The sequence below is a fragment of the Sus scrofa genome, chromosome 9, assembly GCF_054392235.1.
Source record: "Sus scrofa isolate SSC_HxYL_T2T_F1_AM1 chromosome 9, Sscrofa_HxYL_maternal_Yorkshire_Landrace_v2.0, whole genome shotgun sequence".
Classification (NCBI taxonomy): domain Eukaryota; kingdom Metazoa; phylum Chordata; class Mammalia; order Artiodactyla; family Suidae; genus Sus; species Sus scrofa.
Genome location: NC_139391.1, coordinates 335,700 through 437,286, shown reverse-complemented (window position 1 = coordinate 437,286; position 101,587 = coordinate 335,700). Strand labels below are relative to the sequence as shown.

At 49.1% G+C, this 101,587-nt stretch overlaps 1 protein-coding gene across 11 annotated transcripts; it reads right to left on the bottom strand.

Moving 5' to 3' along the window:
* Nucleotides 1-303: 303 nt before the first annotated feature.
* Nucleotides 304-89,602, bottom strand: DENND5A (DENN domain containing 5A). Of its 11 annotated transcripts, none has more exons than XM_084974731.1 (24): nucleotides 88,879-89,064; nucleotides 84,682-84,805; nucleotides 62,085-62,156; nucleotides 60,815-60,924; nucleotides 56,978-57,632; nucleotides 45,887-46,074; nucleotides 39,419-39,736; nucleotides 38,021-38,236; nucleotides 37,274-37,508; nucleotides 25,601-25,751; nucleotides 24,855-24,948; nucleotides 22,499-22,630; nucleotides 18,870-19,022; nucleotides 12,963-13,047; nucleotides 11,110-11,194; nucleotides 10,841-10,969; nucleotides 7,516-7,637; nucleotides 6,426-6,571; nucleotides 5,656-5,774; nucleotides 5,112-5,293; nucleotides 4,211-4,293; nucleotides 3,360-3,483; nucleotides 2,635-2,803; nucleotides 304-1,246 (listed from the first exon to the last, which is right to left on the bottom strand). In XM_084974731.1, exons 2-24 carry the CDS (start codon nucleotides 84,686-84,688, stop codon nucleotides 1,063-1,065), a joined length of 3,759 nt encoding a protein of 1,252 aa, XP_084830857.1. In that variant the 5' UTR covers nucleotides 84,689-84,805; nucleotides 88,879-89,064; the 3' UTR covers nucleotides 304-1,062. The 11 variants fall into 11 exon arrangements, 10 of the variants coding, with proteins under 10 accessions (XP_084830857.1, XP_084830856.1, XP_084830852.1 ...); XM_084974730.1 differs by lacking the exon at nucleotides 88,879-89,064 and adding an exon at nucleotides 88,367-88,855; XM_084974726.1 differs by lacking the exons at nucleotides 84,682-84,805; nucleotides 88,879-89,064 and adding an exon at nucleotides 89,200-89,602.
* Nucleotides 89,603-101,587: the final 11,985 nt, after the last annotated feature.

Sequence of the window (101,587 nt, the reverse complement as noted above, 5' to 3'; positions counted from 1 at the left end):
GCAGACAGGGTCTCACGCCCTGCGTTACCACAGAGGGTCAAGTGGCGGCCCGCCCTGCCCTGGTCAGGCGACAACCTCCGCAGCCCTGGCCAGTCTTCCCCCTCTGTTTCTCAGCCCCTCCTCTGAGCAGGGGAAATGAACCCTTGCCTGCATGCTCTGCACCCTGGAGACACGAGCCCTCCCTCTGGGGCTGTCCTGGGTAGGGGTGGGGGGCGACACTACAGCCCAGTCCTCTCCCACAGCCAAACGGCACCCTCCGCCACCCACTGCTCAAGCCCTCGTGAAAGCCAGGGACCCACGCGGTTTTGTTTCAGGTGTTTTATTAAGTGGGCCATACTGCAGCTGGTTTCTAAGTTGCAAAACAACATAAATTTAACAGTAATAACAGCCAGTTAGACTCTGACGAGCTTTTTCTTTCCGTAAAAAAAAGAAAAAAAGAAAAAGACTTAAAACATACAATGGAGGGTTAAATAAATAACATGTTAAAAAGAAAAAAGGCAAAAGAAAGCCTGTGGAAACATGCATATGTTTACCTCCGTGGGCCGTGTGCCAAGAGGGACGCGACGTGCCACGACGGTCCCTCCCGCCGCCCGGCAAGACGCAGGCTGACTCGGGCGGCCCCGCCGAGGAACCCCGACGGGCCTGCTCAGCGCGCCTGTGTGGCCTGCGACAGCCAAACAGCCACAGCCACGTTAATATAGAAAACGGTGGTTTAAAAACAACGGGGAATGGCCTCGGCATCGTGGCGGGCGAGGACGTGGACGGCCCCGCAGGCGCCGCGGGCTCGGTCCAGGGAGGCCGCGGGCTCCACCACGGCGAGGGAGGGCCCGGCTTCAAAATAAGCCGCGCCGCCTCGGTCTCCCTCTGCTGATCTCCCTTTCACATGGAAGTATGTGAAAAGCACATCGGCAAATAAACTCTAAAATAGATCATTTTCCCAAAAATCCTCTACGTGTCTGTTTACAGTGAGCGGACGTCCCGGGCCTGCACCTGCTCGGGGGGGGGGCGGCGGGGGAGAGCCCCGGCACCCCCCCCCCGCCCTGCTGCCGGCAGCGCCGGCAGTCAGATATCGATGCCCTTGACCAAGGACGTCTCCAGCGTGATGTTGAACTCCTGCAGGGTCTGCAGCACGCGGATCAAGGAATTGACAAGCGTGTGGTCTTTGATGAGCGCCACGTCCTCATACATGTGTGCCGTGATGGGGCAGTCGGCCAGCAGGGCGATCCAGTGGTGCAGGAGGTGATCCCTGGCCGGGCGGGGTCGGTCCGGGGGGGTCAGATGGAAGCGGAAGGGAGACGTCAGTGTGAGGCCGAGGCCAAGGCGGGAACCTCCCCGTCACCCCTTGAACAAAGGCGGAGGCTGGAGAAGCAGGTGTCTCCCCACCGCCCCCTCCCCCTCCCCTGAGAGCACCTGGCACAGACACCCTTGCACGGCTCCGAAAGGCCCCCACCGAGGGTGCCCACACAGCCCAACCCAAAGAGGCACCGCCCGCTGCCACAGGGCTCACTCCACCTCTGCCTCCCCTGACCGCCAGCCGCCAGGTTGGGTCGGTACCACTCCCTCCACCCCAACAGCCCACCTCTCCCAGGGCAGCACGGCTCCTCCCCTGCCAGCAGCCACCACCAGACAAAGCGGTGCCCGCTGACATCCACACAGCACGCAGCACATGCCAGGCCTGTGGTAAGAGAGCCAACCTTCACGACGACCCTACGATATGGTCTGATCTACGATCCTCGTGCTTTTACCCATCACCCCCACGTTAACACGAAGACGAGGAGACTGAGGTGGACAGAGGCTGAGCAGCTCGTCCAAGAGCCCACGGCACGGAAGTGGCTGATCTGGACCTGGATCCAGAGTCTGGTTTTTGCCACCACACCGACTCCCTCCCTTCCACGGCCTCGATGAAAACCGCCTTGTCTGCCTGGGCTTCGGCCTCTCCCCTGACCCCCGCGAGAACCCCGAACGGCCTCGCCCCTCGGATGCGACAGTCGGTGAGGTCACGTCGCTCCCCTCGCGGTCCCGGATTAACACTCGGCTCCGCCCCAGCTCCTCAGGCCCATCCCTTCCCGAGCCTCCCACATTCCACCCACTCTTCCCAACCCCACGCCCTCTGCTCCCCTGGCCCCTCCGCTAGTGCTGCCTGCCTCGAGCCGCCTTCTCCTTCTACCGCCTGCTAAGGCTCCGCTCAAACACCGCGCCCTCCCCTTCTCCTCTGTTCTCAGCCGCCGCTGCGAACACGGACGTCTCCCAACCCCCAAGCCCTGCCTCGTGCTGCATTTACCTACAGGATGAGCGACCCTCTAAGCGCTAGACCCGTTTTATTCGGTCTACGTCCTCGCCTCCCACGAGGCCTGGCACATTCAGAGGTTTCCTCGAAGAGTGACCAGGGATCTACACGCTGCTCCGAACTTTGTCAGTGAGGTGCTTTTATCCCGTCCCATCAAAGCGCGGCCCCTCCTCCCCAGGGAGGCTTTCACCGCAGCCCCCACGGAGCCCCTGCAGACGCGGCAGGAAACTGAGGGCCTCTCTGGAAGCCTCACCTGCCGCGGGCACCCCGTCCTCAGCCAGTCCCGCCCCCTCCCACCCGGCCCCCAGCGCCACCTGCGAGGTGGGGTGCGCACGCGGTCGCAGTACCTGGCTCCCAGGCACACCAGCATCTGAAACTTGCCGTCCTTGCCGATGTTCCTCGGGGTGCTGTTGATGGCGGTGACAAAGCGGCAGAAGCTCCGGGCCCTCGTGTGCCAGTTCTCCTCTGGGACCAGTTCGTTCTGCTCCAAAGTCTCATAGTAGGTCTGTGCCTTTTCTGCAAAGAGGGAAAAGCTGGCCGGTGGCAAAGGCCTCAACACCGACCGCCCCGACTGCTGCGCGGGCAGTCGCCACAGGCGAGCACCTCCGTGACGGGAACCTGGGAATCCTGATGTCACAGCGACCCCAGGGTTCCCGCCTCTAGGTTTCACATTTCCTTAGGTGGCCCCTGACATAAAGACGGTCCTTTCTCTGCTCTGAAAATGAAACAAAGCTCTTGAGGGCAAAGCTTCGTGCCCAAAAACTCCGGTGGGAGCAGCACAGGGCCTGGGCTGCAACGCCATCAATTGGCCTCTTGGACCCACGAGCAGGACGGGTGAGGCGTCGTGGCGAAGCTCACGTTACATAAAAGATGCCTACAAAGGACCCTTCCCGCCCAGGTCTCAGGAGGTCGGGGTGAAGGGTGGGACAGCTTCTGTTGTGACCTCCGAGAAGCCTGAGAGCCCCCGACCTGGCTCCTGCACCTCGGACGCTGCTGTCGGTGCCCACACTGGGTGGGGGATCCCACCACGGCCCCCCTGCATTGCCCACCCTCACACCCTAGCCCCACTCACCCAGGAAATCCCAGATGAAGACATTCTTGAAGAGCCGTGGCGATTTGAACCCATGCTGGAAAGCCTGCTCCAGGGCTGAGACGAGGCCACATTCCCCACAGAGCAACAGCGTCAGACTCCCCCGCTGCAGGAGCAAAGGGGAGTGTCAGCTCGGCCCCGTCCAGGTGCCCTCCCACCACTGCACCCCGAGCCCACCACTCACACCCGAGAGGGCAGCAAGAGACAGGCAGGGACCTCGTCCAGTGCCCCCAGCACCTGGCAGGGCCTGGCTCAGAGCAGCTCTCAGTGAACAGCCTCTGAATGAAGAGACAATGGATCTGGGTCCCAACCAGGGACCAGAGCCCGTGTGGCCCTTGTTCAGGAGACCCAAACCAACTCAGAAGAGGACGGAAACAGGGAGCTCCCGAGGTGGCTCAGCAGAAACGAATCTGACTGGTATCCATGAGGATGCAGGTCCGATCCCTGGCCCTGCTCATCCGGCATTGCTGTGGTGTAGGTCACAGACGTGGCTCGGATCTGGTGTTGCTGTGGCTGTGGTGCAGGCCGGCCGCTGTAGCTCCAATTTGACCCCTAGCCTGGGAACCTCCACATGCCGCGGGTGCGGCCAGAAAAAAAAGAAGGAAGGAAGGAGGGAGAGAGGGAAAGGAAGGAAGGAAAGAAAGAAAGAAACACACCCTGCTCACTGGAGGCCTGGGACCCCGCTGAGTCAGCGGTGTGTAAGGAAAAGGGGGGAACCCTGGGCACGGCCCCCGAGGAAGGGTCTGCTTGACTGCCAACTGCACGAGGCACACGCTCTATGTGCCAGGCCACGAGCAGCACGAGGCCCTGCGCTGGGGGGCACAGAGGCTCACCTCTTTCTCGGGCTTATGGAAGTGCTTCACGATGCCATTGACGGCCTCGCCGATGGACTCCTGGATCTGCCCAGTGTTCAGCTCTGATAAAAAAACCAACTGATCTCAGAGGAGGGCAGTGCTGAGCTTACGGAGCAAAAGACCGAGGACATGGAGACGCGGCCCCACCTGGACTGTGGGCAGCATGCCTTCTGCCTGCCCAACTCTGCTGAGCTTGCTTGTTTTAAAAGCTGGGGACTCCGAGTTCCCGTCGTGGCTCAGTGGCTAACGAATCCAATTACGAACCATGAGGTTGCAGGCTGGATCCCTGGCCTCCCTCAGGGGGTTAAGGATCCGGCGTTGCCGTGAGCTGTGGTGTAGGTTGCAGACGCGGTTCGGATCCCGCATTGCTGTGGCCCTGGTGTGGGCCGGTGGCTATAGTTCCGATTCGACCCCTAGCCTGGGAGCCTCCATATGCCGCGGGCGCAGCCCTGGAAAAGACAAAAATAAATAAGTAAATAAAAGCTTGGGACAAAATGCAGAAGCTATCCCCTCAGAGTTGTGTCTCTAAGGAATGCCGGTTAGGGTCACTCTCCACTTTGCCCTGGAACTTTCGGCAATGAAAAGAAGGCCAAGACTTGACGGTGAAACCCAGAAACCAGGAGGGGAGGGTCCAAAAGTTGCCCTCTCCTCTGTGGGCATCCACGGAGCACAGACCTCCCGGCTCAGCTCCCGGAGCTCTGCCCACCCCTTCCAGCCCGCCCAGGAGAGTGCCAAGTGCCCCCCGTGTCCCGAGAGGAGGGTGACACATGTCCCACCGGGTCCTGAGAGGAGAGTGACATGGGCCCGGGTGGCTGAGGAGGCCTGATCTGCCTCCCGTCTGGGCTCCCTGACATCAGCGCCCCCTCAGCCAGGCACTTACTGGGCTTGCTGTTGGGCGACACAGGCACGAGCCTCCGGATGACGCTGGGGGATGGCTGCAGGGGGGGCGTCCGGCACGGCCTCTCATCCACTTCCGGCTGGGACATGAGCAGCTCCCCAACAAGGACCCGCTCCAGGCTGCCGTCGTCCATGCCCTTCCCCAGCCACCGGCCACATGGGAACCTGAGTGTCAGCAGTGGCCTGTCAGAGTGGCCAGCTCCTCCGGCGTCCGTCCCCCTGCTGCTCAGCAGGAGCCATCCCCAAGCCACTCCCTGGGGACAGGGACCCCTCACCGCCCTGCCCACCATCCCACCTGCAGCAGCAGCAGCGAGGCCCCTGGGGGGCTGGGCGGCCTGGAACCGCGTGGACGGGCGCCAGGCCTCATCGCGTGGAACTCGCGCCCACTCTTTTCAGGGCATGAGGCAGAACCAGACAGGAAGGTGCCTCCGCCCATCACAGCCTAAAGGTCTCCCTGAGAACCCTCCACACCTATGCATCAGCAAGTCCAGCCCCAGGCCCGAGGGCAGAGCTGAGCGAAGCCTTACTTGTAGGTGTGGCCGGTGACCCCGTTCCTGACCGTCACGTGCTCCACCAGCCACCGGGCGTACAGCCCGGCGTTGTCGTGGCCTATCTGCACCGTCGTGAGCTTCCCCAGGTTCTGGCACTGAGAGAAGAGCCCAAGAGAGGATGACGCAGGTCAGGGCGACAGGGGTGGGGCCCCTGCTGGCTCAGGGGGCCGGGGCCCCAGTGGTCACTGGGTACGACTGCGGTGCGGGTTCAATCCCTGGCCCGAGAACTTCCTCAAGCAGCAGGGCAGGAGGGAAGGTCAGGAGACGGTGGCACTCCTCAGAGGCACGGGTGGGACTGATGGCTGGCAACTTGGCCCCAGTACGAGCAGGGGCAGGGCACCCGGTCCCACGTGCTGCCGAGGCTGGCAGTACAGCACCACCTCAGGAGGCATGATGCTGAGAAAGGAGACCACACCTGCAGGGCCTGGCAGCAGCAGGCTCCAAAGGCCACGCGGCAGGCTGGGCTCTCCGTGAACACTTGGGCCATAGCTGCAAGAACCCTGGGGACCTCTCGACCCGCCGTGGACAGGGAGGCGGGCAGTGCAGACGGGTGTCTTCCCGCCAGGGACTACTCAGACGGGCAGGCGGGCGCCCCCTCCCCCGTCGGCCTCGGCTCTGGTCTCATCATCTCGGTGCAGGTCCAGCAGCCCAGCACTGCACAGACCCTGGCCTCGGGGCCACCCTCAGAAACCTGCCCTCCGCGGCTGCTGGAGCCCGGCCGGGGCTGTGGTCCGGGTCACACACACCTCGAAGGTCATCTCCAGCACGTTCCTGGGAATCTGCAGAATCTGTGTCTCCCCCAGTTCTCCCGAGATGCAGATCCACGGGTTGGCGGTGAACATGGAACCGCCCAGCTTCTTGCTCGGCACGATCAGGATGTGGTAAGGAATCACTGGTGAGGGGAAACCACAAAGGCACGGAGGGCTCAGGGCCCTGACCTGCCCCAGGGGTGCTCCCGGTCCAGGGCCTAGAGCAGCGGGCCCCGAGGACCCAGTCCCTGGCCAGCTGCGAATGTCAGCCGGTCTTCTCCTCAGTCTCACTCCTCTCAGGGTCACCACCTTAACACCCAAACCCAAGGCAGCTGTCAGCTCAGAGCTAAGCAAGCCTGTTCCTTCAACGACATCACCAACTCAACCCTGCGCTGAACTGCTTTTCTGGGCACTTTTCTCGTGATCATCTCACGACTCTAACGACAGGCCAGGCAGGTGTCACAACGCATCTTCTGAGATGCTGAGAGGGCAACAGTTCCCCCCAGGTCTCCTCCATTTCAGCCCAGTGCTGCTTCGGCTAAAGCCCGACCCTTGCTCTGAGAGGGACGAGTCCATGCTGCTGGGGCAGACAATCAGCCGCAGGGCAAACCCAGACCCCGTCCCCGCACAGCATCTCTGGGCGCCGGAGAGACGAGACGCCAGGGGGCCTCCTCGGAGCGTTCTGAAGCCCCTTCCCAACTCTGCGGGCGGGAGACTGAGGCCCCCTGCAGGGCAGACACTGCTGGCAGACACATGAGGAGGGAGGGCAGGACGAGGCCTGGACCCAACCCGCCCGCTCTTTGCATCCCCGGGACCAGCCTGAAACCTGTGATGCTGCGCGATGCTCTCAGCCCCCAAGAGGGAGCGCGCCCCACAAAGCGTGCAGAGTGAGGCAGCCATGCCACCTGCTGCTGCTGCTTAGGCCTCAGAGCGGCTCCCAGGACCTCTGGGCCCACACGAGGCCGGGAGCTCCCTCCCCCAGAACAAGAGCAGGCAGCTCCAGGAGCAGCCCCGGAGGGCACGTGCACGCCGACTCTAACGGGGACGCCCCGGGCCTGCGGCGCTGGGGAAGCGTGGGGCTACTCACAGACGGTGGTGAAGACATTGGTGAAGCAGAAGTAATCCACGGCGCTGAAAGAGAGGAGGTGGTAGAGGAACTGCTCCTTCTCGTCGTCGCAGCGCAGGAAGGCATAGCGCTTGTACAGCTTCCTGCAGGAGGGAGGTGGCCGTCAGTCTCCGCCGAAAAAGAGCGAGAGGCCGGACTCTGCCGGCTCTGGAAGGAGGCCGCTGAGAGCACTTCAAGGCAAGCCCTGCAGAGGGGGCAGAGCCGGCACTCCGCCCGAGCGCTAGAGGGAGAGGGGCTGAAGCTCCCGCAGGAACCACGCTCTGCCTGTGTCCGAGGGCTGGACCTACTGTGATGTCAGCTGTCAGGACGCGGGCTGCGGACCCCTCAGGGATGCCGTGGGCACCGCCGGGGCGTGGTGCGTGGGGAGCGACGGCTGGTAGCAGGTCGGGGTCGGCACGCCTGCACCGCCAGTCTCGGGCCCCCAGCAGACCCGAGACCCGCAGGTCAGAGCACCCCTCTGAAAGTGAGTGGGAGCTGGGGACAGCTTCCAGGGAGAGGGACAGAGAGACTGGGGCTCCAGCAGGAAGAGCTGCAGGCCATCCCTTCCCTCGTCTGAAGCCTCCTCCAGTCCCACCTCGCCCGCTGCTCCTGCATCAGAGACCAGCCCCCTACTGGGCAGCGCAGGCCCCCTGCACCCACGGGGCCAGGCTCCCTCCCCAAGGAGCGAGGCCATGGAGGGCCGGATGCACAGGGAAGCCACACGGAGAACACAGGAAGGTCCCGTCCTGCCGGCCCAGACGGCCCTGGCCCTGCCCGAGAGCTCTGGGCCCCGGCAGACCAGGGCAGGGCCGCCCAGACGGCTGCTGAGACCCTTTCCACAGCTAATCCACCAGCCGAGGCCTCCTTTGCGCAGCTGCTACCCTTAAACACTGTAGCGGAGAATAAATCAGAAGAGGCTGCAGTAGAAGACGGCCCGCACCGAGCGGCCAGATGAAAAGCTCTCTCTGGGATTCAAAGAGCCATAAGCCAGAACGGGAGGGGCCTGAAGGACGCCACGGACTTAGACGGGGGTCGTCGAGGGGGACAGGGACAGAGCGGAAAAGCCCAGCTGGCTGGAGCTGCGGCTCCGAGAAGTGGTCCGTTCACGCGCTGGGAAGTTCCGCCAGGATCAATGACAGACCCTTGACACACAGGCGGAAGCACTGGCCATCGGCCCTCCAAGCGATGGATTTCTCCGAAGTGAAGGGAAGGCTGCGGCCAATTTCGAGAAGGGGCCTGAGGCGAAGCCCAGGCAGCGGCAGTGAGGGAGGGGCAGACGGAGCCGAGGCTGAGGACCGGGCACACGCAGGCGGGGTGCGGGGCTAGACAAGAGGTCATGCAGGATCCAAACTTTGACCCAGGTGGGCAGAAGGAGTGTGCGCTTCCTGCCGCCAAGGGAGCGAAGCTGACGATCGGACGCAGACCCAGGACGAGCACCCCGCCCAGCAGCGGGAGCAGGGCCACAAGGGAGAACCGACCAGGCCCTGAAAGGGCCAACAAAGCAGGAGGGTCTGAGGGGCTGGAGCTTCGTGCGAGCGAGCAGGGAGAGGGCGGAGCGAGGAGGACAGGCGGTGCCAAGTGCCCCCTTCCTCTCCCCGCGCCCGCCCCAAATGCCCCCTGTGGCAGCAAACCCTGCTCATTTTCCACTCACTGGAGAAGCGCGGGGGCAGACTCTCTCGTGAGAAGGTCTAGGCACTGAGTCAATTCTCAGCCTCTGTCCTCTAGCAAAACTATGGCTTAAAACAACAAACCAAACAGCGACCCCACGGCCTGTCCCTGGCTTGCTGCCGCCCAGGCCTTTAGGTTCACCGGCCACAGGCCTATCCGCTGCCCCTGCCTTCACAAAGCACCTGGGCCTGACCCCTCTCAGCCACCTGCAGCAGGAGACGCCCCCACAGCAGCAGGGTCGCGCCTGCCCCATCAGACCCTGGTGCCCACCCCGCCAGAGGCAGGCTGTGCCAGGACCACACCGGTCCTCTAGAACTTGGCACACAAACGATTTGCTTCCAAATGCCAGTTAAATGTTCACTGTTCTCTTTTAGTTGTTCCTTCAACTTCAAATTTTATTCCGAAGCCCTTTTGTCTCTAGAGGGAATCCAATGTAAGCACTTTAAGAACTGCCCTTGCATAACCTCTCAGAGTGAGCTCTCTAACCTTTCAAGGTTTTAAATCTGGTTTCTTGCTGTGGTTTAAACACACAACAAACAGTCTAAAAAACTACATTTTCACTTTGAATAAAAATAGATTCTGCAGGAGTTCCTGTTGTGGCTCAGTTGTTAACAAACCCAACTAGTATCCATGAGGACACGGGTACAATCCCCGACCTCGCTCAGTCGATTAAGGATCCAGTGTTGCCGGGAGCTGTAGTGTAGGTCACAGACTCGGCTCAAATCTGGTGTTGCTGTGGCTGTGGTGTAGGCTGGCAGCTGTAGCTCCGATTCGACCCCTGGCCTGGGAACCTCCATATGCCGTGGGGGCAGCCCTAAAAAGCAAAACAAAAGGTTCTGCAGATTTAGTCCATTATACAAATCTCCCCAAGGTTCACTCCCGTTGCATCATCCACAGGGGAGTCACATGATAAAGGGTATCGTGAAAAGATACCCAAGGAAACGAAAATCACAAGGGAACGTGCCCAACAGGCCTGCCGATGAAGAAAGAACCAAGCACGTTATACACGGAAAAAAAGCACAGAAGCCTCTAGGCTCACAGGCCACAGGCATAGCCTTGTCCCTGACTTCAGCGGTACCGGGGCCGGACCCTCTCAGCCCGCTCTCCGCCGGGGTAGCCCCTCCAGTGACTAAGGCCCGAGCAAACGCAAAGGACGTGAAATCGAGAGAGGGGACTGCGGTGGGAGGCGGGACATGCAGAGATATGCATCCGAGCTGGCCCCACGCTCAGGCGCGAACGGGACTTAACGGGACATCTCCGGGGGTCGTTTTCACTGTCCCATCCTTCTCCCCGCAAGACGGGAAGGAGACCAAGAAGATGCCCGTGAGGCGTACAAGTCGCGTGTGTGTCACAAGGAGAGAAGGACCCCCAGCTCGGAGGTGCCCACTGAGGGTCCACCCTTCTCACCACCTCTGTTCAGAAGGCTGTTGGGGGCACGCAGACGCAGAAGGCAGGGAGAACGGACGTAACATAAGCAGACACAGAAGAAGAAGAAATGCGGAGAAACGCTCAGCGGCTCCTTGAGCGTTGTCCCTGCATTGAGCAGTGGGGACAAACCCAACACCCCCTCCCCGTGGGGGTTGCCAGCCCCTCCGGCCACTCCCAGGAGCTGGCTCTACTCCAGGTGGAGTGGCCTTACTTGGTGAGCTCGTGGTCTGAGAGAAGCTGCTTCAGGTGTCTGGAAAGTAGCTTTTTTTCCATGGACAGCCGCACCCACGCTCTGGCTTTTCCCACGTCAGTCTTGATCTCCCCGATGTTCTGGATGTGCCTGAGCGGGGAGGGAAGAGGGAGGTGGAGGCGGGCAGAGGCGCCCACGGGGGAGACCCGAGCCCCCTGTTTAAAGGGGACACCTTGGCGACAACTGGAAACAGACTCTGAGGGGCTTATCACACCTGAGCCCCGCCTGACCTCATGTCCTGAATCAGGGACACTCTCAGGGGAGACATGGCTGAGCCGGCATCGGACTTCCTCCGCTCCGAATCAAGAAATATTCCTACGGCAAAAAAAAGGTGGTTAAGTCCAGAGATCTGACCCCCCAAACAGGGATGACCCTTCTCGTCTCAAATCACTAATTTCTACAGGAAGAGGCTGCTTGCTTTGGTAGCGCTTTCATCAGCCATTTCATGAATATTTATTAAGTACCTACTAGATATCAGACTTCATATTTTTATGCATGTTATCTCATTTAATTCTCTCACAACTTATGAGACAATCATGGAAAGTTATCACAAAGGAGGGAACTAAAATTCAGAAGAGTCAGCTGCCTCGCCCCAGTCACCCAAGTGGCAAAGCCAGGACTGGATGAAACGCAGATCCTCCGGCCCCTAACCCAGCATGTTCTCATCGTAAGTCACGGAAGCAGTGCTTCTACTTGGAGCTACTGCTCATGTCCTGCTTTTGCCTCAGAGAGCCCCAGGCCGTGCAAAGAACATGATCCAGAATGCTCAGCCCCCCTAGATCCTATGTCTTTCTAGCCTCGTGTCTGGCCCAGTGTTTAAAATTAGTTATTGTGGAGCTCCTGCCACGGCTCAGTGGAAACAAATCTGACTAGCATCCAAGAGAAAGCAGGTTCAATCCCTGGCCTTGCTCAGTGGGTTAAGGATCCGGCGTTGCTGTGAGCTGTGGTGAGGGTCGCAGACACGGCTCGGGTCCAGCATTGCTGTGGCTCTGGAGTAGGCCAGCAGCTGTAGCTCTGATTTGACCCCTAGCCTGGGCACCTCCATATGCCTCCAGTGTGGCCCTAAAAAGACAACAATAAATAAAATAAAATTAGTATCACCATCATTAGCTGCTGAGAACTTCTGGCCATGGTTTGTCCTTTGGCAATAACTTCTACAGCTTTTCCGAGAAGACTGCTCTCATACCCAGAAAGTAGACCAACAAACTCCTTAGAGAGTTTTGGTGCCTGGTTTTTAGCCAACTATTTCCCCCGTTTTCAGTGCCAGTTGAGATCAGCTAGTTCAAGGGCAAAGTTGACACTGAGTTCAGCCTACCTTTTCACTCACTTAAATCCATCTTTACCATGAGGATAAGAACATCCAGGAAAGGTAAAAAAAACTCCCTGGCAGAGAGAGGAGATGCTGCCGAGAAGCAGAAGGAGGAGGGACTGTCTGGAAGGGACACTGAGGACAGTGCAGTGAACAGACCCGGGGACCAGAGGCTCCTAGTCTGGCCTCCTTCTCCGTTCACTGTGTGGTCTCGAATAAATTCAATTCCTTTCTGGATCCCAGTTTCCTCCTCTTGTAAAATGAGGGCCGGACAAGATGAGCCCTGAGACCCCTGCCAACTCCGATATTTTTATTTAAAAAAAACGAAAACAAAAACCAGAAAGCAAGCGTACGGGGGTCATATACACCAGGCCTTGACTTTGAGGATTCCAAAGCTGGGCACTGACAAGCAGGCTCTCTGGACCGACACAGGATAGGTCATCTCAATGCCCATCTCAGAAGAAGAGCGTCTGCTCCAAGCACAGGGCATCCCAACTCATCTGAAACCCAAAGTCATTCCAGGACTGGGTTCCTGCTGATGTAAATCTCCCATCTCACTGATCAAAAGTCTCCAGAAACACATGATGGAAGCAAACCCCACGGCCTGGCACGCTCTGCGGCCCAGAGCCCTGCGGTGCAACATTTTCACAAGGAAAGGGGACAGCGCGAAGGCTTCACTGACCCGCGACAGTGACAGTCTGCGCAGACGCTGCCTTCAGGGGGCAGCGGGGCGCGCAGAGGGCGAGCGGTCCAGCGGCACAGAGACCGCCTTACCTGACGGGCCGACGCTTCCCGAGGCGAGTTTTCTCTGCTGGTTTTCCTGATAATGCAACAGGTGCGACCACAAGGCTGATTTCCCCTGGAACCAATGCAAGGAAGAAAGACCTCTCACTTTAGATTTCTGAGGGCACGGCATCCAGCCAACAGTCAGAGATCATTTGAACACACAGATGTGGGCTTTCGCTAAAAAGCATCTGTCCTGATTCTGATCTCAACCTTCCTGGACGCAGTGTACACAAACAGACACTCCCCCCCACTAAATCCAGGAGAAAGATAAAGAATGAAAGGGAACAGAACAAAGAAATGGGTCCTCCACGGAGAATAGGAAAGACGTGGCCAAAACAGACCCTGCCAATGGCCCACTGGGAAGGACGAAAGAAGCAAATGACCAATCAGTCTCTAAATGGTCTGCTGGCTAAAGGTCCGCTGGGCGAGCAGATGATGTGGCTTCTGCACAGAGGCGCTGAAACCCAGTCTACAAGACTCTATGACAGCTTCACATCCTGAAACATCTGAAGGTACGGCTGCCCCAGGGCTGCCACGGAGAGCAAGCCATCGCCAGGAGGATCTACTGCGGGCACTTGGAAAAGCTGCAGGAAAGGGGGCTGGCCCTTAGCTGCGAGCTGAGGCCCACCGAAGTCCACACAGCACAGCCGGGCATTTAAAAACCTAAGACACGCAGCTTCAACTGCTGGAGACACGCAGTGATCTGTCATTTCACCACGGTGCAATCTGAACAGCACGTTCGAGCCTGAAATAAGGGAACAACGTGCCTACAGCTAGTGGCCCAGCCGGCCGCCCAGCAACTGCTCTGTCTCTTTCTAGCGCACAGTGACGTTTGCCACAGGATATAAACTTTCTTTCAGATGCACGGGAGTTCTCTAGTGGCCCAGCAGGTTAAGGATGTGGGTTGTCACTGCAGCGGTTTGGGTTGATGCTGTGCGGCAGGCCTGTTCCCTGGCCCGGGAGCTTCCGCACGCCACAGGGGTGGCCAAAAAGTAAAAAGAAAACGAAAAGCAGATTCATGGTAAATCTTCCCATACAGTCAATAAAATATAAATGTAGTACACGTCTGATTTAGAAGTAGGATTTATTATGATCATTTATATTATGTGACTATTTTATGACGGAAGCTACAGAGCACGTCCTGGGGCTTGCTATGAACTAAGCACTGTGTTAAATTTTTAAAATACAGTGTTTTATTTAACGTTCCAAACAATCCTACAAGATCAGTAACCCTATCCTCGTGTTCTTTAGAAAAGAACAAACTGAGGGTCAGAAAAACGAAGTAACTTGTAGGAAAAGCACACGGCTAGGCAGGACAGTGCTGGGCCTCAGGTGCCGGAGGAGCTCGTGCTGGAACCATTGCCCTTCGAAGGGTGCCCTCCGCAGGCTCCTTCTGGAAGACAGTGTCTGAACTCCTAAAGTTACACTTTCTGAAGAAAATGTTAGGCTCTGCAATGAATGTGAGGATTTAAGGTCCCAGGATTTTCCCCAGGAGACTTTCAAGGATCTGTTTTATTTTTATCCACCAACTTGAGCTGTTTTGGGGGAAAAGAATTCAAGCATTTGAATGGGGAAAAAGACCCTCATCTATAGATCAGCAAACTCTTGACATAAACTTTCTGTATGTTTGGATTTCCTGTAAGATTAAACCAATGTAAAACCTCAATGACAGGTTTATAAAAAAAAAAGTTAAAACTAGAAAAGACTATTTCTTATTCACTGAAATACCAAATGTCTGAGAAAACACCTGGCCAACATCATCAGTGAGATTTACCCTCCTGTGCTGCTACCGACTGGTGCGGTAACACGGTGTACGTAGGAGACGCATGATGAGAGCTTAAAACATTCATGCTCTTGGAGTTCCCGTCGTGGCGCAGTGGACGCGAATCTGACTAGGAGCCATTAGGTTGAGGGTTCGATCCCTGGCCTTGCTCAGCGGGTCAAGGATCCGGTGTTGCCGTGAGCTGTGGTGTAGGTTGCAGACGTGGCTGGGGTCCTGCGTGGCTGTGGCTGTGGCGTAGGCCAGCAGCTGTAGCTCCGATTCGACCCCTAGTCTGGGAACCTCCATATGCCGTAGGTGCTGTCCTAAAAAGCAAAAAAAAAAAATGCTCTTTGATTTAGAAATTCAACTTCTAGAAACCCATTCATCCATCCATTGACCGAAACCGCTGGAGCAGACTATCCCCAGAATCTAAGCAGATTAGGAAGGCAGCCGTCTGGATGTGACACAAGTTTGGCTGGTCACCGGAGTCCTTACATGCAGTGATGCCACCAAAGGCAAGAGCGACACCAGGCCGCTGTGCCCGAGGCCGCCCGGGCACTCAGCCACTGCACTAGTGAGCAGGACAGCAAGGGCCAGGTGAGAGAGCAGCCGTGTGAGGCCTAGTGACAGGGCAAGGGGGGCGCTCTCGTTCAAGAGACGTGATTGTTCTTTTTCTTTGTTGGCAAAGGGGCTGATTGGGACTGCAAGATTCAGTACAGTCCGGCGAGCCATCTGGGAATGTGGCCACACGATTTACAGCACCAGATTCTCCAAGAATGTCACATGCATGAAAAATGAGAAACAATCCCTTTCACTAACCAGTCCTCAAATGGCAACAGTCAGAAAACCAGTGTGAAAAACCAAACCTCACCTCTAACTGTCACAAAACATACTAAAGAAGGAAGTCCACATCCTTGGGAAATGTCTCCAAAAGCCAGAGAGAGTGAGGAAAAGAGAGGCTCTTGTGAGCACCTGCTGCAGGCAGCCCTGCAGGCAGGCAGCTGACCTAGGAGGTTAGCAGCAAAGACTGCAGTTTGGGTTCTCCTTTGTTTTTTGAGGGTTTTTTGTCTTTTGAGGGCTGCACCTGCAGCATATGGAGGTTCCCAGGCTAGGGGTCTAATCGGAGATGTAGCTGCCGGCCTACACCACAGCCAAGCCACGTCTGAGACCTACACCACAGCTCACAGCAACGCTGGATCCTTAACTCACTAAGCCAGGCCAGGGATCGAACCTGCAACCTCATGGTTCCTAGTCGGATTCGTTTCCACTGCTCCACGACAGGAACTCTGCCCTGTGAATTCTTGAAGGATGTAGCTGCAAAGCCTCAGGGGACAGGTTAAAACATGTGATGATATGGTACTATTACTATTTATAATGCCTCACTAACTAACCCCATAAAGATTTTTATGGAGAATATTAAAAAGCTTGGGGGGGGGCATGCGTTTCACCAAAAAACTGAAAGACCTTAACTATATTGCCAGGCTTGCTAAGCCTGAAGGAAAATGATAAAATGAGTATGTATGTTCCACTCCTTTATTACAGAGAAAAGGAAAGAAACAGAAATTCTTCACGTCAGACCCAGCATAGTAATAGCTGTCACATGCTGCGTACCAACACGCTGAAACTTACTCTCACTGCATCTAATCACCATAACGACCCCGAAAGGCAGGTTTCATTAACTCTGTATTACAGATAAGGAAGATGAGACCTGAAATCACAAGTCATGTAAAGTCATCCACTGAAGCTAGGATGAAAATGCAAGTCCGGAGTTCCCACAGCAGAAATGAATCCGACTAGGAACCTTGAGGGTGCGGGTTTGATCCTGGCCTCGCTCAGTGGGTTAAGGATGCAGCATTGCCATGGGCTGTGGTGCAGGTCGCGGACATGGCTCAGATCTGGCGTTGCTGTGGCTCTGGCGTAGGCTGGCGGCTACAGCTCTGATTGGACCCCTAGCCTGGGAACCTCCATATGCTGCAGGTGTGGCCCTTAAAAGACAAAAAGACCAAAATAAATAAATAAACAAATAAATAAAATGCAAGTCCTTCTGAACCCAAAGCCCAAGGAGTTGCTACCATCCTGCAGCACTCCCAAAATTTTAGGGGTGTGATACACGATGATTAACATTCTTAAAAATCTGGGAGCTTCCTTGCAGTGTAGCAGGTTAAGGATCTAGTGCTGTCACCACAACAGCTTGGGTCACTGCTGTGGCGCAGGTTCAATCCCTGGCCCAGGAACTTGCACACGCCACAGGTGTGGCCAAAAAAAATCTGTAACCACAGTCTTGTCTATAATACTGAAAAATCAGAAATAACCCAAATGACCAAGGACTGATTCGTGCTGCAGATCTACACTGTGGCAACAGTAATTAAACCCGAGATTTCAGATGAAGAACACAAACATTCACAGAGAACCTCCCAGGCACCGGGCTTTACACAAATGACCTGACCACGTCCCCACCCGGATCCCACGGAGGTGAGTGCTTTCAAAACTCCACCACACACACGCGGAAACAGCTGAGGGGAGCTAGGCACCGCGTTCAGCCTCATAAACCTATCAACCGGGAATTAAAACCAGGACTCCCTGACTTAAAGTCTCGGCTCTGAAACACTCACTATGCTGTCACCTAAAGCTTCGTTAAGGACGTGCAAGAGGTATTTTGAGGGAGAAAAAACAGGTTCCTAGACATTATGCACAGTATGATCCCATTTGGATTTTTTAAAAAACAGCTTTACAGCTCACATAATTCGCGTCACCATAAAATTCACACTTACAAAGTGTACAATTTTCTGCACCAAAAACCTTTCTGGGGGGCGGGGGCTGCATGCCCTGGGCCAGAGAGCAAAGCCGTACAGTTGCGACCTGCACCTTAACCACTGCACCACAAGGGAACTTCCAAAAAATCGGTTCTTTCGACTATTCACAGAGCCGTGTACCTAATTTCAGATCCTTTCCAGTACCCCAAAAAGAAACCCCACTAGCGGGCACGCCTCGTCCCTCCTTCCTGCCGGCCCTCATCAACCTTCTGTCTACGGGTCTGCCTATTCCGGACATTTTACACAAGGGAGACCGTACACCAGGGGGTCTTCTGTGTCTGGCTCCTTCCACTTGGCGTGTCTTCGAGCCTCATCCTCACTGTACTGGGTCCTGCTTCACTCCTTCTACTGCTGAACATTTCACTATACGACTACACCGCATTTAGCATTTCTAGTCATCAGCTTACAGACACTTGGGTTGTTCCATGTTTTGGATATTGGGAGTAAGACGGCCAGAGGTAGGACCTGTTCCTCCATTTCTCTCGACCAGTAGCTAGCAGTGGACCTGCTGGGTCATATGGCGACTCTAACTCTTCAAGGAGCTGCCAGAGTCTTTTCTGAAGCAGCTGGACCACTTTACAGTCACATCAGCAATATCGGAAGGGTCTGATTTTCCACATCCTTACTAACACCTGTTATTGTCTTTTTTTTTTTTTTTTGCCTTTTTCTAGGGCCGCTCCCACAGCAAATGGAGGTTCCCAGGCTAGGGGTCTAATCAGAGCTGTAGTCACTGGCCTACACCACAGCCAGGGCAACGCGGGATCCGAGCCGCGTCTGCGATCTACACCACAGCTCACGGCAACGCCAGATCCTTAACCCACTGAGCAAGGCCAGGAATCAAACCCACAACCTCATGGCTCCCAGTCGGATTCGTTAACCATGGAGCCACGACGGGAACGCCGTACCTGTAATTGTCTTTTTTATTTTAGCTATCCTATTCGATGTGAAAAGCTATCTCATTCTGCTGGATTTGTCAGTTCGCAGCTGTACACGGAGCCACGTGCACAGAGAACGGCTCTGAAGGACTGATGAGGTGGATGCCGCTATGCTCATGAGAATGCAAACTCCGAGGGCAGGCATCTCGGTCTGTTTGTGCACTGAGGCATCTCAAGTGCCTATAAGAGTGCCTGGCACACTGCAGGCCCCAAGTACATATTTTCGGGATTCTTACATATATTCTCTAATTTTTCCATTAATTAAACTGCCTTTGAACACGTTTCAAGTCCTTTTCAAATGCAGAAAAGCCGGACAAGTGTGGGCAAGCTACTAAAGAAAAACGGAAAGGCAGCTGCTGAGCAGGGAGAGGCAGGCAGTCGCTACCTGCTTTACTTGTAGCCCGTGGCTCCATATGCGCTCCAGGAGGTCGCAGAGGCTGGCGATCAGCGTGTTCTCCTCCACTCCTGTGATGCTCACCTCCCCGTGCCCCAGCTCCACAGCCTCTCGCCCCATCTTCTCCACCAGCATCCTCTTGGTCTACAAGAAACCAGTCAGTGAGACCAGGCACCCACGGCGAGAGACACCACTCAGCTGCAGAGGCTGTGGCCGCCTGCACAGCCACCGCCGGACTCGGAGGGCAAGACGGGGTGGACCACAGCTCAGGTGTGTCTATGCCCTCCAGGCAGGTTACGGCAGAGCAGCTTCTCCAAAGGCTCAGCTGAGAAGAAGAGAACACAGAAACCGCGGCACGATGCTGGGCCAGCGACGTCACCACTCCAGATTCAGTCTTTCCATTTACGAGATGAAAACAGTTGAGTAAACCCTTTGATCAGGCTCCCCTCTGACATTATCGGCTTCTCACCGCTTAACTTATCGAACAATCCTTTCAGCATTTAATCCTGGAAATACATCTAAAGTACCTGTCAAGGGGATAAAAACTGAGAAGGAATAATTTGCTTTTAGGAGTTCCCATTGTGGCTCAGTGGTAATGAACCTGACTGGTATCTATGAGGATGCAGGTTCAATCCCTGGCCTCAGTCAGTGGGTTAAGGATCTGGTGTTGCCATGAACTGTGGTGTAGGTCACAGACGTGGCTCAGATCTCGAATTGCTGTGGCTGTGGTGAAGACTGGCAGCTGTAGCTCTGATTCGACCCGCAGCCTAGAAATTCCATACGCCTCAGGTGCAGTCCTAAAAAGCAAAAAAAAAAAAAGTAATTTTAGGTAAAAATTTTCACATGCTTATTGCAAAACAAAAACAAAAAAAACCACGCTGTATGATAAGAATTGCAGTTTTTACTACTGCGTGCCAGGACTTGTATTAAGCATTACCTTATCTCAATTAGGCCTAATAACTGAGGATATTACTATTTTTCCCAATTTACGATGAGGAAATTGAGGTCAGAGCACTTAAGTAACTTACCCAAACTCACAAAGCAAAGAAGTAGCAGATTTGGTCTCTGAATCTAAAGCTGCCTGAACACTAAATCCAAGTTCTTAAGTAAGATTTAACCTTGCTATAAATTTTGCGACAAAAATCTAAAGACCAAGGCAAAAAAAAAAAAAAAAATCACCCCATATCTTACCTTTCAAAAGCAACAACTCCCACATTTTGACGAATTTCTTCCCAGTCTATTTTTAATGTTTTAATTGTAAAACAGATCTCACGTACAGACACCTATACGCACACGTGTGTGTGCTATTAGACTATCACAGCCATACCCAGGTTGGGAACCAACCTACCTCCCACCTACACCCCTGAAAAGCCTGGTGCCTTTTCAGATCGCCTTCCCGCTCTCGAAGTGATCACTCTTCTGACTCACACAATAAACTTACAGAAAAGCAAGAAAACGATCATCACATATATCTCATCCCTAAACAGTGCGGTTTAGTTTTGCCAGCGTATTTCCTTTCGTCATTTTCTTTTTCACTCAACGTCACGTTTGTCAAATGCATCCGCACTGACGACTACATCCGCGGTGCGCCTCCATCACTGCATCGCACTCCACTGCATAAACACACTATAACTGATTCTTTGTTCTCCTACTGACTGGCACTCGGGTTGATTCTGGTCGGGGGCTATTACAAGACTCCTATTGTCAACCTTCTTACACTTTTATCTCCTGGCTCCCATCGCAAAGGTTGCTCTGGGGAAAATACCCAGAATATTGGGGAGTCAATGCGTTCCTGATTTCCAAAGCAGCTGTACCAATTTTCACTTCTAACAGCTTCAGCGTCCCCTGCTGCTCCACAGGCCAGCCAACAGCGACAGCGTAAGGCCCACGCCTGCATGTCTTCGATCCGAAGACGCACACTTTCCCGCATGTTAGCAAACCTGCAGTGGGCATGACCTTCGTGGTCATGGCTGATCGGGCAGTGGACGTAAGGAAGTTGCCACTGCCCGGCCTGCACCTCAAAACTCGAGAAGCAAAGCCCAGCGAGAAGAGAGGAGCCCTCTTCCACCACAGTCAACACCGCCCATGCTCCTCGTGGCAGAAAAGACCACGCTGCCGGGAAAACCGTGGGCATCCAGGACCCGGACGAACCCACGCATTTTCTTTTAAATGCCTCAAGTCAAAATATCAGTACTGGTTTATCAACCTGACTTGTAACAGTTATAATTTCCTCTGCAAGAGAAAGTGTATTTGATTTCACTCTATAAATGAGGACCATTTAGAAATAAAAGGCAGGAAAATCTCCTTTTTCCACTGATGAACAAACAGGATGTAGGAAAAACCAAGTTTGTTCAATTCTCTTTAAAAGTATAGTGTACTGATTGGGTTGAAAGGCTATAATTTTTATTAGAAATTTAAAGTCATAACTAAAACATTAAAAATTAAGAGTGATTCTCTGGTGATCCAATCGCACTTTTGATATATACCCAGAAAAACTGAAACTGGGATCTCTTATCTCCGCACCCCAGGCTCACGGCAGCATTATTCCCAATGGCCCAGATCTGGACACCACCTCAGGAGCCCTGACAGATGAACCTGTGGTCAATCCACGGGACGGAACGTCACTCAGCCTTGAAAGAGGCGTCCCTGCCGTTCGCAGCGACACGGATGAACCTGGAGGACAAGACGCTCAGTGACACAAGCCACGCAGGGCACACAGCGCGTGACTCCACTCACATAAGGCATCTGACGTCAGCCAACAAACTCACTGCCGAGTCCCAAAGTGGAGAGAACAGAGTGGTGGCGGCTGGGGCTGGGGACAAAGGGGGCCCTGCGCTCAGGGGGCACGAAGTGTCAGGACTGACGGTGAGATGAGGACGATCCAGACAGCGAGACACTGCTCTTTGGCAGGACAGCGCAACGCAGGCTAGGCCGGGAGGGCAGACCTCACGGTGTGGTCTCACCACAAAATAAACACGCGAACAACACGAAAGAACACAAGGAGATGTTTGCCGTGACGGCGGTGGCGGCATCACCAGCGTGTGCACCCGTCCAACCGCCCCGAGACGCACGTGGGCACGTCGGAGCCCTCTGCACACCAGCTACACCCTAACGAAACTTTTAAAAATGACTACTCCTGTGGAAATGCAGAAAAACATCTGACAACAAGCTTACACTGAATACTACACTGGCACAGAGCAGGCACGCAGTGAATTCTCGCTTCTAGACATATGACATCAGTGGCCATCAGATTAAAATAAACAAAAACAGTTTCATGTTTAGGACTCATCTGCTGAAGACAATTCGACTACATTATTTAAGATACTCCTTAAATTTAATGATTTTAAATAAGTAATATAGAGGTCTAAAATTAAAACCACATCTGTCTCTCAGGTTTAAAGAATACATGTTAAGTTTACATCAAGCAAGTGTGCTTGCTCTCGTTAACGGTCTATTTCTTAAAAAACAAATACACCTAATTCCAAGGTCAGAGGCTCTGAACATCAGGAGGACCCCACTGTGTGCCTGGCATCTTCGCGCTCAGGGAAGAGCACGGGCGGCGCGAAGCCCCGCTCCCCCCTCGACGGCCGGGACGCGAGCGCAGGGGCGCCGGCACCCACCTTGTTGCGGCACTCCTTCAGCAGCCCCTCCACGAACTTCCAGTTGGTCTGGGCGATCACGGACGGGGAGAGGTTGGACAGTTTGGGCTGTCGGATGGTGCTGCCCATGTTCCTGGCTTCCTGGATGTACTTCTAAAGCAAAGGGGAAAAATCAGACGCTGCCCAGGCACACGGACCACGGGCAAGCAGTCCTGGTGGGCGTCTGAAGAGGGCGCTGCCACCCTGCACGTTCTCACGGCCTCTTTCTAGGCTCGGAGCCCCAAGTTGAACAGGCAACACTGTGTTATCTTAGGGGGAAAGTGAAATAAGGTGATAAATTAGTTCTTTTTCTTCTGATGTAAAGCCCTCCCTAACTACTGGAATTACCGTGGCTCTAACGTTACGTCATGTTTTTAACTACAACTCAGGCTGCACCACGTGTGAGCAGCTCTTAGGAGTAACCCATTCGGAGCTCAGAGCATCACTGAGAAAATCTCTTTGCCCACCCAGCTGGGAGGATTTGATTCCTCTGTTCAAAGACCCCCATGCTCGCTAACTCGGGCCTGGAAAGCATGTCTGCACACTCAGCACGAGTGCCGTTTCCGCTTTTCGACCATTTGCTGGTGGTTCCCCAAATCCTTGTTTAACAGAGAACCCACATCGATGCAGCAACCCGCACACTGAGCGCCTCTCAGGAGTCTAAGTTCACGACCTACATCTCTCCCCCAACCTCCTCCTTCCCCAGATTCTCGCCGGCACGATTCCGTCCACTCCATTCTGGCCGCTCGTCTGCCCCCACTGACCCCCAGGCTTAGGCTGCAGTCACCGTGACCTGGGCTGCTGCCGCGTGCCTCCGCCCTGCCGGTACCTCCAGGACCTCCCTCCTAAGCACTGTCGGCCCACAGCCTCCGCCACACACCACCAGGCTTTGGACGCTGCACCTCCTCTGCTGCACTGCTCGCCTCTGTCTCCTCAAGGCTTAACTGCTGCTTCCCCCGAGCAGTTCTGTTTGAGATCACCCCGGAGACAACGGACCTCTGCTTCCTCTGATCAGTGATGAAACACCAGTGTGCCTCTCATGGGCCCTTTCGAGACTCTTCTACAGAAGCCAGCTGTGTACCTGCCTTTGCTCCCTTAATAGACTAAGATTCCCTAAGGACAAAGCCGCCTCCTTGTCCTCCTTACATTTCGAAGTACTTCCTACAGTGATTCTGACCAAAACGTGCGCAATAAACAGGTGGGAGAGCCGGGGAAACGTGCGATACCCTGCATCCAACACCCATTACGCCACCTCACAGCAACTCTAAGCTAAACTGTACTCTCTAAACCCAGCAGCTACGAACTCATAACCGTACATGCAATTTTAATTTAACTCACTTAAAACACGGCAAAAGCAAAATATTTTCCCAATCACTGAGGTGCCAGACACATATGAAAACAACATGCTTTACTGGACTTTACTGGTATAAAAGGCAAACAGCAGAGCCTTTTCTCAAAAAGAAGTTGCTGAACTGTTTCTAAAGATGAAGCTCCATTTTCACAACTTCTCTGCAACTCAGTAAGGCAGGGTCTCCAACCTGAGGTTTATAACTAGCAACTTTACTGGTAAAAGTTACACCAGAACTAAGAAACTCAGCTTACAAGCAGTAAGGTCTCAGGTCAATTCAAGAATCTTCAATAATAAATTCCTTTGCTCCTCTGAGAAAAAAGTCAAGATCACGTATTTTAAAGTAAGATACAGGAGGCTCCCTGGTAGCCCAGCAGGTTAAGGATCCAGTGCTGTCACTACTGCAGCCTGGGTCACTACTGTGGCACAGGTTTGACCCTCGGCCTAGGAACTTCTTCATGCCTCAGGTGTGGCCAAAATTAATTAATTAAGATGCAGAAGAAATAGGAAAAAAGGCTCCCCTTCCCCAGGTTTAGAGATTCACAGCATTAACCCCAGTTCAGCTATTCCTCCTCCTCACTCGAACAAAACTGACTTCTTTACTACCGTACCACCACAAAAAGCCTCCAAAATTTTAAAAAGATTCCTCCCAAGTTTCGAACTCATCTTCTGAGGTCCCGGGTTCCCCTCCCGCTCCCCCGGCCCCGGGAGGAAGACGCCTGCACGAGCGACTACTGACAGGGCAGCGAAAGTTCTCTTCCAAGCACTGGCATCGCTCCGGAACAAGGCCGCACATCTGGCTCAGCCAGACGCTGCACGTCCTGGATCTGCCGTGACCTGGGCCCACACCAGCTACCAGGAACAAACCTATCAGTAACGCTCCTTGCTGGAGAGGACATTTGAATCAGATCAGAGGCCAAGGAAATGGGGACGAGAAGGGGGTGGAGCATGAAGACAGGGTCATTCCTGGTCACTCCCAAGGAGTCTGACCTCTCTCTGGTCATTGTCCAAACGCAGGTGCTCCGTGTGCTGCTTCTGCCGGTCTTTCCGCCTCCACTGGGCAGGGGCATTTCTTTTTGTCCACCTGGCGAGATCAAAGCCGACGATGAAGACTCTCCCGCTAAGAAGGAAGGTTAACTGACAGGAGGAAACTTAAAACGTCCAGGGACCAATGCTGGCCACGGGAAATCCCCACGAAGTCCCCAGAGGTGGCTCCAAAACTTGAAAAGCGCAGCTTAAAGATCAGTGACTGCGTAAGAGCGAGCTAACTCCTCAGCGAACAGAAACAGATGGATGTGATATTATATATACAATATATAGCACACAGTCTCAAACACCCACAGAAGCCCTGCTTTCAGATCTCTTCTCCCCCAGCTCTGCCTGGGCACTGACACACTCATCAGAAAAGTAACGAAGAAGAGCAGTCCCGCTAAGGGACCCACTTGCAATTCTGACTCCAACCACTTCGGCCACCACTTCCTGGAGACGGCGCTGGCTGGGCGCCCAGCCGCAGCCTGCCCTCCGAGGGCTGACACGTGGTGTCAGCCCAGTCTGCACGGCGGAGGCAGCTGACGACACGCTCTCACCTGTTCCCTTGTCCAAGCATGTGAACAACCTGGACAGGTCATGTCTTCTCCATTATCTGCTTTACAAAAGTCAGGGTCTCCTCCAGGTCCCGCACGACCCTCACCACCACGCTAGAGAGCTGCACGAGGGAGTCCCCGGGGTCGACTCACTTGTTGCTGGCTGGCCCAGTGGAGAGCACGTCCGACTGCAGCTTAGGGAAGAAGCCCGGCTCATACTTTCCTTGTCCGATCTTCATGTCCAGCAGGTGCGGGTGAACCGCAGTATGATCGATTTTTGCCAGTCGCAGCTCAATTGCCTTCTCTGGATGAGAATGAAAAAATAAAATATACTGTATTTTGGGTCATAAAACAAGTCTCAATAAACTCAAAATAACATAAATCTACAAAGTATGTCTGGTGACCACAATAATCAATAATAATGTCTTAAAACTGAATAACACACTTCTAAATAACCCAAGGGTGAAAAAAGGAAAATGAGAAAGTATTTTGAGCTGAATTAAAAGAAAACACAAAATATCAAAATTTGTGTGACATCATTAAAATATTACTTAAAAGATTTAGAGCTTTAGGAAAAAAGTCTCTAACAACCTTGGCTTCCACCTTAAGAAACTAGAAACAGAAGAGCGAATTAAATACCAACGAAGTACAAGAAAGGAAACAATAAAGGCCCGAGGAAACTCCATGAAACAGCAAACAGGCACTCCCGTCGTGGCTCAGCCGAAACGAATCCGACTAGGAACCATGAGGTTGAAGGTCTGATCCCTGGCCTCACTCAGTGGGTTAAGGATCTGGCGTTGCTATGGCTGTGGTGTAGGTCACAGACACCGCCCAGACCTGGTGTTGCTGTGGCTGTGGTGCAGGCCGGCAGCTGCAGCTCCAATTAGACCCCTAGCCTGGAAAACTCCATATGCCACAGGTGCGGCCCTAAAAAGCAAAAAAAAAAAAAAAAAAAGCAAAAAAAAAAAAAGAAAGAAAGAAAGAAAAGAAAGAAACGGCAAACAGAAAATTAGTGAATCTGAAAACTGGTTCTTTCAAAAGATCAGCAAAAATGCTACCAGTCCTTCGGATAACAGATTTTTAAAAGACACAACCACCAACATCAGAAAAGAGGGGCGACGTTGCTAGAGAGCCTGCAGATATTACTAAGGGAGTATTACAGACAGCTTAGCGCCAACAAATGTGACAACAGATGAAAGTCACAAAGCTCACTCAAGGAAAAAAGACAACCTGAATAGCCCTATAGCTAAGTTTTAAATTGAACCTATAGTCTAAAACCTTCCTACCATGAAAACTCCAGGCTCAGGTAGCTTCACTGATGAATTCTGCTAAACATTTGAAGAAGAAATAATATCACTTACACAAGACCTTCCAGGAAACTGAAGAGACTATTTCCCAACTTTTTCTATGAGGCCAGCATTACCCTGATACCAAATCAGAAGAAGATATTATAAGAAAATTATGAACCAAATCCCTCATGAAAATAGATGCAAAACTTCTAAACAAATTTTTAGGAAAGCAGATCCAGTAATAAAAATACATCATGATCAAATAGAGTTTATCTCAGGAATGCAAGAATGATTTACACATTCAAAAATCATGGAGTTCCCATCGTGGCTCAGCAATAACAAATCCAACTGATATCCATGAGGACATCAGTCAATCCCTGGCCTCGCTCAGTGGGTTAAGGATCTGGTGTTGCAGTGAGCAGTGGTATAGGTCACAGACGTGGCTCAGAGCTGGCGCTGCTGTGGCTGTGGGGTAGGCTGGCAGCTACAGCTCAGATTCAACCCCTAGCTTGGGAACTTCTGTATGCTGCAGGTGCAGTTCTAAAAAGACAAAACAAACAAACAAACAATGAATTCAATTCACCATATTAACAAACTAAAACTAAAGACCAAATAATTATCCCAAAGGAATCAAGAAAGCATTTCAAAAGACAACCCCCACATCTGATAAAAATTCCCAGCAAGCTACTAACAGAAACTAACATCCTCAGTGATGAAACCATGGCGGCAACACCACACTTAATGGCAAATCCTTTTCCCCAAAATCAGAAAGAAGACAGGCATGTCCACGCTCACCACTTCTATTTGCCATTGTACTAGATAGAGGCTCTAGCCAGAGCAAGAAAAAAGTAAAAGACATCAAGGCTGGAAAGGAAAAAGTAAAACTATCATTATTTGCAGGCAATAAGATTTGTATACGTAAAAAATATGAAAGAATATACAAAAAAACTACCAGTTTAGGATGGCCGTAGGGCAGATCAACACACAAAACTCTATTATATTTCCATACGTTAGCAATGCATAATGAGAAACTGAGGTGTGAAAATACCATTTACAATAGCAGTAAACATACGCAATACTCGGGAACAAATACGACTGAAGATATGCAAAACCTGTTCACTGAAAACTACGTGGCTCTGCTGAGAGAAACTAAAGGACTCAGTCGATGGAGAGACGCGCCATGTTCATTTATCAGAAGACTCAATAATGTCAAAACATCAGTTCTCCCTAAACTGGTCTATAGCTTCAAGGCAACCCAGACAAAAACTTCAGAAGGCTACCTGTAGATTGGCAAACTGATTCCAAATATATATGAAATTAAAAGGACTACACTACACAACACAAGAACAAAGTTAAAGGACTAACACTGCCTGACTTTAAGATTCAATCAAAGTTACAGTAAGCAAGACAGTGCAGAATTGGTGTAAATGCAGACTAACAGATCAATGAAACAGAACAAGAATCCAGAAACAGACTCATGTATAGAGATCACAGATATTTTCACAAGGGTGAAAAGACAATTTATTAGAGAGAGGACAGTCTTTTTAACGTCTGATTCTGGAACAGCTGGATACCCATACGGAAAAAAGAAACCTGGACCCTTAGCTTACACTACTTATCAACGTCAACTTGAAATGGGTCACAGACCTAAATATAAAGCTTAAAAGTTCCAAAACTTATAACTGCCTCCTGCAGCTCCACACCAAGAAAACGAACAGCCCCATCCAAAAATGGGCAGAAGATCTAAAGAGACAGTTCTCCAAAGAAGACGCACAGATGGCCAGAACACATGAAAAGATGGTCGCCATCACTCAAGATCAGAGACATGCAAATCAAACCCACCATGAGGTACCACCTTACAGCAGCCAGAAGGGCCATCATCCAAAGGTCTACAAACAAGACGTGCTGGAGAGGGTGTGCAGAAAAGGGAACCCTATGACACTGCTGGTGGGAATGTAAATTGGTGCAACCACCATGGGAAACAGTATGGAGATGCCTCGGAAAACTAAAAATAGTACTACCATTTGATCCAGCAATCCCACTCCTGGGCATCTATCCAGAGAAAACCATGACTCGCAAAGACACATGTACTCCAATATTCACTGCAGCACTATACACAATAGCCAAGACATGGAAACAACCTCATTGTCCATCGACAGAGGAGTGGATCAAGAAGATGTGGTACACAGACAAAATGGAATATTACTCAGCCATTAAAAGGAACGAACTAATTGCATTTGCAGCAACATGGATGGACCTAGAAATTATCATGCTAAGTGAAGTCGGTCAGACAATGAGACACCAACATCAAATGCCATCACTGACATGTGGACTCTGAAAAAAGGACACAGTGAACTTCTTTGCAGAACAGGGACTGACTCATAGACTTTGAAAAACTCATGGTTTCCAAAGGAGACAGGTTGGGGGGTGGGGGGATGCATTGAGGGTTTGGGATGGAAATGCTATAAAATTTGGTTGTGATGATTGTTGTACAACTATAAATGTAATAAAATTCATTGAGTAATAAAAAAAATTAGTGTAAAAAAATAAAAAATAAAAATAAGCTTAAAAGTAAAAACTTCCAAAAGAATATATATAGAAAAAAAATTTCTGTGACCTTTTGTCCATGAGTGCAGACAAAAAGAAAAAAAAAATTTAAGGGAATCCCCCGGTGGCTCAACGGGTTAAGAACTAAACGTAGTGGCCGTGAGGATGCGGGTTCTATCTTTGGCCTCACTTGGTGGGTTAAGGACCTGGCGTTGCCACAAGCTGTGGTGCAGGTCACAGATGTGGCTCAGGTCCAGTGCTGCCATGGCTTGGATTGGGCCCGTAGCCTGGGAACATCCACAGGGCATGGGTGCAGCTGTAAAAAAAAAAAAAAAAAAAAAAAAAAAAATGAAGAACTGTTCTTTGAAAGAAACTACTACAAGAGCAAAAAGACAAGCCACAGAATAGGGGAAATACCTGCAAAGGACACATCTGATGAAAGACTTGTATCCAGAATACACAACGTTCCAAACTCAGCAATAAACAATTCAGTGCAAAACAGGCAAAAGACGTCCACAGGCACTTCACCCCCTTAGATGCTGGAGGGTGAATAAGCAAATGAGAAAAGATCCGACGTCACCCGTCATTAGGAACATGCAAATCACAACCACAGTGAGATGCCACTGCACACCTACCAGAGGCGCCAACTGAAAAAGCTGAGCACACAGGATGTTGACAGCGACGTGGACAAACTCTTAACTTCAAACACTGCTGGAGGGAGCGTAAAACATGCAGCATTTGGAAAGACAATTTGGCAATTTCTTCAAAAGTCAACATACAAATACCATATGGGAGTGCAGTCACTCTACTCCTGAGTATTTACCCAAGGAAAAAGAAAACATGACACGAAAACTTAAACACAAATGTCCACACAGCTTACCTGCCCACCAACAGGTAACAAACAAACTATAGTAACAGTCACGCGACGGACGTTACGTGAATGAATCTCAACATAGTTACCCTGACGACCAGGAGACTACAATAAAGACACACACGGTATGATTCCACTTCCACAAAACCGCAAAAATCCAAACTCCGTAATGACAGAGATCCTGTCGCAGCTGCCTGGCGACGCAGAGGGACAAGGAGGGATGGAGGGCGGAGCAGCGGCGAGTGTCCCTGACCTGCGCGCAACTGCCACGGGGCTTTCGACACGCCGTGTACTGTACGTTAATTACGTTTCAAAAACTTTAAATAAAGAGGAAGAACAAAAAGAGCTGCTAATTCTCGCCTGGTATTTTCTAGACACACGTGAAGACATCGCAAGCTTTGGGCCCGGCTGCGTGTCCCAGGTCAGGTCGCCTTCCCTGCTGCGTTCACCTTGCTCCTCCCAGCCCGACTCTCATTCAGCAGAAACCTCACCAAGTTTCTCAAACGGGCCAGCGCCATTCTCGGCCCTCCAGATACAACGGTGAGCCAAAGGGAAAGCCCTACCTGAAACATTACTGAAAGGGCGGAGTTAAGGGCCATCAAGATCCCCTCTAAATGAAACACTGTAAAGCATCACCAAAAGAGCCCTTTGCATAGGTTCTTACCATTCTTCAATCACACTGATTCAAGAAGCTGAGGCGTCTATGCAGAATGGAGGGAGGCAGCTATGCTACTCCTTCAGGCTAGCAAGCCGAGGCCAGTGGCAAGAACCATGCGCTAACACACGGAGTGCACATTTCAGGGCACACCCAGGGGATGCAGCAACAGCGCACACCTGCACCCGGTGGATGCAGCAACAGCAGAGGGAGTCCCACGATTCCTGGGAGCAGAGCCTGAAGGGTCTCTATGACACCCATTTTTCTGAAATGAGTCATTGAAATGAGGGTTAGTTAACCCTCCTTCCATATCCCAAACGCCACATTCTAACAGGACCACAAGAATTCATGTCTTGGCCAAAAATGAGACCAGAGAAATTCAAATCAGTATTTGGTATCCAACAAACAGATTACAGAGCGGCTGAGAACTGACTGCCTCATCTCTTTGGGCACAAGGGCAAGGCCTCAAGTAACTACAGCCTCTCACTGTACAGCCTCTGGCTACAAGCAAACTCTTCCTCACAGTCCCACAAGCCATATGTCATCTTCAAGTATAACACAACATGAAAAGATTGGAGAGTCCTGACTTAAAGTGACAGTCAGTCTAGGAGATGTTGCTCTAAACCCACAATGCTTTTTTTTTTTTTTTTTTTTTTGTCTTTTTAGGGCTGCCCCCACGGCATATGGAGGTTCCCAGGCTAGGGGTCAAATCGGAGCTACAGCTGCCCGCCTGCACCACAGCGACACCAGACACCAAACCCACTGAGGGAGGCCAGGGATCAAACCCACAACCTCATGGTTACAAGCTGGATTCGTTTCTGCTGTGCCATGACAGGCACTCCTCAACCCACAATCTCACAAACATCTCCATCGAGCTTCCCGGGCTGAAAGCCTTAGGCAGGGTTCAGGAATCTGAAACAGGGTGTGTTCCAGGAGGCAGGCAGGACAGTTAGAGCACTCTATGCACAAAGGCAGCATGTCCTGAGTCTCAGCCAAGGGCTGTGACCTTAATGAAAGGCTTGGAGCAAGAGCTGAAAGTCAAAGTCAGAAGGCTATCCAGTGTCAGGCTGAGGAAGCAGGCCATTGTCCAAAACTTGTACCATTTGTATCTTCAAAACCTAAAAAAGTACCTGGCACATTCATTCACTCAATACTTAGTGAGCACTTGGAGGAGGAGGATTAAGACGGTGGAATAGAAGGACTGGAGCTCAACTTCTCTCCTAAAAACAACAAAATTCACAACTAAAGGCTGAGCAATCTCCCCAAATGGACTGGAAAGCTTAAAAAAGATACCCTACTCCAGAAGAAAAAGAAGAGGCCACATCAAGAGGTAGGAGCAGCAATTTCGTGATATAAACAACCCCATACCTCCCGGGTGGGAAGCTCCACAGACTGAAAACTAACTGGTTCACAGAGAGAGACTCACCTACAGGAGTGAGAGTTCTAAGCCTCACATCAAACCCTCACATGCGGGGATCTGGTCCTGGGAGAAGGAGCCCCTGGAGCAGCTGGCATTGAAGGCCAGTGGGGCTTGTGCACGGGAGCTCCACGGGACTGGGGGAAACGGAGACCCCATTCTTAAAAGGCGCACACAGACTTTCACGTGCACTGGGTCCCAGGGCAGAGCGAGGTCTCCATAGGAACCTAGGTCAAACCTGACTGCAGTTCTTGGAGGACATCCTGGGAAAACAGGGGTGAATGTGGCTTGTTGTGAGGGAGGGACATGGAAGGCAAAGCTCTCAGGAATATTCAGCAGCTGCCTTTCTCTGGAGGGGGCCATTTTGGGATAATCTGGTCCTACCCTTCAGTCAGTGCTGAGAAGCCCCAGGGCAAACACAATCCAGGTGGGATCACAGCCCTGCCCCTCAGCAAACAGGCTGCCTAAAGACCCCTCAGGCACACAGCTGCCTCTAATCCCATCCAGAGACTAAGCCCCACCCACCAGAGGGATAGGAATCAGCCCCACCTACCAGGGGGCAGGCATCAGCCCCTCCCATCAGGAAGCCTACAGCAAGCCCCCCACACTGACTCCAGCCACAAGGAGGGCAGACACCAGAAGTAAGAGAGGCTACAATTCTATTATCTGGAAAAAGGTCACCACACCAAAAACCTATACAAATGAAAAGACAGAGAACTATAACTCAGATGAAGGAGAAAGGAAAAACCCCAGAAAATCAGCTAGCGACGAGGAGAGTCTCAGCCTCCAGGAAAAAGACTGTAGATTGTTGATGCTGAAGATGATGCAAGACATTGGAAATAAACTGGAGGCAAAGATGGATAACTTATAGGACACACTGAGCAAAGAGATACAAGATACAAAACTTAAGCAAGAAGAGATGCAGAATACAATAACTGAAATAAAAAATTCATTAGAAGCAGCCAAGAGCAGAATACAGGAGGCAGAAGAACGAATAAGTGAGGTGGAAGACAGATCAGTGGAAATTATGGATGCAGAACAGAAAAGAGAAAGAAGATTGAAAACAAATGAAGAGAGTCTCAGGGAACTCTGGGACAACGTGAAACACACCAACATCTGTATTATAGGGGTGCCAGAAGGAGAAGAGAGAAGGGGACATAAAAAATATTCCAAGAGATAACAGCCAAAAACTTCCCTCACATGGGAAAGGAACCACTCACTCAAATCCAGGAAGCACAACGAGTACCATATAAAATAAACCCAAGGAGGAACACACCGAGGCACATATTAATAAAACTGACCAAAATTAAAGACAAAGAGAAAATCCTGAAAGCAGCTAGGGGAAAGAAACAAGTAACATACAAGGGAACCCCCGATAAGGTTATCGGCAGATTTTTCAGCGGAAACTCTGCAGGCCAGAAGGGAGTGGCATGATATACTTCACGTGATGCAAGGAAAAAACCTCCAACCAAGATGACTCTACCCAGCAAGGCTCTCCTTCAGATTTGAAGGAGAAATCAAAACCTTCACAGATAAGCAAAAGCTGAGAGAACTCAGCAACACTAAACCAGCCTTACAACAAATACTAAAGGAACTTCTCTAGGCAGAAAAGAAAAGAAAAGACAGCAGCAGGAAACAAAAATTCCACGAATGACAAGGCCCACCAGTAAAGGTATATATACACTAAAGATAAGAAATCATCCATGCAAGATTATACCACCAAAATCCAAAATCATGAGAAGAGGTGGGTACAAATGCAGGACACCGGAGATGCACTTGCAATTAAGAGAACAACAACTTAAAACAATCTCATACACATATAGACTCTTATATCAAAATTTCAGAATAACTGCATACCAAACATCTACAGTCGATACACAAACAAGGAATCTCTGAAGAAGAAATATATCTCATAGTCAATAAGTGCCTAATCCACCATGAAGGGGGTCATTTGACATCGTTCTTGGAAGGCTGAAGTCTTCTCAGATCTGATTCTGATTTCCTCTCCATCAAAGAATTTATGATAATTATAATTAAATAATATAACTGTACAATTAAATAATACAGTTCTACAACTGTATTATTCATAACCATTTCTCTCCATGGTACAATGTAAGGTCTATAATGTCTTGTTTATCACATCACCTAGAATGGTGTAATGCCTATACTGAAGAATCAATAAGATGTAACAAATTGTGAGGACATATTTATATAGTTACTCTGTTTTTTAACCAATTCATGCATTTTATATTTTACTTATTTTCAGAGGGTGTATTATTTTTGTTATTCTTATCAGTTATTCTTTTTATTACGCTATGTAAAATATTTAATGGTATATAAAGCCTTCTTCTTTATAAATTTTAGTTGCATAATATACACAATTTTAATATAATGCTAATTTTTAAAGAAAAATTGAAATGTAATAGAAAATACTAAATAGTAAAAATGAAAGCCATACAAAATGGGATAAAGTATAGAATAAATTTCCTATTTATCTCAGCATATTTTCCATTCCACTTCTCCAGAGGGAGTCACTTAATCTGTTTCTTAAGATCCATGATATAATAATCTATGTGAATGTAATTGTGTTTAAATATATGTATTTTATTCTGTAAAAGAAAACAAGTTGGGAGTTCCCATCATGGCTCAGTGGTTAATGAATCCGACTAGTATCCACGGGTATGCGGGTTCGATCCCTAGCCTTGCTCAGTGGGTTAAGGATCCGGCATTGCCATGAGTTGTGGTGCAGGTCGCAGACGCAGCTCGAATCCTGCGTTGCTGTGGCTCTGGCATAGGTTGGTGGCTATAGCTCCGATTCGACCCCTAGCCTGGGAACCTCCATATGCCGCAGGTTTTGCCCTAGAAAAGACAAAAAAAAAAAAAAAAAAAGAAGAAGAAAACAAGTTGAATCAGTAATAGGTAAAGCCTGCTTTTTTAAATTTGACTCTGAGTAAAGAAGAGAATTAGACAATCTCAGAGTCTTATAAGACAAACTTGTTTTGTCCTACTTCAACATCTATTATTGAGAATTAAATGAAGTACACAGGTAGTTTAGAATAATACCTGTTCTAGAAGAGCTCCTGGTCTAGCTTTCAGTAAAAATTAACTGTATCTAACTGTGTATATATATAAATATATGTGTATATTTTCAATTTGGTGTAGAAAACACTATTTTATAGGTTCCCCATGCTTAATAAGTAAAGTGTCTTAAGTTCATGAATAATCAAAATTAATTCCTCCAACAAAAGCATATTACTGACTTCTAAAACACAAATATATTGGAATCGGAAAAAAATTTCTTTAAGCTCAGATGTAAGTAAAAGCAAATATTGAATTAGTATTTCATTTTAAATTTTTTATATTTATTCATCCAAATTAAATTAGTTTAAATTGGATGAATAAATACATAATTCCAGAACTTCTCCTTTTCCTTTTGTGTTCTGTCTTAAGATAACATTCCAAAATTTATTACTCAAGAAATACACAAATATAATACTGGTATTAATAAGAATATGTATAATTATCTGTGGTGATTGAATTTGAGTTATTTTTTTAAGTTAATTTCCTTGGATTAATATATATAATTTTGATACAAGCTCTCAGAGCAAGAGAATAAAGATCATGCGTTGTTAAAAAAATAATAAGTACATAAGTACTTATTAGCACTTACCATTATGTTGACCATGTAGCAGGTATTTATATTTAGTAAATGCATGAGCAAAATACACAAAAAGGCTGCAATGAGGACACTGACTGCCCTATAAGGAAGTGCATTTACTACTTAATCTGACACCTCAAGCTGAGACTGTTCTTTAGCTGAACGGATCGCTATGAGGCCTCTGTGAACAGAAAGACGTAGTTCATCCCGCAAGCAGCAAACAGCTTTTAACATCTCTAGGCGCAAAGGCACCGTATTAGAGGACTGGGGGTGACCCAGGAATAGTCCGTCTCTGTTCTTATACTGCTCCCTGATAACGAGAGCTCGAGAGAACAGAGGTCGGAAAGGAGGGGCAAGACGAAGCCCCGCAGGAGCTCACGGAAGAGTCGGCTCATCCGAGAGCGTCAGGGAAGGCCTCTCAGAGGGGGAGACACAGCAGCTGGGTCTTTGTCAGCTGCTTCGGGCTCACCCCTTCCTTCTTGCCAACAGAGTCTCAATGCAGGTCAGTGAGGGGCATCACACTCCGGACCACACTCCCGTTCACAGCCTCGCTTGCATTTTAGGGCGGCCACGTAACACGGCTACGGCCTCCGACACAAGGGAGGTTGCTGGGCGTTTCCGGGAAAGCTCTGGCTTTCTGATGGGAGAGAGAAAAGTACGACTGGCATCGACCTTCCCTCTGCTCTGCATGCGAACGAAAAAGGCCTCTTGTAACAAAGAGGCAACAAGCCTAAGTCCAAAGGTCCACCTGCGGAGGACGTGGAGAGAGAAGCCAGACTCTCCTTTCCTGACCACGCTGTCGAGCAGCTGAGCAACCAGGGAGAGTTTTGCACTTCTTGACAATCTGAGAGAAAAGGGGGTCCGCTTATCTCAGGCGCTGCTGATTAGAATCTTGAGGACGGGAGTTCCCATCGTGGCGCAGTGGTTAACGAATCCGACTAGGAACCATGAGGTTGCGGGTTCGGTCCCTGCCCTTGCTCAGTGGGTTAACGATCCGGCGTTGCCGTGAGCTGTGGTGTAGGTCGCAGACGCGGCTCGGATCCCGCGTTGCTGTGGCTCTGGCGTAGGCCGGTGGCTACAGCTCCGATTAGACCCCTAGCCTGGGAACCTCCATATGCCGCGGGAGCGGCCCAAGAAATAGCAACAACAACAACAAAAAAAAAAAAAAAGACAAAAAAAAAAAAGAATCTTGAGGACGCACAGCAGGACCCGTTCCTACCTGACACGGTGGTGAAGGATGAGAAGATGCTTGCCAGGCAGAAAAAGACAGGGGACAGCATTTCGGGGAGTGGGGACAACGGAGACACCAGGGAAAGACAGTGGGAAAGAAGCCGGCGGGGTCGGGAACAAGGACGCGAGAGGTGGGAGCGCGGCCGCCAGGCGGCTCACCTGCTTCGTCCCCGGTGGTGCACTTCTGGTACATGGACGTGCGCAGGGTGGGGGTCCGAACATTCAACAGCCTGATCTTGTCGACACGGGCGTCAAACACCCGGAGCACAGGATCTTTATCGTCATCGTCGTGACACATGATTTTGTTGTCGATGAAGGAAGCAAACATCTGGGTCTCCAGGAATCTCGAGAGGAAGGGCAGGTAGGGCTCCGGCTGATCTGACAGAAAAGACGCCTGGTGGGACCACAAGGAAAGAGAGGCATCAGCAGGGGAGAGGGGATGGCACGTCAGCCTACATCAGCCACGGCTACCACCCAAGGGATTCAGCAGCTCGTTTCTTCTCTGGAGCGTCCATGGTCTTGACGAAAAGCAAACCACAAAGTCTCTTCCTTTTTTTTAAAAAAAAAAAAAAAAAAAAAAGGCATGTAATTTCAGATGTCCTGAAACGTTGGCACACTGGCCCGAGCTTACTCAAGTAAGCTACGAGGGCACCAGGGTTCCCCGAATCCTGATGTCCAACCTGCTCGTGCATCTCTGCCCGAGAGAGCTCCCCAAGGTCAATCGCATGAGAGCAAGAACCAGCCCTCTGCTCTACAGCAACCAGCCCTTCTGTTTTACCACCACCGCAAGGACCATGAACGTGTGTCCAGCACATATCATGAAAGAAAAATTCATCTTCGTCACATCTTCAAGAGGGTCTGGCATGTTCTCATTTCTTGCCACCTCCCCAGCAGGATTGTACTCACTTTATCAAAGTTTTGCATCTGCTCCCTGTTGGTAAACCAGGACTCCTTATCCTGGCTGGGCTGAATGACAAACACCTCGTAATCGGCAAACATCTGAGTGAAACGATTTGCAAACACCTCCCGGATCTGAATGTTCAGCTGGTAAATCCTGAGCTCCTCCTCGTCGCACTGGACCTTGAGACTCTTGTTGCTGCTGGGGTCTTCGCGCACTTCCAGCTACAAGAAGAAACAACAGCTGGGAAGAGCTTTTCCTTTTGCCCCAAAGAAATGCAACTCACCCTCTCTTTCTCCAACGGTCACTGACGTTGCAGCAAATGGAGAAAACAGAGGCAGAAATGGGGAGGGCGGAAGGAGGGAGCTCTGACTCAGAAGAGACCGACCAGGGGCTGGGCGTCGAGCACGGGCAGTGCGGCGAGGGGGAGGTAAGCTCATCACAGGCGGACAAGCCTCCGCAGGAAAGGAGAGGGCACGAGCTCTCTCACGGGCCAGGGGCAAGAAGGAATCCGGGGTGTCAACGCGAAAACGATGATGCAGAGCAGAGCTCAGACTCCGGCTCTCCCTCGTCTCAGATTTCTCCCCACATCACTTTCCCTATCTTTCTCCCTAAAGATTTTCCTTCCTGGACTTTTTTAATCTCTTTAATCTCTGCTCTGAAGTGGATGTGATTTTCCTTTTTTAGGATCTGTTCTACTAAATAAGCCAGGAAAGTGAAAGGTTTCGCACTTCACTAAAACAAACGGCCCAACGCAATCATTATCCCATTTTGCTCATATGGAATTTAAGAAAGTTATTTAACAGTAAGAATGGGGGGCGGTGAAGAGATGGGTAAGCAACTACAGAAAGCAGGTCGTCTCACTGAAGGAAGGAAGTGGAAAGCTAAGAAGCACGTCCCGGGACAAGCAGAGGACCAGAATCCAAGGGGACCAGGTTGTAGCCTCAGCTCAGCCACGGAGAAGCATGTATCCTCAGGCACAACACTCAGGCTCGCGAAGCCTCAGCTTCTTGTGCTACACGGGCGTCAGCAATCCTGCTCTATGTGCTTTGGTTTGCTGTGAAAGGCAATGGATCTGAAAGAGGTCTGAACACAGAGACTGGTACCATCAACGCTCCAGGTCTCCCTCTGCCAAGCGTGCAGGGAGAAGGACGGCAGCTTCTCCTCGATGCCCACGTGAGGCGCTTCCCCGATGCAGATTCAAGCAGCACTGACACCAGGACGATGTCCGCCAGAGCGAAAGCCAGCGTCTGGCACACAGAGCATGTGCCTCTCTACCCACAAACGTGCCTCGCCCTGGCCCTTTAGTAAGCAGGGCATCCCCTTAGGGCGAGGCTGAGGGCTAGGGTACGGGTGAGGGTGAGGGGTGAGGGTACGGCGAGGGCCATTATTATACAGCCTCTTACCTTCTCCAGGCTCACCCCAGTCCTCCTGACCAAGGCTTGAAGGCGGGCAATGGTTTCATTCTCCTTGAGGAGCTCGTAGGGTTGCAAAGGGGAGCCTGCGACGTTCCCGTTCCTCTTGTCGGAGACGAGCTCGGAGGCCCGGAGCCTCTTCAGCTTGGCGGCGCTCTCGCTGCAGGGAAGGTTTCCTTCGGGAGGGAGGCCAAAGGCCATGAGGATCTCCGACACCTCCTGGACAAACTCCAATTTGTTGGGAAACTGAGGCAAGTCCTCGGGCAGCTCAATGAAGTGGTTGTCAATGTCCACAAAGCAGAGGTTGGCCTGGCAGAGTCAAAACAGGACGCGGAGGGTGAGCACCTCCCCGTGGAGGGAGGAAGCCTGGGAGGGTAACGGACAAGGCGGGGAGCGGACGCCGCCCCCTGCCGCGTCTGGCTGTGGGGGTCTCGAGAAAGTTAGGTAACTAACTGTCTCCTCAGCCACGAAATGGAGATAAAGAGACAAAAACGCTAACCTTAAAAAATGATCCGGATTATACAATGACACAGGTGTTTAGCATCCAGCCCAAAATTCTCACATTCGGGAAATGCTCATGAAATATTTGTCGAATACAGGAATTCTTACAGTAGTAAAAAGAATCCTAGGAGTGTGCCAGAAAGTCTAAGTTCCACTCTCTCCCTGTAGGACCCTGAGCACCGCGACCCCTTTCTGAGCCAGGTCCTGATTTGTAAGATCTGAGAGCTGGTCTTGATGACTGCGCTCCCTCTTGGCGTTAGGACTGCTTCTGCGAGGATGGAGAGAAACAGCACTTTCCTGTACTGCTGGGGAGGCAGGTAATCTGAACTAAACGAAGAACCGCCTGGCAATACCTATCCTTATGTTACAGACAAAACTGACACAGAGAGGTTAAGTAACTTGTCCAAAGTCACACAGCTAATAAGTAGTAGAGCTGGAATTTGAACTTAGCTAGCCTAACTTCAGTCATACCCTCAAGCTCTCCTCTTCAGATGTCTTAAACATTTCTTGTTCAATTTAACTTAAATATTTTACAATTCTCGTCCCTGCTGGAATGTTCTTACAGTGCAGCTTTAAATTAGCAATGCCTTTTATTTTCGTGTATTTATCTTACAACCATGAACCTGTTCTAGCCAAAACAACTGTCAGTTCCTTCATCGTAATACATTATTAAATGCTTAAGAGTGTTTGTTGGAGTTCCTGTCATGGCTCAGTGGAAACGAATCTGACTAGCATCCATGAGGATGCAGGTTCGATCCCTGGACTTGCTCAGTGGCTTAAGGATCCGGCGTTACTGTGAGCTGTGGTGTAGGTCACAGATGCGGCCCGGATCTGGCATTATTGTGGCTGTGGTGTAGGCCGGCGGCTGTAGCTCCAATTCAACTCCTAGCCTGGGAACCTCCATATGCCGCAGGAGCAGCCCTAAAAAGCAAAAAAGGGGGGGGGAGGGGTTGTTAAAACAAGGATGATAGTATTACCTATGTCATAAGTCTGTTTTGAGGATTACAAGTCAGTTAATGTCTGTTACTATATAATAAATGTCAATTAACATTGCTGTTGCCACTGCGGAATGTGAAACTTCAACAAGTGAAAACATATGTATACAGTATTACTGGGTAGAAAAAGCCCGTAATGAAATATGCTAATAATTCTCTTATTTATTTGTAACTTTAATGTAAAAAGTTTTTTCAAAAAAACCCAGAACGGGACTTCCCGTTGTGGTGCAGTGGTTAACGAATCTGACAAGGAACCATGAGGCTGCAGGTTCGATCCCTGGCCTTGCTCAGTGGGTTAAGGATCCGGCGTTGCAGTAAGCTGTGGAGCAGGTTGCAGACGCGGCTCAGATCCCATGTTGCTGTGGCTGTGGTGTAGGCTGGTGGCTACAGCTCTGATTAGACCCCTAGCCTGGGAACCTCCATATGCCGCAGGAGCGGCCCTAGAAAAGGCAAAAAAAAAAAAAAAAAAAAAAAAAAAGACAATGAAGTCAGGTTTTAAAAAAAAGAGAGAGAAGAAAAAGAGAATTAAAGAGAAAAGAGAATAAAGAGAATTAAATACATATACATAGTATAGCATGTATATGCATCTATACACTGTGTGTGTGTGCGCGCACGCCCGTAGCAAAGGGAATTAAATCTCCTAGTTGAGGTCTCCTGCTTCATAAGCCCTGTCCACACAGCTAACAGAACAAAGCTCCGTGAACCCCCAGAGGCACACAATGCAATCATTTATCCTCTTGGTTCTCTTCTCTTTAGAGGAAAAAAAAAAAAAAAAAAAAGTAGTTTGTCCAACAGGAAACACAGAAGCAACCAAATATAACTACATCCACTCAGCGATGCTTGGCTGGCTTTTTCCCAACACTACTGGCCAAAACCAGAATGTCTGTAAACAATTTGACGAACTCCAAGTGCGGTGTCCACACTCCGTAGGCATCCTGGTCAGCAGTGGCTAAGGAGAGACGAGCCACTGCTCAGGCTCACTTCAGAGATGGAGCCTGGAGCCTCTGAGATGACACGACGGGCCATTCTCACAGAGCTGAGCCGCAGCGGGAGGGACGTGACAGCCAAGTGACAAGGAGGCCATTCGACTGCGAGGCTCATACGAGAGCCCCACGCTCTTCCCTCCCAGCACACAGAGGCTCTGGCAACAGAAGTCACTTGCGAACCGACTCAAACTCCTCATGCTCCCTTCTCCTCATCTGACAAGAGGCCAGCTCTGCACCACAGCTTGGGGTCAAGCAGCAGCCGGAAGCAGCACTGACTGCACAGGGCTGTTGCCCTCGGTTAACCCCTGCCTTGCCGCAGAGGGTCCAGGGCAGTGGTCACACGGGTATCCCAAAGCACAGTCTCCTAAAGCCCTTCCCAGCCCAGACTCCTAGCACCAAAGCCGCCTCGCTTGCTAGCCTATCTCCAAATTACTCACGGAAGGGGGAGCTCAAAGGTTTACTGGGGCGAAGCTATTGAAAAAGTATCCTGAGAAAGGAGGGGAAAAAATAGGGAAGAGAGGCCTTTCCTCGTGGCTCGCCGGGTTAAGGACCCAGTGTTGTCTCCTGTGGCTCTGGTTACAGCCATGGCATGGGTTCCATCTCTGACCCAGGAACTTCCACATGCCTTAGGCGTGGCCAAAAACAGTAAAAATAAGGAAAAAAGTAGGAAAGAAAGAAGGGCCCAAGATAGAAAGAAGTAACCCCTCTTCCCCTGATACAGCTGGAGACGAGCTAGCTCCTTCCTGCACTGAGACAATGAAACCCAACAGAGAAGCAGAGGACAAAGCAGCCTCACACAGGCACCCGCACTCTCACTTGCTCAGGGCCAGCCGAGCTCATGCGTTGGTATAAAAAGAAACACAGGCCTTTTCACAGACTTCTGATGCCCTCACATGGGGCAGCAACCGATGAATTCCACTCTGGTGCTTAGGGAACGTACCCGCTCCACGCCTCGGGACCAAGTCCCTTTTAAAGCAGGTGTGCGCCCCCCACCCCTCTGATGGCCCGAGTGAACTGCCCAGCCTCTAAGCGTCCTTCCAGCAGCATAAAAGATCCCACAGGATGTCCACCAAAATGCCGAAAGCAGTTACCTCTGGGTGCTAAAATCTGAGGTAGTTTCCTTTTTACTCCTGTGCACTGTTAGGATTTTACTATCATCACTTCGGAGCGTCCCAGAGGGTCCTCGAGACGTACGATCACTCTCCATTCACCACATGTGCCTTCCGTGGTGCTTCAGCCCGTGAGAAAGCCAACCTTTTCTCCCGGTCTAACGTGCTCCATAGGGTCTACACAGACTCGTATCCCACAGGTTATCTGCTCAAAGTCGAGGCAGGAAACGTCCAGCTACTTAACTATCCCCACCAGTATGCGACCTTCAGAAGGACAGGCTGGATGAAGGGAGACCCTGAAACCCTCCACTGCTCAGGAAGCACACACGGGTGTTCCTCGGCCCCGCTGTGGCCACTTCTTCTCAAGTAGGCCGACTGCAGAGCGGGCAGAGGCCTGAAGACACAGCAATGGCGAGTGAAATCTGGGGGTTCTCCCATAACCCATGGTTTCTCAGACAGTCCAGGTAGAAGACCGCTGGTGCTCACACGCTCACATACACAAAGCACGAAGGACGGTGCTGAGAGATCCTATAGGAAAGCAAACTTGCCCTAAGGACACAGAAAGCTGACGCCAAAGAAAATAAAATTGAGAAATCTGGAGTTCCTGTGGTGGCGCAGCGGAAACAAATCCAACCAGGAACCATGAGGTTGCGGGCTCGATCCCTGGCCTCGCTCAGTGGGTTAAGGATCCAGCATTGCCGTGAGCTGTGGTGCAGGTCGCAGACGCGGCTCAGGTCTGGCTGTGGTGCAGGATGGCAGCTGCAGCTCTGATCCTGGGAACTTCCAAATGCCATGCTGCGGCCCTAAAGAGACGAAAAACAAAGCAACAATGCAGTCAGTATTGCTAAGAGAGCCCTCTAAAACTGAGCCACGAGGCCAGTAAGGAAGTGTGACTTTTGCACAGTTCAGCCTGGAGAGAATCTGACCTTTTGACCTGATAAAGTCATCGGTTACTCTTGCCAGAAACGAATAATCAGACTTTCACCCTAAAATAATTCATGAACGTTACCCTCAAGTACCTTACGCTGCCTTAAGGACAAATGCTCTGACTCGCATCAGAGTCAATCACAACACTTCCCAGGCAACCTGACCGCGCTTTCAGGGCTACCTGAATCTGTGTCCCCTAACTGCAATTCCTAAGTCCCCAAATGAGCTCTTTTCTTTTTGTAGTCTCCAGTGCTTTTCAGTTAGTTAACATCATTTAGATCTTTTCTTATTTAGTTAGTCCTGCCCCATCCCAAATGGCACAAAGCTCTATATAACCAAAGGAGCAAAAGGGGTAGAAATGGAGGAAGCTACAAGGAATCAAAATCTTGATACCAAAACCAAAGGGGATGGAGAAAGAATGCATTTCACTATACCCTAAACACTACAAGTGGGGTCCACTCATCAGGCGTGCTCACCAAGGTGCTGCCCAACAAGCCGACAACCTGACTGCTGCTCAGATCCAGTCCCAAGAGAACACTGTCTCCCGTCCAGAGGTCCTCTGACTCACATTCCTCAGTTGCACATACAAATCTCCGCCCCCGCCCCCCCCCCACAAATGCTGGTGGACGGATAAGACAGAGTTACACCGAGAGCATGCATGCACACCCAAAGTTTTCTTCCCAGGTCTTTCTACTGACTACAAATTCAGAGCAGGAAAGCCCACTTTCATACCAGACACAGTATGACCAAAAGAGACAGACCAGGCCTGCTGTAATTCTAGGAAAATAAAACACAAAACAATCTTATTTCTAGTGAGGCTTCAGATCCATTTTAGAATAAAGTAGGAAATAAGTAATGTATCTCGGGCAATCATGATAGTATTGAAGCAGCAGGAAAGAAGAGCAGGCCATCCTACCCTCACAGCAGACGAAAAGCACCCTCTCAGGGCCGCCTTTGTCTGGAGTGAGGTGAGCTCTCAAAGCGGGCTCAGTGCTGCAAGAATCACTACATCAGGTCAACTTTGACACAGCAACTGTGGCCTAGAAAAGAAAACCACCGATTTATAAATACATTTCTGGCTCCTAGTTATAAAATTACACAAAATTTCTTTAAACAACAGGAGATGGAAAGTATAGACGTAAAATACAATTTAAATATTTAGCTGGGTTTTTGTTTTGGGTTTTTGTGTGTGTGTGGTTTTTTGTTTTTTTGGGTTTTTTTTGGCTTTTTAGGGCTGTACCCATGCCATGTGAAGGTTCCCAGGCTAGGGGTTGAATCGGAGCTGCAGCAGCTGGCCTACACCACAGCCACAGCAACGCCAGATCCAAGCCACGTCTGTGACCTACACCACAGCTCACAGCAACGCTGGATCCTTAACCCACCGAGCGAGGCCAAGGAGCAAACCCAAAACCTCATGGTTCCTCATTGGCTTTGTTTCTGCTGAGCCACGATGGGAACTCCTATAACTGCTTTTTAATTAAATATTTTTTAATTTTTCTGAAGTATAGTTGATTTACAATGTTCTGTTAATTTCTTCTGTACAGTAAATGTATGATAACTATTGAGGTATTGAAGATACAAGAGATTCATTATGCTACTCTTCTGTGTAAATTTAAAGTTTTTACACAATAAAAATATTTTCTAATAAATGTATTAAAATACGTAAAATATCATGTTCAAAAAATGTTCATGAAAAAGACAATTCACAATGGTTTAAATACAGATATTACCACAGATGTATGTCAGGTGATAAAGGACACACCTGTGTTTCTGGAATCATAAATTGAGCTAAATGTTCATTGTTCTTACTTTTTTCCTGGAAAGTTATTTCTGTTTCCCAAAAATAAAAGAAACTCGATGATACCCTCCTGGCTCATCCCAGAGCCCTTCCCTCCCAAATCCTACTTCAGGGCGGTGGCACCGTCGCTCCAGTTCCCTCACCTCTTGAGGCAGCTCCAGCTTTGAGCGGTCATCCAGGCCATTGGAGTGCAAGCCCATCAGGTACGGCACAGGGGCGTCTAGGAAATGGAGGAGAGACGCCGGGAGGATGGGGACATAGACGTGCTGCCACTGGAAAGGAAACATGAGGGCCGTGATGGTCTCCGCCACTGCCATCAGCCGCTGGTAGTCTGTCAGGACACAGAACACACACACACCCCCGTCAAAAAATGATACGCTTGCTCCCCAGAGAGAAGTCAAACCCTTCCGTACAATTTCGCATTAGACAGCAAAGCTGCGCTCAGAGTTCGACTCCCGTGTGGGTGTCACAGAGACACCACGGAGATCTCAGTGGACCACAGGCTGAAATACAGCCCCCCCCCACGATTTTATTATTAGGTCCTAGCTATTAATAAAATTAAAGGTAGAACTACCACAGAAATGTACATAGCACCTTGCTCTAAACACTAAACCAGGATGTTAGGTTAGATTCTCTTAAGCAGAAGGGGAGTGGGGAACTCGAACAAAAAGAAAAGGAAGGAGTTCCCGTGGTGGCGCAGTGGTTCACGAATCCGACGAGGAACCACGAGGTTACAGGTTCGATCCCTGGCCTCGCTCAGTGGGTTAAGGATCTGCCATTGCCATGAGCTGTGGTGTAGGCTGCAGACTCGGCTCGGATCCCGCATTGCTGTGGCTGTGGTGTAGACTGGCGGCTACAGCTCCGATTAGACCCCTAGCCTGGGAACCTCCACATGCCGCGGGTGCGGCCCTAGACAAGACCAGAAAGAAAAAGAAAAAGAAAAAGGAAGATTGATCTGGTCTCCCTTCAGCATGAATGCAAAAACCTCATTTTACCGCTCACATACATCTACATTCTATAAGGAGCTGATATGAACTTGGCCTTCCAAGATCAAGCCCGAAGAACCACCAGGCACAAAGAAGCTGGTTTTCCACACTAGCAGAGCCTGCCCTCCACGCGGCAACCTTTCCTAAACAGAAAGAACATGCAGGTGTCGTTTTAACACTGTGATAAAGGAGTTCCTGCTGTGGTGCAGCAGGTTAAGAATCTGACTTGGGTCGCCGCAGAGGTGCAAGTTCAACCCCTGGGCTGGTGCAGTCAGTTAAAGGATCCAGCGTGGCCACGGCTGCAGTGTAGGTCACAGCTGCAGCTCGAATTTAACCTCTGGCCAGGGAACAAAACAAAGCTTCCCCAGAACTTGAAAGACCCAGCAGACTAACTTTCATTGCTCAAAAGAGGTCACAAGCTGGGAGGGAAGGCTTGTGCTCAAGGTTGAGCTTTTCTTCAGAATGCAACTCTACATCTGTTTTGTTTTCATGTTTTTGTTTTGTTTTCTGGCCACAAGACATGTGGAAGTTCCTGAGCCAGGGATCAAACCCACCACAGCAGCAACTCAAGCCACTGCAGTGACAATGCCAGATACTTAACCCCCTGAGTCATGCGGAAACTCCAAGACCTTTTTATTTTTCAAATGAGTAAAAAGTTGGAGTTCCCATTATGGCTCCATGGTAACAACCCGACTAGTATCCACGAGGATTCAGGGTCGATCCCTGGCCCCACGCAGGGGGTTAAGGATCCAGTGTGGCCATGAACTGTGGTGTAGGTCCCAGATGCGGCTCGGATCTGGCATTGCTGTAGCTGTGGTGTGTAGGCTGGCAGCTGCAGCTCCGATTTGACCCCTAGCCTGGGAACTTCCATATGCTGTAGGTGCAGCCCTGAAAAAACAAAGAGTAAAAAGCACAGCAGCAAGGCCAATAAAATGGATTGATTAAAATTGAAAATTTAAAAATTACTACTCACAAATGGTATAATGGTTTCATCCCCTTAAGGAAAAGGCAGGAACATAAATTTTAAAATCTTGAAATGGCTGATTTCAAATGAATTTTCACAAGGGGTAAATGGCTTTATGTACTAAAAACTCAGCCCACCATTTAAACAAATCACAACTTGGTTCACAAAAGACTTATAAGTAACAAAAAGCTTTCCAGAAAATGAAGAATGAGTAGGATGTGAGGAGACATTAGGCAGAAGTTTCAGTGAAGCATCCCTACATCTGCTCACCAGGGAATTTGGAGCAGCTTACCACCTTGTTCTTAAGCATGATCTGGAAATAGTTTTACTTTGCTTTTTTTTAACTAGTAACGCAAATAAATAAGAAGCTCATGACTAAAACGTCATCATCTCAAGCATTTTGATGCACTACAGTAAAGCGGCTCATGCTTCTTTGGGGAAAACTAAGGCATTCATAGATACATGATGTAAACAATCAGTGGATAAACTGAGCTCAGAGATTTAATCGCCAGTAATAATTTTTTAAAAATACACCTGGTTTAGCAGCAGGACAAAAAGAGCACAAGCATTTCACATTCACTAAAGATCAGGGGCAGACTGATAAGGACAGAGTTGTCCTTATTTTTCACTGTGCCCATAAAAAGCACTGTCATTCCCCATTAAAAACTAGTTGCTGAGGACTCTCTCCCCATTAAAGCAACAACAAAAATATTTCCCAAATAAAAAAAAAAAAAAGCCTATTTCAAGGATTATATTAGATAACTATATATTCTTTCAGAAAAAAATATTTAGTCCAACATGAAAGTAAGCAGCAACTGAACAACGAATTTAGACCATCACAAGTTCCAGCTTCAGCCTCTTTTATCTCTGGGGCACCTGCCCAACTTTATCTGCTTTCTGCTCTGGGAGTCCTCTAACGACTGCTACTATTAAGAAGCTACTACAATTATGGAGTTCCCGTCGTAGCTCAGAGGTTAACAAGGCCAACCAGCATCCATGAGGATTCAAGTTCAATCCATGGCCTCACTCAGTGGGTTACAGATCCAGCGCTGCTGTGAGCTGTGGTGTAGGCCGCAGATGTGGCTCAGATCTGGCATTGCTGGGGCTGTGGTGTAGGCCAGCAGCTGTGGCTCCGATTCAACCCCTGGCCTGGGAACCTCCATATGCCATGGATGCGCCCCCCCCCAAAAAAAAGAATTCTAAGTATTCTCCAGATGAGACCTCAATTTTTATATTTCCACCTCTTTTTGTAAATAATCCACTAGGAGCAGTAATCTTTTTTTAACCCTTTTTTTTTTTTTTTTTTTTGTCTTTTGTTGTTGTAGTTATTGTTGCTATTTCTTGGGCCGCTCCCGCGGCATATGGAGGTTCCCAGGCTAGGGGTTGAATCGGAGCTGTAGCCACCGGCCTACGCCAGAGCCACAGCAACGCGGGATCCGAGCCGCGTCTGCAACCTACACCACAGCTCGCGGCAACGCCGGATCGTTAACCCACTGAGCAAGGGCAGGGATCGAACCCGCAACCTCATGGTTCCTAGTCGGATTCGTTAACCGCTGCGCCACGACGGGAACTCCTAGGAGCAGTAATCTTAAGAATCCAAGATATCATAAGAATTTACTTTAAAAATTCAAAATTAAGATGAATTGAAAGAATGTAAAGGCGTGGGCAAACCCTTCAAGTGACATTTAAGGCTGTAAGTCCAGTTTTACTGGATCCCCACAATGGCTCTTAAATGCATATTTTGAATAAATATTACACTGAATAATTCCTCCCTTCTCTTCCAGTGTATAAATGAGTACAGACACACCATTTCTGGATTTCTTTTTCAAAAGCAGGAAGCAGCACGGCCGTTTCAATCACGTGAAAACCAAAAGGCTTCTCCCTCCAAAATCAATAAATCAGGTGCCACTTCTTTATGCGGCTGGCACCCCAACAAGTCTGCTCAGAGACAAGGCCATCTCACAGCGGCTAACAGGCCTTCATCACGAGGCTTCCTGAGCACTGGGCCAAGTTACAGTGGGTCGGGGGTCAGAGCCTCTAACCATAAAACCGCACATGCTAAAGTATGAAGGAAGGAGCCTTCTCTGCTCCATAAAAGCAGGGTTTTTTAGGGGGAGGGGGCGCACCCGAGGTATGCGGAGGTTCCCAGGCTAGGGGTCAAACTGCCAGCTGCCCGCCTGCACCACAGCCACGGCAACATAGGATGCAAGCTGTGTCTGCCACCTGCACCACAGCTCACGGCAAGGCCGGATCCCCTACCCACTGAGCGAGGCCGGGGACTGACCCGCATCCTCACAGGTACTCATGCGATTCATTTCCACTGCGCCACAAAGGGAACTCTCCAAGCAGGTTTTTCAATAGCACAGACACCAAGTTCTGGTTTTTCCTCACTCTTTAGGATAAATCTAATCCAGTAACTGAAACTCGACCCACTTATCTTTGCTGGAGTGGGTAACCTCATTTGCCCCAGAACGAAATCCCTAAAGAACTCCCTGTGGCGCACATCAAACTGGGGATTCTTAGAAACAAAACACTTGGGCGTGAGCGACAATCTCCTCTTTCAAGGCTAAGCTGCTTTCCATCTACGTGGTTCAGTTTTCCAGATAGTGCAAATCTGGGATTTTACGGCCTCTCCAGTTTACGTTGTGGATTTCTTTTTCCCTACATTTTTTATATTTTACAAAAGCAACAAGGCACCTTAAAGGATGGCCTAATAAACAATGCCTCGGGGATCTAGCAATCTGGTACCCACCAAGAATGTGGACTTCCTGGAGCCATAAGCAACAACACAAAACCCATTTCCACACCAGTACAAGCAATACAGCCAGTATCTCCTTCACCACTGCCTCCCTCTGTGCTTATCGCTCCCAAAAGGTGAAACCAATAAACAGGAAGCAGCTGATGTTCACCTGCATCCAAAGAGTTTTAACCCATCAAAATCAACTTGAGGAGTTCCCCTGTGGCACAGCATGTTAGATCCAGCACTGCCACTTCAGCAGCTCGGGTCTCTGCAGCATTGTGGGTTCAACCCAGCGTGGGTCTATCCCTGACCTGGGAACTTCCATAAGAGAGGCCAAAAAATAATAATAATAATCAAAAATCAACACTTTAGCCCCAGGCAGCTGCATGGGTTTTCTTACAGCTCCCATGCTGCTGTAATGAGCAATGACTTATAACAAAAGGAAATAATGCAAAGCATACGAGGAGTACTCCGAGAGGCGACCAGAGACAATAATAAGCAGCATATTCTTTTTTTTTTTTTTCCCACACCCGCAAAGTTCCCTGGCCAGGTATCGAACCCGAACCACAGCCATGACAATGCTGAGTCCTTAGCTGCTAGGCCACCAGGGAACTCCAATCAGTACACTCTTAATGACTTCTCTCAGTGCAGAGAAAGACATTAGACTTGGGATCACTTTACAGATAAGTTCACTCCTAAAACAAACTACAGGGCAGCTCCTACAAACTAGAAACGAAATCATAAGCTGTACCTGCGAATTACACTTCTGTGAAAATCGTGTAAACAAGGATGCTCTCATACGCAGTCTTTGTTCTTAGGAAACAGCCTAATCTCTGTGTCCTGATAGCTCCAAGAAATACTACTAAATGAAAGAAGATATAAAAATGATTGGTGTGTTGGGGAGTTCCCATCGTGGCGCAGCGGAAACAAATCCAAATAGTATCCATGAGGTTGCGGGTTCGATCCCTGGCCTCGCTCAGTGGGTTAAGGATCCGGCATTGCCATGAGCTGTGGTGTAGGTCACAGACTCGGCTTGGATCTGGCGTTGCTGTGGCTCTGGTGCAGGCCGGCAGCTGTAGCTACAATTAGACTCCTAGCCTGGGAACCTCCATATGCTGCAGGTGCGGCCCTAAAAATACAAAAAAAAAAAAGATTGGTGTGCTCCCATTTGTGTTGTTTATAAAAAGTATATATGCTGAATATGCATGTCCACGTCTGGAAGGAAACAGTGCTAAGTCGCACACATCATAATACTTTTACCATTTTGTAACATTTTAAATTTCTACCGTATGACTGAAATGCTTTTTTCTAAGTCTCACTTTAATATACCCTATATATGTCAAAACGTGGGCTTTTAGGTACGGCCCTAAAAAGATAAAAAAAGACAAAAAGGAGTTCCCGTTGTGGCTCAGTGGTTAACAAATCCAACTAGGAACCATGAGGTTGAGGGTTCGATCCCTGGCCTCACTCAGCGGGTTAAGGATCTGGCGTTGCCGTGAGCTGCGGTATAGGTTGCAGACATGGCTCGGATGCTGTATTGCTGTGGCTGTGGTGTAGGCCAGTGTCTACAGCTCCGATTCGACCCCTAGCCTGGGAACCTTCACATGCTGTGAGTGCGGCCCTAGAAAAGACCAAAAAACAAAAACAAAAAAATAAATAAAGACTTACAATTAATACTGTATAACACATTAAAAAGTGCACTACATAAAGGGGCATGAAAAAAATTACTTCACAAAAATAGGAGTCTACATCAAAACGAAAGGGAAACAGTCAATTCTCTCCACACTTTCTGCACATATTATTTATTTGTTTTTAAAAAACTATTCTTTTTTCTTTTGTCTTTTGTCTTTTTAGGGCTGCACCCAAGGCATATAGAGGTTCCCAGGCTAGGGGTTGAATCAGAGCTGTAGGTGCTGGCCTATACCACAGCCACAGCAGCACAGGATCCAAGTCGTGTCTGCAATCTACACCACAGCTCACAGCAATGCCAGACCCCTTAACCCACTGAGCGAGGCCAGGGATCCAACCTGCGTCCTCATGGATGCTGGTCAGATTTGTTTTCACTGAGCCACAAGGGGAACTCCACTATTATTTTCATTAGGGATGCACAAGAAACCTGATCCTCCTCTGTCCTGGTCTAAACCAGACAGATTTCACTATTAACCAGGTCTCTGTTTCAAAGTACAGCTGACCCTTGAACAATAGGGAGGCCGGGGATGCCTACCAGCTATGCCGTTGAAAACCCACGTGTAACGTTAGAGGTGGCCCTCTCTAGCCATGGTTCCACATCCAAGGATTCAACCAGCCATGGATCGCGGAGTCTTACAGTACATATTTATGGAAAAAAATCACACAAGTGGACCTGCACAGTTCAACCCTATGTAGTTCCAGGGTCAACTGCTTTGCCCAGCTCCAGTCAAGAAACGGTAACTAAGAAAACAACAAGACTGATACGAGGCTATACCTCACCCAGGGACGGAGGTCTGAAAGTTGTTCTTTTAAACTAGTTGCAAAGAGAAGCCCCAAGAACCACGTTCAATCAACAGATGCTTTTTCTTTGGTCCATAGTGTTTGATAAGAACGTTGTTACCAATGTTTAAAAGTCAAAAATTTCTCCTTTAAAATCGGGGTCCTCACGAAAAATTGGAAGATCTACTAACATTAGGCCAGGATTTCCACAAAGAATTAACTGGAGCTAATTAGTGGGTGTCCACGGTTGGGTTTTTTTTAGTTTTTTGCACCTTTTAGGGCCACACCTGGAGGTTCCCAGGCTAGGGATCCAATCCAAGCTACAGCTGCTGGCCTACACCACAGCCACAGCAACGTGGGATCTGAGCCGTGTCTGCAACCTACGCTTCAGCTCACAGCAATGCCAGATCCCCAACCCACTGAGCGAAGCCAGGGATTGAACCCACATCCTCATGGATGCTAGTCAGATTTGTTTCTGTTGCGCCCAGACAGGAACTCCCAGTGGCTGTCCACTTGAGATGGACACTCTAGCTGTGCTCTTCAATTCACCATAGTCTCCACGCTTCGCCTTCAAACCATCCCAGAATCTGACCATTTCGTACCCCTCTGCTGCTCCCTCCCTAGTCACAGACCATACACCTCTCACTTAGCTGACCTACTACAATGCCCTCCTTCCTGGACGCTGCTTTTCTTCATTCCCCATTTGGAGATATCCTCTTAATACAGCAGCTAGTGCTGCGGTTATCAGCATATGTTTTTCATTCATTCAACAAACATTTACTCAGACATTGCCATTATTCAGAATTTGCCTGTGCACCAAATTTGGGACAATTTTAGCATCAAAACAATTAATTCGGGTAATGGGCTAAATAACATATAAGTAAAATAAGAATCTCTGAGTCCACACAACAATAACTACACAAGGGAGAATGTACCGTCCTTACTCACAGTAGAATGCAACCATCACAGGATTGCAGATTCAGACTAGAGTCATTATTGGATGTTAAATCTATTAAGCAAAACTTTCAAGAGGAACAGTGTATTTCTAGAGTTTCAAAGTATCTCCTCGCACATTACTTCATGATAGCAAAGGGTAAAAATGCTAACTTTCCAGTTAAGAAACTCAACAGACGTCATTTCAACCAAGCGATCAAATTAACATTTTACCAAAAATGGAATTTCGTGTGGCCCCCATGACGATAAAAACAGACATTATGTTCCTTTTCACACCATACGCTGAGACAACCGAAATGTCATTTCTGTGATACTCCAGCCAAAAAGTTATCACCTGAATCTAATCACGAGGAAACATCAGACAGACCCAAACTGAAGGACACCCTACAAGACACCTTGCCTGGGAGCTTCAAAAACACCAGTCAGGAGAGACACAAGGTATTAACTACTAAAAGCAATGCATTTAGTACCTCTACAGGACTAGATCCAGGACCAGGAATTGTTTTTTAACTTGTCATTCACTTGTATGTGGAATCTCAAAAGCAAAACAAACTAGGGATTACAACAAAAAAGAAGCGGATTCACAGATAAAGAGAACAAACTAGCGGTTACCAAGGAGGAGTGGGAAGGAGCGAGGGCCAGGACAGGGCTGGGGATTAAGAGGCACAAACCATGTGAGAATAAAGAAGTCACAGAGATGGACTGTGCAACGCAGGGAATGGAGCCAGTATTCTAGAACGACTACACATGGAATACGACCTTTAAGAAGTGGGAGTCGCCATGCTGCAACCTGAAACGTATAGAACTCTGCACCTCAACTGTCCCTCGATCTTAAAAAAAATCTGTCCTGGTGGAGCTTATTAGATACGGCTGAAATCGGAATACTATCACTTTATCAGTGTTAGACTTCCTCCGTCTATTAATCATACTACGGTTGTGTGAAAAGAAAATGTTCTTACGAAGTAAAAGCTGAGGTAGAGACAGGAGCACGACTCTCAATGATTCGGTTATGTGCCCACACACACTGAGACACAGAGGGCGCAACAACACTGCAGGCCAAACGTGAACGGGGCGGAACTGCAGGAGCGCGAACACGAGTTCTTTGACCACTTCTTACAACTCCTCTACAAGCTGGGGACTGTTTCAAAACAAAAAATTCAACACTCTGAAGACCTCACGACGACGCACCTCGGAGTAGCAGTCTACAGTGGTCTACAGTGCTCTCTGCACAACCTGACCTGGGGGCTCTGGGACCCCCTGCACGGCACCCCCTCTCCCCCCACCCCCTACCTACTAGCCTGTGGGCTCTGGGACCCCCTGCATGGCACCCACCCCACCCCGGATCCCTCATTGCTCTTTAGCGCACCAAGCAACCTGCTGCCTAGAACCTTCTGGCTTCCTGCACCCTTGGCCTGGCATACATTTCCTGCAGACATTAACATGCGTCACTCAGAAAGGCCTAACCTGGAGTTCCTGCTGTGGCTCAGCAGTAACAAATTCCAATGGCATCCATGAAGATGCAGGTTCAATCCCTGGCCTCGCTCAGTGGGTTAAGGGTCCAGCATTGCCATGAGCTGTGGTCACAGACGTGGCTCAGATCTGGGGTGGCGGTGGCTGTGGCGTAGGCCAGCAGGTGCAGTTCCGATTAGACCCCTAGCCTGGGAACTTCCATATGACACACGTTCAACCCTTAAAAAAAAAAAGGAGTTCCCGTCGTGGCGCAGTGGTTAACAAAACCAACTGGGAACCATGAGCTTGCGGGTTCGGTCCCTGCCCTTGCTCAGTGGGTTAAGGATCTGGCGTTGCCGTGAGCTGTGGTGTAGGTTGCAGACACAGCTCGGATCCCACGTTGCTGTGGCTCTGGCATAGGCCGGTGGCTACAGCTCCGATTAGACCCCTAGCCGAGGAACCTCCACATGCTGCGGGAGCGGCCCAAGAAATAGCAAAAAGACAAAAATAAAACAAAACAAAACAAAACAAAAAAAACATATGTCTACCATGACGCCTTGAATTGACAGTTAAAAAGTTTGAAAAAAAAAGGAAAGACCTAACCTAATTAAAAGTTGGAATTTCCCTTCCCCCAGTACTATGCTCTTCCGTGTATTATTTCTCTCCACAGACCGTGTTGCCACCTTATATCCTAAATATTTTATTTATTTATGGAATCACCTCTTTCCCCACTGAAATACAAGTTCTATTACGGCAGAGATTTTTATCTATGTTTGTCCGCCACTGAATCTCTAGCCCCCAAAATGACTCCTAACAGACAGCAGACTCTCAGTAGATATGTCCTGAACGAATTCTAGGTACTTATTCAGCTCATTTAATAAACCTTTGTTTCCTTCTGCTCTGCTTCACTGTTTTGTTCAAATCTGCTGCTCACAATCGCCTAACCTTCATGTATAAAAACAACTCAGGGGAGTTCCCGTGGTGGCGCAGTGGTTAACGAATCCAACTAGGAACTTTGAGGTGGCGGGTTCGGTCCCTGCCCTTGCTCAGTGGGTTAACGATCTGGCGTTGCCGTGAGCTGTGGCGTCGGTTGCAGACGAGGCTCAGATCCCGCATTGCTGTGGCTCTGGCGCAGGCCGGGGGCTACAGCTCCGATTCGACCCCTCGCCTGGGAACCTCCATATGCCGTGGGAGCGGCCCAAGAAATAGCTAAAAAGGCAAAAAAAAAAAAAAAAAAAAAAAAACAACTCAATTATAACAAACGACAGAAAAAAAGCAAAACATCCTCATCTTCTCAAATGTAATTTTTTCCAATACACGAAAAATGACCACTATTGTCAGCCTGAGAAGGAGCCCGAATAACCCTGCAGAACGACAAGCAGAGGTGATGGGACGTCTGCGTCCCAGCGGCCATCAGCTCCTGCCTCCTCCCAGAGCATCGATCAGAAGAGCCCTCAGGAGGCAGGTCCCTCCCAGACCGGCGCACGTGGCAGGAGGCCATGCGGAGAGCCCATCGCCGACGGCAGGCTCTCCCGTTGCTTCAGCCTGCGGCCCGGCACCTGCCCACGAGAGAACCAGGAGCTGCCCCGCCTGCGGCAGCCCTGAGCCTCACCACCGGGCCGCTGCGCCTGCTTCGGGCAGAAGCGGGCCCTACGCGCGCCCCGGGACTTACGCTGCGAGTAGAGCAGGATCTGAAACTCCAGCAGGGCGCAAGTGAAGAGCTGAAACACGTTCTCCACCCCCAGCAGCTCGAAGACCTCTCTGACAGGAAAGTCGAACAGGGGCAGCTCGCTGGTGCTTGGTCTCTGGCAGACGATGGGCGCGTAGACCCCGGAAAACTTCAAGGAGCGGCCGGGGGGCGGGAGCGGCACCTCGTAGAGGACGTTGTATATGTAGCTCTCCAGGGGCAGCGGGGGCGGCTGGGGCGACGTGACCGCCCGGTGCAGCTGCTCCAGGACGCTGCGACACGCCTTCATGAAGGCCATGGGCGTGATGAGGCAGATGCACTTGGAGACGTAGAGCGTGTCCCGGCTGATGTCGTAGGAGTTGAGGCGCTGCAGCTTGGTCCCAGGAGCGCCCCCGCCGTCCCGCAGGCCACTGTGGTCCTGGCCATCCGGGGGCGCGTGGAAGACGTCATACTCGGCATTGTGCATGTGGTAGAGCGTCTGCATCGCGCTGCAGATCTGCTTGCTCGTCACCTCCTCGTAAAACGTGAGGGCAAAGCCAAAGGTCCGCGAGCCGTCCTCCCTTGTAATGATGAAGGCGTGAAACTGAGGCTCCCTGGGGTCGGCCTGGGTCTTGAACGCCAGCCCTTTGGGCATGCACAGCTGCAAGACAAGGGGGCACAAGTGGCGAGACGCTCCCCCGACCCTTCTCTCCGAACCCCAGCACAACCCGTTCACTGAACGAGCACCTACTGTGCCGGGGCTTTGGAACATCAAGACCAACACAGCAAAAATCAGCCCTAAAGAACGCCCAGGCGGAGTTCCTGTCGTGGCGCAGTGGTTAGCGAATCCACTAGGAGCCATGAGGTTGCGGGTTCGATCCCTGGCCTCGCTCAGTGGGTTGCCATGGGCTGTGGCGTAGGTCGCAGACGCAGCTCAGATCTGGCATGGCTGTGGCTGTGGTGTAGGCCAGCGGCTCCAGCTCAGCTTGGACCTAGCCTGGGAACCTCCATACACCTCGGGTGCAGTCCTAGAATCGACAGAAAGACAAAAAGAAAAAGAAAAGAAAAGAAAAGAACGCCCATGCCAAGACACACAAGTAACTAAAACCACGATGCATTTATCGAGGCTCCAACAAATGTACATAAAATGCCTGAGGAACACAGAATGAGCAACACAGTCTGGGACATCAGAAGAGGCTTCAGAGATAAGCTTTCCTAGAATTCACCAGGTAGACAAGAAAAAGAAGGGCATTTCCGAGGCACAAAGAAAATGCACAAAGGGAGTTCCCTTCATGGCTCGGCAGTTACCAAATCTGACCAGGATCCATGAGGTTTCGGGTTCTATTCCCAGCCTGGCTCAGCAGGTTAAGGATGTGGCATTGCTGTGAGCTGTGGTGTAGGTTGCAGACGTGGCTCGGATCTGGCTTTGCTGTGGTGTGGGCCAGCAGCTGGAGCTCCAATTCAGCCCTTAGCCTGGGAACTTCCATGTGCTGCAGGTATGCCCCTTAAAAAAAGGAAAAGAAAAAAGAAAATGCACAAAGGAGGTAAAAGAACTAAAGAGTTTTGGCAGGTGGTTAAGCATGACAGCATGTATTAGGAGCTGATGCTAGAAATATATCTAAAACCAGACAGATGCAACTTCATACCTAAAAATAAAGCTTTTGACTCCACCAGCTCACAAGTTTCTGTCATCAATAAAACCTCTTTTCATAGGAAAAGAAAGGGGGTGTTGATTTCATATAAAGCAAGGAAATGACATAATCAGGATAAAGAATCCGTTTTCCACTCTAATTCAGCTGGGTTATATAGAGAAACGTGGACCGCTCATCCAACCGACCTGAATCAATCAGTCCCCACTTCCCGCTCTCACACACACCGAGCTCCACACACGGACTGCCCGGAGGCCGGCTGAACAGCACAGTACGGTACATCCGTGAGCCCTGAGCGTGACTTCTCAAAGCCGAAGGGTTTCTGGGCTTTGCCGAAAGGAAATAAGCGCCAGACGAGGCGTCAAAAAACTTGGGGCTAAGACTCGGTGTCCTCATTGCGAAGTGAGGACAACACGGTTCGCTGTGTCTGCTTCACAAGGTTCCCTCGGGCATCAAACAAGACCATCCTCGAAAAGTTACTAAACGTGGCTGGGAGCACAGTTCTGGGACGAGACGACGGTGTTTGTGAAGCTCAGCTGCTCCTCAGCCAGGGGGCCCTGAGCCCGTTACTCAGCCCGTCTGGATCTGAGTCTCCTCGGCTGTTAAGTATTGTGTGTCTGTGCCTGTGTGGGTTTATTTTTTTCTTTTTAGGGCCGCACATGAGGCATATGGAGGTCCCCAGGCTAGGGGTCAAATTGGAGCTGCAGCTGCCGGCCTGCACCACAGCCACAGCGACGCAGGATCTGAGCCGCATCTTAGACCTACACCACGGTTTGTTGGCAACAGGGGATCCTTAACCCACTGAGCAAGGCCAGGGACTGAACCTTCAGCCTCATGGACACTAGTCAGATTCTTAACCTGCTGGGCCACAAGAGGACCGCCTACGTATGTTTACTTAGTGCTGTCTACATCCGGGGTACTGTGGGGGATTAGACGAGTGAATTCATGTAAGGTACTCATCACAGTACCTAGTACCAAGTGAATACTCAATACAAGTTAGCTTAGTCATGGCAGCATTCTTCTATAGATTTAAAATGCTGCCCTAGGGAGCTCCCGTAGTGGTGCAGCAGAAACGAATCGGACTAGGAACCATAAGGTTGCAGGTTCGATCCCTGGCCTCGCTCAGTGGGTTGCAAGCTGTGGTGTAGGTCGCAGAGGGGGCTTGGATCCTGTGTTGCTGTGGCTGTGGCATAGGCCAACAGTTGTAGCTCAGATTCAAACCCCTAGCCTCCATATGCCATGGATGCAGCCCTGAAAAGCAAAAAAAAAAAAAAAAAAAAAAGATTAGAATTATAATAAAACAAAAATACCAATTTCTGCCATATTACTTAAATGTGTTCCATGTACCTCTTCTTTTTGGCATGCAGAAGTTCCCAGGCCAGGGATCGAACCTGAGCCATAGCAGTGATAACCCCAGATCCTTAACCTGCTGAGCCACCAGGGAACTCCTATACAACACAGATTAGGAGAAAACTGTTTTTTCCTTTTTTGGCCAAACCACAACACCCCTGGGCCAGGGACTAAATCCAAGCCACAGCTGTGACCTATGCCACAGATGCAGTAACACTGGATCCTTAACCCACTACACTGGGCTGGGGATCAAACCCACGCCACTTCAGAGACAACACCAGATCCTTAACCCACTGTGCCATAGTGGAAACTCCAGAGAAAACTGCTTTATATCATGTAATATCAATGCTATAAGCAGCCAATAGCTCAATCTCACTGAAAAAAAAAAGGTTCACTGACCCAAAACTACGTATTTGATTGCCTCAAAAGAAACATGTTGTGATTTTGGAATATCTGATATAGTGATCAAAATGCAGAATCAGAGTCCCCACCATGGTGCCGTGGGTTACGAATCCAACAGCAGCACCTCGGCTCCCTGTGGAGGTGCTGGTTCAATCCCCAGCCTGGCACAATCAGTTAAAGGATCTGGCACTGATGCAACTGTAGCCTGAGTCACAGCCACAGCTTGGATTCAACCCCTTGCTCAGGAAATTCCATATGCGGCAAGTGCAGCCATTAAAAAAAAAAAAAAAAAAAAAAGCAGAATCATGAACAATATGCACATAACCCCTTCTTCAAGGGTTACTGATATTTGGTGGAACCACTGCTACCCTAGTCTGAACTCACAATCCCACTGTAAGTTACTATATAAATTATCTCACACTTGTATCTAACGAATACTAACCATTCCCACTGCATCTTGGTCAAAGGGATTCCAGTCTACGTTCTCAGGATACCGGGCAAGGACCTTAGACTTGAATGTTCGTCTCAACGGTGTCTGCTCAAAATTTTCTCCTGCAACAAAAAGAATAAAGCAAATCATCTCCACAAAGTCCCTTGAAATCGCAGGGTTATGACTGTCTAAGCTTGGCTGTCCCGCAAGTTACAGAAACGAAGGCAAAGGGTTAGTACACAACCGTCTAAGAAGAGGAAAAGCACAACGGTTATCAGGTCAGTAAAGAAGCTGAAACAGTTTAGCATGGTTAATGATGGATACTGCCAGCTAGCTACTTGGCCTCTTTAAACTGAAATTATTACTACAAACCCAATAGTTAATCTTCTTCAGGGAAGAGGGGAGAAAACACAAGGAAAGATAAAGAATTGTATCTTTTTTCCCCCAAAAGCCACATTTAGTTTGTTTAAAGTCAACTGATAACATCATAGAAGCATAAATTATTTTAAATTCAGAATAAAGTATGCATTTCTATGATGTCTGAAAAAAATACAAAGGGACTAAAAAATTCAGTAACATTAGGAACGTAGATTTCAAGGTAAATCTAACGAGCTATTTTCTCAACTCAGAATCATCTGGAGGAGTTCCCATTGTGGATCAATGGGTTACGAACCCAACACAGTCTCCACAAAGATGCAGGTTCGATCCCTGGCCTCACTCAATAGGTTAAGTATCCAGAGTTGCCTAATGCTGAGGTGTAAGTCATACGACTCAGCTCTGGCTGCGGCATGGCTGCGGTGTGGCTGTGGCTATGGCATGGCTGTGGTGTGGCTGTAGCTGTGGCGTGGCTGTGGCTATGACGTGGCTGCGGCGTGGCTGCGGTATGGCTGTGGCTATGGCATGGCTGTGGCGTGGCTCTGGCTCTGGCTGTGATGTAGGCTGGCAGCTGCAGCTCTGATTCAACCCCCAGCCTGGGAACTTCCATATGCCACAGGTACAACCATAAAAAAAAAAAAAAAAAAAAAAAAAAAAAACTTGAAATTTCTGAAATTCTCCTTTGTTTCCCCCTTCCCCTCCCTAAAAAACTTTAGCATATACTGAAATAAGAACACTGAAGTGAAAAGAGGAAAAATCAAAGAACCCACCACCTAGAAGAATACAAATATGAAAAATCTATTGGTAAAAAGGCATAAAAAGTTAGAAGGTTAAGGTGCAAAGTGCCACTGGAGAGACTTAAACGAGAACCCCCAGAAAGCTTTGGGAGCCTCAACTTTGTTTTTACCTTCAGCTGTACTGGAAGTGAAAGGCCTGGCACCATCCCTGGCTTTAGAAGCCTGTATGTACTGGCATAACGCTACATGACAAATGAAATAACACAGTATTACAATAAAGCAGTGTCGTTCAAACTGTTTTGACTATTACTCCAGCAAGAAACGAATTTACATCATGAAGCAATAAACACACACGACATGTATATATAAATTTAAACAATTTCACAAAGGAAATACTCACCTTTACGAAACAGGATGTCTTTGCATAATCTCTATCTCATTAAAACCCAAAATGCTAACTGCAAACCTTCTAACTGTCATGATTCACAGTTCGAAAAACATTCCACTGTAGTATAACGGGATGAAAAGCTCAACAGATACTAAATTACTATATAGTCACTAGCACTTTACCCAAAACTACACCACCCCAAACACTGCTTTTTCTCAGGAATTAGGCAGAAGGAGACAAATTAAATGCACCTAAATATTTCAAACAAATAAACTTCGTAGGAATTATGGGAAAACGTGGGCAACGTGAAAAAGGGCAACGCCGTTGAATTCTTTCCATTCGCACGAGTGAGCAGGTCACACAAGGGCCTGAGGGACCGCAGGATCACGAAGAACCGGATGAAACGCCTGTCCTCAGCCATCACACCGCCAACGTACAGGAGAAAGAACACACACAGGAGTTCCCATCGTGGCGCAGTGGTTAAGGAAGAGACTAGGAACCATGAGGTTGCAGGTTCGATCCCTGGCCTTGCTCAGTGGATTAAGGATCCAGTGTTGCCGTGGGCGGTGGTGTAGGTTGCAGACATGGCTCGGATCCCCCGTTGCTGTGGCTGTGGTGTAGGCTGGTGGCTCCAGCTCCGACTCGACCCCTAGCCTGGGGATCTCCACATGCCACAGGAGCGGCCCAAGAAATGGTATGAAAAACACACACACACACACACACACACACACACACAACAACAGCCCCCCGGGAGGCCCTCGTCTGGGAGGCGCCAGCCCACGAGCTCCAACCACTCCGAGCCCGCGCACAGGGCCCTGTCCACGCGTGCTGCGCATCGGATAAATTCTGTGCCAACTTGAGTTTTTCTAAGTTGGCTTGGAACCTAAACGGGCTGGGGGTCGTTAAGGAAGGTGCGACCCGCACCAACCCGGGGCTGGGATAAACCTCACGTCAGGTGACGCTTCACTCGGAATCGCCCGGTGGCATCTCAAGAGTCTCCAGAAAGGAGTTTATTACCAACTCTGAGGAACGTGTTCCAGAAACTAACACTGACCCGTCAGAAAGTTACTGCTTTTCTAATGAAAACCTTCGCTTTCATTTTCTCTCAGGTTTTCCTTCAGCAGCAGAAGCCCACTCACTCACAATTTCCAATGCCCAGCAAGACCCAACCGCCCTTCTGTTAGTAAAGCGAGTTTCACCATCTCAATTCCTCTCGCTTCCGATTCCTTCTTCCAAACTGATTTTTTGCAACTCTTTTCCAGCAAATTTCACCTCTCGAAATACATCCGATAGTCTTCACTAAAGAAGACAGGCGAAATCAGCAGGCGGCTGGTAATCTCGGCAGCGATGCAGCCCCGCGGCTGTGGAGAGCCCGTGCCAGGGCTCCGACGGGCACCCGCACAGCGTGGCCCCCGACGGCAAGCCTCGCCCACCGGGCAGCGGCTCAGCAGCAAGCCGCTGACACGAGATCTTGTCTAGAGTCGGCCATTCTCGGAAAGCGTGTTTAAACCACATCCAGTTCTGAGAAAAGATACCTATTCCTGCCTCTAAGCTGCTTGCGTCAGTTTGCTCAGGTCTTCCCAGGCAGGCTGGAAAGCCCCCGGGTAAAAACCGCCTGATGCGCGGACCGACCCCGAGTCAGGGCCCCGAGCCAGGGCCCCGAGCCAGGGCCCCGAGGTAAGGCTGCAGAGGAGCCGACGTCCCAAGGTCCCTCTCAGACGTGAAGAGATTCAGAGCATGAAACGGGGCTATTTAAGGGGAGAGTTTGAAAGGGCCCTGAGCCAGAGGCGAACATACGGAGACCGCCTGCCGTGTAGACAGAAAGGAGGGCGCCCCAAACCACAGGGAGCCCAGGTCCGCTCCCCGTCCCCAGCACCCGATCCTCTCCCTGCTCCTTCCTTAACACCCGAGGAAGGAAATCTTGCTAGAAAAGGCACAACGCAGGGTCCCAGGCAGAAAAAGTCCTCTGCGTGCTCGACTGGACCAGCAAGCAGCAGCGAGCGACTCGGGGTTTTCGCCACGAGCGGAGAGGCAGCGCATCACGAAGGGGTGCCAGGGCCCCGAGAACAGGTCGTGTTCATCGCGGCCGCCCTAGGAAGGGTGTCAGGAGAGTAGCAGAGGTCGGAGATCACACACCTACGACCTTTTTATTAAAAACTCTCCATCCTTCTTCATTCACTGAGGGCTGAGTTTTTAGAGAATGAGCCGCAGAGACCCAGGGCGCTGACTCTAAAAACTACCTCCTGAAGCCTGTACACGCACCACAGGCCCTTTGATGCTCAACATTTAGGCCTTTGGAAATTCAAACAATATCCGGAATAGGACATCACAACCACAACTGTCCCAGAAACAACAACTAATACGGGCCCAGCACAACTGTCAGCAGATCTAGATCTCAGAACTAAGGCCCATTTCTAAGAGCAAATTAAAAATCGGTCCCCTAGGTATCAGTCTGTCTTCAGGAATCTGCCCCTGGAAAGCAGAGTTGAAATCATGACAGATTCTTTTGAAGCCTGCATGCCTTACAAGGACTTCTAACAGGTTCTTTGTTGACTTGTTCTGCTTTGGCCGAGCCAGAAACAAACTGACACTTGTCCTGCTGTTAGCCTGTTGGTACTAGCCTGATGTGAAGAACCCTGGATGAGGGAAGCTTATGCTGAGAAGCTTCAAAGGCACCTCTAAACTCCCTGAAAGGATTCAAAATTTTGTATAAAGACATTTGCATTTTTCTGGGGGGGAGAACACAATCTCCATCAGATCTCAAAGGCTCTCGTGACCCAAAAAAGTTAAAAACCACAGCTCCAAATGTCTCTCCTAACTTGAACAGAAATTATTTTGACCACTTAAAGGTTAACCTAAAAAGACAGGTTTTCTTACAGTCTAAATCAAAATGCATGTACAGTCTAAAAGTAATTGCTTTCCAGGTTTATGACGGCCCAATATAGGACATTATTTTCTCCTTTCTTACCATGAGAAGCCTATGTTGATTGTTTTACACATGCAGGTGAACAAGTTATAAAAGAAAAAAATAATAACATCCTTAAAACTCCTGTCTGAAGTTCTCTGTAAGGTCATCAGAAAATGTTCACCAAAATCTTGAAGTTGCACATTTATAAAATGTATTACATCTGTGGGAAACAGTGATAGTTTTAAAATGGGACAACAGCTATGAAAAGATAGGTCCCCAAACAGCAACATGAGAAACATCCAATACGGTCAAATCTTAAGCTGGTTTATGCTGAACCACACAAAGCTTCTCCAGAACACAGTGTTAGCTTAGATTCAAGCAAAATAAAAGGAACTATCATTTCCTGGGAAGTTGTCTACGGGACACATTTCAGATTAGATACACCAAGTAAAAGGAAAATTTCAAATTTTCAATGTTGGTCATCAGAGTTGGGATACTCTAAAGGAGCTTTACATAAAATTTGAAGTTAAAAAAAAGAGAGCCAAGGAGATTTTTATATCTGGTCCCTTGGAGGAGGCAGGGAGGAGGATGTTAATATCTGTGAAACAGCAGCTGGAGACAAAACACCCTGACTCTGCCAACAGAGCGGTTGACATGCTGCACTTGTGTGACGGACGGTCTGCTTTCAGACACGGCAGAGGAACTCCTACGAGACCACTCTCCTGCAGAAAATTACCAACTCTGGACACAATGCTAAAAACAACTACCTGAAGGTCCTTGAGAATGAAAGGGGATACGGGGACAATTCTTGGAAAAAGTTAACAGTGGACAAGCGACCCCTTTATACGGCTTTTGGCAGGGCAGGTCCCCATCCGTGCCATGAGAGGTGGCTAAAATTCAGATTAAAGATTCATCATCTGGAGTTCCCGTCGTGGCCCAGCAGTTAACGAATCCGACTAGGAACCATGAGGTTGTGGGTTCGATCCCTGGCCTTGCTCGGTGCATTAAGGATCTGGTGTTGCTGTGAGCTGTGGTGTAGGTCACAGACGCAGCTCGGATCCAGTGTTGCTGTGGCTGTGACATAGGCTGGTGGCTTCAGCTCCGATTTGACCCCTAGCCTGGGAACCTCCATATGCCGCAGGAGCAGCCCTAGAAAAGGCAGAAAGACAAAAAAAAAAAAAAAAATTCATCATCTTGCTAGCTTGAGGAATCAGAGGACTGACTTTAAAGCCATCACAACAGCTGGGAAGTGAGGGAGGGAAATTCAAGAGAGAGCCAAAAAGGGGGTGCCCCTAATTGCATATAAACTCTACACAAATCTCTGGCTAACCCCTGAACCACAGATCCCAAACAGCGGATCTGAGTTAGGGCTAAAAGAACTGAACCGAGGTTTAAGCTGCTGCTCACTGCAGGAGAATGGTTTAAGAAAGCAAACAAGATTCAGTGATCTTTGAAGGAAGGTGACAGAATCCAGAGTCTCTACAACTTACTGTACACAACGAATCAGCTCTGATTCGACCCCTAGCTGAGTGCAGCCCTAAAAAGAAAAAAACAAGCAAAAAAAGATGACATCACTCTACCTTTCCTTTCACAAACATTTCTGAAACTGCCCATAAGAACAGTATTACTACCAACTCACTCTTCGGTTTTGTTTTTTTCTTTTTTTGTTTTTGCTTTTTAGGGCCTCACCCTCAGCATATGGAGGTTCCCAGGCTAGGGGTCGAATGCGACCTACAGCTGCCGGCCTACGCCACAGCCACAGCAACGCTGGATCCAAGCCCTGTCTGCGACCTACACCACAGCTCACAGCAATGCCGGATCCTAAACCCACTGAGCGAGGCAGGGGATTGAACCTGCATCCTCATGGACACTACTGAGCCGCGACAGGAACTGCCACACTTTAATTTTTGGTACATGTTGAAACACCAGCTTGAGTTTTACTTTCAGCCACGTGCTGCCCCAGCATTTCAATTCCGCCTGTCTTCCAGATAATCCCCGGACCCTGGTGCAAATCAGAGCTCGTCTTTTCTCATCTCTGGCCAGTAAGAGAAGGGGACGCCAACTTCTAGATCAACACCGCTCTGACTTCTAGATGCCTACTGCACTACAGTCGGCGCTTTTTAGAGACAGCTTTACAAAAATACAGGAAAACGAGCAAGCAGAGTTCGGGCAGCTAAAGAAAACCCTCTTGCACCGCATGCATCATTCTCGCTCTCATCTCCTGCGCCCATCGAACGGAGGTACGGGGACCGCTCCTGCAGCGTGAAGGGAGAAGGCGAGGGCTCCTTCAGGCCACGTCACTGCGGGCCCAGGGCACTCAGGGGTCAGGTGCTCAGGCCTTCATCCAGCACGGCGGACAAGCCTCAGGGTCTCTCCTAAGGTACTGTCTAACCCAGGAAAGCTGTTTACCAGGCCCTTCAATGAAAGAGCAATGAAAACCACCTATTACGTGTTCCCCTGAGGCATACTTGTTCACTTTCTTTTTTTTAATGATTTTTTATTTTTGCCATTGTAGTTGGTTTACAGTGTTCTGTCAATTTTCTGTACAGCAAAGGGACCTGGTCACACATGCATATGCCTTCTTTTTCTCTCATTATCCTCCATCCCAGTCCATCACAGGTGACTGGGTAGAGTTCCCTGTGCTGCACAGCAGGACCTCACTGCTGATCCACTCCCAAAGCAACAGTTTGCATCTACTAACCCCAGACCCCCCGTCCCTCCCACTTCTCTCTCTCGACGTGTCAGGTAACTTCAGCCTCGTGTAAATGGCCATCCCTTCTACCGACGCCCTGCCTGCTGCCTGACAGCTTCCAGGCGCCGCGCTTCGTCCAGCGCGTGAACCTAGCAGGCCCAGGTGGCCGAACGCCTCAGGCACCCAGTTTTAACAAGACCGAGGTTTGAGAACCTATCCAGATCGGACTACTCCAAACCTCCAGGCCACAGCCGAGACAGAGCTTCGGCAGCCGGGCAGCCATTGAAGACACTGCAGGACACCTGTCTGTTGAGCCAATGTCTTGACCTTAGATCTGCAACTTGCTCGGTTTCGTGAGGGAAGCGACACGCTGTCAAATTCACGGTTTTTCAGACCAGCCTAAGGAACTGAGCCCTGTGAGTTGGAAATACACATACTTTCCTAAGCAGAGTGAGGGCTTCCAGAAGCTCTATGTGTACCCAGGCACTTTCCTCCGGAGCTAAGCCCTCCGAAAACCCAGTTTAGGCAAATGCACTGGACTGGAATCTCTGAGTAGGAAGGAGCAGAGCCCAAACCTGCACAATGGTCCCCTTGATCAGCTCAATACCAATTTTTTTTTTTTTAACATTCTTTTTCATACTCTTTACCATTACGTTTTTTTCCTCTCTTTTTTTTGCGGGGGGGGGGGGTGCGCTGGCAGCATATGGAGGTTCCCAGGGTAGGGGTCTGATCAGAGCTTTAACTGCCAGCCTACATACGCCACAGCCACAGCAACACCAGATCCGAGCCACATCTGCGACCTACAGCACAGCTCACAGCAATGCCAGATCCTTAACCCACTGAGCGAGGCCAGGGACTGAACCTGCGTCCTCATGGATCCTAGTCAGATTCGTTTCCGCTGAGCCATTACGGGAACTCCCATTACAGTTTAAGAGATACTGAACAGAGTGTCCTGTGCTATACAGTAGGACTTGTTTATTTTACATACAGTAGTTTGTATCTGCTAATCCGAAATTCCTAATGTTCCCTCCCCCACCCTTTCCCCTTTGGTGACCATAAATTGGTTTTCTGTCTGCGAGTCTATTCCTGGTTTATAAATAAGTTCATTTGTGTCCTATTTTAGATTCCACACATAAGTGACATCTATGGTGTTTGTCCTTCTTTGTCTGATTTCACAGAGTATGAGAATCTCTAGACCCATCCATGCTGCTGCAAATGGCTTTATTTCATTCTTTTTGTGGCTGACTGGTATTCCACTGTACACATGCACCACATTCTCTCTATCCACGCACCTGTTGCTGCACGGTTAGGTTGCTTGCATGTCTTGGCTATTGTGAATAGTGCTGTCATGAACACGCAATACCAATTTCTGAAATAATCAGCCTAAATTAAGTGTTAGCAACAAGCCTAGAAGGCAGGAGAGAAAGTCAAGGTCCCACCTTGGCTACTAGCTGTAAGACCGTAAACAATTTACTGAGTCTGTGGGTCTCACTTTCCTGACCGTAAAGACAAAGAAACTAGTTAAGGATCAGCAAAGGTTTTCCAGCTTGATCGGTCCATGACTTAACGATTGCTAGGCCTAGAGTCAGCCTAAGCATGGAAGTTCTACCGTTCACACTGTGCCCTGAAGGCAGGCTTAGTGCAGGCTTCGTTCTCCCTCTGCTGGTTCTCCCTCCCCAGAATCCCACCGGAACAGTAGCATAGCTGGGGAGCCACAAACCTGCAAAATGAAAGTGAGAGAAATAGCAACAAAACGTTAGAAGCTGAAAAGCAGACGGAAGGGTGGTTGATGACAGTAGACTTAAGAAAGCTGACATAAAACCAAACTTGCTAAACGCCCAGGAACTTGTCACGTCAGATACTTACAGAAGCAGGGATTAAGATGGGGCTAAAAACAGAAGGACTGATTGAAAGTCCAAGAACCAGCTGGCCTCAGCTCATGAACAGATAAACAAAAGGTTGTGTAACTACACAATGGAACATTATTTGGCTATAAAAAGAAATGAAGGACTGTTACATGCTGCCACACAAACGCAACTTGAAAACATTATGCTAAGAGAAAGAAGCCAGACACAAAAGGCCACGTGTCGTATAATTTCACATATATGAAATGTCTAGAAAAGGCATATTCATAGAGGCAGAAAGTGCCTGCCAGTGGATTAGCTGCTAACAGGTATGCATTTTCTGTGGGAGACGATGGAGATGTTTTGGAACTGAGAGAGCGGTGGTTGCACAACACAGTAAATACACTAAAAACCACGAAAGTGTGCACTTTAAAACGGCACAGCTATGTTACACGAAGTTATATTTCAATTTTAAAAAGAGAGCCAGCTGGACCCCACTGCATCCCACCCTCTACCTCTCCCACTCCTTCTGGCCTCCTCCAACCCAAAGAAACCGAAGGTTGATTCTTCACAATGGATAATAAGAGAAAGAGTGGGTGCTGGCAATGAAAAGGTGCAGACTCCTGCTGTAACATAAAGAAGGCAGGTGGAGCGTGTCCATCTGTTCTTGATATAATATGACAAAAGCAGCACTTTACCTCTGTAGGCTTCCTCTCAAAAACCATAACCCCAGTCTGGTCATGAAGAAAAACATCACACCCATCCCAACTGTGGGACATTCTACAAAACAGCTGACCAATATTCTTCAAAACCATCAAAGTCATCAAAAAGGAAGAAAGTCTGAGAGATTTTGTTACAGCTAAAAGGAACCTAAGGAGACATAAACTAATTACAATATGCCACCCTGAATGGAATGCTGGAACAGAAAGAGAGTTACACAAAACTAAGCAAATATGAGTAAAGTATAGTCAGTCCAGGAAGTCTAACAGCCAAATAACAGAAGCCCATAAAGAGAGAACAGAGAAAGTAAAGGGGAATATCTTATCAATAAAATAATTCAACAAAATTTCCCAGAAATGAAGGGAACAGATCCCCAAACGGAAAATGCTCTCCAAAGACCCAGCAGAGCAGATGAAAACAGACCCACAGTTTAACTAATACAAATAATGTGTCAATATCGGCTTCCTATTCGTGACAAGTGCAGCACAGGAATGTAAGGTGTTACTACCAGGGAAACTGAGTGTGGGATAGAGAGGGACTGCCAGTACTGTCTTCACAACTCTTCTGTAAACTTAAATCTATTCTACAAAGTTTATTTAAGAGGTTTTTAAAATTATATTCCATTTAAACAAAACAGCCAGAATAAGCAAATCTACAGAAAGAGGAAGGTGATTTCTAGCTGCCTGCAGGGGGGGAATATGGACTTGATGGTACGTAAATTAAATCTCAATAAAGTTGTTTAAAAAAAAACAAAAAACAAAAGTGCCGAATTTAAAAGGTGCTCTGCCAAAACTAAGATTAACCAAGAAGGATGTACACAGGGTGTAGGAAACTGGACCTATCACATGAGAGCATCGCGAAGGGTGACTCCGAGAAAAAGTATTAGCTCTACAACAGGCCTGCCAAGCCAAGACCCAGCCTGACGGAGCTGGGATCCACACTGCGGACCAGGTTCTCAAAGCGACCTGTGAACCAAAAACGACGACAAGCCACCGCTTACTGTTACCCATTACAGGTCTCGTCCAAGGGACAAGCCACATCAGATTCACAAAAACAATCTTTCAGATACTGCGAATCTCAAAGAGAAGTGACAGGGAGACGAATGAAGATTATCACAGTTTTCCTAACTAGGTATGATCGTGTAGAAACAAAAGGAGAGAAAGTCACAGTTAAAGCACTCAAAAAGCCTAGTGAGGGAGTTCCCTGGTGCCTAGTGTTGGCGTTGTCACTGCTACGGCCTGAGAACTTCGGCATGCCATGGGCGAGGCCAGAAAAAAAGAAGCAGCAGCAGCAGCCTAGTGAATGTGACTTCAGAAGACATCCTGAAGACAGTGGTCCTTCAATTAATTCTGTGATTTGTATCATACCCACCACAAAAAAATAAGATGGCATATAAGAAAAATCATGTTAAAAATTTAAATCAGGAGTTCCTGTCATGGCTCAGTGGTTAACGAATCCAACTAGGAACCATGAGGTTGTGGGTTCGATCCCTGGCCTCGCTCAGTGGGTTAAGGATCTGGCACTGGCGTGAGCTGTGGTGCAGGTCGAAGATGTGGTTCGGATCTGGCGTTGCTGTGGCTCTGGCATAGGCCGGTGGCTACAGCTCCGATTAGACCCCTAGCCTGGGAACCTCCAGATGCCGTGGGTGCAGCCCTAGAAAAGACAAAAAAAAAAAAAAAAAAAAAAATTTAAATCAAAAAACAAAAAAACACTAAAAGAAGCAAAGAAACGGATGTTCTTAAGTACCTATGACATAACTTTCCCGTAAACTGCAAAAATGATGGTTTGCTGACAATATATTTGTGAGCATAGTTGAAGTATAGTTGATTTACAATGTTTCAGATATACGACGAAGTGATTCAGTTGTACATACTACATACCACATATATATGTGTATAAATACATATTCTTTTTCATATTCTTTTCCATTATGGGTTATTATAAGATTCTGAATATAACCCCTTGTGCTTTACAGTAGGTGCTTGTTGTTTATCTGTTTTATATACAGTAGTGTGTATCTGTTAATCCCAAATTCCCAATTTATCCCTTCCTCCCTTTCCCTTTTGGTAACCATAAGTTTGTTTTCCATGTCTGGGAGTCTACTTTTGTTTTGTAAATAAATTCACCTGTATCACTTTTTTGGATTCCATATATAAGCAATAATGTATGTTATTTGTCTTTCTCTGCCTGACCTAACTTCACACAGAATGATAATCTGTAGGTCCATCCATGTTGCTGCAAATGGCATTATTTCATTCTTTTTTAGGGCTAAGTAATATTCCACTGTGTATATACACCACATCTTCTTTGTCCCTTCTCCTGTTCATGGACACTCAAGTTGTTTTCATGTCTTGGCTGTTGTGAATAGAGCACTTATGAACACTGGATTGCAAGTGTCTTTTCAAATTAGAGTTTTCTCCAGACATATGCCCAGGAGTGGGATGACAGGATCATATGGTAACTACTTTTGGTTTTTTTAGGAACCTTCATCTTATTCTCCATAGTGGTTGTACCAATTTACATTCCCATCAACAGTGTAGAAGGTTCCTTTTTCTCCACACCCTCTCTAGCAGTTATTATTTATAGACTTTCTGATGATGGCCTTTCTAACTGGCGTGATACTTCATTGTAGTTTTTGTTTGTTTGGGGTTGTTTTCTCTTTCAGCCGCACCCTTGGCATGTGGAAGTTCCTGGGCCAGGGATCAAACCCACGCCACAGCAGCAGCAACACTGGATCCTTAACCTGCTGTGCCACATGGGAACTTCCCCCACTGTAGTTTTTATTTGCATATTTCTAATAATTATTGATGTTGAACATTTTTTCATGTGCCTGTCGGCTATGTATACATCAAAAAGAGATTTTCTTAAACTAGGATTTAGAATGCTAAATTCCTAAATTAGTAATTCTATACTGCAATAACAAATGTCTTAACACTATTAAATAAGTACAAGGACATAGACTAGAAAAAAATTCCTATTTTTATGCACCAATTTAAAGGTGAACACTAGAAGACTACCATGTCATGTATTCCTTTTAAACCAAAGAAACATGTTATTAAAAGTTATACAGTATTAGCACAGTATTTGAAAACTGAAACGAATGAAACTAACTCAAAGCCAAAACCACTGTAGGAGTCCCGATGCATCACCTACAAGGGATTCGCATAGCTAATCGAGAGTAATGTGGCTATGAAAACAGCCATCACTCCCTGCCTTGTTCCTAAAAGCCTCCTGGGAGGAAAAGAATGTGAAATTCATCGCCCAATACTACCTTATAGTGAAAAATCTACCAAGACTCTAGCCTTAGCGTCAGCATTGCTCTTCCTTCCCAAATCACCGTAAGTGAGGAAAGCAGGGGCTCTTCACAAAGAAAATTTTAAAACAATTTCCCCCTTCCTAGATTTCTGCTCACCCAATACGCCCATTCTCCATATTTTTGCAAAGATTTCCAAAGAAGAAAATACAGATCCTTTCCTTAAAGCTCTCACTGTCGAACTCATCTATGTATCTTCTTCAAATCGCAGAAAATTGGGAGTCCCCCTCTTGGCTCAGCAGAAACAAATCTAACTAGTATCCATGAAGTCTCAGGTTCAATCCCTGGCCTCATTCAGTGGGTTAAGGATCCTGCGTTGCTGTGGCTATGGCATAGGCTGGTGGCTACAGCTCCAACTCAACCCCTAGCCTGGGAACCTCCATATGCCGCAGGTGCAGCCCTAAAAAGACAAAAGAAAAAAAAAATAAAAAATTAAAAGCATTCCTCCACCAAAGGTCAGCTTCATGAACCCAAACCTCCCATTTTATCCACATCCGACCCCGCACACTTCCCCCTCTCTTTGCATGGTATGAAATGAGAAACCTTGAATTAAGCAAAGAAAAAACAGGAGTTCCCGTCATGGCGCAGCAGAAATGAATCCGACTAGGAACCCTGAGGTTGCGGGTTCAACCCCTGGCCTTGCTCAGTGGGTTAGGGATCTGGCGTTGCCATGAGCTGTGGTGTAGGCTGCAGATGCAGCTTGGATCCAGCGTTGCTGTGGCTGTGGTGTAGACCAGCAGCTACAGCTCTGATTGGACCCCTAGCCTGGGAACCTCCATGTGCCTCAGGTGTGGCCCTAGACAGACAAAAAGATGATATAAAAAGAAAGAAAAAAAAGAAAAAATGTATATACCACCTGGAATCTCTTGAGAACATTTTCACATAGTATGTTATTTCATTAGCTTCATCACAACCCTGAGGGATTTTACAGATAAGAAAACTGCCCCCCAAAAAAAAAGGAAAGAAAGAAAAAAAACTGGCTCAGAGGTAATGTCACCAACAGGCACACGGCAAAACGGGAGGAGAAACCCCTCCACTGACCCGCCCAATGTTCTTCACGACCACTGCACTAGAGAGAGTCTCTTGAACTTCAGAGTTGAGAGCAGTCAAGTACCACCTCGGAGTTCCTGTCGTGGCGCAGCAGAAACGAATCCTCAGGAACCATGAGGTTGTGGGTTTGATCCCTGGTCTCACTTCTGATCCGGTGGGTTGAGGATCCTGCGTTGCTGTGAGCTGTGGTGTAGGCTGGCAGCTGTAGCTCCGATTAAACCATCAGCCTGGGAACCTCCATTTGGCATGGGTGTGCCCCCACCCCCGGGAAAAAAAAAAAAATCACAACACAGCAAGAGTGAGTCACACAAATTTTCTGGCTTCTCAATGCATATACAAGTTATGTTTCTACTATACCATCGTCTAGCGAGGTGTGCAATAGCATTATGTCTTAAAAAAGTACACATCTTAATTAAAAAATACTTCAGCAGTTCCCACTGTGGCTTAGCAGTAACAAACCTAACTAGCATCGATGACGACTCGGGTTCAATCCCTGGCCCCACTCAGTGGGTTAAGGGTCTGGCATAGCCGTCAGCTGTGCTGTAGGTCGCAGATGCGGCTCGGATCTGGCATGGCTGTGGCTGTGGCTGTGGCGAAGGCCAGAAGCTGTGATTCGCCCCCTAGCCTGGGACCCTCCATATGCCGCAGGTATGGCCCTAAAAAGACAAAAAAAAAAAAAAAAAAAAAAAAAATCACTAATCACAGATAGCCATAAAAATATAACAATGAAAATACTGAAACATTGACTGAATTACCAAAATGTTACACAGAGACATGAAGTGAGCAAATACTATTGGAAAAATAAGAGCTGACAGACCTCAGTGCGGGGCTGACAGAAACCTCCACTTTGTAAAGATGCAACGTCTGTGAAGCCCAATAATGAGACTGCAATAAAGTGAGCCATGCCTGTCTTAGCCCCAAGTTGTATTTCTAATTACTACAAGGCAATCAGAAGTTATAATTGCCAATAACAGATCTTTGAAAATTTTTAAAACTCCAGTTATAATTTTATAAACGCGGGGGAGAAGGGCCGAATATGTAAGCTTTTTCTTACGTTTCACTATGAAAAATACAATGAATTTCCATGTATGCGTCACCCAGTTTCAACAAATATCAATGCCTGCCCAGTTTCACTTATGCTTGTACATCCCACAGCAAACTATCTTTTTTTTTTTTTTTTTTTTTTGGCTTTTTGCTATTTCTTTGGGCCGCTCCTGCGGCATATGGAGGTTCCCAGGCTAGGGGTCTAATCAGAGCTGTAGCCACCGGCCTACACCAGAGCCACAGCAACGCAGGATCCGAGCCGCGTCTGCAACCTACACCACAGCTCACGGCAACGCCAGATCCTTAACCCACTGAGCAAGGGCAGGGACTGAACCCGCAACCTCATGGTTCCTAGTCGGATTCGCTAACCACTGCGCCACGATGGGAACTCCAGCAAACTATCTTAAAGCAAATCCAGACATATTTTATATACAGTATTTCGATATGTATCTAAAAAATAAGATCTTTTTTCTTTTAACATAACCATACTACTAGTACCTCTAGAAAATCCTGATCCTTTTGCTTTTTTAGGCCTGCACCCGTGGCATATGAAGGGTTCCAGGCTAGGGGCTGAGTTGGAGCTGTAGCCACCGGCCTACACCACAGCCACAGCAATGTGGGATCTGAGCTGCATCCACGACCTACACCACAGCTCACAGCAACACCGGATCCTTAACCCACTGAGCGAGGCCAGGAATCAAACCCGCAACCTCATGGTTCCTAGCTGGATACGTTTCCCCTGATCCATGACAGGAACGCCATCTCATAAATGTTTGAAACTAGCTTTTCGATCACTGAGCGGACCTAGAGGTAGGTACTACATAATGGTTTTAATTTTTTTTTTTTTTTTTTTTTTTTTTTTTTTTGCTTTAAGGGTCGCACCTACAGCATATGGAGGTTCCCCAGGCTAGGGGTCTAATCAGAGCTGTAGCCACCAGCCTACACCACACCCACAGGCACACCAGATTCGAGCCGCATCTGTGACCTACACCACAGCTCACAGCAACACTGGATCCTTAACCCACTGAGCGAGGCCAGGGATCAAACTCGCAACCTCATGGTTCCTAGTTGGATTCATTTCCACTGTGGCACGACAAGAACTTCTGGTTTTAATAATTTTTTAAAAATTGTTTCCAAAAGTTTTTTCAATAGTTAAGAGCATGCGGAGGAAAAAAAGCAATTTCTCTACATTAATAAACCACAACCAAATGTGAGAAACCTCAGGTCCGGCGTAAGATCAAGAAAAAGAGAGGTTAGAGGTAGACATGACTCTCGAGACTGTTTTTCTTTTTTTTTTTTTGGTCTTTTTTATGGCTGCTTCTGCCACCGTGGCATAGGGAGCCTGTCCACCCCATGCTACTAACCCTCCCTGAGTTCTTGCTGTGTCTCACGCTGCTCTAGGCTAAGTGCTACAGGGACATAAAAATTAGTCATTCAAAACCAACCCCTCTTGGAATTCACGAACACATCGGAGTAAAGCTGCACCTCACTCTCCAGGCACACGGGCCTCCCAAAGCTGAATGGGCATCTCATCCCGATGAGGCTGGGAAGGTGCTGCACCGAGTCCTGTGGTGTGGACACCACAGCAAAAGAAGCACAACAGGCGGATCTAGGCTCCAATACTAGTTCCGTGACACAGGGAATCTTAAGTAACCTGCCCAGGGCCCCCTGTCTATAAATCTGTTTCCTCATCTGTAATGTGGGGACAATAACACCTATTTCATAGACCTCTTGAGAGGACTGAGTGTGTAAATACATGCAAAGCACCCCGGACAAAACTGTAAGGAACACAAGAGGCAGAAAACAGCCATACATGCAAGAGTCACCTCTAAATCCTGAATCATGAAAACAAGACACCAAAATGCCCTGTGAATTCCCAAATGCTTCCCGAAAAGGAAGCCTCTACTGCATGAAAGTGACAACACATATCTGCTTCACAAAGATGAGTGCCAAGCGTAGCTGTGCCAGGAACACGGACATGTCCCTAAATCCAAATTCCAGGAGTTCCCGTCGTGGCGCAGTGGTTAACGAATCCGACTAGGAACCATGAGGTCGCGGGTTCGATCCCTGCCCTTGCTCAGTGGGTTAACGATCCGGCGTTGCCGTGAGCTGTGGTGTAGGTTGCAGATTCGGCTCGGATCCCGCGTTGCTGTGGCTCTGGCGTAGGCCAGGGGCTGCAGCTCCGATTCGACCCCTAGCCTGGGAACCTCCATATGCCCTGGGAGCGGCCCAAAAGAAATAGCAAAAAAAAAAAAAAAAAAAAAAAATTCCAAGTCCCAGCTTCTAAGAAAGCACCAAGAGCCGCTTCTTCCCCAGAGCGCACAGGAGACTTCAGACCTGAGGAGGCTCCCGTCGGGTGACCCTCAGCGACAGAAATGAATTTTCTTCACCCTTAAGACCCTTTATGACAACAGTGATTTGGGTTTTTTTAACAGAGTTTCCTAAACCACTAAAATTTTACCATTTGGTACTAAATCACAGAAGAATGATTAGCATTTGTTTTAACAAATGTGTGTTAAAAGCATTATATCGTCACATCAAAGCCTTGTTGGGAGTTCCTGCCATGGCTCAGCAGTAATGAACCCAACTAGTATCCATGAGGACGCGGGTTCGATCCCTGGCCTCACTCAGTGGGTTAAGGATCTGGTGGTGGTGCAGCTATGGCGCAGGCCGGCAGCTGCAACTCCAATTGGACCCCTAGCCTGAGAACCTCCATATGCTGCAGGTACGCCCCCCCTAAAAAAAGCAAAACAAAAACAAAAACAAAAAACAAAGCCTTGTTGTACTTCAGCTGTAGAGGACAAGAAATGTTTCTCTTTCACTTCGCAGAATGCTGACAGATGGCATGGACAGATGCCGACACACCAGCGGAGCGCGCGCGCGCGCACACACACACACACTCACACACGCACGCACACAGGTCAGGGAGCTTTTTCAGGCAGTGCAGAATAGTGTTATAGGAGTCCCCACTGTGGTCCAGCAGGATCTGTGGCACCTTTGCAGCCCCTGGACGCAGGTTCAATCCCCAGCCTGGAACAGTGGGTTAAAGGATCGAGCACTGCCGAAGCTGTGGCCTCGGTAGCAAATGCAGCTCGGATCTGATCCCCGGCCTGGGAACTCCATATGCTGCAGGGTGGCCAAATAAGAACAAATGAAAAGAGCAGTGTTATAAGCACAGTGTTTATGGACGTTAGCACTGAGACTGCAGATCTAAATGTGAAAGGCAAAGCAATAAAGGCTTTAGAAGGAAACAGAATACCTCTGTGACCCTGCACTGCAGCAAAGGTAGCTTAACACAATACAAGACACTTGAAACATGGAGAAAACTGATAAAATGAACTATAACTAAAAATTTTGGCTCCTGAGTCATTTTTATCCTAAAATCCTACAGCACATCAGCACAAATCAACTGCACTTCAATTGAAAAAAAAAATCCTACGGCATCTTGAATAGCAAGTGTAGTAACAGTACAGAGCAAAGGCACTATCGGGTTCTTGCCGCCTTCGGGATTCCTTCCAGCTCTCCCTCTCTCTTCTTCCAGCTTCTTGTTTACACTTGGAGAAATTCAAGACCCACCTTTTAGACCCTCTGCAGTGGGATGAATGGTATCCCCTCCAAAAAAATGTCCATATCTTAATCCCCAGCACCTGTGAATACTAGCTTATTTGAAAATACGACGTTATCACAGATTTTGAGATGAGGAGATCATCCTGAATTAGCTGAGTGGACTCTAAGTCCAAGGACGAGTATCCTTACAAGTCAGGCACGTGGAGAAGACACAGAGACGGTGAGGTGAGTGGTGTGGCTGGAAGCCAGGAAATGCTGGCAGCCGCCAGAAGCTGGGAGGGGCCAACAGTTATGCTCCCCAAGGGCCCCTGAAGGAATGCAGCCTGCTGACATCTTCACTTTGGACTCTGGTCTCCACAACAGAGAGGGAAAAATAATCAGTATTGTTTTAAGCCACCCGGTTGGTGGTAATCTGCTGCAGCCACCGAAGGAAACTAATACACCCTCCAAAACAGATTTTTTTACCCTTTACACCTGTAGCAAACTCACCAACTTTCCTAAACAAAAGAAATCTATAATTATCCTTCGAAAGCATCACTCCTACCCAGGATCTCTGAAAAAAGAGCAATAAGATAAATTATAAAAAGTTCCAAGTTTATCAGAACTATTACAAAATTTAGCTTTATAAATTAAAAATTCCAAAACAGGAGTTTCCACTGTGGCGCCATGGGTTAAGGATCCAGTGCTGCCACATCTATGGCACAGATCGCTGATGCAGCTCAGACTCCATTCCTGGTCCAAGAACTTCCATATACATGGAGGCAGCCAAACCAGGGTTAATTAATTAGTTTATAAGCAGCCTTTATCATTTCATAAATATAAATCTTTATCAAATACCCACTATGTAAAGCACCATCTTCTATCAAAGCTAAGATTTGCCTACCCAACTCTGGGACAAGAAAAATTTTTAACGTAGTTCTGGACTGTTTTAATTTTTATAATACAATGACCTATGGTTTTTATAATCAAGAAAAAAGGAAAAAAATTAATGCTTATCATCAAAGATTCTGGGGAAAACAAGAAAAGAGACACCTAACTTACTCAAAATGAAATCTCTGGTTTTCCTCAACAATATAACTGTAATTAATACCTATCTTCACAACACTGTTAGAGAGCCATTATTCTAAAACTACAAAAACAGAGAGAGAGAAGGATGGTGGAGACGACAACTGAGACAGGTACCAATTCTTCTGACGTTCGTGGAAAGTAACCCTAAAGTATTATGTTTGAAAACGAATGTAATTTGTTATGAATTAGGTTTATCCACTTAGAAATCGTGGCTTATGATTATCATTTCTAAATTATTTCCTTCTGTCTTCCTGACATTAAAAATCCTGAACATTTCTCAGTCGCCAAATCGTTTCATTACAAAGAATATGGTAAATCTTGGGAGTTCCCGTTGTGGCACAGTGGAAACGAATCCAACACGTATCCATGAGGACTCAGGTTCAATCCCTGGCCTTGCTCAGCGGGTTACAGCTCCAGCATTGCTGTGAGCTGTGGTGTAGGTCTCAGGTGAGGATCGGATCCTGAGTTGCTATGGCTGTGGTGTAGGCCAGCAGCTGTAGCTCCAACTCGATGCCTAGCCTGGGAGCTTCCATATGGCACAGGTACCGCCCTAAAAAGCAAAGCAAAAAAATATATACGGTAATGCCAGAATTCACAGCCACCGCCCAACAAAAAACCACCAAAAAATTGCAGGCTACACTGAGGGATTTCTAAGGTTAACACATGCAAACCTTTCTTTTTCTTTTCAAAGAAAACACAGCTCAGACAAAAAGTATAAAACATCCTGAAACAGCCACACAAAGAGAGCTTCTTAGAAATAAAGCCCCAGAAACTATTTGGTCCTAAAAAAAAAAAAACCCACTTCCAGAACTGATAAGAGTGGGGAGACAAGAAACATATATATTTAAAGTAACAACAAGATTTAACTACAATTCAAAAAACAGCGCTTCTCCTCTGCATTGTGGAGAATGTGGCTGGGGACTGAATCACAGAGGCCGCTCCACAGCTCTGCTACTCAAGGAGCAGCACCGCTTCTGTCTTCCCAAATACACCGCCTTCAAAGAAAAACCTCATCAACGGTGGAAGAGCAGACAGAAGACCTGGATTCTAGCAGTTCTTTCTAACGTGCTGTGTGATAGTGGGGAAAAAACCGTATTTTCAAATGGGGCTGAAAATATTTTTTAAAACTTTATATATAAAGTCATTTACAAGTATTAATCATTACCATCTGTCAAAAGTGGTGGCTGGTCTATCTCAGACCAGCTCCGACCATTTTTGAATCTGCGACCACTGTAAACACATGTGCACTCCTGCTATGTTTTGCCAACTAGGAGCAGTTTAGAAAACAAGGAGTCCCAGGAGTTTCCTGATGACCAGCAGGCTCAGGAGGATCTGGCATTCTCACTGCCATGGCTCCAGGCGCTGCTGCAGCGCAGGTTCCATCCCTGGTTGGGGAACTTCCCCATGCCAAGTGTGTGGCCAAAAAACATTTTGAGAAAATAGAAAAGGAACCCCACACTCACAGATGAACGAAGTCAACAGGAGGAAGTGCCCACCTCTTCCCCCGCTCCAGGCCTCTCAGCGCCCCATGAAAACATCCTGGACCCATGCAGCCAGTTTAGCCCATTCAGGAGACAACAGACGGCCCCGCAAACTTCTGACCATCAGACCAACAAACAACGATGACAACATCACTAACCTGGCTCATCTCCGTGACAGGAACCTACGACAGGTCCCACGAACAGCAACCAAATAGCCGAAGCATAATAACCGAACACTCAGAGGCCTAAACCCTGGCTGTTCCTATCGAGCTTCCTGGAGCCATACCTGACCCCTCGGAAGCACACTGCACAGTCTGAGAGCGGGCCCGTGCCCTCGTCTTCCATCGTGACAGCACTCTTGACACTCGTAAACCCAGGCCAAGGCCCTACACACTCCAAACAAAAAACCAGCCATCACAAAACATCAGGAACATGGACCTTTGACCAGTATCTGCCTCACTTAATAACTTTTAAGAACTAAATCTAAAAATCTGGCAACGAGGAGTTCCCGCTGTGCTGCAATGGGATCGGCAGCATCTAGGGAGCACAGGGATGCAGGTTCGACCACTGGCCCAGCAGACTGGGTTTAGAATCTGGCACTGCCACAGCTGCAACTCAGGTCGCAACTGCAGCTCAGGTCTGATCCCTGGCGTGGGAATTCCATATGCCAAGCGGCAGCCAGAAAAGAAAAGAAAAGAAAAGGGCAACAAGAGCCTGAGTGTAATCGCTACATTCCATTAAGAACTCAAAGCTTCTAAACGGCAAGGCTTTCTCTCTTTTACTAGGTTCTATGCCACACCCAGCAGGTTCCTCAGGTGCACCTCAATTCCAGAGAGACCTCGAAGGGCACCTGACGGTAATTCAAACCCAGGGATGACAACAGGAATTGAGAAGCCAAGGCGACCCGAGTTAGCCCGAAAAACAAGCTTATAAAAGGAGATGAGACTGGAAACGGGTGTTGCAGAAGGAGGCCCTTGGCAAAGAAAACTATTTATCATCTAGGAAGGAAGGAAGGAAGGGCTGATCAGGGTCTAAGAGAATTAGTTTGGAGTTCCCTGCTGTGGCTTAGCAGGGTAAAGGACCTGCTGGGAGGATTCGGATTCAATCCCTGGCCTTGGAGTTCCCATCGTGGTGCACTGGTTAACAAACCCAACTAGCGTCCATGAGGAAGTGGTTCGATCCTTGGCCTCGCTCAGTGGGTTAAGGATCCAGCGTTGCTGCAAGTTGTGCCACAAGTCACAGATGCAGCTCAGATCCGGTGTTGCCATGGCTGTGGTGCAGGCCACAGCTGCCCCTCCAATTCAACCCCTGGCCCAGGGAACTTCCATGTGCTGCAGGTGTGGCCACAAAATAAAAAAAATAAGAGAGAATTTGGTTTAAGCACCAAACACTGCACCTCGGGATTTCCTCCTTAAAGGAGAGGAGCAGGGCCCACTGTCATCACCGTCACATCTACTTCCCTTCGACGGGGTCCTCCCCACCCCAGGGAGTGGGAAGTGGGACCTCTTGGGCTTAAGAACATCGCCTCTCCAACTAAATTTAGCATCTACAATTTTAAACCGCCTCGGGGCTTCTCTGTAATTGTTTTCTGGGTGTTGTCTCCACTCCTGACTCATTTATAAAATGAAACACAGGACCTCCTCAGGAAATCAGTTCCTCCTACCTTGACCTCTGAAAGTATCCACAGATGCCTGAGGTAAACTATCAGGATTTGAGTTTTGCTTCAGCTAGAAGTCTGAGCTTCAGAACAGAGATGCATTTATAAAATGAAAGAATCTGTACAGAATGGAATAGATTGGTAGAAGAAAATGAAAATTAAGGTGAGCTCATCTTGACTCCTTTTTGAAAATCGCTTGTCAAACTTTTTATACCCACTTCATCTTTGATGAGAGATAGCCTCTTTTCTTTAAGTAAGATATCCTTCTTACTCATCAGGAATATGCAAATCAAAACCACACTGAGATACCACTTCACACCCACTAGGAAGCCTCTGATCAAAAAGACAGTAAGTGCTGGTGAGGGGACAGAGAGTGGAACCTTCAAACACCGCTAGTGGGAATGTAAACCAGGGCAGCTGTTTTGGAAAACACTCTGCAACTTCTCAAAAGGTTAAACACAGAGATGCCCTATGACCCAGCCACTCTAGGTATGTACCTAAGAGAGCGGAAGAGCTGTCCACACACAAGCAGGTATGCAAACGTTCACAGCAGCAGTATCTATAACAACCGAAAGTGTAGAGATAACTCAAATGGCCATCAACTTATAAAATGTAGTTTCTTCAGACAATAAAACATTATTCATCCATAAAAAGAAAGGTTCAGGAATTCCCTCGTGGCACAGCACGCTAAAGATGCGGTGTTGGCACTGCAGCAGCCTGGGGCACTGCTGTGGTGAGGGTCTGAGTCCTAGCATGGGTACTTCTAAGTGCCAAGGATGCAGCCAAAAAAACCCCAAGACAAAACAATGTACCCATACATGCGACAACATAGATGAACCTTGAATACATGCTAAGCGAAAGAAGCCAATCACAAAAGATACATCATATGACGCCTTTACACGATTTCCAGAAGACAAATCCCTAAGGATCAAAACGGTCCTAGTTCTCAGTCAAGTTACTGCCCTCAAACGCTCTCCTTTCTCCAACTCATCAGCATCTGTTTTCACAAAATTATAATTACAATAATAAGAGTACCTTTCATTTTTATGAATGGTCTAGAAGGATCTAAATCAAAGTGCTACTTCTAGAGGACGAGATTACGGAGTTTTCCCGGTGTCTCAGATGGGAACGACAGTGGTGTGTGCACGCTGGTACTCATCTGCAGAGAAGACAATAAAAATAAAAGGTTTTGCCCCCCAGGGTGGGGGACAAGGGGGATTAGTGGCGGCCTAGGGCTGGGCCTTGGGGAATTGGAAGGAAATGGGAAGTGACTGCTCACGGGCATAGGTTTGGGGGAGTGACAGAAATGGCATAAAACTGACTGCAGTGGTAACTGCCCAGCTCTGTGAATATACTGAAACACTGAATTGCATACGCTAAATAGGAGAATCACAGCTCAATGAAGATGTTTTTGTGTAGGAGAGAAAGACAAAACATGTAAGTGATAATAAAGCAGATGGGGCAAAATCTAGAAAAAGGATGTACTGAAGTTCCTTGTAAAGTCATGTCAGTCTTTGGTGTGAAATTATATCAAAAGGAAAAGCTCTAAGAGTTCCCATCATGGCGAAGCAGAAACGAATCTGACTAGGAGCCATGAGGTTTCGGGTCCGATCCCTGGCCTTGCTCAGTGGGTGAAGGATCCAGCGTTGCCGCAAGCTGTGGTGTAGTGTGTTGAAGACACAGCTTGGATCTGGCATTGCTGTGGCTCTGACACAGGCCGGCAGCCATAGCTCTGATTAGACCCCTAGCCTGGGAATGTCCATATGCCGCGGGTGCAGCCCCAAAAAAGAAAAAAAAAAAAGGAAAAGCTTTAAAAAATGGCATCTCTCCATGATAATCACACATAGTATCCTTGCTTAACATAAACAGAAACCTACACTAGAAAAAACAGCCATGTCTGCTCCTGCCTCTACCAGGTAAGCATTTCTTCTGTCTCCCCTCTACTCATCAAACTACTGTAAAGCAACCAAAGCATCACTCAAGTAGCAGAAAAGACGAATGAAATGTGGAAAGGGAGACAAATGTTCTCCAACTTTCTCAGGGCCTCAGTTTCCTCATCTGTACAATCTCTAAGAGTGCTTCCACGTTTGACACTCGGTGATTCTGTTGTTCTAACCTCACTGCTCAGTACAGTTAAGGAAAAGTATGATCTGAGCTCAGGCCTTTCCTGGACAGTGAGCATTTTTTCTCTTCTCTAATGATGACATTAAGAAATGATTTCAGTGTATTATCAGTGTTCCAATGTAGGTTCATACAGGACCCTGGCCAGTTTCCCATCTATCTGCATCCCCAAGCCCTCTCTCCAATGCTTGGGAAGGCCCACCACTAAGAGCCTGGGGAAGCTGGAGTAGTGGGTGCATGGACCTAAGATGCTCACATCTCAATGCTGGGTGCAGGTCACTGCAGAGAAACTTACACGTTCCAAAGTAAGAAACAGGTTACAACCATTCTGGAACCTGAACTCTCAGGCAGAGATGGGAAAGTAAACTCAGGAAACCCACATCATGTAAGCCTTCTCCTGCAGTTCGGGCTGCTGCTGTGGCGGGGGTTCAGTCCCTGGCCTGAGAACTTCTGCATGCTGCAAGTGGGAGGGGGGAAGGGAGGGAGGGAATGAAAAGAAAAAGGGAAAATGAAGATACCCAGAACATCTACCCACCAAAGAGGCAGAAAGGGGATGGCACTCTACTGCCTCCCCACTTAGGATGGACCAACAATTACAAAAAATCAAAATCAAAAAAGTTTCTTCCAGGAGTTCGAGTTGTGGTGCTGTGGGTTAAGGATCTGGCATTGCTGTGTGTAGGTTGCAGCTGTAGCTCATATTCGATTTGTGGCCCAGGAATTGCCATAGCCTGTAGGTACAGCCAGGGGAAAAAAAAAAAAAAAAAGTTTCTTCCAGATTTGCTTATGTGCCTGACAAAAGCTAATAAGCAGATACCAATTCCTAAAGCTGGCTAGACTTCTGCTTCATTAATAGATTGTCTTCCTCTCCTTCCATCCAAAGCCTTCCTCAACTAACCGGAAAAGAAAACAAAATTAATTTTCATATCTTCCTCAGTTCCTTCCGTAACAAGTAACTATGGAACTTGCCTAAAGGCTTGCATCTGGAAGAAGAGGTGAGAGGGAGAGACTGCTATAAAACTCAGTGATCTAAGTCTATATTCAACACAGCAAGCGCTATGCTTATTGCTGCAAATAGAAAAGAATTACTTTCTCCATAAAGCCAGAAGGAACACTAAGCATCTTTGATTTGCTTATTCTGGGTTCACCTGTTAAGAGCATAGACGCTTTCTAAGGTATATAACTTAATTTGCCTGAAGAGAACACAGACTCCTCAGTACCTCTCTAGAGAACTGGGTGCAATCCACAATTTCCTGTAGTTTCATTTACTGTGACATCATCAGTTTGGGACTCTAAGGCAGAGAGAAAATGCACCCTGGAGAGTCTCAAGACTGACCCGAATAGAGCCATTTGTACTCTGTTTTGTTTTACTCAAAAGATTCCCTCTGGGTAATCCAGATTCCCTTATCAACCCACCAGAAATGAAATGAAGGAAAAAAAGAAATCCTTCAATCAGTGCTGATTCTAACAAAGGCCATCTATTGAATAAAGGGTCTTGGCATTCCACGACTGCAACTACATTTAAAAAGACAGAAAAATACCCTTCTTTACACATTTTATACGGCTCCTCGCCTCCCCCCTTCCTTTATTCTCTCAATAAGCTTTCACAGGGATATAATTTGGCTTGCTGAAAAGCCAGATAATTAACAGATACTCACCAAAAGAAAATTAACAGTTTTGAGAGTCTACCTGAGGAGATACCTTTTATTTACATTCTCTCTTGTATCAATGAGGACCCCAGCAGAGTTATCTAACTCTGCACCCAGTCATAGAAACTCAGTAGCAGAGTGGGAATATTTAACTCTAAAACCCATGCTCTCACTAACAAATCATTTCCGGCCTCCACTCCCATGCTTTATCATTTGCACACTATTCTCTTAGTTTTGACAATCTAACGTCTATGTGATTTAACAGACACTCAGAAGTACAGCATAAAAATAACACTGGTCTATTCCACCAATTTGAAGGGGTTTTTGTTTGTTTGTTTATATTTTTACTGGTGAGACCTGTCCTGGTCTTTCTTAACATGTTAGTGTTTTCTAAAGACTCAGTCAAGCACTGAGATGCAGTTCAGTGTTGCAAGAGGAGCCCTGGATCAAAGTCAGGCATTCAACCAGCAAGACATAGGCCCTACTTTCCTGGGCCACATTTTCCTCTCTCAGATCCCTTCCAGTTTTTCAGTACCACAAACTGAATTTCAGCAACACCACCACAAAGTCACAAATTTAACAAATACGAAATACAGACGAAAAATTAACAGCTGTGTTATAAGATTTGAAGATCTAAAAAAGTGAACTTAAAGCTACCCCAACGAAAGGCCCAATTAATTGTATTACTGCTTCATGATTTTTTTCTCCACCTGCTCTTACTTTGAAGAAATAGTGTATTTGCTCTGACCTTGGTAAAGGTCATCCATTTATCCCTTTTTAAAAAGATAGTCCATTTTGAAGTACGAATCTAATTTTTTTTCCTAAAGGACACTGAAATTTTTCTGTAGTAAGAAAAAAAAAAAAAAAAAACTGTCATCACTGAAGCAACGTAGAACCAGTCAACAGGATAACCACTTTCCCGAGAGAAACTTTCCCGGTTCGAGACACGTCACCTGGCAAGGAGCCCCTCGCACCGTATCAGGATGACACCGCAAACCCTCACCACAGAAACCTGCACACAAAAACTTTTCCACAACTGTCCCGACTCAAAGACTCGGACGACGGAGCAGCGGAGCCCGCGGGGCTTTCAGAGCCCCGACCCGGGAGCCGTGTCACCTCCCGGACGGTACAGCTCCGGCCCTCTCGCGCCGGACGGGGCAGATCCGCCCGGGCGCGTCTCCACCCCGCCGCCACTTCCCCCTGAAGGGCGGCTGAAGCATCGCGGCGCGACCGCCCCTCATTCGCACACGGCGGCGGCCGCGTCTGCACAGAAGCTACTTCCACGGAGAAGGGCACGGCCCGGGGCTCGAGCCCTTCCCGCAACCAAGGGAGGCGCCAGCCTCCTCGCAGCGGCCCCGCTCGCTCCGTTACTCGGCGTCCCAGCCCGCGGGCCGGCTCCGGGCTGGGCGGCGGCGTTGGAGGAACTGCCGTCGCGGCTTCTTGGGAAGAGGCCAGACGAACTCACCAAGTTTCTGCTTCGCTTTTTCAAAGTCTGGGTGGAACTTACGCTCCCCGGACGAGGCTGCCTTCCCCCCTCCCGCAGGCGTGTTCGAAGACAAGCCTCCCTTTATTTCACCCCAAGTCACTGCGCCGTCACCAGACCGAACACCCGGCCCTGCCCTCCGGCTCCCCCGGGGGACCGGGCCCCGGCGCGGCGGGGCGCGGGGCCCCCTCTTTCGGCCTCCGCGGCTCCGGCCGACGCCCCCTCCGACCGCCCTCGCCCGGCTCCCGGGACAAAGCGGGGCGCGGGGGCCTCCCTGGGGGACCCGGCCGCGGCGACACTCACCCGACAGCTCGTCCGGCTCCAGCCCGGTCTCGGTGTCCAGCCCGCAGATGACAAAGTAGTCGGCGAAGCGACTGGGCGCCGAGCCCCCTCCGCCGCCGCCGCCGCCGCTCATGGCGCCGGGGCCGGGCCGGGCCGTGCGGAGCGCGGAGCCCCGGCACCCGGGCGCCCGGCCGCCCGCAGGCCGCCCCTCCCGCCGCCGCCGCCGCCGCCGCTACCGCGGCTCGGGCCGCCGCCCCCGGCCTTGGCCCGGTCCCCGCGGCCGCCGCGGCTGCCGTGACGGGGCAGGGGGGCGCCGGGCCGCCCCGCGCCGCATCCTGCACGCCTGGCCCTCCGCGCCGCCGCCGCCAGCCGAGAGCGAGCCCGGAGCGGGGCGGGGAGCGCCGAGGAGCCCCCGCGGCCCTTCCCGCCGCGCCTGCGCAGCGCCGTCGGGGAGGGGCGGGCGCCCGGCGGAAGGGATGACGTGATGCTCTTCGGGCCCCGCGGTCTCCGCAGCGCGGCGGGCGAGAGCCCGCGCGCCCGCACCCGCACACCCGGGGCTGCGACGCCTTCCGCGAGGCTGAGAAGCGGCGGGATGCGGGAAGCTTCCTGCAGAGCCAGGCCCCGCCTCCGCTCCCGCTGGAGGTCCGGAGGTGTGCTGCCTAGCCCGGCCCGGTGCCCTGGATGGCATCTCGGAAGCCCACCTCTCCCCAGCCCCAGGCTGCCGGCCTGGACCCCAGATAGCGCCTTCTCCCTGACCCCGCTCCTAGGCCCAGCTCCAGCTCCAGCTCCAGCTCCTAGGCCCAGCTCCTGGGAGAGCCGAGGACGCCCCCTGTTTTGGAAGAGGGGAGCAGCCTGCGCTGTATTTACCCTTGGCTTACGAGTGGGGAAACTAAGGCCCAGAAGGAAGCCAGGACTTTCCCCAAGGTTACTCAGTCTAAGAGACAAAGCCTGACTAGAATCCTGGGCCTGTGGCCAGCATCCCTCACCCCGACTCCAGCCTGGCCTTTTCTCTGCACCGCGCTGTCCCTTTTGCTGTCCTAGAGCGTCCAGAGGCCGCTGCCACTTGGGAGCTCTCCTTCTGCTTCTGAGAATTCCCACTTCCATCCCTGAGCCCATCCTCCTGGGGCGGGAGGGTGGGGGGGTGGCGAGGAGAGAAACTTGCCTCCTGGTACTTGTGTCGGGCCCCTCCAATTTGTTTCTCACGGAAGCTAAGCAGGAAACTGGAGATCAGAATCCGAGAAGGCAGTATGTGGTGTGGTCACTAGCATGGGCTTTAGAAACAGCTCAGATTTGAGTCCTGACTCTCGTTTACTGTGTGACCTTGGGCCATCTCCAGGCGCCAGCAGCCGTGGCTCTTGTGAAGAAAACAAAAGGTAAATGTGAATACAGGTTCCGTGGTCAGAATAGTGCCTGGAGCTAGAAAGCGCTCAGTAGGCGGGAGCTGTTAGAGGACTATGCCAGCAAGAGATGTGTTCAGGGTTTGCTCTGGCTGGCAGGCTGCTGCCAAGGGCCTGAAAGGCAGCTGGCTTCCCCAAGGGCTGATCCTGAGCTCTTTCCTGGGTGCTCTCGTGGGTACTTCTCTCAGGTATTGGTTCCCACGGGGAGGGTGGCCCAGAGGTCACAGCCAACATCACTTGGAACCATAGCACCTGCGCCTCCATGTGTGTCACCTGCCTGAACGGGGCAGAGGAAAGTGCAGAAAAGGTAGCTTCACAAAGTGTGTTTAGGAGGACGCCTCCCCCATCTTGCCTGCTGGGGATGCAGAAACAGCGGACCGGCTCAGACAGCAAAATGGTTACAAGGCACCGAAGAGGGGTATCTTTCCAGAGTGGGGAGGTCAGGGAAGGCACCCAGAAAAGGTATAATCTGACCTGGGTTCCAAAGGAGCAAAAGGAATTTCTCAAGTAAAAGGGGCAGGAAAAGATGTTTCAGGCAGCATCGCAACAACCGGGAGTGACAGGTTAAAATGCTCACATACAGAAGTTGGTACAGCCACTGTGGAGAACAGTATGGAGGTACCTTAGAAAACTATACGTAGAACTACCATATGAGCCAGCAACCCCACTCTTGGGCATGTATCTGGACAAAACTTTGTTTGAAAAAGACACATGCGCCCGCATGTTCATTGCAGCACTGTTCACAGTAGCCAACACAAGGAAACAACCCAGATGGCCATCGACAGATGATTGGATTAGGAAGAGGTGGTACTTATACTCAATGGAATACTATTCAGCCATAAAAAGAACAAAATAATGCCATTTGCAGCAACACGGATGGAACTAGAGACTCTCATACTGAGTGAAGTAAGTCAGAAAGAGAAAGACAAATACCCTATGATATCGCTTATATCTGGAATCTAATATACGGCACAAAGGAACCTTTCCACAAAAAAGAAAATCATGGACTTGGAGAACAGACTCGTAGTTGCCAAGGGGGAGGGGAGGGAATGGGATGGATTGGGAGCTTGAGGTTAACAGGTGCAGACTCTTGCCTTTGGAGTGGTAGGCAATGAAATCCTGCTGTGTAGCCCTGGGAACTCTGTCTAGTCACATATGATGGAGCACGATAATGTAAGAAAACAGAATCTATACATGTATGTGTGACTGGGTCACCGTGCTGTACAGTAGAAAATGGACAGAACACTGTACACCAGCTATAATGGAAAACAATAAAAATCACTATATATAAAAAAATAACATTCAATAGAGAACAAAAAAAATGCTTACGCACAGGCAGCAACAAGGCACTCATTTCTCTGAGAGAATTAAAAGGGAATGAAATCAGAGAAAGAGGAGAGGAACAAAGCAGGAAAGGCTACACCACCAGGCTAAAGAATGTATCCTGTGGCGTGTGTGTGTCAGAGGACGGGGGCACTAAAGGAAGTGAAGCTAAGGAGTGACAAGACCTGATCACCTACATCTTTGGTCACTCTGGGAGTCATGCGGAAGGGACTTGAAAAAGACTTGAGTATCCTCGATTTGAAGCACAACAACTTTTTATCCCGTGTGTCCGGGGTGACCAGGTGCTAGGAGACCTCTCACACGAACTCAACTCATAAAACAGCTAGAAACAAAAGACTGTGTTAATCTGTCCTGGGAAATGTAACCGCTCAGAGGCCCAGAATACTCAACGGTAAAGTGAGCTCCTTCCCAGTAGGAAATATGTTTGGCAGAGTGATTGCTTCTTCAAGAGTCAGAGAAAAACCAAACAAAACACAGCGCTGGATGCTCTTAAGTTTTGTTTGAATCCTCACACCCACCCTTACCAGCTCTGTCAGCCGAGGCACATGGGTTAACGCCTCTGGAATGGGAATAATCATTCTTACCCTGCTCAAGAGTCATAAATTAATTTTGCAAATGAATGAAGAGAGGAATTTTAAATAGCTAAAACACTATACTCTTAATACGTGGCAACCTGGGGCATCCATCTCAGCACGAAGGACCTGGGAAGAGCAAGCCGACACCTGCGGGAAGGTAGATCCAGGAAAGGGCTTGAGGCAAAAGTGTGCCTGGAGGAGTTCCCTGGTGGCACAGTGGGTTAAGGATCCGGTGTTGTCACCGCTGTGGCTGGGGTGACTGCTGCGGCGCGGGTTCAGTCCCTGCCCCGGGGACTTCTGCATGCTGCAGGCGCAACAGCATCAACACAGAAAAGTGTGCCTAGAGTGGTCAGGCCACAGTAAGGTGACTAGGGTGCCCGGGAATGGTCAGGGCCAGCGGAGGGGGAGCAGATGGTAGAAGGCGTAATGGAGGTGGCCCCGGTTCACCAAAAAATTGTGTTTCCGTGCACGGTGTGTGGAATTATCCCTAGGAAGCAGCTGCCTGGTCAGGGACGTTTCCCGCGCCACTTGCAGTCAGACATGGGCCGTGGGCCTGGTTCTCGCCAGTAGAATAAGCGAAGGACTTTATGTGCGTCACCGCTCGCTTAGGGTATTGAGGAAGAAAAGGAGAATAATGAATTAAGTGATTAAGCAAAACTTTAAGGAGTTCCCGCTGGGGCGCAGCAGGATCAATGGCGTGCGTCTTGGGAGCTCTGGGATACAGATTCCATCGGAGGCCCGGCCGGCACAGGGCGTTAAGGATCCGACGTGGCCCAAGATTCGGCTTAGGTCACAACTGCCGCTTGCATCTGATCCCTGGCCGGGGAATTCTATATGCAGCAGGGGCCAAAAAAGGAAAATAAAATAAAATAAAAAGATATGATACGGAAGGCACTGTTTTAAGTGCTTTGTAAATATTAATTCTGCCGAGGACTTGTCCCTGAACTCAAGACGTGACTATCCAGTCGCCCTCTGGTCGTCTCCACCTGGAGCACTGAGCGGCCTCCCTGATTTACTCCAGGAGATGCTGCCCCCCCCCACCCCGACAAGTTTTCCCCATTTCAGTAAATTGGCAACTTCAGACTTTTCTTTCACCTTGTGCCAGAAACCTCACACTCGTTCCTTTCTCGGTCTCTCCCCCCACCACACACACACACACACACACACACACACACACTCCATGCCATATCCATGAGGAGTTCTCTTGGGGTTCATCAGGTGAAGGATCTGGTGTTGTCACTGCTGCAGCTCGGGTTGCTGCTGTGGCACGAGTTCGGTCCCTGGCCTGGAAACGTCCACATGCCACAGGTACGGCCAAAAAGAAAAAAAAGAAAGGAAAATTCTGTTGGTTCTGAGAATGTTAGCAATGAGTAAAGCATAGCACAGTTCCATCTACCCTTAACCTTTGTCTGGTTCAGAAAGTTATGAAAAGGAACTGAGAAAAGATCAGGCTAGGCGTTCTCATCGGGGCTCAGTGGGTTACAAGCCTGGGTAGTATCCATGAGGATGCGGATTCAATCCCTGGCCTCACTCCGTGGCTTAAGATCTGGTGTTGCTGTGAGCTGTGGCGTAGGTCACAGACGTGGTTCAGATCCCGCGTTGCTGTGGCTCTGGCGTAGGCTGGCAGCTAGATAGAACTGAAAATGTTTGTAATTAACTAAAAATTATCATACAGAAATTTATGCTAAAATAGCCCTTTTCAGTTAGTGTGAAAAGGATCAGTTCTCTGATACATTTTACTGTTGGGAATTTTCTGTATAACAAATACTGGTATTATAATGTGTTCTAGTAATAGTACAGGTTTCTGAAGTCAGGCACCCCATGTTCAAATCCCAACTTTAATCATTAAAAAATCTGTCATTTTAAGCAAATTTCTTCTACCTTTTTTCTTTCTTTTTTTTTGGGGGGGGGGAGTCTTTTTAGGGCTTAACCCATGGCGTATGGAGGTTCCCAGGCTGGGGGTTGAATCAGAGCTACTGCTGCCAGCCTACACCACAGCCGCAGCAACACCGGATCCAAGCCAAATCTGGGACCTACACCACAGTTCACAGCAACACTGAATCCTTAACCCACTGACTGAGACCAGGAATCAAACCCCTGTCCTCGAGGATGCTAGTCAGGTTCGTCACCACTGAGCCACGACAGAAACTCCCATTTTAAGTAAATTTCTTATTTTATTTATTTTTTTGGTCTTTTTGTCTTTGTTGTTGTTGTTGTTGCTATTTCTTGGGCCGCTCCTGCGGCATATGGAGGTTCCCAGGCCAGGGGTCGAATCGGAGCTGTAGCCACCGGCCTACGCCAGAGCCACAGGAACACGGGATCTGAGCCGAATCTGCAACCTACACCACAGCTCACGGCAACGCCGGATCATTAACCCACTGAGCAAGGGCAGGGACCGAACCTTCAACCTCATGGTTCCTAGTCGGATTCGTTAACCACGGCGCCACGACGGGAACTCCCCTCACACGTCTTCTGTGTGAAGTAAATGAGGTGATACATGTGAAAAGAACGCCATCATCTGTGTAAAAAAGGAGAAAATAAAAGAAATACGTGCTTCATTCTTTGTTGTAAATGCATATAATACTATTTTTGGAAGAAGCAAAATTCTGTTAAAATTTATTGCTTCTAGGGAAGGAAACCAAGCACAAGGATCAGGATTAGAAGGGAAATGTTTCATTATACACTGTTTTGTATTTTTTGAGTTCCGAATCATAAGAATGTATTATCTACTCAAAAAATAAACAATATTAAAACTCTTAAAAATACCATGTCTGGAATTCCCTGGTGGCTCAGTGTATTAAGGATCCAGCATTGTTCTTGCTGTGGCGTGGGTTCAATCCCTGGCCCAGGAACTTTTGCATGCCAGGGCATGGCCAAAATAAAATAAAACATAATAAAATGCCACCCCTCCCTCCAGTCTCCGCTGCTCACACATCGAGATTTAGGTGCCAGATACACAGCTCTGGTGGTGCAACGCCCTGCCAGTCAGAATCCTTAGCAGGGTGCAAGCGCTTCCTAGTGTGACTGCCAAGGCTTTCTAGGACCCAGGCTCGACCTGCCCATCCTGCTAGCCTTCCAACAGCCCCTTCACACCGGCTACTTCCAGTCAAGCCCTACGACTACCTACTTTCCAAGCAGCCGCCCAGCTTGGGACCGAAGCACCCGTCCCCATCCCTCCCTCGGCACTGGGGAAAAGCCTGCAAGGGAGACTTCTTCGTGCATCCTCTTTACGCCTCCCCTGTCACCCCATGGCCTCTGATTCGTCTCTGCCAACACCTATACAACCTGAACCTGACATAAACCTAGACATTCAGGCCTGAGGTTGGCCCCCAATCTCGGCTTCCACCTCTGAAAAGGAGAAGGAGCTTTGTGGCTCCAAAAATCCCTGGGCCAGTGGCCTCTTCCTCCAAAAATACTTCACAAGCCAAGGCTTCCCTGCTGCCTCCTGTCAGACGGGGCCTGCCCCGAACACAAAGGGAAAAGCAGTGGAGGGACAGACAGACAGGGTCAGACAGACGGGGGGGACCCTCACCCGCCTGACGTCCTCAAGGCAAGGAGGCTGGGCCAGGCCCCGGAAGCTGCCCACCTGTACAGTCTCGCCTGCGCCCCAGGAGGAGTTTCGGAAGAGAGGATGGGCCCAGGCTGGAACCCAGGCGAACACCGGGTGAATTGCCTTCCTTCCCTGCTGGCCGCTTTTCTTTTTTAGGGCCGAACCCAAGGTAAATGGAGGTTCCCAGGCTAGGGGTTGAATCGGAGCTGCAGCTGCCGGCCTGCACCACAGCCACAGTGACGCAGGATCTGAGCCGCATCTTAGACCTACACCGGATCTAAGCAGCATCTGCGACCTACAGCACAGCTCACAGCAACGCCAGATCTTTAACACACTGGGCAAGGCCAGGGATTGAAACCGCATCCTCGTGGTTCCTAGTCGGGTTCGTCAGCACTGAGCCACGACAGGAGCTCCCCTGCTGACCTGTTCAGGACCCTTCCACTGGGCCTCCTAGAGCCCTCTCCTTCTTATCACACTGGGTCTGGATACCAGCCACCCAGTTTCCTTCCTCCAAAGCAGCCAAGGTCAGCTACGCCTGCTTATGGGTTCAGAGGTAGCCTCTGCCTCTGCTAGCAAGAGCGCCTCCTCCACCGAGATGGGGCTCACCTTACCCAGCCGGAACCGGCCCACTCCCAGCTCACATACAGCAGTCAGGAGAAGTCAGCTGATGAACCACAGGTGCTCAAACCCTTCCTCCCCAAAGCTCACTGAAGGGGTCGAGATGTACAAACGGAAAGGGGAGTTGCTGCTGCGGCTCAGAGGAAACCAACCCGACTAGCACCCATGAGGATGCAGGTTCAATCCCTGGCCTCACTCAGTGGGTTAAAAGATCCAGCGTTGCCATGAGCTGTGGGTCATGGCGAAGGCCGGAAGCTATAGCTCTGATTCGACCCCTAGCCTGGAGAAAACCAAACAAACTGAGATGAACTGCACTGATCATACGGAAAAACCTAAGCTTCGTAATGTCGGCTTTCTTCCTTCCTTTTTTCTTTTTTCTTTCTTTCTTTCTTTTCTTTTTTTTTTTTTTTTTTTGGCCACACCCACAACATGTGGAAATTCCTGGGCCAGGGAATGAACCCCTGCCTCAGTAGCAACCCAAATCACTAACAATGCCAGATCCTTAACCCCCTGCACCACCAGGAAACCCCATATCCAGGCTTTCTTAGGATAAGACATGCAATGGAGTTACCCTCATGGCTCAGTGGTTAATGAACCCGACTAGTATCCATGAGGACTTGGGTTCAATTCCTGGCCTTGCACAATGGGCTAAGGATCCATCGTTGCCATGAGCTTTGGTGTAGGTCACAGACACGGCTCAGATCCCGTGCTGCTGTGGTGTAGGTCAGCAGCTGTAGCTTCTATTCGATCCCTAGCCTGGGAACCTCCACATGCCGAGAGAGCAGCCCTAAAAGAAAAAAAGAGAAGCTGGGGATAGAGTGCCACACCCAGAGCCATCTGCAGCAGTCAGCTCTCTCTGCACACGGATCCATGGCCTGCAGTGCGCCCATCCCACAGGCCCCCAATCCCTCGCCCACAACCCACATGGAGCTTCTCATGTCTCTCAATGACATCTACCCCTAAACTGGTTGAAAATCAGACCCCGCCTTCAGCCACCATGACCCACGGCGATGAAGAAGCCCTGAAGGAGAGCCAGCCTCGGCAGCCTCCGGGCCCTGGGGCCTGGGGAAGTACGCGCTTGAGCAACAGGAAGAGCAGATGGCAGATCTGGGCCACAAGTGACGCAACTTCCCAGAAGTCGTGCGTGAGCCTGTGCACGCGTGTGTCTCTCTCCATGTCTGAGTTTCTTCATATGCGAGTGAGCGTTTGTGTGGGGTCGATGACGTATGTGGAGGCATTCTCCCTGTTAGACGAGTGTGTTTGTTGTGTAAATAATTGTGGGTGGCAGGTGTGTCCGAGGAGGCCGAGACGGGGCGGAAGGGCCAGACGAGATAGGCAGAGGGGTACCTTGGGCGCCTGACAAAACTGGGAGTAACTCCCCGAGGCGCCCCTCTGTCCTCCGCGGTTGAGAGCCTTGGGGCGTCTGAGCGGACGGCCTTATAAGCGCTGCCCTGGCCTTGTGAGCGTCCCCTCGCTGTTCCCATCAACACGCGGGCCAAGAGCTTCCTGGGAAAGGCCAGCCCGCCGGCGGGAGGGCCACGGAAGGCCCTTGGACCAAATCCCGAGGGGAGATATGTTTAACTGTGGCTGAGTTCTCACAGTGTTTTGGGGGCGTGTGTGGGATGGAATTATTATGTATCTCAATTGTGATAATGGTTACATAATTGTGTGTGTTTGTCAAAACCTATAGAACTGTACACTAAAATAAGCGACTATTACTGTGAATGATACCTTAATTTAAAAAAGGGGGAGTTCCTGTTATGGCGCAGTGGTTAACGAATCCGACTAGGAACCATGAGGTTACGGGTTCGATCCCTGCCCTTGCTCAGTGGGTTAACGATCCGGCGTTGCCGTGAGCTGTGGTGTAGGTCGCAGACGCAGCTCGGATCCCGCGTTGCTGTGGCTCTGGCATAGGCTGGTGGCTACAGCTCCGATTCGACCCCTAGCCTGGGAACCTCCCATATGCCGCAGGAGCGGCCCAAGAAATGGCAAAAAGACAAAAAATAAATAAATAAATAAATAAATAAAGGGAAAAAATCTGTACAACTGACAATTGAATATGTTAGTATTTTTTAGCTGGCTGTAAACAAAACCATAGTGTCACACTCTCACTTCCTTTTGAAAAATTATTATAGTTGATTTACAAGGTTCTGTCAATTTCTGCTGCACAGCAAAGTGACCCAGTCACACATTTACATACATTCTCTTTTTCACGTTATCCTTCACCACAAGTGACTACAGACAGTTCCCTGCGCTGCACAGCAGGAGCTCATTGCTTATCCACTCCCAATACAACAGTCTGCATCTACTAAGCCCCAACTCCCAGTCCTTCCCACTCCCTCCCCCTCCCCCTTGGCAACCACAAGTCTGTTCTCCAAGTCCATGACTGTCTTTTCTGTGGAAAGGTTCCTTTGTGCCGTATAATAGATTCCAGATATAAGTGATATCGTACGGTATTTGTCTTTCTCTTTCTGACTTACTTCACTTAGCTTGAGAGTCTCTAGTTCCACCCATGTTGCTGCGAATGGCATTATTTTGTTCTTTTTTGTGACTGAGTAGTATTCCAGTGTGTGTGTGTGTGTGTGTGTGTGTGTGTGTGTGTGTGTGTGTGTGTATGACACAATCCATTCATGTGTCAATGGACATTTAGGTTGTTTCCACGTCTTGGCTCTGGCGAACAGCAGTGCAGTGAACATAGGGGGGCATGTATCTTTTTCAATGAAAGTTTTCTCTGGATATATGCCCAGGAGTGGGATTGCTGGGTCATATGGTAGTTCTATATTTAGTTTTCTGAGTTCTGTTCATTTCCACTGAGCCACAGTGGGAACTCCCCAATAGCTGCATCTCTGAAAGTCCTTTGCTGCTTTTCCACCCCAGGGGCCCTATAATTAGAAAGACGTGTGTGAAACAAACTGCACTGATAGTCAATTTTCACATCTTTTGTTAATAAAACATACATTAATCTGATGTTCGAACCTTTTAATTAATGCAAGTTACAGAGACACAAAGTTAATGTAATTCTACCCAAAAGCAAGGGAAAAGGAGGGGTATGGGTGTTTTGTTTGTTTGTTTGTTTGTTTGAAGCCTCTATAGGCTTCTCCTAGATAAAAGCACTAATCTCATCCCCTAGGAGGAGAACTATCCAAAAGCCCCCGCCAAGGCAGTCTTCATGGGCCCCCAGGGACAAGGCGATATAAAAGGAGGAACTACAGGGTTTTGGGTTTTTTTTCTTTTTTGGCTGCCCTGAGGTTATTACAAGAATGTCGCATAACTAAGAATGTGCAAGGATCAGATATGAGCTGCAGTGGGGACCTAAGCCACAGCCGCAGCCACTAGGGATCCTTAACCCACTGTGCCGGGGCGGGGGGGGGGGGGGGCGGGAATGGAACCTGCTTCCCAGGGCCCCATCCACAGCCGGAACTCCAGGAACTTCAGGTCCCGCTTCTCAGCCGAATGCCTCTGAGACGGCCTTCGGAGCTGTGCCTGGGCCACCCTCTGGCCTCTGCCCGACGCCTGCCTGCCGTCCTCGAGGTCCGCCACACTCGGGGCGCGAGTTCTGTTCGTGCCTCTGACCCCTGAGGACGCTGAGGATGACAGCAGGGCTGCCCTCACGCTTGCGCAGGCTGAGCGTTGCCCAAGACCCCATCCCCGGGCGTCCCTGTTAACCGATGCCGTTATTACGGTTTCCAACAGATGGCAGTGAAGCAGCCCCAGAAAGGAGCGCTTTTCCTCCCCACCTCGCAGTACCAGCTGCCAGTGGGGCCGCCTTTGTGTGCGCTGCCCGACCTTCTGGGAACCAGAGGGGCCTCAGGGAACTGGGAGGAGAACAGCAGCCGTGCTCGCTCTCTCGCCTTCATGGCTGCGCCCTGTCCCTCGGCCCCTGCTCCTCGCCTCCCAGCCTCTCTCTGCTGTTTACAAGGGCTCTGTGCTGGACACAGCAGTGGGAGTCCGTGTCCGTTCTGACCTCCTTCTATTACACCCAGGGGCACCTCCTTAGGTGTCACACCCATTCTCAGAGCTCTGTGTTCAGGAGGGCTCCTGCCATCACATATAAATACACACGATGCATATACACTTATATACTCATATACATACGTCATACATACATCATTTATATACATCACATATATATAATATATATATCTTAGGGCCGCATCTGCAGCCTATGGAAGTTCCTGGGTAGGGGTTGAAGAGGAGCTGCAGCTGCCAGCCTGCACCATAGCCACAGCCACACCAGATCTGAGCTGCATCAGCAACCTATGCTGCAGCTTGTGGCAAGCTGGATCCTTAACACACTGAGGCCAGGGATCAAACTGCATACACAAGGACACTGTGTCAGGTTCTTAACCCACTGAGCCGTAATGGGAACTCCCATCGGACAATTCTCAATGATGTTTTCTTTGAACTTGTGTCCTTCAGGTGAAGTCTGAGAGGATAAGGATGCATGCACGTGAGCAGGTGCTATATGAGCAACACGTACATCCGCTGTGCCTCGCTGCCTCACACCTGTACAGTGCCTGCAAGGCCCCATGGGCGGAGACCGGCAGTGCCTCTGTGGTGCATGGGAATTCGGCGAGACTCAAAGCCGGCACAGGCAAGCATGCTCTTTGGTACCTGCATGAGCAAGGGTGCTGGCTATCCTGACAAGGTGTGCTTTCTATCCAAGACAGAAATTGCTTCTAACACAGAAGGAGGCCGATAGCATTCCGAAAAACACACAAACTGAGGAACCACAGCATATTCTTAGTTACGTGACCTTCTTGCAGTAACCAGCGACTTGCTAAAAACGGTGAGATAGAGGGAAAGGGCAAAATGGGGCGACCCAGAGTTCCTTTTTTGCAGTACTTTCTTACTGTCAGTCGGTCAGAGGGGAAGGTTGGTAGAACGCGGGCTCATCAAGAAGACGGCAGAGCCGCTCTTGGCAG

Excerpts from the sequence above, each read along its gene's own strand:
- DENND5A (XM_021062252.2), bottom strand. The coding sequence starts at position 89,311 with ATGAGCGGCGGCGGCGGCGGCGGAGGGGGCTCGGCGCCCAGTCGCTTC. Across the intron at positions 6,572-7,515 it reads CAATGTCTTCACCACCGTCT|TGATTCCTTACCACATCCTG; the intron begins GTGAGTAGCCCC and ends TCCCCTCACCAG. Across the intron at positions 2,804-3,359 it reads CTTCATCTGGGATTTCCTGG|AAAAGGCACAGACCTACTAT; the intron begins GTGAGTGGGGCT and ends CCCTCTTTGCAG.